The following is a 140,573-nucleotide window of genomic DNA, read 5'->3' on the forward strand; positions in this document are numbered from 1 at the left end:
AAGCGCGGGAATGGTGAGGGCGCTGAGGCGGCGCCTGGCGGGCTCTGGGCAGCTGGGGGATTGGTGTTGTGTTTGAGGCTCTCCTCGGTTAAATCCACCTCTCACAGACCGGCTCCACTTCATTAGCTCGGCTCCACTCACTCCCCATTTAGCAGGAACTTACACCGCCATGAGGAAACACTTGAATTCGATGTTAAACCCAACAAACACTGCACCCCAGCAGAGCCCTCCTGCTTGCCTCACAGCCCGAGTTTCCTACAGCGCTGGTAGCCAGTTTATCCCGAGGGAAAGCCCTCAGTCCTGAATTACACTCCTGTGTTCGTTAGCATAATGAAAATGCAGCATAACTAAGCCTGTGTTGCTCAAACACACTGGGATGTGCAATGGTGAATTCTAGCAAAATCTCCATATGAAGAGATCTTGATGGTCTCTGCCAATACAGAAGGAAAAATACTGCACAATAAAGTGATGGAAAAAGGAAGAAAAACAGAAATAGAAAGCAATCCTCAGCGTGTCCATGGATGGCTCATTTTCAGTATTATTTTTTTTAGGAAGGCCCACAAGAGCTTCCCTGATCCACGAGGGCTCCAGGCACAGGCCGCTGAGCTGCCCGCCCGCAGCGCTGCCCCCACGAAAACCTCCCCGGATTAAACTCTTATGTTAGGCACCTCCGAAGTGTCTAAAGTTAGGCTGGATGAATGTGAGCCAAGCTGTTGAACAGATGGAGTGAAATCCTCCTCTTGATAACAGGAACTTTATATCACCGCCACAGATAAGAAGGGCAGCTAAAAAAAGTCAGGGAGGTAGTTATATAAATTTCGAGACGACTTACCAGCAATGCTTAAAGGTAAAACTTTCTGATAGATCCTGAATACCCACTTCCAGCTGCGGACCCTGAGCTGCCAAGAAGTTCTGCAACACAAATGAGATTGTGACACTCGAGCTCCCACACTGAGACCATTGGAACTTAATGATACAGCACAAACACGCAAAGCATGTGGAAGTTGGAGCCTGGGGCACGGGAGATTAATCCCAGCATCAGCAGACTGGCACTGAGCTGGAGCTCAGTGCTCAAACCCAGCTGAGACACATGTGAGCAGAAAGGTGATTCACTGCCTCAACATAACCATCTCATTAATGCTCGAAATGCTACCAAACACACTCATTCCTTTTCTCTTACAGGGCAAAATACTTGTGCTTACAGCAGCTCTGACTCAATGTAGTTTTCTACCTTCCTTATACATAGTTTTGAACAGCTGCAAATTCAATTCCTCATCTTAATACTGACCTGCTTCCTTGTGTTTCACATGTAATTGTGCTTCAAAAGATGCACATCTCAGCACTGGATCCATTTTTCTTAATTGGCTGTGGGTATTTCAGATGGAGTTGGATGTGAAATACAGAGGTAATACTTATTTCCAAGCATCAAAAACTTTCACGTAGGCATCTAAAATAATCCATGACAGGAAACTGACTAAAAAGTGTTTCATATGAAATGCTGTGAATCAATTATGCATGTTCTGCATCCATACTAAAATGGGAGTATATGCTGCATGCAATTTGGAGGTAATGTTTACTTAGAGTGGAAGAAATCTGAACAATAAAGCAGCTTTTCCCTTCAAGTACCTCATTTTCGGAGGAAAGCACACTATTATGCTATTTCCCAGTCCCCTTGAGGAAGACAAGTGGATGAAGTGCTTTGGGCTTGGGTTGCTTCCTCTTCTCCCGTACTTACCTGTAAACTTTCTGTAAAAGTTGCAATTATCGAGAACCTGCAGAGCTGACCTTACCAAGGAATGCACCTCTGGGAAGACAAAGCAATGGAGACCCCAGACAACCACACAATGCCATTCCTTAAAGCAAAATATGGCTGGAAAAGTGACATCCCAGCAGCCTCCTAGAGCAGGGCTGCTTTCCACGTCACCTTTAGTCGTTTTGGTGACAAGAATCCATCTGTACTCCTGGTTACCTCTGCAGAACACAGGCTGGGGAGCTGAACTGCCCCATGACCCAATTAGTGCAGCCCTGAGCCTCCTCCCAGCCACAGCTACAAACCCTGCTGAAGATGACATGAACAACAACTGACCCCCCTGAATTCGTTATTGATGGTGATAAGCAGAGATAGCCTACATTTATTTTGCAGATTTAAGCAGAATTTGGAGGGCCATGGAAAAAAAACCCGTTCTAAATTGGATATGTTTGAGAAATACTGAGTCACAAGTTTCAAGCTGCACAAGGTCATTTTTGCAGTTTCTTTTTTCAAAGCAAACCCTAGGTTTTATTATATAAAACCAGTGTTGGCAGCACTCAGAACATGCAGTCTTTTTTAGCAAAGCCCTTTGCAGCATGACTACGGTTCCAGTCTTGGAGAAGCCTGCAGATGCTACTGCTTCTACTTTAAGAAGAGAATTAATTTTATATTGCAAAATATTTAATAATTTCCTGTCCAAATGAAATGAAACAACAAAATAGTTATACAATTTTACTAGTTTATATTTCAATTCATAAAGTATACACACTGCAACTATGCTACCACAATGTCCACGCATCTAATATTGATGGAGTTACAGTATTTTTTTTTGGTATTAAACAATAGAGATAATGTATGCAGTTAAGGAAAAAAGCTTGGACATAGCATGTTCTATCCCGTAGTTACAGAGTACATTAGCTAGCATTAGTACAGTAAACAAGAAAAAGGTAGAAATACAAAATAAACCAAATATCTTTATATACAAACCAGTGCCTCTTATTGTTACCAGCTTATACTCACACTGCACACAAAATTTATCCACTGATGCAATAGATACTTCAGCATAACACAAACCATTATAAATTAAAAAAATTACAAGGTGCAAAACTCCATTCTACAGCTTTCTGGTGAGAACTCAATACAATCCAAGGAATGAGAACTCCAAGCATGTTTAGCACCTATTAGTGCAACTGCATCGAGCGTGAAAAACAACCTACACCACCTCAGAATGCTACCAGGGAAGCGAGTTGGACAGCTAGAGATGCTCGCAGCTACACTCACGCTGTGATTTTTGCCTCATATATATCTCAGTTTATTGTTTCTTTGTCCCATTCATACCTATGTGCAAAACTAAAACCTGGAAGCTCTGTCAGAGCTCCGCAGAAGGCCTGCTACAGCCGGGTAAAAACAAACAAACAAAACCAAAACAGAAACCTGACAAAACCCAGACAGACTCCATTGAATGTCAGACCATCCACATAATTAGTACTCATCAGCAGTCCTGGTGCTGGGGATTTGAACACTGTTGATATGTGGATCCAACAATATGACACAAATGAAACGGAAATTTGCCCACAATTCCGACTATTCTTGTCTAGCACTTCGACAAGTCTCCCAGCCTCCAGTGGCGAATTTGTTTGGCAGCCCATGCCAAAAAAGCCCAGAATTGCATAGAATTGATTAGTAACAGAAAGAAATGCCAAACACAGAGAGATGGATGCTGCATCTACTAAAACAAAGTGGGGTTGCTCCACAGGAATGCTGAAATCATCCCCATTCCTAAAGCAGAACATGTCACCTCCTACTCTCCATTTCCTACCTCTGGGGACTGCTTTCTGGCACTGATGTAGTTCTTGATAAAGTTGTATTTTTTGTTGCATTTTTTTTCTTTTTCTTTTTTTTTTTTTTTTACTTTGTTAGTGACACTTTTCCTTTCAAATAAAATATTAAAAAAGGTTATAACTGTAAAAAAACCTATCATATGTAAACTTAACAATTAGGGTTTGGTAAGTTCTCGTACCTAGTCTGTGAAAAGCCTCCAGCCAGACGCAGAATGGAGTGTTTCTCTGAAGAGCTTCAATCTAGCTACATCACCTGTTAAATATCAGTAGTATGAACATCCCATGTCTAGCAATAAAACCTCTCTTGTGTTTCCATCCTCTTTATCACTGACCTATTGAAATCCTGACATGCTGTGTTTCTATTATATTTACATTCTGGTCCTCTCATGTCACAGAATTAAACATCTGGCCAAGGAAGGCAACAAAAGGTGTTGTGTTAAGAAGGTGTGTTTGACAGAACTGCTTTTCAACAAGTCTCTTTTCCTTGGACTCCAGTCACTGTTTTTATAGAGCTTATTGTTCTGTTGAACCATGTTTTCTTTGCAGCTTGTACTTCATTCAGGGCCAGACCCAAATGGTGCTCCAAATCCTGCAAACAGAAGAGTAATTTCATTAATTTGTTATATATTCACAGCACAAGGTTATAGCAGTCAAACCTAGAAGACTCTAGAACATCTACAAACTCTTGGCAACTTTAGAAGTTAAACAAGTCTTACATAAATTAATGGCAGCACAACAAGCTGACAAAGAGAAAAAAAAAGCTTTGAAAAGCAAAACAAGACTTGTGTCATTGCCCTTAGTGAAACATTCCGCTTTCTTCAGTACATCCAAACTCTTTAATTCTCTCCCAAATGACGAGGAGCTACTCCCACAGGAAGTGGACTTTCTACAAACGAATTTTTACCTTTCTGTGAACAAGCAGCACTGACGTATCAGTTTTAGCCTAAAACCACAATGTTGTCACGTTTTACAGAAATACCTCAAGTACCTGGAGTGCTTTGCAATCGTGTTTAAGAAACATGTCTAACATTTGTCAATGTTACTTCTTCATTTAACACTGATTGTGAGATAAAGACATGCATGATTCAGTACTCTGTCAGAGCTTGGGCTCCTTCCAAGCAGTTGCAGGAGATCAGGCAGCCAGCACTGCACTGCAGACAGGCAGATGTCTGAAAGCTGTAGCGGCTGCTAAATACAGTTCATGCAATTTCAATTATATCGTCTGCATACAGCAAGTTTCAGACGCAGTGTTTGGTTAAATAACCCATGCAGGAAATAGCAGGTTACAGTTTCAACCAACAGGAGCTGTTCCAATGCCTCTACAACTCACACACATTTTCTAGGAATGCAGACACACTGCACAGACTACAAAACAAACCTCCAGAGCATTACCTGTATTTTACATTCCGCCTCCACAAGCTGCAGCTTGGTCTGGGCCAGCTCAAGCTCCATTTCCCTCAGCTGGTTTTTCAGTGTTTCCTTCTCCTCATCTGTGTCCTCGTCTGAACCATCCTTGGCAGTGCTGGCAACCTTCACACGGCCTTCCTTATTGAAGAACTCCCGGCAGTGCTCGCAGTCATCCACCTTTTGCTAAAGTAAACACCTGGCTGTGAGCGAAGTGCTGGGGATATGATCAAAGCCTGCTCCTGCCTCTCCTCTGGAAGAGCAGCTCAACACCAGAGGAAGCACTACTGGGAACTTTTGGGGAGGCACAGCCAAGCAGGAGCTCCTGCCAGCCCCAGACTCACAGGCTTTGGAAACACTGCTGTGTTATTTTGCTACAATAATGGGCTCTGTCCCTCCCCCCTGTTACTTTAAGGTAAAAGACAGTTGGAGAAGCTTTTCCAGAAAAAAGAAGGATCCCTCAAAAAACCCCAGCATCAAAAACTCCCACTATAGCATGAGAGGGCCCACAGCTACTCACCTTTTCTCCCAGATCTCCCCCTTATAATCTTCTCTTTTTATCTACAGGGACTCTCAGCCACCATTTCAGTAATGAAATAATTTGTGTGTTTGTTGTTATGATTTTGCTAAGAGATTGAAACATTGTAGACTGTGGATCTATCTGGTCTCTTACCCGTATTTTCTCAATTTCAGCTTTATTTGCTGTTTGTTGCTTTTCCAGTCGCTCACTCAGCTGGGAACAAATCTGACAAGCAAAATTATGTTACCCGACCATTTATAAATGTAAATTCCCTCCCAAATGAATGCTAAAGCACAAATAAATGCTGCTGCAATATTAACATGGATAGTCTGAGGACTCTTTGAAAGCTAGGAAAATTGGGATGCTGCCTTAAGTTGTCTCATCATACATTTTCCCATTCTCTGCATATTCTTCTATCCCCACAGGAAAAGGTGCAGTTCTGACAGAAGTTATTAGCAGTTTGGCATTGCTAAAGGACCCAGAACAGGTTAGGAATAGCACGGCCCTTTTGTTGCCTTTGGGAGAAAAGAACAGGCAAGACAGAGTAGTGAAATAACCCTTATTCATTCCCTGAGAGCTGCTATGGGCCTGCTAAAGAGACACATGAATTTGCTCCCTTGGTACCTTCTGATCAGGAGCTTCAATGCCAAAGTAAAGCCTTGAAAGGAAAAAGGCATCTTATTTTTATTTCTCAGGTGCTGTTACCGTTTGATTGATAAAGGGAAGGTAGGAGAGAACCTTTTTTTGGCATGAGGTGAACCTTTGATATCCAAGAGCCCGTTTGAACAAGGTTTGGCTGTAAGTGAGGCTGTGGTGACTGCTGATCTACAAATACCCATATCAGGGTCAAACAGGACTGACCACTTCAGGATCTTGGCCAAAGAAAATGCAAAACCAACCACATGCTTCCCATTTAGAACAGCTAAACTGTCTCCTCAAATGCATGGTACAGAAGACATTGATTTCCAAAAATCTCCTAGAATACCTGATAAAGTCTTGCACTTTGATAGCAAACCACATCATCATGAAGTTGTACTTACCTGTTTGTAGTCACCAATAATAGAGCTGTTCTTTTTGATCTCTGACTCTGCCTTATCTAGTTCCCTACGACACATTTCCTTCAGCTGCAGGGAAAAATAAAAAAAGAAAAAAAGAAAGGGTTCATATAGTTGTAGTCTGAAACACCCAGGTGGTATTTCCTCCTTCTCCTTCAGCTCACTGCTCTGCTCTGCCCAGGGACCCAAAGTCCAGCTCAGCTCCATGCAGGCAGGGAAAAGCTGGGCTTTGGTGGCCATCACTGCCAGAACAGTGGGTTTGCCAAGGGAAGGAAGTATTCAAAAAGTGCTGACAGCTAACGTCCTGCACTGCCTCTCTGTGCAGCATCTCTGGCACAGGCTGTGACTCTGTGATTTAAAGTTAAAAATTCCCCACCCTATGAAGCACCTGGCAGGAAAGTGCCAAATTCTGCTTTGCTGACGTCCTTTACACCACAGAAGAGAGACAAACATGACTTAGAACATTAAGCCCTTCCCACACTTGTTACTTTTTATTTTTATCATTTCTGTACTGTACAGAACAGTGAGAATGACAGAAATGCCCCAACCTGAGCAGATTCTTCCTCCAGGCGCCTCTTTTCTTCTTCTGCATCAATCAGCTTCTGTTTGGTCATTAGCAGCTCCTTATTGAGGGCATCTGCCTTCTCCTCTGCCTGAAACACAGAGAGGAGGCTGAGCAGAGGCTTCCCTGCTGTGCCTCCACCAGGACAGAGCCAAGAGTGCAGCCATTCCAGTCTTATTAAGGTTTGGTTCATTGTTATTAAAAACAATAAAACTTTATACTGGAAATTATTTTTCTAAAACTTCCCATCTTCAATAGCAAAGCACCAACACATCAAAATTAATGACATGTACCACTATACTCCAGCTCTCCAAAATGCTTCCTTGAATTCAGTGATTAGTTTTAGCAAAACTGGAGTAGGGATTGCTCCAAAGAAATCCAATACCAGAAATAAGTTTCATTTTCTCATCCAGTCTGGAAGTTGACCAATACATTTTTGAAGACAAACAACTCACAATGTGCAAGATCAGTAAAAGACTAGAGCCAGATCAGACCTAAGTTTAATTTGCAAACATTCAGCCTTGGAATGGAAACAGAATTAATGAAAAATGCCTCTAGAATGTTTTAAAAAAACCCAGAACTCTATAACACTTCCCAATGGATGTGATACCATCCCAGAAAATACTGCATGAAAAATCTGAATGGCCAAAGCAAACATAAGAGTCAGGCCCCTCTCTCCTTCCTCCTTAAAGGAAAGAAATGTCCTGCCAGAAACCAACAATCCCTTTTACTGCAGTTTTTTAAGTATAAAAATATATTGTTGAGAAATTTCCAGCTCTTTATAAACCACTAAAAACTCTGCAAAGTTAACATATCTTTTCCTGTCTCATACACACAACACAGCACTTCCCAATAGGTGTATGGATTCTACATAAAAATAGATCAATAACTCAGCTGATATATAACATCTTCAGAAAGTAGCTGTACCAATTCCCTTCAAAGGAAGAAAATCAAAAAGTGAATTTTAGTCCCTTAAAGTCCTGCTGATCCTTTAAATCAGACAGCAAAGGCAGAGAGAACATCTTTTCATTATAGTTGGGATTTAAGCTGTATTAAAGTTAAAGAACACTGGGATGTAGGAGCCCAATAACAGTGGAAAAACGAAGCCTATTTTCTGGTCTAGTGAAAGGATATTAAGGAAATTCTTGTCTTTCCAAATGCTTTGTTTTGATCTTTTAGGTTGCAGATTTCAGTCGTGCCATGCAGGTGTTAGAAAAGGTGTGTTAAAGTGTCCTTTGGTACTTTCTTTTCAGGACCTCAGGCTGGCAGAATGAAACTTCTCATTTCAGGATCCAATTAGAAGAATTAATCATGTCCTGAAGCAGGATCAAACCTACCTATCTCCTCCCAGGGGATAACCCAAATGCTGCCAACATCATTTACCATCTTTGAAGACAAGAGTATTATATATCAAATGAAGCAAATCAATTTTGCTTAATTTTGTTCCTCTCCCAGCTCTCCATTTAAAAAACCAATGTAAAACTGTGCCTCATACAGGCTCAAGCAGCCACAAACAACAGTTAAAAACTGATAGAAAAAGCTTCTTCAGGACAATTTTTGCTGCAGTCCAACCCCTGAATGCCTGCTGGGCTATTACCAGTGTATAACCTTCTGGAAGCTTCACTAATGAAGGGAAAAGCCCAGGTAAGAGGACATGAACATACCAGTGTGCTGTGAAAACCTGCTTCTAGAACATACTTCTATGATTCACATTTTAACACCTAAGAGGAGGAGATGTAAGAAACCCAAAAGTCATAAACCAAACCTCATTATGAGCAACACTCACCCATTGGCATTAACATTTACTATGAATAGTTTTCCACCAGCAAGTTTCCAGGAGACCATGGGAAACCTTAAATTGTCTGAGGCAGATACAGTGAAACATTTTAAAGCCTGTCAGCTCCTGCACTGTAAAACTTTCAGAATCTTCCTTTGAGATTTCAGAAATGCACTTATCTTGGTACAGAACAAGAATGGCAAAACAGGAGCACTTGAACTCTTCCCCTCATCCCCCCAAGCAGACAGACTAAATGCTGTTCTATCCTTCCCTGTGCTAGAAATGCCAGTACCTTTTTGTCTCTGCACATCCTGGAAAAAAAAAGAAAAAGCATATCCTAATAAAATCTCCCCCACTTGAATATGTAAAGAAGGGAGTGGGACAGCAAGCTGAAAAAAAATTCCTGTAACACAAAGCAAATCTGAAGTTTCCTCCTGAGAGCTCTACTGATCTGGAAACAAACCAGGATAAGGAGTTCACATGGGCAAATTTCAACAAGCCAAATGGAAACCACAACAACATTTTCAGAGTTGCCCAAGGTACCTGAGAACCTGATCCACACAGAGCCAGACAGACTCACACTTTTAAGTTTATCAGACACTTTGCAAAACCTGTCTGCTACAAAATTGTATTCATAATAATCCCAGGAAAACACAAGGCAGCATCCATGTTATGATCTCTGTGATGGTTCAAAGACTTGACATAGCTCCTGCTAGACTTCTTTAGAGAAAAGAAAGCAATTATTCAAATACAGGCTCTCCTTTCCCTCCAGTTACTCTAAATGCTTTTCAGAGTAATGAATGTTTCAGTCACCAGTCCTGTTTCCCATGGAACTCTGTCACATGCCTGTATGTTGTCAGTGTGCAGTAAGGATGTGGAGGAAGCAATCCAGTCCCACGCAAAAAAAATTCTCCATGTATCTCCTCTCCAGTGAGAGGAGGAACAAGGAATTAGCCCTGGTCTGCCCTGGGCAGCAAGAGGACATGTCTTACATTGTCCAGGTCCTTCCTCAGTGCAATCTTGCTGGTGACCAGCTCGTGGGCGAGGTCGTCGTTCTCCTGCTCCAGCCTCATGTTGGCTTCCTGCAGCCGCCGGTTCTCCCTCTGCAGGGACACAACAGTGCCAGTCAGGCTCTGACACACAGCTACTGTGTAACTCACAAAAACTACCTTGCAGCTTGAGTGTGTAAAAACAGCTCTACCTGCAGGAAGCTCCCCGGGGACAAAACTAGCCAGCCGTAGTGTAAATGTAAAATAAATACAGGATTAGCCTTGAGAAGAAACCTGGTGTAGATAACTCTGCTCAGTCATTATTTGTTGAGCTACAAAATGTTCTTGAAGCCTGCAGTAGTAGGGGTATCATCTGCCATCAGTACCTCGCCAGGAGCTTCCTACAAGTATTGCTTTTCTTGGCTCAAAATAGAATTTGCATGCTGGAAACAGGTAAGAGAGGAGAATCTTGGGAAAAATACTCTATTTTCTCCCTCCTGTTACAACTCCCAGCACATAGACTGATGCTAAAGACAGTTTACATAAAACTTCTCTGATTAAAATACGTAAATTTATTATATATATGTCTGTGTGTGTGTTATTGTGATATGTGTGTGCACACATAACTTTACATGTGTAGTTTATTCCAGTATTACATTTATTTGATAAGTAAAATATTTATAAAATTATATACTTACTGCAATATACATCATTTGAAATTAGGAAGAGGAGTAAAGGCAGGATTATAATCATGGAAGGCAGTGTTAGAATCAGGCATTTCCTTTCTGTTCATGGTTTTTGGTGCAATCAGCATGGTAAACAGGCTCTACTGAAATAGTTCCGTAAGCCCCAATAAAAATTCATACTATTCCTTCCTTTTGCACAGCTGAGCTTACAAGAACCCTATCCCAATTAGTGTTGCCAATACAGCGACATTCCCTTCACGCTCATGGAGCTAATTCCCCTGCTGCATCCAAATTGGTCAGGAAACAAAACCAGCTCAAAAAAAAGAGTCAAAGTAGCAACTCACTGTAAAATCAGACTGGAGAAGATAAAGCATTACCTCAAATCTTTCTATAGGATCCTCCTGTTGAGCTTGCTGTTCTCTCATGGTATGATATTCCTTTTCATATTTCTTCAGCTTCTTCTGGCTAATCTAAATTAAAGCAGCCCATTAGTTCCTGCCCAGACCATCGATAAAAGAACCCAATACACACAGGATTATGGAACAAGCTAGGGGCAAGTCCTGCCTTCTACAAAGCACAGCTCATGGCTTCACCCAGTTCTGAGTGTCAAACCCTCAGGGGTGGTCAAAAACTTGGTTCCACTCAATATAATGACAGTGGCCTCTTCCTCTCATCCTTTTGTGGAACACAGGGAAGGTTTCAAAAGGCTCCCAGAGCATGTTGCCCCAGCTCCCCCTTGGTGCTGCAGCCCTGGTGCTCCACACACTGCAGAGCTTCAGCAGAGCAGATCCCCACGAGACGTGGTTCATTTTTAAACTGGCTGATGCTGAGCCTTCTTCAGCTGCTTTTTCAGCTGTAACATTTATCATCACTCAGAAGTACTTGGTTTACTTTACATGAGACTGTAAATGCTGAAAGGGCAAGTGCAGGCTCAGCTGACATTTCTGCCAGTGTCACTCAAGCTCAGCAGAAAACAGCCGAGGTGTCTGGGCAAGCACCAGCACCTCAGAGGCACAAGTGCTCTGTCCTTGGCTCTGACACACACACAGCCAGCAAAGCCACTCTCACAGGACCCAACATTCCCCTCCTGTGAGAAGGGACAGAAAGATGATGTTGAATTCAGTATTTTGTGCCCAGTGTTCAAGTCCTGCAGCATTTTTCCTGGGGTCACCTGTGCCATATATTACAATGGTTTAGCAACACAGACCATACAAAGATCACTGTGAGCATTTCACATGCAAGTCACTATGCATCAATATTAAATCTCTGGCATTAAAAATTGTAGCTAAACCTTTATTATCATCTCAGTAAACACAAAAAATTTAAAAGCTACAGCTATGACATCCTCTTTAAAAATCATTTTCTGAGAAACAGTTTGAATTTTACATGCATAAATGACAGAATGGAAAATGTGTTTGGTTTCCCTTCAGTCAGGTTTTATCACTAACAACCTTCCTTGGAAGGAGCTGCAGAAAGCTGGTGGCCAAGCTCCCTCTAGTGAGAGCTGACCAGAAACACCTCTCTGCTCTCGGGGGGACATTTCTTGGGAGGTGCCAACCCATTTACCTGGAGTCAGTCCAACCACACCACAACTGCAGGAGTTATTCTTGCACCCCAGACACCCACCCAGAGAATTAACCCTGCACTGACCATGGAGCCAGTAACTTGAGGAGGTTATTTCACTGCTCTGCCCCTGCTCAAACACTGCCCAAATTCTGGAGTTTTGCACCCCAAATCTCCTGCTATGTAAAGTTAGATCTCCACAAGTGAGACATCTACCATGTGAGAGGAAAGCAAGGCAGGCACACCACTGTGTTTTCATCTTCTACTGTTCAAGTGCATTAAGCCACTTTTGCCTTTTTTAGGCGAGCTTGAGCAGACTTGCCATTATCTCAGTTCTGGGCACTGGAGGCCTGGGGAAGTCAGCAGGGATTCTGGGTTTGCAGAAACGAACACTGATGTCCCACCACGGGAGGCAACAGCAGCTCTGCTAACATTTGCTGCCCAGAGAGGTTGTGAACATCCATCCCTGGAAGTGTCCAAGGACAGGTTGGATGAGGCTTGGAGCAGCCTGGGATAGTGGAAGGTGTCCCTGCCCATGGCAGGGGGTGGAACAAGAATGAGCTTTAAGGTCCTTTCCAAGCCAAACTGTTCTGTGATTCTATGACTTGAAGGCACCATTGAGGAGTGACTTTAAGAATCTGGTGTTCTCTCCAGATGATCACTTCCTGACCTCCTTTCCAGCAGAATGCTGTTCTAATCACAATGCCTTAGCCAGGCTACTTCTCCCTTCCTATAAATTATTTATTTTGACATCAGGCCCTTTTCTGCTCAAAGAAACACTTCCAAATACAGAGCTGGAGATTTCTACTGACAGCAAAGGACTTACATTTTAGGTCAAGGAAAGCAATTATGTGCAGCACTCCCATCAAGGATGTGATACAGAAGTGCTCTGTGCTGAGCCCAGCAGTGCTTCCTCCATAAGCTCCCCTTTAATCCCCCCAAACCACCCAGCACTCCAGGAAGCCATGGGGAGCCTTCCATGTCCATTTAGAGACTGCTTGTGCCACTCCACACAGCACTGGGAACACAGGGAATTTTGGCACAGTGGGAAGAGGAACAAGTTGTTATTTGGAAGCATAAAAGGCAAATACACTCAGTTAGGTTGATGTGAACCAGGTGCACGAGGGACATTTAATCTGTGCCTAATGCTAAATGATTAGAAAGATAAAATAGCTTTATTCTTGATTATTCCATCATTTCTACGCTGGTTTCACACAAGATATGCTTGAACTCTGTGTAGAATACTGGTATTGATACTGCTACTGCACCAGTTTCACAAAATGCCTGGAATGCTAACATGCCAGGGAAACTGTGTGCTTCCACACTGACACTGCAAAGAATTCCTCTAGGGAATTTAAGTAAAAAGGACACTTTGAACCATGTCAGTGTATTTGACTCCAAATTAATCTCCATGATCATAACCAATTAACCTGTGTTTGCCTTTGGACAAGGCACAGGAGCTGCTCCCAGGCTGAGGCTGCAGAGCCCTCCCAGCTCACCTTCATGTTGCAGGCCAGCTCCATCAGCTTCTTGGCGTTCTCCTCCGAGCGGTACCGCTTGGGCAGCTGCACTCGGAAGAACTTCAGAGCCCCTTCAAAGTCAGTCAGCAACAAATCATCCTTGGTAGTCTGGAGATGAGGAAAGAAACACCACAAAAAGCCAGTTTTGTACAGTTACTGAATTCCCAGAGACAATAAAGCAACAGCAGTTTTGGAAAGCTCCAGTAACATCACTGCTTCTCAACCTTCTGCAAAGAGTGTTTGTTTCTATTTCTGCAACCTTCTATTCCACCCCCCAAAAAAAGCACTGTGCTGCACAGGACATGCCAGATTACAGCACATGTACCACAGGGAGTTGTTAGCTTCTCAAAAAAACCATCATATTTTTGTAACAGGCATCTTAATTTTTACATGGTGCATGATGATGCATAAACCACAGTGTAACACTGTATACTCACTTTTAACAATCCCAGTGCAACGTTGAAGATAACACTTATTCCCTGGAAAGCAAAAATAATGACAAAATAAATTAATTTCTCAGTATTTACAAGCTTGGATATGAACTTATTTGGTGGGTTTTGTTGTTTGTCTGGCTTCTGTGAAAAGGAGAACCAGGAAACATGTGTAATCAGGTGCTATTTAAATCAAAGGCACAAAGAATGACTTTGCAAACAATTGGCAAAATCTCTTTTCTGGAGAGTCATTATAGAGAGCAAAACAATCAACACTGATTTTATTACCTCCTTGGCAGTCTGAAACTATGAAATTATGTTGTGCACTTAATTTTATTTCCTAATGAGTAGTTGGTCAGCTTATGAAAATCTAATTTTCATACAGCAACTTCTAAAAACACTGATTCCAACACAGCAATATGTACACCAATATATTAAATCCTGGTCTTCACAAACTGGGATAATTCATGTAATGAGAAAGAAAGTGACTCACTTAGGACAGAGGCCCACGGCACCTATTTTGCCCCTACTCCTTAGAAGTGTTCTATTTATATTATCCAATTAAATACAAACAGTTCTACAGTCAGAGTAGCTTACACCTTCTTCAGGGGTCCCACTCATGACAAATTGCTCATCTTATTTCAAGACCCTGCATTTCTTCTTCCCACCAACTTATTCTTTCACTATTACTTTGAAATTATGAAAAAACCCTGAAAACTTCCCTGTGAGCACATTTACTATTTACGAATGGAAAATGTGTTTCTAAACAAACAGAACTGATTTTCTCCATACCATCTGCTGCTTTCTATTCCACTGGCACATGGACAAAGCAAGCAGCAGACAGAGGGAAAGGGCAAAAACATTGACCAAGAGGTTTGTGAATGCTGAAACCCTTCAGCCAAGGAAAGGCAGGAAATCAGCCACTTCACAGGAACAAGTGCAGATCCAAGGAAGAATGGATGCATAAAGTTACCCAGCAAATAATTAAAGAACTCAAGGATGCTTAAGTACAAAACGGGATTTGTTCACTGATGGTAACAAGTGCTGACTCTAATTACACTGCTTACCCACATCCCATCACATACACTGCTCTAAACATGATTACAGACGTCTCAAGGTAAATAATTTTGCTCTCTAAATATATGCTGTGAGATATAGAGAGACTTCAAGTTTTCCAGGAGGAAGAACTTCAAGCTTGTTAGATTGCCAGCATGAGAGTTAGCTGGGCAATTTTATACACAATGGCATCCATGCAGTAATATTGCAGGAAAAATAAAAATTATCATTGTATATATAATATGACTTAAGAACAGAGAAACCCACATATTTGTAAATCAACTCTCATCCCACTTTAAAGTCTTCTCACATAGATTCAACAGTGCCACAGGAAATAGGAGATTATAATCTTTTATACAGCTATTGATTCCTAATTTGTTTATTTAAAATACTAAGAATCTTTTTCATTGCAGAAATGTAACACTTCTACATAAAAATATCACACGGCTTGCTGAGAGAACATAGTAACAAGGACATGAACCAAGATAGTGACAAACTGTCAAAAGCTGGGAGCTGTGCAAGTCTCCAATTATAACACATACCTCACATAGGAGTAAGTCAATAATATGGAAGACCATGTAGAGAGGGAATTTTGCAGTGAACAGGGTCAGGAACCACTGGGAAGCATACATGTGTGCTTCAAGGCTGATGTCCAGAAAGTGGTTATACAGATCTGGAATGTATTCCTACGAGTAAAACACACAGAAGCACTGAAAGTTAATTTAGGCTATTTTGGAACTGTAGCTGAACCCCCAAATTCCAAAAGGAAGTTGGGTAGAGTGATAGCCAGTGCAGGGTCCTGCACCCACCAGGCCTGACAGGACAAGGGCCTGGGGGCCTCAGGATGCCAAAGGCTTGTCCTGGGGTGGATGCCCAGCAGGACCCTGGAATTTGCCTCAGCAGGGCCAGCAGTGGCCACAGCAGAGCCACTCCAGCTGTCAGGCACATCTGCCTTCCCAGTCCCTGCCAGCAGCACCACCCTGCTCCCAAGTTCTCTGCTGAAACCCCTGGGATGATCCTCGCTCTCCACCCTTACTCACAGCTTACAAACACCTTTCACCCCATGAGGAACAGCCAGAGCTAAACTGCAGACTCAGTTCACTGTCCCCCAGAGTCCCACCTGCATGAGGCGCTCCAGCTGATAGAACTTGCAGTGCAAATCTTCAAAGTTCTGTTTGAAAAGTTCCCTGAGTCCATAATCAAACATGATTTTGACCAGAACACTGAAAGCTTGCTCCTCAGGCATCTGTGAGAGAGGAAAGTGGATTTAGCACCCAGCATTTAAACCTTTCTCATCAGCTCAATTTACCTCCCTTCTCCCTCTGACTGAAAGGCTGAATTGCCACAACTTTTTAATCCAGTTTAAATGTAAACAAGAGTACTAACACAAAAAATGAGGCTTAGTGTTGCAAACGGCATTTCAGTGGAATAAAACACCTCTCCATCACTCGACTAAAAATACCTCTGCCAGACATCAAGACCAAGGCTGTTTCCTGGTGTCTTTGTTCCAAATCTTGTCAGAATCTGAATTTTACAGATTTTTGACCAGTCTAACCCTTTGTCACCTACATAAATAAGGCAGAAGAAGTATTACTAGAGGATGTTAAACAGGATCTTTCCTTATTCTCAATGATAGATTTACCTTTTCCAAAGACATTATTACGTTTGATGTTTATTTATTAGATGACATGTTTATTTATTAGAAGACAGACCAGTAACTGCTAACAGAAGTTCCACATATCACAACTCACCAATGGTTTGGGAAGGTTCAGTGTGCCATTCCTGCCAAAAACTGAAGAAACACTTAAAGCTCATCAGTATTTTGACATTTTTCCCTGCCCTTAAAATTCAGTTTTTATATTTATGTAGAAAAGTCTGACTTCGGGTCAATTGCTGGTTCCTATAAAGGACAGAACATCCATCTCAAGTATTCTATTATTAATCTGCAGATGGAGTTTATTAAAACAGAAAAGTTCGCTGAAATATTCCAAACTGGTAGTGAAGGACTCACTGAAACTTAATTTCCTTTTCTGCAACGTTTGTTTTTATTATTTATTTTCCCTAGCAGCCACACTCCAAAGGCTGACTTCAAAGAGTATCAAATAAAAAGAAACTTATTTGAAATCTGGCTTTTTTTTTTTTTAATGCATATATTATTCCCAGAAGCCACAAGTATTGTTAAAGAGAGAACTCTAGAATAACACATGGTTCAGGCTTGAGAGTGAATCAAATGCAAGGGACACAGGACAATGAAAATCTAAAAGAAAGCACATCTGTTTCAGTAAAAGTGTTCAGTTCTTGTAGCAGGAAGTGTTGCCCTTCTCAGTCTGATTCAGTGAGGAAATAAAGAATTAATTGCTCATCTAGGAAATATTTCAGATTACAGTTACAAAGACCTAAAAGGTTGTTATCATTAATCACTTGGCTTTTGTTTCACAAGAATGGAGCTCACAATCTCTTCTGCATCCTCCCCTGACTTTACAACAGTATGGAAAATCCTCCCCTGAAGGCCAAACTTCCTCTTCCACCGAAAACTGCAGAGAACTCTTCATGCTCAGTCCTCTATGGCAGCAACAGCACTGAAAGCAGCTGGGGAAAAGAAATCTCAAAGCACTACTGGGCTTAGGAACTCTGCAGTTCCAGCTACCCTTGCAACAGAAACACTGACAAAAAGCAGATGTTACTTTGAAACAGAACAGTCTATAAATATATAAATACAGATTTCTGATGCTCTTGTATTTCTCAAGCGTGAGTGAATCTAAAACTTTTGCTCTGGACAACCATAAATCTCTCTAGCTTCTGAACACACCAGCAATTAAAGGATATTACACTGATGAGATCACTTCTATCAACAGCAATTAAGTTTAAAAAAGCATAATACAGTTTCTTTTAAAAATATGAAGGTATTATTATATCCTTCCCTAAGCTCTTGAACCAAGAAGCACAAAGACCTACAAGACAACAGCCACAGGCAGCACAGCCTGCACTGACACCTAATGAACTGACATACCTTCTATGTCCTAAATACCCTTCTGTGTACACAGGACATGGCAAACACCATCTGTATTTCTGACTGATTCCAATAGAAACATCTTATAAAAGTCTTAAATCTGACCGTGAAACTGTAATAAAAACATTTACAATGTTGGCTTATACACAAATACCATGCCTACTACTGCTCATGACTACAAGCCTGAATGGAAAGGTCCCAGAACAGGAACAGGAACACAGGGACATGAACACTGAGTCCTTACAAAGTAACTTACCACAGTAAGTCTTAAACAAGGTACTCTTCCCTGTCTAAAATCACTTTATAACCGACCAACATATGAGTGGATTTGTGCCCTGCAACCCTATTAGTTCAGAAGTATGTTCCAGACAAGTGGAGCAATATTTACTCTAAATCAAACAACTGAGGGTAAATGCACCACTTACATGTAATAGCAGCACAGCAGCAAGAAACGACTGGCCTTGGCAGTAGCCAATCTCTTCATCATACACCGAGTAGGCCTAAAAGAAGAATCAAGACTTTATTTGTATCTGTCTCAAGCTACAAACACAAATAAAACAGAACACTGCATTGAACACAGCTCCATACAATGCTCACTAATGGAGTGCAGCCACTGCCATTCTAACAAAGGGAAAACCTGTGTGAGAACCAAACTGGCATACATAGAGGCAGTGGCTGGTCACAGTGGTGCACCAAGGTTGCTGCAGCCTATTAAACCACTTATCTGAGTGTTTTTATTCCTAAACAGGTGCCACAGGGACATTAGGAAGAGGGAGAAATATTAGGAGTTCAAAAGAAAGTGCTGGAAACTTAAACCATTCCAGCTGAGACACCTGAATACAATGAGCTGTCCATTTTTGCCAATTTCTTCCTTTTAATAATCAGCTTCAGTGCATGCCTATGCCTTCATAACATTTATGGAGGTACATAGCCATCTCCAGTTACACAATTTGTCCAGCTTGATCCAGGCTGACAGGTTGGGAATGATGTGAAGTCTTTGCACCAAACACTTCAGTGCTGAGGAATCCAGAAGGGCTTTAGGTCTGCAGTGTGAATAACCATAACCATAATCAGCCCAACAGCTAGCATGGCCTGAGCCTCGTGCCAGAGGCTGTCTCCGTGACAAGAGAATGGCAACACATCCCCATTCTTCTCAGCCAACAGTCACATTGTTGATGATGTTGAATACAAACTACCAAAACCAGCCCAGAAGTATTTAAAGAATACCTTGCATATTTTGTACAGGGAGTCCTGGCCATCTCCCCCAGTATCTTTAAAATAATCATGAGCAGGGAACGTTCGATTGATGTCTCGGGTGATGGCACTGTCTTGTGGAGACTCCTATTAGAAAAAGAAAATAACATGCAAATTAAAACACATCAAAAGAATATAAATTACAATATGCTAGGACTGAGATTCGGGAGATTAGCATTGGGTTCTGTGCACTGTTCTAAATTTAACAAAACTCAGTGTACCCTAGCAGAGCAGGCTGGCAGCTCCAGACCACAGCTGGGATGGATTTGGGTACCTCAGCACATCCAGGGAGGTCAGAGAGTGGCAGAAGGAGCACATTCACTCTCACACTCACTCACACTTGTGTTCCAGGCCAGGGCAGTGCAGATGCAGCCATCCCTCAGAGGCTCCTGAATGCCAGCACTGCCCAAGCTCATTCCTGTTATCTCACAGCTGCAGCAGTCACAGTCCAAAGTAAGCAGCAGCTGTCCAAAATGCCATCGCTGCCGTTCAGCTGGAGGAACCACTCCTCATCCCCTCCTCAGAACTCAGCTAGAAAAAATAGATGAGTTTGAGCCCTACAGAGTGTCATACAGGAAAACATGAGGGAATGCAGGGACAGGTCTCATGTGAGCTGAGATTTCAGCATGAGGGAAATGGAACTTTGTTCTCTACATCACCCTGATGCCATCAGTTTCAGATGCCTTGGACATTTGGGAAGCTGAACAGTAATGAAAAGGAGTTTAATCTATCCAAATAACCCATGTTTCTGTTGGGCAAATGGAAAAAGGTTAGAAGTTAAAGATAAATTAAAAAGTACACAATGTAATCAGTGTAAAGAACATTCAATACAGCTTGTAGTTCTGTTTCTTCACAAAATTATTTTTCAAACAACAACAACAACAACAAAATTACCACAGTGTGCTTCATTTTCTCTTCTGATTTTAATCCAAGGTTAATGCTCCTCTCTGGGGCTTAACACAGACATTTCATTAGGAAAGCATTATGCTGCTATTAGAATCAAGACCAGATTGTTTTGGAAATTATATCAAAAGTACTGTTCAGCATTCCAATTTGATAATATTTAACATACAAGAGGTCTGTCTCATTATAAAGAAATCAGAAACAAACAAAATCTAATGCTCAATAAATTTCATATAAATACACACCTTTTAACCCAAAGACAATTATGCTAATGGCTGACTGTCAACTTTGGCTGGTTTTGCAAGCAGGGAAAGACTCAGAAAACAATTTGGAAGCCAAGCTCAGAAACAATACTGAAAACTTTAAACATGTTCATACAGACTGAGTGATAATTTTTAGTTTATTGCAAGTGTGCAAGACTGAATTGCAGTGAAGTTCTCCCAGGAGCACAGGTTCTGGTCACTGCCAGCAGTGGTACCACACAAGTGGGTTTGCTGAGAGTCACCTGTGTTCTGCTGCAATGGCAAAATAATCTCAAATCCACTTGCCTTTTAATCCACTTATTTAACAGCAGAGACCAAAGCATCTGGTTGGAAACTCTTAAGAGAGGATTCTCAAGCAAATCACTCATTATGGCTGAAGAGAACTAATTAGTGGGCTCTCTGGCTTTGCGTGACTTGGTCAGCACTTGACTCCTGTCTCTCAGTACAATTCCTCAAGCAGTCTAACATGAGTTCCTGCAGCTGAAACACAGCTTGGGGAGAGAAAAATCAACGGAAATGATAAGGTTTAAAAAATGTTTTTCAAACCATGGCTTTGAAATCTCCCCATTAGTACAAACTGCTGCAATCCAAGCATTGTGTAACCTTTTCTTTACTCCTATTTTTATACCTTGCTGTGAGAATTGGCTCAATGGGCAATTTCTCATGCTTTCAGGGGACTGGGAACTGAAGGAAACCCTTCTGAACCCACACCCTTCGCAAACTGGGACTGAAAAATAGAAAGCTAAGAATGACAGGAAGAAAAAGAAAGTAATAAAGAAAACAGAGTGGAAAGCAGCCATGAGAACTGAGGCAAGTGTAGTAAAGATTAAAATTCTCATAAACCGTTTGCTCCTCTGAAGGAAAGTAGGAAAATGTAGGTGCTCAGACTCAGAATATGCCCTTCCTCCCCCTGTCATGCACTTTAAAATATTAGGGGAGTTATATTGAAACCTTCCTCTCCAGTTGATTTAAACAGAAACTACATGAGTAATTATGGAAACCAGGATGCAGTCCAGCTGGGAAAAGCCCATTTATTCTGTCAGGCTGTATATAAGAGCATATTGGTTCCCACCTCCTAAACCTGACACATCTAAAAGACATTTTCCATGTATTTTCATGATCCTGAAGGGAACATCCCAGGATCTGCAAACCATGTCACGCAGTTACAGCCTTGATCAACATATTCAGACTGAGACTGTTACTTTAGAAGCTTTTTTCTGTAGCTTAAGGCACAATTAAAGACATGGAAGAGCTGCAGTTCTGTCTTCCTGGGGCTGATCTACTTGCAGTTTTCAGCAGCTCAGGTTTATTCCTCCTAATCCCCTACATAAACCCAAGAGGATGAAGAAGCAGCAGCAAAGAATTGCTAAAGGACAAGATTTGTGATGAAAAAAAGTTAAATAAGAAACCCCCAGAGAACAGAGGAAGCTGCCTGCTGGAAATGGCTCATCACCCAAAGATCAGCTCCTGTCCCACCAGGTTGCTGGAGAAAATCCCATGGGGGTATAAAACAAACCTCGACCTGGACACAGATTGGCTTCAGAACCACCACAAAAATAGAGAAATCGTGAGCAGACCAAACTTGAGTTTCCCCATGCCCCAACCCCCAGAATGATTCCAAATGTGGAATTTTGCTCACTGGGTGAGTTATCTGACACACCCACAACAGCCCCAAACTGCCTCTCACTCTTGCCACAATGGATCTATTTCCACATTCCAGTTATTCCTTAGGAAGGTCCCACTGGCTGCAAGAATTCTGTCACACGTTCAGAGATTACTGTGAGAAGGGTCTGGAGGCTCAGTCCACAGTGGAATTTTCCTTGCTTTGCCCAGGGTGGGATCAGCACATGGTGTGTTGCTGCAAGGCATGGACAAGCCACCCTGGAGTGCACCAAGCCAGGGACAGATTCCAGCACATCCAACAAGCAGAGAGAGCCAAAATTCTCTGCAGCTTTCATGGGCAGCAGCAAGGGTAATATTACATGATGGGGATAAGTTATTTTGAGCAGATCTGTACATTTGAAGTACATTCGAAAACATGAAATGGTTTTCCAACAGCTATTTTCAATGTTAGTAGGATCCTGTGCCACCAGGTCTATTCTGCAGGCTGATGGCATTCCCATAACTACTTTCATTAAGCAATATTTACATTCATTTTTACACAGAGAGCATTTCCTGCATTTGTCTTTGCCCAAACCACTGGAGAAGGTTTTGGTAAGAGGAATTACACCTGTTACCGAGACCTTAAGGAAGTGACACAAACCACACTTTCAGAGTAATGCACTTGTTAACTTCCCACAAGGAATGCTGCCACAGAATGTGTTACCTGGAGTCAGCACTTACCAAGAACACTCACAGATAAAGAATATTTGTGGAAAAAACCTGAATAATTCAGACAAATTTGGACTGGTTAGACACTGCAATTGGATACAATAGTGCATTGATACAGCATAGTTTCAGGCCAAATATGGCAATATAGTGCAATTCTAAAAATAAAAGTGAATCCCTTGTGATATCCAGCCCTTTCGCTCTGTTCGTTTCCTTTTAGGGCTCAAGTTTCCCACAGGAAAATTAAAGCGAGGAGTTTGCCTACAGTGCCCTGCAGCATGTATGGATAAACCATAAACACAAACCACCCTGCGAGGTTCTCCTGCTCCTGCACTTACTACAAGACTATTTAGAGCAACCAAGATAAAGGAAAAAGCCCCACCCAGTGCCAAGGAACACACCTTCAGCAGCACAGTTACATAAAAGTCATCCGAGACAAGCCGTGAAAACATGTGACGTATCATTTATTTCTTAAATGTATTTATGATCCATTCAGACCTTTCAAATAAAGTGTACAAGTGCATTTCAGAATAAAAAACTACACTCTTCACACAGCTCTGTAGAACACTACATTTCATCAAGAAACTTGAAGCAAAAACTTCCTATTAAACCACCCATGCATCCTTTGGCTACAATAATATCACTGATCAACAAGTACTGCTAGTCAATTCCGAGTTTCCCTTTAAAGAGAAGGAGCACCCTAAAATATGCCACCCCTTCCAGAGACCTCTCTTTAAAGAGAGAACATTAAATAAATTAGCTAGGCTTTTAGGCAAAACAGTAAGGCTACTTAGTACTGTTGATGCATGATCCATATATTTGGAGAACAGGCAATCCCAGGCTATGTGAAATGCGTCAACAGCCCTTGAAATTTTAGTAGTATCAAGATTACATCAATCCAGAACAAATGGCAGACAAAAATGTAACCAGTGGAACAATCACTGAAAAATGTGCAGTTTCTCGTAGGATGGGAAGTGCTGATAACAGATTCAGAAAAGTGTTTATAAAATCCGCTAAGAACCACACTGACATTCTTAAAATTACATATTGTACAAAGCCCTAAACTCTGTGACTGTACAACCACTGCCACGTCAAACTGCTTGTTTGGGGATACATACACACACATATGTAAAATACACAGATATACCTAGTTGAAAACAATCAATTTAACATGGCAGTGACTGTACAACTGCACAGCACACAAATATATATATATGTATGTACATCTAGAGCAAAAAGGAAACAAGCCAAGAGATGTATGACACAACTGGGGTACACGCCATCTCAAAGGGAATAATACATTTCTTTGAGTTTTAATAGCTCATAGCAAAATTACCTCTTGGAAATAATTATGCAAAGATTTAGAATCAGATATTTACATGCTTCTGATTTATCTAGTTCCATGTAATAATTAAAAATATGCAAGTATTATTTTAAATCAGTAACATTTGTCATTTTTGGCTCAACTGTAGTTTTTTTTATTATTAGTCTTAGTTGAAAAATCAGCTACAGAAATGTCTATTAAAACGACGGGGTGGAAGAACCCCTCTCCCCTCTATTTTATCAACAGTTCTGAGTTGGCACAAAACAGGTAATTCTGGAGCCCCAACATTAACTCTTCCTCAGCTGCCTTGTGCATGAAAACACCCTTCCCTTGTCTGAGCCAGAGCAGACCCAGCAGAGCTGAGGACCATCAAGGAGTGTCCCCTGACACCCTGACAGCCCCACTCTGTCAGAACTAAACCAGCATTAGAGAGTCTTGAGGGTCAGACTGGCTCTAATTCACCTGCTTGCTTTTCTAACCTGCTTTGGTGGAGGTTTCTCCCTAGTTCTTCCTAGCAGGGGTTTCACACACAGCTCTTTCTCATCTTCTAACACAAAACAATTTCCAGCATTAAAAGGTGCACAAAGCTCTTACAAACACACACATACACATTCTCACTTGTGATTTTATCTGTTCTTGGCCTTTTCACTAACATTAGGGAAGAAACTACCAGTTGGAACACTACTTGTGTAAGGAGCTGGATTGTCTCCCAAACAAAATTCCTCATGAAGACCTCTGACTGTGTCAGATCTCCACAGAACACACCAGAATAACCCCACTGGTGGCTTCTGCCGTACCAGGTACTGTGAAAGGTGCAAGGAGACAGGCAAGACACAAGGAAAAACGAGCATCACAGAGCCATGGAGTGGTTTGGCTTGGAATGGACATTAAAGCTCATCCAGTTCCACCCCTGCCATGGCAGGGACACCTCCCACTGCCCCAGGTTGCTCCAAGCCCTGTCCAGCCTGGCCTTGGACACTTCCAGGGATCCAGGGGCATCCACAACCTCTCTGGGCAACAGAGAGGTTTTAAAGTAAGATCACTCCACTGTATTTCGTTCAGCAAAGCAACCTAAAAGCACATGCACGCACAGCCTCCCATGCTCGTGGTTTAATTGTAAACAGCATGTGAAAAAAACAATTAAAAAAGGTACGAATACAATTTTGAAATCCCTGAAGAAAAGACATACCCACGAGTATTAAGAACAGTAAAAAAGCTCATCATTAGCAATTGCAAACGTGTTTCCATCCTGTTGCATTCATTAGAGGAATACAAAATTGAATCTAGTGTTTACATGCTAGAATTACAATAGAAACTAGATTTCAAAGGTTACATATGGAGAGAAATGTATCAGCATAGGAACTTGCAAAAGACTGTGCTGTACAGCATTTCTAAAGACATGAGTCTGTCAAGACAATACAACAATTGCAAATCCTTTCAGACAGTTCAAAAGCGTGGCTGGAGGTAATGCTGCTATCTGTTCTCTGAAAGGATTAACTGCACCAGTATTTTCAGTAGGTTTTAATGACAATTTAACCTCAAGAAATACCTAACCCCTCAAAAACTGAGGTGATCAGAAACATACAGGTACCTTACAGCCCTCAGGTTTTATTTCTTTGTACACTAAACATCAATTCATTCGACAGCATCTACAGAAAACGTTTTAAAAAATGTTTTATGAAATACTTTTAATACTCAGTAATGCTAATATTTAAAAATACTTCACAGTGTGGTACTAATGTAACTTCATAAAACGAGCAACTCGAGTTCGCTAAAGCTCAAAGCCTTACGTTATATTAAAATAGTCCAAAGATTCCACACACACACAGAATCACTAGCACTACAAATATACCTAAGCCACTTTAGTGCAAAGTCTGGTTTTGCTTCCCCTGACAAATCCCTCTATATTCCTGCCAGCATATTAAAATGTCATCCTTTACTAATCTAATTATTGATTTTCAAGGATTCATTTACAGCTGAAATCCCAGAAGAACTTTTTTCAATTTACCATAAAAGTAATGACTTGGTTTATTAAGCATTTGATTGCTTGATTCACGTGGTCTCTGTAACACTGAGAATGACTCACATATGCACAGCAAGACTTGAGTTCATCTTTATGAGGAGCCACTCCATTTCACCTTTTAATGAAAGGATCTCCAGTAATGACCATCAGAGAGAAGCCAAAGCTTTGAATTACAAAATTGCTATCCTCATCTTACAAATTCACAAACAGAAGTCAGAACAGAAAGTTTGGACTCCCTGCTCTGTTCCAGCCCCCCTATGCTGCAGCACCTCAGGCCTCACACACAGGCAGGTGGAGCATTCCCCAACAGTTTCCTTCCACACATGGGTGTCTATCTAAACCCCTACTCTAAACAATGTAATGCAATGTGCATCCACTCAGCATTTCTAAAAGCTTCTCAGCAAGTAAAGCTAGTGGTTATCAACCCACGAGCAGGACTGCCCCACAGGGCCCTGGTGCCTCCTGGTCTCTCCTGGAGCAGAGCCTGCACATCCTTTGATCAGCTCAGGGACTCTGACACTTCCCCAGAACAGCTTCAGGACAAAACAAAGGTGACTTTAACAACTTCTGTTTCTCTGCTGAAACAACCACAGAATCACCAATCAGAGAATCAGTTCTGACTGCACAGATTGCTGAAAGACATCTGAGGCTGTAAAGAAACAACCTGGACCAGAGCACAGAACATCACTTCTGTTAACATTTTCATTAATTGCTAAAGCTCAAGAGATGTAAAGAGGATATGGGTGAGACCCACAAACTCCTCCATTTGCAGCCACCACTGAATGCCTGCAGAGCAGAAACAGACTGATGTTTGTTTTCCACTCTGCAAGGGGAATAAGAACTGACAGATGACAGAACTCAGTACTGCATGGAGAACCATCAGCAAAGCTGCCTTCATAAGTAAACATTTCACCTGCCTAGAAAACAATGTCACAGGAAAAAAAACCTGAAAAGCTGACCAAACAAACGATATCCCACCAGAGGAATTCCCTGTGGCTGGAACACTTCAGACAGACAACCATGACACGGACTGACACTACCCAAACTCACATGAGGGGCTGATCATCACCCCAGGTCTGCAGGAAATCCCTTTGGGGCTGTGGCAGACCCCAGGCTCAGAGGAGCTGCCTCCAGGGAGCAGCAAAGCAAAAGCAAGGTTAAATTCCATATTTTAAAAAAGTGTGTATTGTAAAGAACACGACCCACATTAAATACTCCATTGTTTTGACCGACCTCCAGCAGGTTTCCTCTCTTTGTTTCCATCAGCCACAACTTTCAGTTTCTTTCTCCAAATACAACTGCACCTTGATCATCACAGCACTTGGGAACACCACCATAAATAGCAAAAGATCTGCATATTGAATTTGCACGCTGAATGTTTCCACCTCGTATCACATCCAGGCCTTGGAAGTGTCTTTTTTCAGAACAGACAAACTGAAATTTAGGATTCTCACACATAAAGCCTTTATATGAGCGGGACGGAAAAATGCCATTAGGAATTCTTTGTCTCTTGCATTTCTCTGTGCCTCGGTACTTTGTACCCCTTTCTTCCTGTCAAAGACATGTGACAAATATCCAAGACTGCCCCTTGGCATTCTGACACTGAATCATGTCAGAATTCCAAGTAGTAGAAACATATTTCTGAGCGATAAGAAGTTAAAAACAAGTACAAACTCCCCAACAACAAATAAAGACTGTAGAAACTGGTAATATTTACTTTAAAAAAATTAACAGCAGATAACAGCAAAACTTTTGTTTCACACAGAAGATTGCTGTTGAGTTTAAAAATACTGTCACTTGATTGAGATCATAAAAAAATATTTCACAGACATTTTCCCAGTCTATTTGGAAAATGACAACATAATCACAACTTAAATTTCCAGTAATCTTAAAAACAAAGATACTTCTACATGAAGCAAATTACCATCTTCTGAGAAATTGTGAGTTTAGAAATCCTTCCCATGGCACTAAAAAAAGCCACTGAACTGCATCCTGCAAATTGAATCTTCCAGCAGCTTAATTTTGAAGTGAGGCAGATAACTCTAATAAAAAATAAATTCATCATCTGAGATGGAACTTCAAAATTAGTTCATTTAATCATATCACAACCCTATTTTTATGAAGATGCAATTTGATTTCTGTCCTCTCCTCAGTGTGGCACTTAACTGTGCAATGCTCTCAACACTGATTTCCAAAGCACCCAGACACAAACACAGCCAGGAGAGGATTCGGTTCAGATGTGCAAGGATGAAAATGATCCAACTGCAAAATTTGCTGCCTGACCATTCCTAGCATGGATTGTGATGGGAAGGACTCCTGTGCTGTGTTGGTTGCATGACAAAAGGTGTTCAGTGCACTGCTGAGAAACAAAGTAATGTTTGCAAAATTATTTCTCCCATCCTTGCACAGTGAACAGAATTCACCACCTGCAAGTTCACTGAAGACAACAGACTTGAATGTTATAAATATTTAAAATATCTAAACACATACAAACCTACATCAACATTAAATTAACTTAAAGGGAAAAAAACGCAATTTAAATTTTTAAAATATCAATAAATTAACACAGACAAAAAGAGAAATATTTGACACTAAAACTAAGCTACTGAGGCAACACTAAAAGTGTCTGTACAGTGGATGAAACTTGAATGCATCAATTGGCTGCAACTCCTCTCCATCCTCATCTCTTGGAGACTTCCAGATTCTGATTTTCATCTCTTACAGAAAATGTCTGAGCTGAGGAAGACTTGGAGATGAGTAAGGCAACTGAAAACAGCCTGGCTGTCAGGAATGTTAGAACTGAACCTTCGCTGCAAAGCAGCAACAGCTGCAAGAATGCATCTGCATCTGGAACAGCCACCACGCTCCAAGTGCAATTCCAGGCTCAGGGCTGAAGTAGCAACTGCTTCAGCTCCAGTTAAATCTCTGTGCCATGATTTAGATCCCCTACCAGCTTCAAAACCCTTCCAAATTCTCAAAAACTAGCACACAATGCTCCTATTTAAATCCTCTATTTAGCCATTAAAAAAACTCAAAAGCAACAGCCTATGCTCACCAGCGTCCACTTAAACCTGAAACTGCCATTTCTAGGGTTTTAGGCCCCAGCAGATTCTTCTCTTCTATTAAGTTTAATCAAATGCTATTTCAATGATACACTGCATCACTTCAAAGACTTGGAAATGTTAGATAAGGTGAAGAGTCAGAGAAAAGCTACTGGGAGTTTACCTGAGAGGCTGTTCCAAAAATACCACATGCATACACTTTGATATTAGTGACTAAAGCCCTTAAATTGTTCCCCGAAGCCCACCTTTGCCATAATTCCCACAGACTGCCTGAGAACAATTAGCCATGATGTGCTGTGAGCTTATTATCCCACTTCTTTTACAACTGAGTCACTACACCCCTGTGCTCCCCCCACGACTGTCTGTGTCTAACCAAAATTCCGACTGCGAAGGCTCTGCAGAGCAAATCACCCCGGGCGTGTCTGGAGGATCCAGCACAACCCCCAGCTCCACACTCTGCTCTTTACTACAGAGAGAACAAGAAATGCTGGAGTGAAGGCAGCAGGGTTTAGACACCCTGCGTTCCTAAAATTTCCAATGAACTGAGGAGGACATTTATCTCGAGAGGTTTGGACTATGGATGAAACACGCTGGAAGCAGATCAAGATACCACTGAAATGCTTTGCCCCAGAGGCCTCCAACAGGAGCAGGAGTAGCAGGGGGTTCTGCCCCATCCTCCCCAGAACAGGTACACACATCCAGGAGAGGAACTCAAGTGTACCAGCACTGAGTGCTGACAAATACGTGCCATGCCAGGAATGCTCCGTTCTGCTGCTGTCTCTCTCCTTCCCTGTTTCCTCACTGGCAGCCCCATGAGACTGCACTGGAGCAAATGTGGATGGGCAGCAGGCTGGGCTGTAGCAATCGTGGCATGTGATGGGGCAGAGACACAAGCTGGTATCCTCCAGGGTGAGGCACAGAGAGGAGAGGCCAGGGCTCACAGCACAGCAGAGAGGAGGGGGGAGTTTGCAGGAGGGACAGGGCAGAGTATTAAAAATATGATCTTGATCTAGAACAACACAGACCTGAAACCACTGAACAAAAATACAGTCTTCCCTCTGGCCAAGAGAATTACCCCAATTCTAAAAATACCACATTATTTTTCCCTATCCTTTTTTCATTCCCACTGTGACTAAGAGCACACAGCAGCTGTACCAGAGGAGCTCAGGGAATTCCCCACTCAGCAGCCCAAGGCAGTGATGAGAAGCACAAGGAGAGACACCGAGGGTGGATGGCTGGGGGGCACAGGCTGCTCTCAGAGCAGGAGAGACAGAAGTGTCCCTGCACCAGGGACAGGGTGACAGACAGCAATCCACCACTACAGGAATACTTGGTTCACTTTCATTTCCAAAATGGCATCAGTAAAAAGACAAGAATATTCTTTAGGAAAAACTCAACAATTTGAGGGCCATTCTGCCTTCTTTGCAGCATGATAGTACTCAAAACATTTAATCCAGGCTAGCTGGAACAAGCTGTGGTCAATGAGATTTGGTTTCTCAGATATTGCCTTTGTCTGACCAGTTAGATACGCTTTTGCCAACAGGATTTAGCTCCTGCTATATTTGAACCATCTTTAATCCCATGAAGGCTAAAGAAAAATGTCTCTGATTTAGCTCTGTGCACTTATGAATAACTCAAATACTACAGTTAAATTTACAACATAGTTCCCTTAGCTGTTTAGAAGACAATTGTTTTCTTTCCTTTCCCCTTAAGTTCCAGTATGTAAAATATCAGAAGAATTTAGATTAAAAAAAAAAAGGGACATGTTATTTTTAAAGTTGTTCTTGAGAAAATTTCCACATACAAACCCGTGGCATTTCTCCACTGGTTTGAGAATCATTTTCACATGTTGGCATCATCCTTGAGTGGCTGCCACAACTCTGGTATCATAAAGCAACACGTATTTTCTCTCAGCTTATCAAAACACATTTTATTTAACTGCTAAATTTGGTCTGATCCAAGTTTTTCTTCTTACTTCACAACAAACAGGAAAACGCAGATGCCGCACTCTGATCCAAACATGCATCCTACCAGGGGAACAGGGCACGGAAACCAGATCAGCCCTAAGAGTATGACTGCCCAGATCACATCGCTGTACTCATGGCTCATTACCACTGAGTTCACACTGAAATGTTCACATTGTTCACTCCTGTTCTACAAGTCCTGTCTAGGTAGAACTGAAAAATAAATTGTTTGGCCCTTTCTGTTCTGACGCTGGAACGTTGTGTCAATATACTTTGGCATGTATTAAAAAATCCCTGTAATATACCATAGACTGTGACATTTCCACTTCAGATCTATCATTTACATGTGAAGCACGAATTTCCAAAGAACCCAGTAAAGCTGTAAGAAAGACTACATTTTGCCGAAGCTCTCAGACACCCACTCCATTCAGTCACACCAGCTGGAGAGGTAAGTGTCAAGATACAGCTTTATTCTTTAAAATGAATGTGGAGGTGAAACTCCACAGCCTCCTCCACAGCAATCATTTTTTAAAGTGAAACCACAACGATATGTGCTCCTGATTCTTCTACGTCAGCAGCATTTCTCAGAAACCTTTTTGCAAATCTGGACAGCTTAAAATCATATCTAAGTTATTTTGCAATCTACGCAATTGTCCCTGCACTCCCCAGTCCAGCTGACAGGCGTCCTAGACATGACATCCATTGGAAGATCTTTTGCTCCTAGAGGTAGAGGAGTCCTTAGCTACCCTCTGTCTAGCACACGAGGCACAGATGGCCCCCGAGAGACGCTTCAGCCCCTTCTGAAAGACACTGTTGGAGAGACTGTAAATGACACAGTTGCAGAAACTGTTGCTAATGGCAAGCCAAGTGGTCAAGAAGGACGCGACGCGGTTACTATAGACATTGGAGCTCTCCAGCAGAAAATAGATGATGTAGGGCAACCACAGAATGTAGAAGACACTGGTGATGCGGAAGAGAACCATGGCATAGCGCTTGTCCGGGCAGGGCTGGGCCTCCCCAGCCTCCCCATCCTGCGAGCTGAAGCGCACCCGCCGCTCATTGATCTCCTTGGTGTGCTGCTGGCAGATGCGGAAGATGTTGAAGTAAGTGAAGCAGACGATGAAAGCCGCCGGGGCGTAGAGCATCACCACAATGAAGAGGGTGAAATAGGGATCGGTGTCCCAGGAGTTGGCGCACCACTGGAACACATCCCCGTGGTATCCAGGCTTTCCCCAGTGAAAGGAGGGTAAGAAGACCAGGCAGGAGTAGAGCCAAATGGTCAATATGCAGATTCGCAGCCTCCACGGGGTAACCAGCGTGTTGTAGGTCAGTGGCTTTGTGATGGCAATGTATCTGTCAATGCTGATGCAGGCCAGGGAGGCCATGGAGACGCTCTTCAGCACTGATACCACATAACCAAAGATTTGGCAAACCAAGGACTCACTTAAAACAATAGGATAGTGCAGCAGAGACAAAGAAGGCACCAGACAGCTCACGCCCACCAGGAGGTCAGCATACGCCATAGTCTGGATGAAGTAGCTGGTGGTGTGGTGGTTCAGCAGAGGTGCACAGTGAAAGACAAATATCACAATAATGTTGCCCGAAATAATCAGCACCATGAGGAACACAATAATAACCACTTCCAGGAGGCAAAAATTGATGGTCTCCAAATAGCTAATGGCCAGGAGACAGAAGGGCCGACCACTCTGGTTGCCAACCAAAGAGGAGTTCATCTTGAGCACTGCAGTGATCTCTCTACTTCATGCTCCTGCCTGCTGCCTGCAGCCACTCCAGGCAGCTGCTGTCATTGCGGCTGGTGCTGTGTGTGCAGCAATGTCAAAACCGGAGCTCCAGTCCCCAGGGCTGCTCCAGATGCTGCTGCTGTGCATTGTCTGCAGCACAATTCCCCTTTAAATCCGGCTCCCCGCCGCTGCCCGTGCACCGGGACCCAGCGGCAGGCATGTCAGCAACTTCCCCGGCACACAGGAGAGGGCTGATACCGATGCCCTCCTGGGTGGGCTGCCGCGCCGAGGAGGGATGAGGGGCTGGGGGAGAGGGAGAGGAACCTTCACCGAGTCAGGACGAGAGTCCTCCCAAAGGCTGACAGAGAGAAGGGGAAAGTGTTTTACAGAACCGCCTCTCCCCCGCGCTGCCACCTCCGCCGCTCCCCTCCTTCCCCACGCCCTGCTCGGCGCTCCCCGCCGGCCCCGGCTCCAGCCCCGCTCCCTCCCCACGCCCGGCCGGCGGCAGCGGGAGACGATGCCGCCTCCCCGGAGCCCCGGCAGCCCGGCGGGGGGATGCGCGGCGGGGAGGGCGGGGGTCCAGCCCTTCTCCGCTGGCTCCATTTTGCACGGCGCTTTTGTTCGCCGCCTCTGCCGGCCCCGCCGCCGCCGCCCCGGCCCCGCCGCCGCCCCGCCGCCCCCCGCCCGGCCCGGGACCGGCCCGGCCCCGCCGCCCCGGCCCTACCTGCAGCGGGGAAACAAAAGCGCGGAGCATCCTCGGGCGGGCGGCGTGCGCTCCGGCCGCGGCGATGCGGAGCCGGGGGCGGGGAGGCGGGAGGAAGGGGAGGGAGGCGGCGGGAGCGCGGGGGAGGGCGCGGCGCGGCGGGGACCGGCGGGGAGCGGGGCCGCAGCCCCGGCCCCCATCCGCCCGCCCCGGCGCGGGGAGCCGGACACCGCCGGTGCAGCCTCCGCAAGGCGGGTTGACGCTCCCGGGCGCTCGGCGAGGTGGCGGTGGGAGGTGGCCCGCGGGCGGTGGGAGCCTCACCCGGCGCGACCCCGCCGCCCCCGGCAGCACACGCGGGTCTCGGCGCTGCCCGTCCCCCCGCAGCCGGTGCCGCAGGGACACACAGCCAGCGCGCACCCCGCTCCTCCTCCTGCACCCCTGCACGGCGAGCGCCAGCCGTCCATCACCGCCCCGAATTCACGCGGTGCGGCGTCACTTAAAGGCTTTTCCATCCCAGCCCTTTTGGGGAAATACCTATTCTGGAATAGCCGTGCCTTTCCTAGGTGTAGTGTGTGTTGCTTAGGAGATACCTGAAACCAAGGGCAAAGCTGAGAACGCTGTCCCACCATTAATCCAGATGCTGCTCCCGGTAGGCAGGCACCTCCCGCCATACATATCACATACACAGAACGCCAAGGCATCGCTGTCCCCGACAGTCCCTGGGATATCCGACACCAAAACAGAAAACCCAGCGACATTCCAGCCAGCAAACACGCGAGAGATTCACAGCACAACACGTAAACGTGTATTCACACCCTAAGCTAATACCATCTCACTATTTAACCAGAAAAACCTCTTTGAAGGCAGAGAGGCATAACAAGGTACAGATCTTGATTATTGTTTGTCAAGAGCTTCAACTGACAGGCTGGAAAACATGATCCCATGGTATGTGGGAGTTCATTCTCTGCCCCTGATACCAGATTGCTCCACTGCCACAGCCTAGGACAGGCCCTTACTACAGCAATTTATATTTCAATGGATCAAACCAGTAAGAGGCTGGAGTGAGGCTCTTCAGCAATCAAAATCATTTAGTCAGACATGAAAGTGTGCAGCTGGCATCCCTACAAGCCTGAGTCCACACACTAAATTCAACCAATACCAACAAACCCAAAGTTTTGGTTTTACCCGAACGTCAGTCATTCTGCGGAATACCTAATGGGAAATTAATTGTGGCCAAAGGATAGATCTCAAAGCAATCAAACTGCAACTCTCAGGTTTTCAGCTGACCAGTAAGTAGAAAAAACATTTCAAGATACACTTGTGTTGGCCAAAAAACTGTGCTGGACAACATGACTTGGCAGATTTTTAGTGAGACTCATACAAATGCCTGAAAACAAAAATTCGTGGGTTCTCGCCCTTTCTTAAATCCAAAAAATATCCCTTTGCCATTGTCCATAATTTTTTTTTTTTTTTACAATTTACGGTGTTTCTACTCATGGCAACTGAAGTACTAGAACTGTAGCTAGGAAACATAAACTTTGAATTAAATTTAGGCCAGGGTATTGTGGTTTTACAAAAAACAAGCAATGATTGAATTACTCCTGGAGAAATGATCTCCTGTCTTTCCAAAGCAGAAAATGATTTACATACCAATTGATTCAAATAGTATTTCTGGATCCTTGGGCATGAATAGACACACTATAAACATCCCCAAGAAAATAACATACATTGAACTTTCTCTCTCAAGATACATGAAATCAAGGTAGCAATGGAAATCCTGAGCCCAACCAAAACAACATCTGGCTGCTGACATTTAAACAGAAGATGCGCCATGAAATCAAGAACTCCCCAATGTTCAGGTTTTTATGAAAAGCTTAACGCCCATAGAGCCAAGGTATTTCTCTAGAAGAACCACGTCTGTTTTTGCCTTTAACTGACACATCCTATTGTTTCTCCGAAGCTGAGAGCAATGACTCCACTCAGTGCTCTTGCCAACTTACTCCTGCTTGTTTAAAACACCCAAACCAGCAGTATCTCTAGCTCCTCCTCCTGCCCCTGCACCAGCAGCCAGCCCAAAGTGGCCCAAGGATGTAAACTACAACTGGAAGGCAGCTGGGGTACAGTGCCTGCTCCCCCAGCTCTCTGGTCAGGTGCACCACCAGCCCACCATGAGAGCCACTCCAGAAGACACTAAAACAAGTGGTTGAGGCTGGCTGAGGTTCACAAGACTGAAAATACTGCTGTGGTACAGAAACTTCTCCCATTCTATGCCACGGTGCAGCACCACCTCATCTAAGGCAAAGAAAAGCACTCAAGAAATTATTCAAAGTTACAGTGATAACTCTTGGGAAAACTACTGCCTGTAAAAGATAATTAAACTTTTATCATCATGTGATCAAAACTAATCAAACAAGGGATCTCGAGGTTCAGGCACACTGACAAGGCTACGTAATCTTACACTGTGATGCACAGATGCATGGTAGGCTCCATTTCAGTTGATTGTACACAGTCATGGCCCTCTGTAGCCCTGAAAATTCAATGTATTCTTTTTAATTTAAATGAACATATGGAAATATGATTGTGATACAAGTGGAAAATAAGTGTTAACCACCCACAGCTAAGGTTCTGTCACATTTTATGCTACTGATGACAACACATTCAGTCAAATAACGGTAGTGACATTTTAATCTATTTCTTCATTAAAAACTAGCATCACTTACACCAAGACAGGCGAGTATATTTGGTAGAACGTCTGTGTTCTATAATTCTCATCTCATGGAGACAAAAAGGTGGGAAGATGAGAAAGTGGGTAGCAGAAGTCCTGCTATAAGAAAGACTGGAACAAATTAATATCTTACCACGTCTGGGATTTCTACCAGCAATGGTGACCCCAAGGTAACATTCCAGGATACTCCTCCTGACACTACACTATTATTTTTTATTTTATTTGTGCCACAAGATGTCCCTCTCACGTTGTAATTTTCTTAATATAGTGTATTTATCTGGTACAACAGTTCATGGTTTTTTCCTTTCAACATTATTTCCTCCCACACAGAGCTATATCCAAAAGCTTTTTATTTTCTCCTCAATATTGTAAATGTCAGGTTTTTAATGTTGGTGTTATGAAGAACTTCTCCACTGAGAGATTAAGTAGTTGTCTTAATCCTGTCTAAAATGTGGCTGTTGTCTCTTTTGCTTTGTATCATGATTATTTATCTTTTTTTAACCCGTCTGGCTCGCTTTACACATTTTCTACTCAACACCACTTTCCATCCACCTATGACTGTCAAGAACATGCACTATTTTTCCTGCAGGTGTCCCTTAACACCCGGAGTGAGTCCCCATGTGTCTTCTGCTGCCTTTCAGTGGCTGGAAGCCTGAAGATTAACAGCCCTAACTGTGATTGCCAAAGTGCTACCAGGACCAGATGCCTCTCCCAGGGATTGTCTAGATCGTTTTACCTAGAGCTTGCTTTCTGTCCCCAGTAGGGACATGACCTTAATTCACTGCACTGGCTTTCATCCACACTCCCCACCACGGGCATGGCAATCTGGAGTTGCTAAAAGCTTTATTATTGCACACAGATGGTGTGCAAATTCTCAAAAGTAATTCATGGAAGCACCACGATGGTGCAACTTCAACCTTACCGCAATAACAAAAGCGCAGAGAACAAAACCCCAGCCGGTGTGTGGCAAAGAAAAAGGGAGCAAATTATTAATAAATGCTGTCATGATGACTAGAACAAAATGAGCACACCTTGAAGAACAGTTTCAATGCCATTTTTAAGTCATACTCAGGACACAGCTCTCCTGTGTTGGTAGAGCACAACAGGAGACATTTCCTCTTCAATCCTTCAGTAGCCACAACTCAACAGTAAACAAAAAAACTTGCAGCAGTTAATTTGCAAAGGAAAGCAGAAACCAGACATTCCCTGAGCCTGCTCAGGAAAGAAGAAGAAATCCTGGGGTGTTGCATCCAACATTCTGTACACAAGGGAAAAAAATCTCTGAAACAGGCCAGAAGGTTTTGAAGCAGCTGTCAACACAGATCCTTATTAATTTGGGACTGTGCTGCCGTATGGGGTCATGGAAAGCCTGGCAGAAATCAAATGGAGCTACAGGAATAGAGGTCAACATCAAGAGAGAAGGGGCACTGCATTATGAGCACTCACACAGGTTTCCTACATCTCCTGCTCATATTCCAGGGTATAGGTTTTGCATGGACTCCTTGTGCTCCTGCACTACACCACAGCATTTTTTCTCCCATAAATGCCCTTCAAGGCATGGCAACGCAAATAGGCGCAGGCTTGCCAGGGAAGAATTGGCATTAATGACATGCAAAACATGGCAAAGCATTACAAAGATGGTAAAGCAATGTAATATAATGGACCCTTGCCTTCATATAATTTAATTTTTTTTACCCAGAAACATTTATTCCTATGCACTGCTGCATACTGACTGTAACTGAGCTGCTATTTTAAGAGCAGTAAGAATTAGTCACATTAGAACTCCAAAATTATCAAATTTCATGCCTAAGAGAGGCATGAAAACAAAAATTTAAGGCCAAAGTGCAGCCCAGCATTATTATACTCTTGTAATAGACTCTAAACAAAGGGTCTGCAAACATTATATTGCTGGGCCTTGAATTCATGTTCTTCTCAGCCTCCCTAACAATCCTCGCATTTTTTGCCTGTTCTCCTCTTTAGCACCTCCACACAGCCACTGAGAGATAACCCTATTTAAAATCTTACAATTCTTCCACTGCCTGCAGACTGAAGAAATCCCAATTCCCCTGTGAACCAAGCACTGTTCTGTTCCCAAACACTTCTCAAACACCAACCTCTGTCCCTTCTACAGAAACAGTCCCGGCCTGTTTCCATATTTAAGTCACAACAAAACAAACAGCCACAAGCACTGGGCTAATATGGCACTTCTAGACTAGGGAAGCTCCATTTTCAGTTGCTTGAGCTGGCTATGGCAGCATGCTGGTGATACACTACAGATCTCATACGACTACAGGAGGGCCTGAAAATGATCAGTCAGGACCCATTCTCTTTAATTTCTTAATTAGTTTCCATGCTGAATGACCATTGCAGGTATAGCCAGTGCTTCTGAGCAGAACACAGTGCTGGACCAGCCTACTCTCCTCTGGAGTATTTGGACTCCAGAGATGCCTCCAACACATTAGTTGCAGGTTACTTTCTTTGTCTCAGCCAAATGAAAATGAGTGGAAAGGTTTCACAGGTTTAAAAATGAAATGTTACACTATTCCCTCCTCGCTGACAAAGATAGTAGCAGAACGTGTCACCAACTGTGCCACAAAGACATCATCTTCTGCATTCTGATACCAAAACACTGAAACAGAGAAACAAGTGAGGCTGACAACTACTCACCAGGCAATTAAAATAACACAACAGGATAGCTGTGATCACTCCTTGCCAGAGCACTCAACCTCCACATTACTTATATGATTTATTCACCATAAAATCCAAGTTATAGCTCTACAATGCATAAACCAATATTAAGGAATTTGGATCAAGTTTTTTCTATATTCACCAAGTATATGGAAATACTTATGGCAGAACATTTTTAGCTAATCTAACATGATTCATTCCCATCACGTAGGATCCTTCCTGCATGATTCCAGCAGAAACTGAGTTTAATTTCAGAAGCCCTTCTGCCCTCAGAATATGGTCTTTAATTGCTCCTTGTGAATCTGTGCCATCAGAATATAGATATACAAAGGCTGATTCACTTGTTTTGCTTTTTAACTGGTGAATAATTAATTTCTGTTATATTTCTACTAAAGCTGCATCATTAATAATTTCTAATACAGTCCTTCTAGACTTCCATGTTTGATGAAAGCAATAAAATCCAATGTAGCTATACAGATAATGGTTAAATCCAAATTAACACATCAGTTTTCTGGGTAAGAAAGAAAGAGACATTTCATTTTGTGACCCATTTGTTACTTGAACTTTGAGAATCATGGAATGATGTCTGTACATACAATTCTTATACTCTTTTCCTACCTTACTGAGGTCAGCATTCAAGATGAGAAGTTACAAAACTGCTGTCTAGTGCAAAAACATCCACATTGTTCTGTTTCCTTGCTATCAAATAAAGCCGTGATTTCAACTAGCGTTGGATTTTTAGCGTAAACATTATGACAGTTCAACTAAATACAGCTTCCATTCAGAAAAGCCAAACGAGCAAAGAAAATTAATCTGTCAATTATGAGAGGAATTAATAGGATACTTATTTTTCACAAACTAACTCAGAACTCGTCTGAGTGGAACAGGACTGTAGAAGGAAAGCAGTGTGGTGCCACCAGCAGCTGTCTGTTAGGGGTTTTGTTGGAGGATTGAATCACAGTCACTCAAAAGTTGATATGTTCAGATACACTCATGGACCCTCAGGCAAGACAGCACCTTTCCATTCGTTAAGGTATGGGGGAAAAAGCTGAAAAAAGCCTGGGTACCTTTGTGATGAGGATCCTGTACTTCTCCACGAGGTGGTCGTTGTTGTGACACCCTGCCAGCAGCTGCCACACCTCGCCGCGCAGCGCCTCGGGGACACCACTGCGCACCAGCGCCGACAGCGTCTTGGGCCGAACGCTCAGGTTCAGGTGCCTGCAGCAGGGGAGAGCAGTCACTGCACCAAACAGGAGTAAACAACCACCCCAGCACGAAATATTCCTGTGCAGCATCAAACATGGCACACAGCAGAACTGCAAGGAGGTCCAGATGTCACCAGTGTAAGTGAATTTCAAGTTATAAAAAAAAAAATTGGAGAACTACTTCCCAAACTATTTTCTTAATCCCCATTAAATATAAATATATGTATATAAAACACTCAACAAACCAAAACACTCCTTCACATACTAGAGGACAGAGATCACAATGTGTAAATTCCAAGTTCAAACTATTCCAAAATGAGCAGAGTTTGCAGAATCCTACACTGCTCAGCTGCCCACAGCCCAGCAGGCAGGTGACCTTCTCAGGGAGGGAGGGACAGATGACAAACAGAGCTCTAAAAATCACCTCTCCTGATTATCTAACTACATCCCTGCATTAGAGCAACCTCCACTGCACCAGCCAGCCCCAGCTGAACAGCTTTTTCCAGCGAGACCACTGACAGCTCATAAATTACAGCACTGCAAGTTGTAAAAACTAAACCTACATATAATTTATGCAGTTACAGCAAGTTAAGCTGAACAGCTCATTTGTGGCTTAAATATAAAAATCCCCAAAAGACACAGACCTTAAATCATAGAAATTACCATTTTTCTGCAGTAACTAAAAAAACCCAAACTTCTGCATAAAACCATCACGAACTGACAGACAAAGCCAGGCAAAAAAAAATGAACTTGTGTCACATCAATCGCATTATGTTCTTAATAAACTGGCATTTATTAATGTTTGTAACAGTCTAACAGATATGTGGATGATAATTTTATGCAGACTGGGACTCCCTATTGCCTTTCTTCAGTCTACAGTGTTCTGACACAGAACAGTATCAGAGACTAACAATGCAGACATTTAAATCAGTATTTACTGCACAGAACCCAGGACCATCACGCCCTCCTTCACTGTACTTTCTCTAAAAGAAATCAACTAAAATTAAAATAATATTTATGTAGTAGCTACATTAATATAAATATATAGTCATACTTATAGACATGTATTTATAGAGCATTTATTATGCTTTTAAAATAGGTAAGTATATTTATATAAAACACTTCCTATATACAAAATACTCAATGTTTTTATAAAGGCCTATAAAACTGCTTTGGCTTAATCTCAGATCAGAGTAAGTACAACAGTAGTTGCAATGAATATAGTCATGAAGGCTGTAGACTAAAAGCTACACACTACTGGATTTTTCCAAACTGCTTTGGAATGAGAAAATTGTGTGACTCAGCAGTTATGAAACATCAGCCAAATATTCTTTGAAAATCACAAAATACCAAATATTTAATTACTATACAAATCTAATTACACAATTCTAAAAGACTAGCATGGAAACTACCTGAAGTCTGATTTTTATGAATTTCAATCCTCTTATGTTAAAAGCTGGGGGATCATTGCTTCCAAATACACGTTTTTAGTTAAGAAGGAAAGCCCTTTAACACATATTAAAGTTGTTGCCAGCATTAGCACAGAAGCATTTCATATCCTCTTAGAGCTGCCAAAACATTTCCAATGGGAGTCAGGTGGCTTAATTATCTCTGAGCCCTTGGAAGAATTACAAAAAAATTCAAGTTTCTTTCAACTTTCTCACAGCAGCAGATGCAGAGAGCTCATCTGGGAAAGCTGTTTATTCAAATCCAGGAGAGGGAAAAGGGATCATGTATCATTTTACCACAGCCTTTCCCTCTCTTACAAATATGTCCATTTAGTGCAAAACCAAACTGGAAGGAAAAGTATTTATTCAAATAAGCAATAACTGCAGAAAATACTAAATAGTTATATGCTTATTTTAAAGAGATTCCTGGCTATGTGGTCACATCAATTCTTTTTCTCATCTGAGCTACATGACTGACTCTAATCTCTGCTGTCCTGCTCCTCAGACCCATTCAGCCTTTGACTTGCTGCACAGCCCTTGCCCTGCTCCCACTGACTTTAGGAAGCAAAAGGCCATAACTAAATCCAGAGTCAAAATGAAGCCCATTTGAGCTCAATCTCATGTTGCCCATCATTCCACTTTATGGGGAAAAAACAAAACCTAACACAAAACCTGAATTTTGCAACAATCAGCATCAGTTTAGAATTGCTCTGGCTTCTTCAAGATGAATAAAAGATCCCTATGTCTCATCAAAGGGGGATGGTGTTGCATTAGCAATTGGACTGTCAAGAAACACTCTTCTTGTACACTGACATTTTCCAGGGAAAAAACAGCAGAGCTCATGTACTTCCTTCTTGGCAGGCTCTGGAGCCTTCCTTTAGATAAGGGAGGAAAAACATCTTCTCTATCCAAGTCCAAATCTCCCATATTCTCAAGCTACAGTCACTAAGATATGACAGCTGCAGGAAAAATTGGCTGTGAACCCCATCAGAATTACGAAGAGGAATGGAAGTGATCTGTGCAAAATAAAGACAAAGCAAGAGCTGCATTTTCTTTATACTACTTAGTTGAGGTTTTCCTTTAACAGAATCCCAAGGAACCTGAAGATAAGTAGAATACTCATTTTAAGACAGAACCAACTAAAGACACAGCATAAGCATATTTCTATACATTAGGCATGCGCTCAAAAATTAAAATACTTAAAACACTCTCTAATATACCAGAAAATATAAAGCCAGAGAATAAGGGATGTGGTGGGGGTGGATAGAGGACTAAATCCATACTAATCTTACCTCAAACAGCCTCTGGAAATAACAAAAGCTCCAAGCAGAAGGAGCAAATAGAATAGAATGAGAATATTCAAAATTGTAATTTTCAGAATGTGACTTTGCCACTTACCACTTGGACAGCAGCTCTCCCCACGTCTCAAGAATTTTTTCTGCACACTCTTTGGAAACATCGCCAGAACCACTTAAGAGTGGCTCATCATTGTCTGCCAAGAGAACAGAAGGGACACTTCAGCTAAGGCCACATGGAAGGCCAGCAGGAAAAGTGAAAAAGCAGAAACCCAGGTTCTCTCCATTTCAGCTCGGAGCTGTAAGGCCAGATGTTTCTGTACTCAGAAGTGGTCCATGGTTTGGTTTAAAAGAATTTTTTAAAAGCAGAAAGTAGTTCTTGAAAATGCATTAAGGTTCAAGCTGGGCAGGTCCTGGTACAGTTTCATCTCTCACAGATGTCTGACTCTCCACTAAAACACTGCCTGCTGGTACTGCCAAATAATACCAGCTTCTCCTTTCTGCTCTCAAATCTGTTCACTGCTCAGGGAGGAGCAGAAGCTACACGATAATCCCCAGTTTTTAGGAGCCTTTTGTCACATTGTCCCAAATTTACACCCCAGGAGGCCTGGGTTGAGAACAGCAAAGGACACTGAAGTGTCTATCAGATGAGGGAGAGGCTGACAGTAATGCCAGGACACCAGTTATTGAAACCTGCAGTATTCCAGCAAGAAAGAACCTGCAAGAAAGAACCCATCAGTCTGGCAGATTCTCACTGGAAAAGATCCTACATGTTTGATAACCACGTTATTTACCAACTGCCCTCTCTCAAAGTCCACAAAGCACAGGATCTGCTGCTTACCTTCCTCTTCATCATCCTCTGGAGGAGATGGGATCATGGAGCCCTGTGACCCTGACTGGGGCAGGCGGAGAGAGGGGCTGGCTGTGGTTTTCCTCCTCTCCCTCTCTGACTCACTTTCCAGGCACACAACCTCATACAAGGTGTCCGAGTTGTTCTTCCTGTCCTTTTGCTTTATCTGCAAAACAAGTTTCATTTTACTGAGGAAGCTACACAAACACCAGATCACTTCCTAAGGCTCTGCCTTCTCCTTCTGGAATAGGAGAGCTGAGCAACAACTGCCATACCATCCTACAGTGAGGAATGTTCCCACTTGGAGCACACTTAATGCAAGATGCAGGCTGTCAGTGCTTCTGATGGCCTGAAATATGCTGGGACTGTGCTGCACCCAAAGGCACAAAGTGTCTGTCACAGGCTGAAGTGTCACTTGGATCTGCAACCCACAGAGAGCTCACCTTTCCAACCATAAATGGACCAGACACAAATGCACAGATTTTTAAAGCTATAAATGCATCTGTGGTCTAAGAGATGAAGGTTTCTCAATATGAAGTAACTTTGCCTTTATTTAAATAGTAGTGGAAAATTAAAAGCAAAACCTTTAAAATTATGTCAAATTACTCTTTGAAGAGAATTTTAAAAGAGTTAAAAACCAGAAAAATTTCTGGGGATACTGATGGTGGCAAAAGTAGTCTTAAAGGATTGAGGACTTGGGATGTATTTTTTCCTAAATGAATAAAAATAGAGAGCAGAAAAGTGAAGAAAAGAGGGAAATAAGATTTATAATTATACTCTACACTAAGCTCCCAGTGCTCAATTTTATCCTTCGGAGCATTAAAAATTAAGATAAGTGCATCAAAACTAAAAATTACTAAATCACTAAATGTAATCGGAGCAAATGAAATCCCTTTGCTTTCACCATTTCCGAATAAAGAAACACTGCCAAAGTAAGATAAGCCAATTCTACACAGCTGTATTTTTAATAGGCTAATCATGACTTCACAGAAACAGGTTTCCCTTCCAGGCTTATCAGGCAGTACATTCTATATTTGTTGTTTCCACTACAAGTTTAGATAATCTTCCATTAGTAAACACTGAAAGTTGGATAACCTGACAGTGTCTGTGGAAAACGAAAATTGGCCAAGATAAGTCACAATGCCTATAATTTCCTAAGACAAAAGATACAAAATTAGCTCAGTAAGATAAGCTTCCTTTAAACTGCCGAATAGAAAAGGCTGTAGAGGTTAGGCTTTTGGAGGCTGTAGAGTATTTATAGGCCAACAGCCTCTACTGTTCAACATCTCCATGTTCCACCTCAAAAAAATTCTAAATAAAAAGGCTGAGCTCATCCATGAAGAATTTTGCCACCTTAAATTCTGAAGGAAAGTTGGTTTTTTTTTAACATAAAGAATCCTTGGCGGACTTCATCTTTGTTACTACCCAGATGCCATTCTCTGTTAGCACTTAAAGACAAGTGTAAAAAGAATGAAGAAAAGTCTCTTGCTTAACTCAAAACCTCTTTGAATAAGAACACTTATCAAGAAATCAGGACTCCAACATTGCTTTTTTTTTTGGAATGCATTCAGAATTACTAAGCTTTGAAAGAGCACGTACATCCACATTGTTATTTGCTTTTATATATTTCCCTTTCTTTAAACAGGACTTTAATTTCAGAAGAATAATTTCTAGAGCAGAAGAACACCAGCTACTTCAAGTACATGATCTCTTTAGTGACTTGGACCTTCAATTTACTAGCCTTATTTCAAGATTAACTTATTGCCTTGCACTGCTATTATGAACATCCTGGACAGAAATAATTCTTCCATTTTTAGTAGATGGGTAAAAAAGTAAGTTGGAAAAAACAGTAAAATGTTTTAACAAGTTCTAGGGATTTTTTGTGGCTGCTTGGATTATTTTCCCTGGGGCAAACTTGGGGTATGTGTGAAATCTCTGTTTCCAACCATGTAGAAGGGAAAAAAAGACTTTGACAAAAAATAATTTCCTTTGGAATTTCATATGGATGTTTGCTCATCTAAAAAATTTTAAAAGAAATGTTCAATTGGTATGATAAAATCAGTTCAGTAATATATCAGATACCATGTCACCAGGATTACAGTAAGGATTTTTTTTTCTCTTAACCCTTCATTTTACACAATTACCCCACTACACCCTCATGGCAGCAAGTCTCAGCATAGCCTCAGTTTGCAGATAAATCCTCTCTTCCTTTTCTTTCTGTGGTTTGGCTGGAAAATCCATAAGCCTCTCTGTAAATTCACAGACTCAAAGCTATCCAAAAAGCTATTTCAGGCGCTTTATGGGAACTGCAGATAGCCAGCAACAATCAGCATAATAAAGGGCAGCTTTTCTAAAATTGAAGTGCATTTATTTTACCTCTTTGATTCAGAAGGAAAACATTGCATTATCAACATTATATTAGTAAAGGTTTTAGCAATCATAGGGAGAAACAGCCTATTAATTGTCAATTTTATTCCTTTATTTTTTAAAGCATTACCTGTTTCAATTTTAAGAAAAAATTTTCAGTTGAGCTCCGTTTGCTGAAGGGCCAGAACAACCTTTCATTAGGTGAGCAAACTCTGACTTTAGTCTCCAGAATGAACCGAACAGGTTCCTGCACCTCAGTTATCACCAAATCCACAGCAGTGGTCATGAACAAGACTTTATCTAGAGAGAGAAAAGGATGCCATGGTATGAAAAGAAATAGTTCAAATAAAACCCTTTCCTAGTAACATGGAAGAACAAAGGAAACTTTCCTTTCCAGAATTCATTTTCCCCCTAATTTAACATCTCAAAACCCTAGTAAGTTTCAAAATAGGGAAATCAGATCACTATTCACTAGAGAGTAAGGAAACTGCAGCCTTCAAGCCAAGAAAAAGATCTTGTTAAAGAGAATAAAAATTCTGCTTTTTCAAATCCCACTGAAATGTATCCAAAACCTTCATTAAGTGTTAAAAAGGTTCTGTGCACTTAACTGCACAATGCAGATCTCTGCCATCCAGCCTAATTACACTTCAATTCTTTTTTGGTTTTAGAAGTTACTTAAGTGTTTAATACCATGATATTAAAGGCATTTAAAACCATCTCAGCCGTGACATTCCGAAAATTGACTACACAATCTGATGCTCCAAAAGAAGGCAACAGGGCTCAGTGACCTATGAGATCTCTCTGGCAGGGAATGATAAATTGTGTCCTTCAGGCAGGATGGCATTCACTCCAGCACCAGATTGTGCCCAGCAGCTGACTTTTACGACTTTGCCCAGTCAATTCCCATTAACTTCCCAACCTTTAGCACACAACTGTGACAAGAGATTGAAAAGATGATAATTCAGCTGACATCTTAAAAGAAATAATGACAGATCTCTTTCAGGACTCGAGGGAGCAATGCAACATCAGCTATTTTTGGATGACAGTTACGAGTGGTTTACTTTCATTTTCACAGGTATACGAATCCTTCTGTTTTAATTAAAAACTTGGGTTTAGAAAAATCTGAACTGACCACAAGACACTGAGCAAAGCAAATACCTGCAAAAGCAATTTTGTGCAATTCTCAGTGGGATTCTTAAGGAGCTCCAGTGGTGCACAGAGCACCTGCATCCTGTCCCACACCTGCACAGCCTCCTACTAGGACACAGTTCTTACAAGGCAATACTGAACACAGTTTGCTTTTAGTTGTCTTTTTTTTAATTATGTGGCATTTAGCACCCTATTTTCTGAGAACATATCCCATCCTGTGAAAGTCTTTTGTGGGATTCATCTGAAGGGAAAAGAGAATTGATCCTATGCCTACTATGAAAGTAACTTCCCTGCCCAGGGAAAAGACCTGGCAACATTCATACCTTTTGGTGTTTCTTCATTTACAAACTGGAAGTGTGGAGACTTTTGATTCCAGCTCCCAGTGATCACATATGATTTCCCATCAGAACTTTTACCCATGGACTCCTGAAAACAAGGTAAGTTTATGTATTTTTATTTCAATTAAAGGAATCTTTACATTATGTAGTGCCAGCTCAACAGAAGAGCTACTGCACTGGCAAGGGAAGGGCAAGCCCATGTGTCAGAGGCTGTAGCAGAGATCAGCTCTGAAGGCAATTGTTAACAGAGTTGCCCTGCAATCCTTGATCTCCATGCTGACAACACAGAAAGGCCAATTAATACTAATTACTCTACATGTACATGTCATGACCAGTAATTTTGGAGGTGGCCATTTGACAGCAACTTTCAGCTCACAGAGGTATAGGTGAGAACATAACATGTTATTCAGCCATTAAGAACTGAGTCAATATTTTATTTAATGTTCAGCTTGTCTATCTTCCCAACAACCTTATTTTCTGGGCAATCCAAAGCCTGGTAAAAAGCAAAATTATTCATGTAGTATTAAACCTTTTTGAGTACTCACTATGTACTGCATAAATACTAGCAAATTTGTTGTCATTTCACACTTGTGAAGTCGAAAGATCTCTATCATTATTTTATGGAGAGAAAAGTGAGTCATAAGAACAAAGCACTCACTAGTTCTCAGTGTTACATTTGAAGCCTCTCAGGCCTCAATTTTCACAGTGATAACTATGCTGTAAAACTTTCCATGTTCAAAGCACAGCACTTTAATATTCAGCATGTCTAAAAATAAGGTTCCATGTCCCTTATTTCAGGGCCCTGAATGAGAACAGTCATGACTGACTGTAAAACTGGGCAAGTCCCTTGACCAAGCCCCAGGTAACATTCTAACTGAGCAGCAGAGGCAGGGATTCAACTCAACTGCCCAGAGCGTCACCCTCAACAGTGGAACAGCATCAATTCCCATCAACAACTGTGGAAGTGCCCAAGTATTTTCTGTCCATCCTGAGATCATGCACAACCAAAATCAAAATTATGACTGAATTTTGTTAAGAAAGATCCTTACCAAATCCAAAAGATGCATATCACCACTCCGAACATCTTTCCCACGGCTAAGGAGAAGGCCAAAACATCTGCAAAGCCGAGCAAAAAAATTTAACTGCAAAAATTAGACATGCTCATAAACCATTAACATTTCTTATCTAAGTATTTGCTCTCATACATCACAAACAGCCCATGTATCTACTGACAAACATCAACAAATCTTGACATTTGAAAGCAGCATCAAGCATGTCCAGCAAAACAATGTCAAGCCAATATTAAAAATATGAGCAAGATTTCAGAAGCATATTTACAATATGGTTTTACCCTGCTTGGAAATTGTTTCACTACCTTTCTTTTAAAGAGCAGTGTAAAAAGGTCACTGCTAACAAGGATTCCTTATACCACTGCAACACTTGGCCTGCAATCCTCTGCCCTTCCTTTGGTAGTTTGTTTTCTTTTTTTTGAGACATATTTGCATAGAATTTGCTCTTCAGTAGAGACAAGGATCAGATGAAGAACAAAAATCTCTTACATGATTTCATTCTGGCCTTTTCACAAGGATTTTTTGGCCCACACAGGTATGTCCCACTTCATCCTCTGGTCTACCACTCAAACTCACACAAATGGAGCATCCACAGAACAATTATTAACCTGCTGCCTCAGAGGCAATATACAAACATTAAACACATAAAGCATCTTTTACAAATTGATGAAATTACCTTTCAATAGCAAGTTCTTTATTTGTTGTCTGTTGCACATAAATCACTATCTTCTTATCAATCCCTTGGCGGAGTTTGAAGCATTGCCTGTCCTTGTCTTTGGGAACTGCACTGTTATTCATCAGGAAAGGAAAAATAAAATCTCAGGGGATCATTAATCTGTATTCCTCACATATACCAAACCCAGTATCAGACACTGGTGCAGCTCCTTACACCAATGCACTCAAGACCTTTCCTCCTTGCATGCTGTGATCAGTAACATGAAAACCATATGCTGTATGAAAGAAGAATCTCTACCTGAAATAACCTTTCCCATCATCTTCTTTGATTTCCAGTGACACAGAGAAGGTGAAGATGTCACTGTCTGGAGTCTGGGGGGTGGCAGTGGCTGAGAGTGGGGTCTGTTTGGCAGAGCGCCGGAAGGCAGTGGCAAAGCTGTACAGGATTCGGCTCACCTGCAGCCAGAGTGCACAAACATCAGCGGAAACCTACCTGGATTTTCACTAACTCACAATGAAATGTACAAATGTAATTCAGTTCTAGCATCTAATTAACTGTTTTTCCATACTTCCTAGGATAAGCTGTTAACCATCCATTCTTATCCCATTACTAACGTTTGTATAATTATCTTAATTTGCAGAAGAAAAAAGCCAAAAGTGATGAATTACATTACTTCTGAAGTGTCTGAAATACTTCACTTTAATTTCAGTAATAACATTTACACATACATAATTATAATTTGACAAAAAACTTGCACTTACAGCCTCTTGGATTTCACATCGGAAGACATGAATCCTGAAGAGTTCTGCATTGTAGTGGCTTTCAGTGAAAGCAAAGCAATCACTTTCAGGGGTCCCATCGTGCCCTCGTACACAGAAAAGGATTTTATAGATTGGATAATTTGCTATTTCTGTGTTTGTCTGAGGATCTAAAAGTCTGTTAAAATAGAGAGAGGGAAAAAAAAAGCAAGCTTGCACCTTTAGAAGAATTATTTCAGCAAGACATTAACTTGCAAGCTTTAACAATTTCATACCTACTAGAGAAAGTACACCACAAAAACTAGCTCCTGACTTATTTACTGCAAAGCTTCACAATAATAGTGTTTAAATTGAACAGCACAAAGACTAGAATGGCACAGACATTTCCACCAATAATTTCCCCATGGTTTTCAGGGATTAGTCTTCAGAAAGTTACACTAATATTTGGCAGTGGACAGATTCATCCCTGTTAAACCTCATGAATCAGACGTTCTCCAGCTCTACAAACCACTTTCCAGGCTACTTCCAATGAGCCGATCAATAACCAATCCCACTATGGCTTTGGGAACAGCTTGGCTCATCACAATACTTCTTGGTAAAGTCTTCGGTCAACAAATTCAAAGCACCCCTTTTCACAGATGTCTATAAAACCCACTTTTCCCACTAGACAAAATCCAAGTTGCTCAAGTCTCCTGCCAGGTAAACCATCAGCTTTGTCTGCTTTGAAAAGGAGCTAAGATGAAATGCAGAGTCACAGAGTACCCGAGTGAGCTCCGTACCTCACAGTCCCTTCAGAGACATTAGGCACCGACAGGGTGACATCCAGGGAGATCTGGCACTGGCCACGGAGGATGGACATCATCCGCAGCGCCTCCACCTCGCTGCGCGGGGCGTTCACCGAGGCACAGCCCAGGTACGTCAGCTTGCTGAACACCACGCTGTCCTCATCTGTCACAGGGGTGAATGGGCTCAAATCCTCACAGTCTAGGGCGAGACACACAGGGGAGTGTGAGAAACAAGGCAAGTGAAGTGTCAGAGGCTGACTCACTGCCGACTAAAAGACAAAAGAGGCTAAGAAACAGAAAAGTCAGGTCAGACCAAAATACTCCAGGGAAGCCCTGTACTGATATTTCACACTGCCAGGCAAGTAAGCTCAGTATCTCTACATACATCTCAAGGCTGGCAAAGCAGTGTTTTCAGAAGAGAGGACAGTTCAGCAGATACTAACTCTTGTATCACATACATAACCTGGAAATGACTGCACTATGTGATTATAATGTGAGACATGGGAAAGCCTGGTGGCCACACTTGTACCTAAACTCTTCACTTTTGCCACAAAAACAAGCTCATAAGATACTACCAGGCATTCCCACCCTTTTTTTTCTAACCTCCTGGGGATGCTTTCACAGGCAAACTCATTTCTGGTTTCTGGAGTCCTGCCACCGACACTGGGTTAATGGTAGAGGATGCTGAGGCTTCAAGCACAACAGGTTCTTCCCCATCTTCATCAGCTCTAACAACTTCTCCATGGTCCCGGTCACTGGACTGATCTTCCATGGGTGGATCCATCAGCACGTCTTCAAGCTCCCGCTGCAGCTGCTGTTCGCTTCCATTCCCCACAATCTAAGAGCCACAGAGTTGGGACACACAAAAAAAAAAAAATATTGTTCAAACAACAAAAAACACCCCTCAGGCACAGGGTCATTCATATGGCTTTTTATTTACCAGCCAAAGCAGCAGTTAACAAATTTAACACAACCTCCAGTGTGCAAATGCACACCAGCATGGATTATACCCTCCCTGCTTTAAAAAAAATCAGCAAGCTCAAAGCAGGAATTTTCCAGCAGTGGAAAAAGCAAGGAGATTACTTTCAAACTAGTCTTTAATCACCTACTATCCTCAGAAAGAATTTTAGAAGGCACCATAACCACGCTTTAGGAACAGAAGAGCCCTGCTGTTCTCATAGCCCCAAAAATCAAGCGCAACAAACCAGCTGCCTGCAAACTGAGGCCTAAAACACAAACCAAGGCTAACTTCACGTCAACCAAAGTATCTCACACAACCATATGAATTCCCCACATCATGGGAACAGAGCACACGAAGGTGTACACATGCCTGAAACCTTGCTGCAGCCAAACCTGGCTGCGTGGAGCAGAACCAAGGGCAGAAGGGAATAATAAACAGGTGCACCTGATAAATGCTTGAGGCTGAGCAAAGAAACCATTGCCCTAATCATGGCTTTTTCCATTTCTCACAAAACTGAAAACAAATCTTACTTAACCTTTAACTAAGAGGTAGCAAACTTCCTTTACCACACCAGAGGATTTATCTGGACTGTGATTTATTCCCTTCTCCTGACGCATGTGCTGCCAGCCTCTGCTGGGAGGTCTCATTGTGCCAGGGAGTTCAAGTACTCCTGCTCTACAGCGTGCTCCAGAAGCAAAGCTTTCCTAAATCCAGTCCAGTCTCACTGCCAGTGGGCACAAGCAAGCACAGGAACAATACTGGAAAGCAGAGACAGCTGGCAAACTGTATTTCTGGAAAGCATTCACTGACAAACCCTTTTTAAACTGAACAAAGTATTTCAGCACTGACAAAAAGCATAAACACATCTGTGAATTATGACCAACTGAAGAAAAATACGGTTCCTGACTATATTCAAAAGAAATATTCCTCTGTCTGGACTTGAGGAAAAAAAGAAGTGCCAAACAAAAACTTACATTAATTCAGTCCACAGCATTATTACTTAGAAGTACAGCATTATCAGCAAATTTGAAACAAGAGCCTTAGGCCCGATGTACAAATTTCAGAGCCTGTAACATTCAGCAAATAAAAACCTGAATTTCCAGCATCATCCTCAGACTGTACTCATTAGCAAATGAAACATTTGCTCAAACTGCTTTTCTAAAGAAACAGAACTCCAAAAAGAGACACCTGCTCAAACAAAAACCTGAACTCATTTTTTTCTTTTCTTAGAGGGCACATCAAAGAAAATAGGTTTGACATGTACAAATTAACTTAGTTGTAAGTACCAAAGCAATTGCTTCTGCCTGAAAAAAAAAAAAACTCATTTGTTCCTATGAAATACATAACCTCAGTTCTCATGCTGTACTGTTAACATTAATTTTACATGCACTACTGAGACACTTTTAGATATCGCAGTAACAACACTTTTAACACACCTCTGACAACCTCCACTACTCCACTTGACTGGCAACTGAATAGCTATTTGCAAGCTGAGAAAAAAAAACAAAACAAAACCACAAAAAACCCCAAGAAAAAAGCCATAGCCTATAGCAGAATGTCTCTTTTCTTGTAGAACAATACCAAATTACCAAAATTCTTGTCCCTAACAGCTAATAAGTCCTCCCATTTCCTCTGCTGAAAGTTTTCTCCCTCTTAACCAGAAGCAAGGAGGTTAACAGGAAGGTCCCTCTAAGGGAGAATTTACACTGCACACTGAGTGCTTGTTTAAGGTATAAAATTCCCATTAATCACTCAAATGGCAGCCAATAACCAACAGCACATGCTCTCCGTGCTGGAATACTGAAAAGCTCAAGGTGAATCACTTTGTTCAAGGCTTGTGCTCAGTCCTGGCACCAAATTCATAAAGAAGCTTATCTTTAAGACCTGCAAAGCTCTGTGGCATTCAGTGCAAAATCAGGAACAGCATAACATTATTTCACAACTGATGATCAGGAGGCAGCAGAGCTCAGGCTCTTCCTTCCTCATCAAGAGAAACAGCACACCTGTAGCCAACATTTCATAAACCACTATGGAAGCAAACAATGACACACATAGCTCCCATGTGGAGCAAGAAGTGTTGCAGACTATGGCATTTCATGCTTCCAAATTTTTGTTGGGGATAACAGGATGTAATGGAGAATCTGGCTGACAGTGTCTGTCTCCAGGGGTCTCAAATGATGCTTCAGGAACCAATTACAGACACTGCCACAGAAGCATTCTCAAGGTAAGCAGCACTATGAGACTACTCTGAATTCCTAAGTGTTGATGCTGATATCTTGATGCTGCTGGTATTTGCAGCATCGAGAAAGACAAATGTGAGGCTACAGCCTTTCAGCAGGTTTCACAGATAACCAAGCTCAGTGCTTAAGAGATGGTCACATTTTTTAGACTATTCTATGATGTGAAGTGACATCTTCTGCAACAACCATAAAACATAAGTTAACTTTTTTGCCAGATTACCCAAAAGATCAGTCTTGAGAATCTTAACTAACAGAATTAACTTTAAGTCTCGTAGAAGAAAAGAGCCACTATAACAGCACATCTTGCCCAGGACTCAAAGGAATGCAAGAGAAACAAACCAAGCAGTTGGGAGGTAAAAGCAAGATGAGCAAAAGCATCAAGAAATGTTCAATAAAGTCTCTGTTACAACTATTGCAAAGGAAAAGAGGAGCACCCAGTCCAACAGGCAGAACATAGGATTTCTCATCATCTTTAAAGACATAGATGCACCTGAAGACAGACATCAGTCTCTTCCAATGGTGGAATATCTCTTTCCATCTCCCACAAAGACCACACTAAATTGACTCATCCTAGGGAAGATCCAGTTTTCAACACATTAAAAAGATGGAATTTGAAGTGATTACCTTAATTCTGCCACTTTTCTTTAAAACTGCTGGAATACAAATTGGGATGAAAGTTGCTTTAAGTAGCAAAAAAAAAGTAGAGGGTGACAAGGGTCTCTTTTCAGAGCGGCACTTTTACAAGTGAGAAGATGTCAGTGCCCTTCCAATTCTCACAAGCCTTTCACACAGAGCTTGTGTTCTCTGATTCATGCCAAGTTGTTAGTTATAACTACACTTCTACGTTTCTTAAAGAGATCATTTCACATTGGGGAAAACTTTAATGTATCTTGGAATGAAAAGATATGGTCAAATCCACGTATGCTGGTATTGCTTTCCACCTGAAAGCTGTGATAAAATCACAGCTCCAAGTTCTTGACAATCAGTCTGTTTCATCCTAAGCTTCAGGAAGGATTCTGTGAAGTGGGAGAAAACCCACAGCTAGTGATGGAGAGAACTCTTACTCAAAACCTAATTACCACCTCTGACATCAGCAGTGAAGAAATTACTGACAAAACTGGTTCTTGAATAAGTTCTCCCTTCTGTCAAGTTTTCCACAATAAAGAAGTCCCTCTTTAAGCTCTCTATGGTTAGTTTGATTTAGAAGAACAGGGAACAAACTCAGGTTATTGGTTCTTACCTTCAGTCCTGTTTTTTCATCATCACTACCATTATTTGTAGATGGTGTTTCATCCCCTTGCCTGGAAACCAAGACAAAATCTTCACTGTTAAGAGTGGATACCGAGTCTGAAGAGACACTGATTTTTCCAACAGAAGCCTTGTCATCCATGACTTAAAAAGGAAGTTCGATTCATGAATGAGATTAAATATGTTATAAACTCCTGAAAAACAAAAATCATAGAAATACTTATATAAAACTTCATGCTAAAATACTCAACGTTTCTTTTCAGAAACCTGCTGACTAATTATAAAAAGTAACTCATCTGACAGCACAACCAAGCTCCAGCTCCTCTCTCACTGCACACTCACAGCGCTGCCTTCATTTTGCAAAGCAGCACATGCTATCACAGCACTGGTTTCCACAGCTCACAAAAGGGAAGTTAATAAATCTCTTTGCAGTATTTCATTGTTATGCCAAACATCACTTTCTACACATCACACAAAACAAGGCCCTGGAACATATACTACACTTGCTGACAATTAAGGCCAGAACAATAATGTCCACTTACTTCCTTCAGCTAATACCTGCCTTCACCTATGTCCATGCAAAAATTACTCTTATCTATCAGAGCACGCTGTATGCTGCACACATATTCTTTTCCCCCAAACAAGAGTTTGACCTAACTCCTGATATTTTGTGATAAGGTTACTCTGAAACCTTGGGACATACAGCATTTTATGAATCTATGCTGAATCTTCTGTACTATAAGGAGCAATAAAAGCAAAGACTTCCAAGAAGCAGGAAGAACAGCGTAGGCTGGATCACTACTGAGAAGCAGAGCCAACAGAGGATTTTAAAAAGCTGGAACTGGCACTGAGAAGCATTTGAAGAAAGGAACAAAAGGTGAAGTTCAGCTGCACACCTTGAACTCTACAGCACAGATTCCCAGAATCTATGGCTCAAAACAGACTGCCGTGATAAAAATGGGTGATTAAATTTCCCAGAAACCTGAATATACCCTTATCACAATGGCTCAGGTCTTAACAACTCCCAAGCATGACCAAACTCAAGTGCTTTTTCAGCCTCAAGTTCTGCCTTCCAACCTGGAAGCACCGTCCCAGCCTGGCTTCCAACAGTGCAGCCAAACAATGGAGAGAGCCCTGGCACGGGCACAGCTCATCGCATTCCTGGCTGAACCAGGAACAGTGCACCAGAAACAGCAAAGCCTGCTCTTATTCCTATCAATGCCCTTCTCCCCACAGCCATCAACACAATATGAGGCCTGCCAGGAGGACAACTTTTAACCAATTACCAATTAAGTCACTTCATGGTAATGAAATGTGTTTCAGAGGACAACTGAAAAAGAATGTAAGAGGAAGAATGGATGTGGTTTGCTCATGAATGACAACACACCTGTGGTTATTTGGTTTCATTTTCAAAAGCAGGTATGGTATTCAGATATCCTTTTCAAAGACATTTTAAGATCCACTGACTTTCAGTGGGGATTACTGGTTGGGAAATTTAGGTATGTTGAAAAATTGTGTATGTCTATCTAGCATTATTCACATGTATCTTAAAGGTAGGGTAGGATTCTTATTTTGGAAGATGCTTTTGTTTAAAGCATTCATATTAAAACATTTTTGTACAAGTTCCCTATTGCACCACTTATATAATACACAGCTCTCTGAAAATACCTAAATCAAAGGTCTTGAAACACAGACTAAAAATAAGCTTCAAACACTAAATACCCCTTTGGCTTTACCGTTTTCATTCAAACAGAGCAAACTCATATTCCACACTGACAGCAGGAGTAGAGGGGCAGGCTTTGATCACAAGCAGCTGTAAAGATCATCCAGGCAAGGATCAATTTAACACTTTATTTGGGTATAGTGTGTCTGTCTTGAAGTGCTAATTTCACCTATTTCCCAAGTCTTTCAATCCAACACCTTTCCCCATCATTACCTTCAATTCAATAACAAGCATCCCGTGCTTTTCCACACTCCATGTTTGGTGTAGCGCGGTGTAAACAAACCCCACGCGGATCCTGGGGCACAGCTGGCCCAGCCTAACCCCACAGCAGTGTCACAATACAGAATTGCAACACCAGGACATCCCCATCAACCCAACTTTGCCAGTCTAACAGTGAGCAAAAGTCTCATGAAATTACACAAGATAGGAGAGCACAAGAAAGGGAAGAGCGGAGCAGGCGACTGTGGGAAGCTTTTGTCAATGTAGCAGCAAGCAAAGCTCAGGTTCCCAACAGTGCTGGAATCAGCCACAGAGGTTCATTGGCTTAATGCTCAAATACTCAAGGTGCAAAAGTAGTCTTCAAATATTAAAATATTGCCTGAAGTTAACCAAAATTTCTGTATCCTCACACTTTGCTTTGCATGAATTATTTTTCTCCATTCCTTGCTATCACTTTGTTTCATGTAGATTACCACATGGATCATTTTCATCATTTCATCATCAGTCAGAAAGCTCAGGGTGTCAGAATCACCACCAGAAAGCCTCCAAGCCCATTAAAATAAGGGCCAGCCTAGAAGGGCACACATCAAAGACCAGCAGAGCAATTACATGTGGCTTATGACTGCTCTGGAATCAAACCCCAAGAACTAACAGCAGCAGTGACAGTGCTCCTCAGTAATACCTGCAACTTATCTCAGACCCAAAGCATTCTGCTCTCACAGCTTAGGACAAAAGACCTCAGCCAAGCACAGAGCTCAAGTTTTGATTTTCCTCAGCAAGGCAGATTCTCATCCCTTACAGGGAAAGAGGCTTTGGTTTGCTTCTGCATAAATAAAATAGGAGCTTTTGAATTCAGCACAGTTTAGCTCCTGACACAAAACTACAACACAATAATGCAGTGTTTGCCTGAAGGAGTCTTTACACCTCCATGGGAGACTGAGTGTCTGGGTAAAATGCATACGAAGAGGCAAACTTCTACCAATCTCTTTCCTTGCTCATCTGTGTAATTAAATGGGTGTTCTGGCCTCTCATCACACAACAAACTATTAGAAAGATCTGCAAAATGAGAAAGTCAACATGGCTGGCTCTTGGGTCACTGCTTTCAATTATACTTAAAATTCTAATTCTCCTTGCAATTCCTCTTCACTGCTGTTACACCTTACTCTCTCTATTCAGGATAACGTGCAGAGGAACAGCAGACACTCCATTCACCATGCTAAAATCTTAAACAACTGGAAAGCAAACCTACCAAAGTTCAGATTAGTTACACAGACTTTATAAAATATTTATCTTTTACTTTCCCTCCCTTTCCCAAATATTTGGCACCTGACCTGCAACTTGTGATCAAAGTTTTCCTTCTAAGTTCTTCCAGAATGAATTTAAGAGAGCTTAAAGCAAACAGTATATAGAAAAAAGAAAACCATAAAACCTTCAATTAACATTACTGAAAGAGGCTGAGGCTTGAATGCCACCTTGAGACACGTGCAACAACTGAAGCAAGGCACTTGTAACTATGGCTGGTCTCACTCCATTTCCAAGGAATACCCATTTTCTGGTGTTCAGAACATCAATAACCACACAAAAAGGCAGAGGGTGAATGGAAAATTCAGTATTTCAGGCATGAACTTCATGGACCTGAGAGTCAACAGCAGGTGTAGCACCCTTATCATGGAATTTGCAGGGAAATATGACACAAAAACAAGTTCTGGGTTTCCAGGGCAGAAAAGAGAGTAAGCATGAGAACAGGTATGTAAACTAGAGAGGAAAAGAGACTTTTTTCCCCATTCATATCTTTCTCAGTTTTGTACTTCAGCTGCAGTTCCTAAAGTGATTCCATGAAGTTCCAATATATGTGATACAGAATGCACCAGATAAAGAACAATACAGCAATATTAACTAATTACTGAAGAACAGCATCATTCTTTTGCCTTGAAAAGCAAAGTCAGAAAGCTTGGCATGCAAAATAAACTTATATCCTCCAAAATACAAAACCACTAAATATAGTGCTTAAAAACACAGCAAACAAGAAAGTGACATGCAGAAAAGACACTGAGGTGGTTGAAATACCTAAATATAATGTATTTTTTGTTTCTATTCCTCTGGCTCTATGCACAGCTTAACAATAAATCCAGTATGGTTCAATTTAAGCATACAAAGTTCTGCTTTCCAAGTGATCATCATTAGCATCTTAGTGTGGGTGAACAGTGGAATTTGTGGCAGAGTTCAGAGGCTTCACAGAGCACTTTGCAGAGCTGGGTTATGACAAGGAACCCAGCATTCTTTAAGACTCTGAGCTCCTACAGCCTTGGACAGTTGTGGGGTTTTTTACCTGTGCAATTCACCTAGTGCACACTTGTTTTAAAATACATTGCAAGTCCCGAAAAAAGACTGGAAAATGCTCCAGGTCAATGCCCGTGTTTAATTACAGCTCTGGGAAAAGAACAAAACAGCATGCAAGAAATCACCAGCAACCTTTTTCTTCTCACATATCACATGATTAGTCTGCTCAATCATGTCTGATCTTTACCCACCTTCCCTGTGCACACATACTCTGAAATGCAACAAGAAGTCCTTGGCACTCAAAATGAAGCAGGAAAGCCAGAGGAATACTGCATGTGAAAATACAGTTTTAGGATGACTAAAGAGTAATTAATAAAAAATAACAACTACAAGTCTAACTTTTCTGTTCATTTTATAACACACTGACAGCCACAGATGTTCTAATTTCAAAAGCCAGAAAGAAAAAAGATATTCTTGTTTGGAGATAACGGTGTCTCCAATTCCACCCCTCTCCCCAAAGATCTCAGGAAGCTGAGCAAATCATGAGACACTGTATGCAAAACCAGGCATCAGACAGAACACAAGAGTTAAGCTAATGCAATCTTTGCTAACAATCCTTAACAGGTTGATATCTATTGTCAACATCATTTTGCTTTCAATCCTAATTTGAACTATCTGCTCAGAGGACAAAACTCTAATTTTAGGCTCTCGTAATCAGTAAATTCCCCATCCCAGAAACAAGCAGCCGGTCCTGGGAAACCACAGTTTATAAAAGAAATGCTGACACTGCCTTAGCCAGCCCAGCACAGGAATGTTGCTGGAATGAATTAACTATGAACAGTTGGTTCATCCACGCGCCACAGCTGACGCTCCCCCAGCATCAGCCCCATCTCCACGCCGTGCAGCCACCACGGGCAGGACACAGCACGGGCCGGAGGCTGGGAGAAAGGCAGTGGCACCCAGAGGCTAAACAAACCCTGGGGATGATGTTCTGTGCGCTGCTGGAGTGCTCTCTCATTAGGATTCAAACACAAACAGGGAGTTACGCTCACCAGACAACCACAGCGCTTTAAAAATACACTGTGAAAGAACTGAGAAAAAAGGAGTTACATTCGGTGTGTGCTACTAAACAGTGCCTGCACTTGGGGCTGGAAATTGGAAGGAAATCCTTATGCCAAGCTCCATTTGTTAATTTGTTTACTGTGTACACAAAAGTAAGTTTGCACAGGTCCTTGACATTTTAAGTAAAGGCCTTTAAAAAGAATACAGTATTTCTACAAGTCAATCAGCAATGGGCAGTTCCTGTAATTACACGTTTTCTAAGTAGCCAAAAGTCTCAGAAATCGTATCAACTTGGGCTTTAGCAAAACCTGTAAGTAAAACAAAACCTGGAATACAGACCAAGCCATACCTGTATGTTCTAGTTCTTCTCCAGCCTGTATTCGAGAAATAAACACAATCTTTTCCCTCTGCAACCCTCTCACATGATCTTTTCCCTCTATCCAAACCTCTCCTGAATACTTTTCTACTTCTCCTCCTCTCCCCTAAAACGCCTTGATCAGGCAAATCTACACAGACATAAACCAAGTTTACTTCCAGCAGTTCGATTTCCACTTAATTTTTGCTGGTAAGTGTTTTTTTAAACCAACTTAGCACAATCTGTTTATACTGAATTTTCACCCTTAACTGACACAATCGGTCCTTAAAAATTACCTCCTAGGGACGTTTTAACCGAAACAAACACTTGCTTGACAACAAGAAGGACAAAAACCCCAAGAAACACCGAGGTTACGGTACATAAACCAAATAAAGATGCTGGCACGCAAAGAAATGCCATATTTTAGGATGCACCTGGAAGCGACACGCAACAGCCGACACCCCGCGACACGGAGAGGGAAAGCGGGTGCCCGGCCGGTCCCTCCGCGTCAGCCCCGCTCCGCTCCGGCTGGGGACGCGGGGGAAGCCCGGCGGCTCCGGGACGCGCTCGGCGGGGTCGCGGGGACACCGACGGGCTTCGGAGCGGGTCCCCCGCCGTCCCCTGCACCCGCAGCTGCGGAGCCGGAGAGGACGGGCCCGGCCCGGCACCCCTCGCCTGCCCCAGGAGTCGGCCCGGCCCCGCGGGACCCGGGGCTGTCTCACGGCCCCGCAACCGCCGAGGCCGCGGCCCTGCCGGGCAGAGCGGGCGGGGAGGCACCGCGCTGGGTGGGAGACACGGCCCCGGGGGGAGGGAGGGACCCGGCGGCAGCGGAGCGCAGGACGGCCCCCAGCTCCCGCACAGCGGGAGGGAGCGGCGGCGGGGCAGCGCCGCGGGAGCGGAGCGGGGACGGGCGGACGCGCCCCCGCAGCAGCGCGAGCCGCACCTACCCCGGCCGCCGCCGCCGCTCCCGGTGCCGGGCCTGGGCCGCCGCCGCCCCACGTGACCGGCGGAGGGGCGGCCCCGCCGGTCCTTCCGGGCGCGGCTCTTCCGGCGGGCGGACAATGCGGTTCCGAGTCGCGGTGCTGGGCTGCGGTGGCGCCTGTAGGTCCCGGCGGGCCGGCGGGGCGCGGGCGGCGGCCCCGGAGCGCGGCGCGGAGCGGCCCTCGGCTCCCGCTGCCCCCGCGGGCCGCGCTCGGAGGGCGGCCCGGCCCGGCCGGGGGCGCGGCGGGGCGCGGGGCCGCCCGGGGGGCGCGGCGGGCGGCCGGGCCCGGCCCGGCGCCGGGGCGGCGGCTCACGGCGGGTCTCCTCCCCTCTCTAGGTCCGTAGCCGGAGGCAGGAGCGGCCGCGGGTGCCAGCGCGGGGACGCGGCCCGACGCTACAGGTACCTGCTCCTTCCCTCCCTTCCCGCGGGCCGGGCCTGGCGCGGACAGCGGCTTCCCCGCTCCCGCAAAGGGCGTCGCGTTTACATTGTTACGGGAAGCTGCGTAGGCTGCCGGCCGAGCCGGGCTGCAACATCCTTTTCCCGGGCCCCGCGAGGTAGATGTGCGGAGCTGGTGCGATCCGCGGTCGGTAAAGGCCGAGGAAGCACGTGCTTCCAGCGGGGAGCCCTGCACGCCCGACCGGGGGCTTGCCTTGCTCTGCCACCCTCCCGAGATACAGGGGTTGGGCTTCGTTTGTTGCTCTGTTCTCTTGGAGATCAGTAGTAGTGGAAACTGAACGTGTGCCAAGGCAAGTCGCAACTTTGCGATCCACAGTTTCTCACGATGTAGCTCTTGTAATTTACCGGAGACGAGCTGAATGGCTGGAATAGCTGTGGTTAACAGCACAATATAAGCTTAGTGTGGGTGCTTTAACTGCATTCATATTGTGTGAATTTCCAAGGTGAAAAAAAAACAGACTCACAACTGGACTTCCCTCATCACTTTCTAGAGAAAATACAAAAAGAAACACTTTGATAATGCCTAAAATTATTGAAGATATTTCAGGATGACCTTTTGGTGTCGTTTATATTTGCGAAAGGCTGTTGCCTCTTGAACTGAAATTTTCAGTCCTAGAAACGGGGGTGAGTAAGGCAGCACTGAAGGTGACTGACAGACTGGCAGCTCTGCTTTTTGCAGATTCAGCAGAACTGGTTGTACTGCAGAATGATGCTCCCCCTGCTTCTTAACTTTCTGCAGTCCCTGGATTTTTAAGGCTTCTGAAATCCTTCCCTAATTTTTGCATGCCATACAATTGGAACATACACTTGATAAGTATGATCAAGGAGGAGGTCATGTCTCCAAATGCTGTCTGAGCTCCAAACAGAAAAACCCTGATTATTGACAGATGCTTCCAAAAATGGTCTTTGAATGCTTGTCTTATGTATTCATTCATTTCACTGGGCACAATGCCATTCCTGTGTGTACACCCAGCTGACACTTCATGCCCCAAGAGAGCAGTATCTGCTTTTATCTATTGACTTCAAAGCTTCCTTTCGAGCTTTATGTGGTGTTTGTAATAGTTGGGAGGTGTAAGTTTTGCTTTGTTTTGTAATTTTATCTAACCAAATCTTGCATCATTTAATCTCCTGTTATTTCTTCACTTCCTGCAATCCGAGTGCTCTGGCAGGATTGTGTGAACAGTGTTTCATCCAGAATCAGTGTAGCCTTATAAATTGCTAAAGCAACTGTTCAAAGACAAAAGAATGGTACTTGGTTTATGGCAGATCCACTGTTCTTCATTCCAAGCACTATCAAAACAAGAACAAACTTCCTAGAGAAGTGGTCTTCCAAAGAAGACAAGAAACCAGGCTTCCTCTATTCCCCAGGTATTCAAAACAGGGAGCCTAGTGGAGGCCATTCTGAAGATTTTTTTCTGTAATCTTAGGAGAAGGCAAAACAACACTCAGCAAACCAGCTCCTGCAGAAAAACTTGAAGGACAGTCTAAGGCATAAAACCCAGTGCTGCAAAACCCAAAGCTTGCTAAAAATACAGTTTCCTGTTACATCCTAACTCTTGAAGATACTGCTTCAGGAGAATTTCTGTCATAGCACCTTTACTTTATATACAGGCTTCATTAAATTAAAAAACATAGAAGTTATTGTAAGGTCAGATGTAAATTTGGGGTTTTTTTTACTTGTAATGGACTCCCATGTGTATCTAGGATAAAACATAACAGCTGATAAACACCCACTTTATATTATTTCTTTAAACCTTTCTAACCTGCCTTTTAGAAAACAAAAGGTTCTCATTGTTTGTTTGTTTTCTGCTGCTTTTCCTTAGGTGTGCCAAAATGTCAGAAAGATCAGATATTCTTCATTTCAAGTTTGACAACTATGGAGATTCAATGTTACAGAAAATGAACAAACTGAGGGAAGAGAACAAATTTTGTGATGTCGTGGTCCATATAGATGATGTTGAAGTTCACGGGCATAAAATTGTCTTTGCTGCTGGCTCTCCCTTTTTAAGAGATCAGTTCCTGCTGAATGACTCCAGAGATGTAAAAATCTCTATCCTGCAGAGTTCGGAAGTGGGAAGGCAGCTGCTTCTCTCCTGCTACAGTGGCACTCTGGAGTTCCCTGAAATGGAGCTGGTGAACTACCTGACTGCTGCGAGCTTTCTGCAGATGAGCCACATTGTGGAACGATGCACTCAGGCCCTGTGGAAGTTCATCAAACCCAAGCAGCCGCTGGAGAGCAAAGAGTGCGAACAGCAAAGCGACTCTTCTGAGCTGAAGGAACACCAGGGAGACGATGACTCCCTGCAGCAAGACTCGCCTTGTATTCAGCCTTCAGAAGACAGCATGGACATGGAGGATAGTGATATTCAGATCATCAAAGTGGAGTCCATCGGGGAGGTAACAGAAGTTAGGAATAAGAAGGATCAGAACCAGTTTATTTCTTCTGAACAAACTGCCCTGCATTCCTCAGAGCCTCAACACTTTCTTATCAACTCCACTGTTGAGAACAGAGCGAGTGAAATAGAGCAAAACCACCTCCACAACTATGCCCTTTCGTATGCTGGCAGTGACAACATCATTCTGGCCTCTAAAGATATGTTTGGGTCTAACAACCGAGGGATAGACAAAGGCCTCCAGTGGCACCATCAGTGTCCAAAGTGCACGAGAGTATTTCGGCATCTGGAAAACTATGCTAATCACTTAAAGATGCATAAACTATTTATGTGTCTGCTCTGTGGCAAGACATTCACTCAGAAGGGCAATCTCCACCGGCACATGCGAGTGCACGCAGGCATCAAACCATTCCAATGTAAGATCTGTGGGAAAACGTTCTCTCAAAAATGTTCCTTACAGGACCACCTCAACCTGCACAGTGGGGACAAACCCCATAAGTGTAACTACTGTGACATGGTCTTTGCGCATAAGCCCGTTCTGAGGAAACACCTGAAACAGCTGCACGGTAAAAATAGCTTTGACAATGCCAATGAAAGAAACGTGCAAGACATAACAGTGGACTTTGATTCATTCACGTGTAGCGCTGCTACAGACAGTAAGGTCTGTCAGCAGGCTGATGCCAGCCAGGTACTGGATGCAGGGAAGCTGCCTCAGGCTGTGCTCAGTTTAAGAAATGATAGTACCTGCGTCAATTAAGCAATTAAAATCCACCCTGTGTAGGGATCGTGACTGAGAGGAGCAAACCGTTGGTTTGGCTTCTTCCCTAAACTAATGGTGTGGCCCAAAAGGCTACAGATGGTTGGATTGCAAAACCTGGCAGTCTTCAGCCGTCGCTCTTAGTCTTACTTGATATTTTCTGTGAATAGCAATCCTCCTTCAGGTTTCTGTCTGTGTCTCTACTGTGGATTAAGGGGTTAATTTTTCATTTCTCTCTGATTAGGAGACTCAAGACTAACACCTTTTGAAAGACTGTTGCTGTGGGCTGCAAGTAAACCATCTGCTGTACAGTTAGAGGCCTCTCTGTGTCTGGGCAGATGGAGGAAAGCAAAGAGGACAAATGTGTGAGATAACCCAATATTTTTTTTAAAAAAGCACTGGATAACTGAAAACACTCCATAAACTTTAAATTCAAACTTACCTCTTAAATTACCTTTCTCTGATCTTACCCCTAGACTCCTGCAGTTGAAATGAAGTATTTTTGTGTCACTTTTTTGCCCTTTCTAAACTTACTTCAAGAAACTTCTGCTGCCAATCAATGCTCTCTTAAAAACTCTCAGGGTTTTTAACCTCAACATGCATTATGAAAAGATGAAACCCTAAGTGATTTGGCAGGGCGAGCTGATCATTGCATAGAGCTGTTCAAACTGACAATAAATTGCAGCTCTGGAATGTGAGAGGCTTGTGCCTGGAGTGCAAATATGACCTGTTTCTTACGCTGGCATACCTGGGATTTTTAAAGGGCACTTACCAGTGCATGTACTGAGACAAGCTAAACACTTCAAAGCTAAAAATTACCCTCCGTTTTCCTTAAGTTTTGCATCACAAACCACAACAGCTGTTGGGTTTAGAGCAAAGCTGGAGTGGAGAAATACTGCTTTTTGACACTGTGAAAAGAATATTTTTAAAGCTGCAATGTATAACAACTCCGTGATTTTTTTTTTCTTTTATCCCCCTTAGTTCTTGTATGTCTCTCCTTGAAGTCTAATAAGGGCCACATGTCACTTAATTTTAAACAAAAATACCTGCTATAAGAACTTAACATAAAGTTTTTTGATTTCTTGAACTTTTTTGAAGTGACCGTTAGTGTTTTACAGATCCTAGGATGAGGTATAGGTAGCACAATTTCTATAGGTTAGTATATCAGCTATTGACTGTACTCAGCAATACCTCTTGTATACCGCCTTAAACATCAAATGTAGCGGGAATGGCACGTTAATTGGGATTCTGGGATTATACCATATTGCTTCTCAAAAGTGCCGTGGAATTATCCGCATCCCAGTCAGGCTGAAAGAAGCTTAATTTATCTGAGGCACACCATTCCCAGTAGAACAGCACTCTTAGTACTGAAGTGTAGCATAGACTAATAATCCAGTGGCTGATCCTCGGCAGAGAACTGCTGTTTGTGTTTGGAATAAGTATTTTTCTTCCAATGCAGCTCTTTTCCACAAGGTTTGCCGTGAGGCTGAGATTATGCTTCCTACCTAAACGTAGTACTGTTGGGTGTGTTTGAGTGAGGGGTGGGAGTGAAAGGCTGCTATTGTATGGTTAAATATGTTAAACAGGTATGACCAAAGGTGTGTTAGAGCAAAAGTGTTATGTATGTCATTATCAAAAGTTGGTCTTACTCTTCAGTTGTGTGTGTGTAGAAGTCAGGATTTCCTTACGCAGACATTACACTGATGGACGTTAAAACACGATAATGTTACAGAATGTTTTCAGAAATCCACATACTTTGAAGTAGAAAAGGAAGGTGATTCTGTGAATCAGTTTTTGCAATTGAGTTCTTGAACTACTGTACTTGACTGTTACATGAACTCTTACATGGACAGCTATGAAGTAAGCAATGGAAATTACATCAGGGCATTCATCTTTCAAGTTGTAGCAAATATATTTAGGCCTAAAGTCGAACTATTTGAAACTTTTTAAAATTATTGTTCAGGTTCCTGGGGTAGAAGATAGGTTTGTGTGGGAAGAACTGTTTTTTCTCTTGAAGCCACCCGCTTTCAGAGTTGTTTTGAATTAATTTGACGTGATGCAGTGACAGTTGCATCTGACACTTGCATTCTGTCTTCAGGCAGAATCTTCTGTATTGTTCAAACATTTTGATAATATATTATTCACTAAATGGAGATAAGTTATGGTGCTCTGTCAAAATGAAGATAGACATGGAGAACAAGAGCTTGCAGAGCCAGGTCAACATGCTGTGAGGTACTAGTGAACAATTCAAGGCAATATGAATATGGACATGAAAAAGAAAATGGTCTTCTGCCACAGGAAGGAATAACACTGCGCAAATGCTAGAAAATGTGGCAGCAAAATGGACAGTATTGAAAGTTTTGTCTGTCTGGAAAGTTTTGGGTTTTTGTGGAATCATGAAGCTGTAATGTTACTGTAAGGAGAATACAGCTTGTTGAAGTAGCTGTGGGTGACTTGAAGCTGATACGAAGAGACAAGGGGTGTCCTAAGAAACAAAAAAAATTATTTGGTCAAGATACATAGGTGTTCAGTCTACCCTGTGCTGTGGTGATTTGGACACCTGAAAAGGCCAAGACTGCTGGGCTGTTCAGTTAAAGGCTGCTGTGGTCGTTTGGTGAGAGCATGGCACAAATATATAGGAAAAAGCAGAAATGCAGAAGACTTTCTTCACCGAGAATGGACACATCTGTTGGACGAAAAGTGACTTTTACTAATGTCTGTGCTTTTGGCCTGGCAAAAGGGTGCAGACCAAAAGATTGATGCAGGAGATGGCTGCGTGACTCCAGAAACACTGGAGCTCTAAGGGCAATACGCCAATGCAGAGTGCACTGGTGATAGAGTTCATCTAAGATTTGCCCCTATATGAAAAGACACGTGAAGAGTATAGAAGAGGTATTAGAAAAGCAAAATCTGGCTAATGCTGCTTCTCTGAATTACAGATTAAAATGGAGTGAGAATTATGATAAATGGAATATGCAGAGGCAGCTCGATTATAGAATAAGATGAACTTAATTGTCCATGTATGTAAAATGTTGTCTTCATTGCAATGTCCTGAGTAGTGAAAGATTAGATCCATTGGTTGTTGCTACTGATGCTGCATATTCAGATGAGGACTATGGCAGTTATCATAATCTGTGTGTTACTGTGTAGAATACCATTTGCTGGTAAGTGGATAGTCTCACAACTTAATGTGCTGTACAACTTCCTGCATATCCTAAAAATAACTGAAGTCTATTACAAAAGTATTTTAATAACTCCTCAATATATTAGGATTTTTTTAATGTTGGCATTTTATTTATTTATATTATATAGAAGAAGGAATTCTTAGAACTTAGGTTTGCCAGAGGTTTGGGCTCACAACTTGTGTGAGTGATGGTAGCTTGTGTAGCACGTGTACCTGCAGCACATGCTGTGGGTGCACAGCCTCCTGCATAGATCAGGGATGAGTCTTAATTTATTTTTCTTTTAGAAGACATGTTTTGCAAGTTAGTAACTGATCAATTTGAAGTGTCAGTCTTTTTCTCCCCTAGGTTTTTGGCAAAATGTAGCTGCCGCTGAACTTTTGTTGAAATAACGTAGAAATTAATTGTGTGGGACTGATTTTGGTTTTGGAGTCACTGGGAGGAATAACAGTGAGGAGGGAGTATCAAAATGTGATACAAACTGAAACTGTAGAGAGAATTCTGAAGTCACGTTAAATGTTAATTTTTAAAAACGAATAGGGGGACATGGTGGTGCCTCCCGACTTGGTAAGGGGTGAGAAGGCAGGACGGACGCTTTTCCTTTGAGATTGTATAATCGATGGACTGAGCATTAGCTACCTCTTCACTGACTGGGCAAAAGTCTTACACTACGTGTGATAACCAAAGCAGGCGGGTCGGCGGCTGCCGGGCGATGTCTCGTGGACGTGAAGAAGCCAGCAGCTCGTCCCGGCGGCGTTCGGGGCGGCGATTCGCCCATTCCCCCGGCGCGTCCCGGCTGATGGCGAGGAGGAGCCCCGGTAGCCGCTCCCCGGGATGCCTTACGGGGGCGGACACGTCGCTACCTCTACCGAACGATGGGCGAGGCGCGCCCCGGTGCCGGTGCGGTTTCCCCCAGCGGCAGCCGCTGTAGCAGTGCCAAGTCTTCTAATAAACGTGCTGCTAACTCTGTCTGCCGCCGCCTCTCATTTCCACCGCGGTCACGGCGCGCCGGGGGCGGGCGGGCGAGCGGGCGGAAGGGGCGGGCGGGGAAGCGGTTCCGGGGCGCTGCGGCACCGGCTGCGGGGAGCGGCCGGTGAGCGGGGCGGAGCGGGAGCGCGGAGGGCGGCGGGCGGCCCGTGAAGCCCGGGACAGCGGGTCCTGCCGGCGGTGGGGGTGAGCTGCGCCCGGCGAGACGCTCCGGCCGTGCCCGCGGGTTCCGCCATGGCGGCGGACTCGGAGGTGCTGCACTTCCAGTTCGAGCAGCAGGGCGATGCCGTGCTGCAAAAGATGAACCTCCTGCGGCAGCAGAACCTCTTCTGCGACGTGTCCATCTACATCAACGACACGGAGTTCCAGGGGCACAAGGTGATCTTCGCCGCCTGCTCCACCTTCATGCGGGATCAGTTCCTGCTCAACCAGTCCAGGCAGGTGCGGATCACCATCCTGCAGAGCGCCGAGGTGGGCAGGAAGCTGCTGCTGTCCTGCTACACGGGCGCGCTGGAAGTCAAGAAGAAGGAGCTGCTGAAGTACCTGACGGCCGCGAGTTACCTGCAAATGGTTCACATTGTGGAGAAGTGCACGGAGGCTTTGTCCAAGTACTTGGAGATCGATGCTTCCATGGAGAGCGGTACCCAGGCTGCTGAGGGGTGTCACTCCTCGGATGCTGAACTGAGGAGTGGGGATGAGGTTTTAGATAAAGATTGTGAAATAATTGAGATCTCTGAAGACAGCCCAGAGAATGAAGAATACCCCGTGAAACAAGAGGATGGGGATGGCCCACACCCTGCAGCACAGAGCTTGGTGTCGGAAAGGAAGGACACAAGATCCCCAGAAATATCAACAGTAGAAATCGGCTATAAAGATGATGAAATCTGTATCTTCAGAATGGATTCCATGAATGTGGCAAATGCAGAAAATGATCATTTTCCTCAGCCTTGCACTTCCTCTAAAACAAGTTTATATTTCCCAGAAACCCAGCACTCCTTGATAAACTCTACAGTTGAAAGCAGAAATACAGAAACATCAGGAAATCACTTTCAGCCTTTTGTCGGTGACAATCCAGAAGGAACTTCTAGTGGGGTGAATGGTTTCCAGAGCCTGGAGGACTCTGGCAGCTCATGGCGGCACCAGTGTCCAAAGTGTCCGAGGGGCTTTCTGCACCTCGAGAACTATCTCAGACATCTGAAAATGCACAAACTCTTCCTGTGTTTACAATGTGGCAAAACCTTTACGCAAAAAAAGAATCTCAACAGGCACATCCGGGGGCACATGGGGATCCGGCCCTTCCAGTGCATGGTGTGCCTGAAGACCTTCACTGCCAAGAGCACGCTGCAGGATCACCTCAACATCCACAGTGGGGACAGGCCCTACAAGTGCCACTGCTGCGACATGGACTTTAAGCACAAGTCTGCTCTTAAAAAGCATTTGACTTCTGTTCATGGGAGGAGCAGCAGTGAAAAACCAAACCTGAACAGTATTACAAAAGTTAAAATAGACTATGATTGATAGCTGGGCAATTGTGGAGTCAGACTCCACAAAAAGCTCCTGGCTAGTGAAATTCTAGATGCAATTCTAGTTCCAGATCCCCATGTAATGGAGAGAAGCACAAACAGGTGGCTGGTGATCCAGGACTGGCCTTGGAGCAGGAAACCTGCCTGCTCTGTTAAGGTTGCTATTGCTGTCAGCGGGAAAAGGTGTTTGCTAGTTGAAAGCAAACTGCAAAATACAGGAAATTATTTCATGCTTCTCTTCTGTTATTGTGAGCATATCCTGGTCCCCCAATGATGTTTTATATTTCTTGTTTCAAGAGCAGGCACTGCTGACTTTCAGACTATTACTGATACTGCAATAAGCTGAAGCCTGAGCCATGGTGTTTGCAACAACAGCTGAGGGAAGGGGGTGTTTGTATTTATTCAGTGAGTCAGTTATTCCCATCCAGTTCATGGGTCATTCATGGTTAAATCATCTCCTTTCTTACCCAAACTTTGCTAGATCTTCCAACAGAATGAAGGTGTATTTTCATACTCAAGTCAGTGATGTTTAAGGACACACAACAAACAAAAACTAATCAAAGAAGCTTTCAAATTGCCTCTTGCAAATAGAGAAATGGAAAAAGACAAAGAAACAAATAGTATTGCCTTGCAGTTCATTTGTAACTGGATAGTCAGTCCCATGAAAAGGACTTGCTTTTAGTTTTATTAAGTTCTGAATTTTTATAAACTTCTTTCTTTTAATAGTGGGGGTTTTTTCTGTCATACCAATGTTTTGCACCTGCATTTGATAAGTTTAGTCTTGTTTGTTGCATCATAACATTTGCCTTCATTTTTTTACAGATTTTAGCTATATGCACTCATGAAATTGAGCTGTGTGCTGTTGGATAATCACAGTTTCAATGCTAATTTTGAAAAACAATAATTTCTGTCTGACTAGCAATGGCTTAGGCATAGAGGTCTCATACTCTGATTCTGTGACACAGTAACACAGTAATGATGTGTGTTTGCAGAAGTGTGTTTGTGCTTTGTCAAAGTTCATTTTAGTTTCATCGCGACCATCGAGTGCCCTGTGATGCAGAGTTCGTGTCTTTGGCTGGTACATGTTTCTCCCACTTAATGTGATATGAATAAAGAGTAATTTCAGTTGTTAATATGAGATAACGATACTTACAGTTAGCAAAAAGCAGTAGTTCTTACTCCTATCTGTATCACACTTTCTTTCAAGATTCAGAAGTGCTGTTACAAGTTCATGCTCTGAGTCCAGAAGTCTGGTCCAAATGCTTCAGAATCTGGCTGTCTCTAAAATACAAGACAATAGTTTTTAATGTTAGTTCACTTTCCTTCCCTGTGTCTTTGAGTGCACCAGCCCATTTGGGGTTCTACTGATCAGCTACATGATGGGTTGGGTGTGTACAATGTCTACTGTGCACTTTCCTGTTACTACTTGCTACAGGCATGGTCAGGTGTACTTGTGGGTATTTCCCTCATGAGCACTTCCCTGTGTGCCAAAGGGGAAACAGGCTGATCTTTTGAAGTGCGTCTTTTGTGGGAGCAGATTCCGAGTTATTTTGGTCGTGCATGTAAACACGAGAGGGAGTTGTGTTGTGTGACAGGCCACCAGCATGTTCTGTTCAGTGGCTGCAGTGTCTCGGTAAGCTTTGTGAACAAACCCTGGTCTTGTGCACATCTTCACGTTAGAGGTGTTTCCTCTCCCCTGTCCCTACATGTAACCATGTCCCGTCATAACACAATAAACGAAATGCAAACAAGGCGTTGTGCCAGAAACACATCAACATTTTTTCTGACCGCAGTTAATAATTCTGTGCGTACCTTAACAGTTAGTATTTTGGCTTGCTGTGTTGAGTAAACAAGATGTTGTAAACCAAACACGGTGTTCCAGTGGCGCTCATTTAGTAACGCGTTTTTCGGTCCTTCAGAGGGGTCTGTCCGACCCACTCGGGCCATGAATCCTTCCCGCTCGGGAGTCACAGCTCTGCACCGCCGTGACCTGGGCTAAGGCTGGGTTATCTCGGTGACCGGAGGAGCGGGTGCAGCTGCCGGGTGTTGCTCGGGGGATGCCGTGCTGGGCCAGCAGCTCCTCACAGCTCGCCGGGCCTGAGGCGGCGCCGGACAGCCGACAGAGCCGGACCGCGCTTCGAACCCCCTCCTCCTGCTCTGAGCCAGCAGTAATAGTGTCATCGACTACAATTTAGAGCGACAATAAATAATCGGCGCTAGCGGCGAAAGTTATCCATTAAAATTCAAAAGGACAGTAAACAGTTGGCGCTGAGGCGAACGCTGCGCACCGAGGAACGGCTGAGGCGGCACTGAGGGAGGAGCGCCACAAGAGGGCGCGGGCGGCGGCGGGCGCCGCTCTGTCACGCCGTCTCTATGACCCCCGCTTCCCCCTGGCGGCGGCGGGCGCATCTGTACCGCCGTCTCTATGGTAACTCCCTCCCTCCCTCCCTGCGCGCGGTCACGTGCGGCGGGCGGCGCGCGGGTCTCGCGAGAGCGGCGCGCGGGGCGTGGCGGCGGTGCCGCTGTCAGCGCGATGAGGCGGCGCCGCCGGGGCTCCCGCCGCTGCCTCCGCCGGGCCGCGCGCCCGCCCCATGGCGCCTGAGGCCGGCACCGCCCGACCGCGCTCCGGCCGCCGCCCCCGCCCCGCAGGTACGGACCGCACCGCACCGCACCGCACCGCACCGCGCCGCGCCGCTCGGACCCGGCTGGGCGGAGGCGGCCGCCGCGGGGGACGCGCTGACCCGCCGGGGCCCCGCCCGCCCCCCCCCCATCACCCACCCCGGTCCTTCCTCCGCCTCCCCGCGCTGCGGGAGCCGGACGGGAGCGGCGTCGGGCTGAGCCCGTCCGGTGCGGCCCGTCGGGGACCGCGGGGGTGTCGGCGCCCGGCGGGCCCCGCCAGGCCGCGAGGCCGGCCCGGGGACCCGGGCAGCCATTTGGTGGCGGCTCCGAAATGACGGCGGGAGCAGGGCCGGGCAGCGGGTGCGAGAGCGGGAAGCCAGGGCCGGGCCCGGGAGCGGGAGCCGGGCCCAGGAACGGGAGCTGGGCCCTGGAGCGGCAGCCGGGCCTGGTGCGGGAGCGGGGCCGGGCTCGGGTGCGGCTGACAGCGGCCTGCGGACGGGCGAAGCCGCAGAGGGACCCGCGGGGCCGCCCCGCGTTCCCGGCACCGGCGAACGGAGGCAGGAGCTCCCGGTCGTCTCCCCGGCAGCCCCCGGGGAGCCGCAGCAGCGGGCAGTCCGTGCTGAGGTGTCCCCTGGCACGGGGAGAATCGCACCGGAGCCATGAGTGTTCCCACTCTGGAACACTCACGGAACTGTGCGTTGGGATAATAGTGGAGGAGAGTCGTGGTGGGAGACAGGCCCTGGGGCTGCACCCACTGTCTCACGTTTTTAAGTGTCTTAAACAAAAAAAAAACCCAAAACAAGTGAGCAGGAAAAGCGTGTCCCGGTTCTGCTGATGCTCGAGGTGCACGGAGGGTTTCCAGTTAAGTGTAGGACTCAGCACAAAGCATAGGAAGGGCAGCAGAGTGGTGGGAGAGTGATGAGTTTTCAGTTCATCCAGGGTTCAGATGGGAATGGTATGGGTCTGTAATGAGAGAAAATAATTACAAAGTTTAGACAGGCAACGAGGAGAATTTTTGATTTAGGGCTGTTTCACTTCCATGCAAACTTAGAATTTTGTTTGGGGGTAATTGTAGTTCCTGTAGCTTCTCTTGTGGTTGTTCTCTCACGGCCATTATAGCTACATCATAATAATGAAGCTAAAATTAAAAACAGCCCTTTGGATTACAAGGGTGTAAATTCGCAATTGTGGCAGAAGAAATCTAATTTCAAGTGAGAACCAACTAGTACAGCTGTAAATCTTCTGAATCAAAATACTATTTTTTGACCTTTTTTCTGTCCTGAACATATGTGGAAATACTAGAAATTGAAACTTCAGTTGCTGGTATAAGTATTATTCTATGAAACACCGAATTCCTAACTTTTGTCGTGAATCATTTTCCCAAGACCTTCATGCCATTTTAGTGAACTTTTTCTTGTTTCTGCATTGGAAGCAAAACTTTCCCCCAGAAATGGTGTTTTTATTAATTTGTGTTTCTGTCTTGTTTGAGGTTGTGGCCTTTTATCTCAAAAATACTAAATTCCAACACATTTTAGCGTCAGTGCTTTAGGTATCCTAAAGTGAACTAGTCTTGAGTGTCTATCTCATTTACTTAAGGCTTTGTTGCTTTACAAGAGATAAAATATTTACAATATCCAGAGGGTGATAGCTAGTAGCATTTGTTAGGAGTATGTTACATTTCATTTGGTGATACTTTCCCATCTCTCCATGGGATGAATGCGCAGGGTCTCTCCTTACAGACTGGACAACCTAAGGAAAGGAAAAAAAATATATATCCATGGGCATCTCAAGTCATACTGTACAGCCTTTAAAAAGGCTTTCCAGCTCCTGTAGAGCTGTCTGTTTTCTTGCCAACATCTCAGAACAGAATTAGTATTTCATTAAACTGTTTTAAAAATATTAGAATACAGAATTTCTCATCTAGAAATGTATGGTTTACACATGGAGGTCATGTTAAAAAAAAAAAAAAAAAAAAAGCTTGGAGAAGTGAACCATACATGGGAGTACTTATTCCCTGAAAATATTTCCGAAGGGTAAGGAGTTCTACACTGTATCTCTCTTTGAAGTAACTGTATCAAAGTAGATCTGCTTAGAAATAGATTGCCTTTCTCTGCGGAGAGAGTTCAACTGATTTGGGTGGCAAGGAAAATTTTTCATTTATTTGCCCTTCAGTTAGTCCCGAAAAGTCAATACTGTTACAGAAGCTGAGTTGGTATCAGGCTGGTGGCAAGGACAGGCTCTCCTTTCAGGGACACCTATGAAACGCAAGGAAAAACACCCAGTGGCATTACATAAGTATTTAGGAAACTTTTAAAATCTACTAACATGATTTGTGGGAGCAAGGCTTGAATAGGGAGGAGCAGGTGTGAACTGCTGAGGATACACCGACTGTGGTGTTGGTCTGGGGGGAGATAACCCTGAATTGAGTGAACTTTGGCAGTCACTGAGCAGCCACAACCATAAATTTGTCTTGTACCCCTGTTGATAGGAATTACTCTCCAGTCGCATGTTTTAAGGCGACAGAGGCAATTTAAGCGTTGATTTTTTGATGAGATAACAAGTGAATCCCGTAGGCATTTTGGCAAAACGTAGTCTGGGTACATGTAAATGTTCAGATCTATATTTAGGACACAAGGAAATGGAATGAAGCTATCAGGGAAGTTCAGGCTGGACATTGGTCAAAGGCTCTTCCTCAGAGGGTGGCCAGGCACTGGAACAGGCTCCACTGATTTTAGTATGTCCCCAGGGTTTCTGTTGGTGACTTTTCTGGAACTTGAATTGGGCTGCAGGTAGTCACAAGAGCATTGATGTTCACTGAAAGAATTGTGTTGAAATACTATATTTAATGGTCATTGAAGACTTTACATATAGAATTTTCACGTGATGTAAAGAGGTTTGCACGTGACAGATATTATGGAGTGTAGAAATAAGCAAGTCTGCTCTGTTAAGAGGATTTATTTTAATTTCAAGCCATCGTAGTTGAATGATGCAAAGCTGTTATGGGGATGGCCCTTCCCTAAGCCTTTAACAAAGCCAGTTTTTTAGATCTGTAGATCATGGCTGTTGAAGAGGAATGAATAAAAGATTCTAGCCCTTCCAGAGAATATGTTAATACTGATAATTTGATTGTGTGGATATGTAAGTTTTTGACCCAGCCAGGATACTTTCAGAACTACATAACTTAGGAAGGAAAGCTTGAAAAAGCTGCCTCCTTGTAGTGCAAACCAGCCATTAATCTGCATAAATGAAAAATTTTAATGGAGATCACTTTAAAAAAGAAAAGGAAATACCATGATCTCTGCAGTCAGCATTAAGAACAAATCAATATCAAGGACTCTTTAATTTAGTGATTAAAAATCAATTGAATTATAAAATTTAGGCTTAAATCCACAATAAAATTGAAATTGAACCTCAGTTGTGAAAATGCCATGTAATTTCACAAGTTTCCCAAGTGTTTTTCCTCATCTGTAGAGAAGACTTCCCTTTGTTCAGCACTGACAGAATTATTCCATGTCTCATTCTCACCCAAGCTCTGCTTATTTGTCTTTGCCTGTGGCCCACAAGGGACCTGATGGAGTCAGCTGAGAAGAGCAGAGCTGATGCTGTGGGGAAACTGAGTTAAGCCTTCAGGCCTTTCTTTGATAAGGGGTGAAACTTGCCTATCCCGCATTTTGGCAAATGCCCTGACTGGGCAGTGTGGGAGAGGAACAAACTAACAGAACAGTATGATCACCCAAGCTTGGTTTCTTTGGGAAACCAGAATTAAATTATATTTGTCATGTTGAGAGGTTTTTGAGATTATTTGTAGAGAATGTCTTGGGATTAGGTAGCTAAAAGTTAATATAAAATTAGAACACCTAAATCTTACAACTTCCATCATTTGTCGGTGGTACAGCTGTTTGAGGAAGGTTTTGAGGTTCTGTATGTCTCCACTTCCACCCCACCTTTCGATTTCGTCAGATGTTCTGGTCTAAAATGAGAAAATCTGTTGATTATCATTGTTACTCTGATCCATTGCAGCCATTACTGCAACAGGAAAATACTACTGTAACTTGTATGTTTGGCCAGTTTCTGTATCAGCCATTTCTTTGGGATTTTTTTTGCAGGGTGCCAGGGAAAAGGAGTCATGTGTGTGTGTAAAGATAGGTAACATGTCTGCCAGAATGAACAGACAGACTAAGGATAATTGTTCTAATGGAGTGTACTGCCTGTTAAAATCTAAAGGATTTCTAGTTTACCTTCTTTTTTTTGCTTTCCCCCTTGTGTTTGCTCAGTTTAGAGTGCTGGAGCAATTTGTTCTTCAAGAGGACATCCCTGAAATACATTGTTTCTGACAAGGAGCAAGAATCTATTAAACATTTGGTTTTTGCTTTTTGTAGAAGTTGACATGGTAATTAGGAGATATGAGATTGTTTTCCTACGCACTGGGTTGCAAGAGTGGCAGGAGAGCTGGCAGGCTCAATAAAGTATGGAAATTCCTCCCTGTATGGCTGCTTGAAGTTTTGGGAGTCGAGAGCTTTTCCCAGCTGTTTGCTGACTTAATTAGATTTTTTTTTTTCCTGTCAAGAAATCTGAAGGTCAACACATGCTTAGTAGAATCTGTCATTTGGGATGATTAAACACCCAGGGATAGGTCTTTAAAAACTGGTGGTGTACACTTGAAGAATCTGTTGTGTTCATTTCAGTGCTGGTCGGGAAAACAGCTGTATTTTAAAAGCTCGTGAACAGAGAGGTGATTTCTTGCAAGTCTCTGAAGCACCTGAGGAAACCAAACATGGATATTGTCTCAGAGCAGAGATCCCTGCGTTGGAGATAATTAATGAGCAGCTCCAGTGGACATGGAGATGTTTATTAGGAGCTCATTAGTGCCATACCAGCAGTTGAGCTCTGTGTACCACTGTCTTCTTAAACTTCCCTGTGTGAGTCATGACAGCCACACACGTCCCAGAATGGTCTAGTTTGCGCTGTTACCTGTGTCTTGCAGTCAGACAGCTGAAAAAGCACCACTATCAAGCCCTAGGTCAGCAGTAATGTTGGTGTTGGTATCTTCATGTTTCTGGTAATGCTGCAAAAAGCTTTAAGGAAAGTGCTTACTGCCAGGTTTTGCAGTTCTGTGCATCTCTTGTCCTGCCGTTTTGGAAGGGAAGCAGGTGTGCTAAAGGAAATGGTGGGATTCTTTATGGAGGAATCAAGAATCTTTCTAGGCATGTTGGCTCACTGTTTGGTTTTGCTCTTATTTGTTTTGCTTTTAAATTTCCTTGGTTAAAAGATACATGTAGCAATAACATGTTAAAGATGACTGGGTTTGTTCATCCCTACTAGAATTTTGATTGTGCCTTCACAGAAGCTGGATGAAAATCTTATTTGCCCAATACATGGGAATTGTCTGGCTTATGTTGACAGTGTAACCTCATCAGTTTGGTTTTGAGAGGTTCAACTTTCAGTTTGGTGTGTTTTACTATGGGAATTCATTTGGGGCAAAAATTACTGCACAATATTGAAAACCTCGCTGAGATAAGGACATCTTGTACAAGTATCCTGTTACTTAAAGGGCACTGAATGTTCATAGTACTAAATAGAATTTCTAAACAGATGGTCATAATTAACATAAAATGCATCCACAGATAAGAGTCTATTTGGTGTTCATTGAAAGTAATTCTTCCAATGGTCTGATACTTTAGCATTAATTAAACCATAGCACAGCCAGCATTGGAATTGCAGTAAGGAGTTCCTGAATCCAAACACAGAGGGGAGATCTCAGCTTCCTCACAACAATTACCTTTTTTCTGTCATCACAGTAAAAAAAAATAGAATGCCAAACATGTAATTGAAACATTTGTGTGTTTGCATTTGTAACAAGCTTGTTCATAGCCTTGAAGTGACCTAACTGGTCTGTGGGTTGCCTAGAGAGCCAACACGGTGGCACATCACAGCCCAGGGTGGGGCTGTTCCCTCCGGGGTGGAGCTCTGAATGTCAATCGTGATGACAGAAGCTTGAATGAGAACTGTTTCGATGAACTTCTTAGGCCTGGTACCTTTCTCAGGAATGTGACACATGATATATAAAACAACAATCTCCACAAAGCCGTAGTTTCTTTTAAATACACTTACGTAAACAATTTGTTTGGAACTGCTGCACAGAGTGAGATGTTTCAAGAGACAAGGAAGCCAACTGAAGTAATTGCTTGCCTTGTCATGAGTTTTGTCCTAAATACCTGGATTTTACATATATCAAAGATTTTCTTGCTCTGAGTTCATGGAAATAGCTGTGTGTAAGGTGGAGACATGAAAAGCAAAATTGAACCCAGCAATCTTTGCCCTTGAGTGCTCCACTTCTTGAAAGAAAAGGTGGAAGTAACATGAGAATTGTAAAATGAAAAACTAGTCTCTCAATCTTTTATTGTTTTCTAACGATTCTTGATTTTTGTTAGTTAATTTGTATTTTACAGAAAGAGAAAATGTGTTTTAAAATGAGCAAAGCTGCCTTTAGATAGGTGTCTGAGTAAATCTGAAGATGTGCAGAAGGAAGGCATGATTCTACTTCACTTCAAATGAAAATAACATTTTAACACCCCACCTCCCCCCCAAAAAAAGGACTTTAATGCCATTTATTGTGAATAAGTTAAATTTATGGTAGTCTGGTTAATTTGGTCTGTGAGCCTTTTTTGGTACAATTGTTTAACTCAGAGCTGGGGTTTTCGAGCACTTCAGCATAAGGATTTAGTTTTATTCTGTGTCATATTGAAATTGTGGTCTGTTTTTTTAATTAAAAATCATTCTAAATTGCCAGAAAGCATGTTTTAAATACTCTGTTATTCACTTACAGCTGCCAAAACATAGTACAGTGAAATAATGGTCTGCTAGCCTGCTAAACAAGTGTCCAGCTTCCACAATGCCTGTGCAGGCAGCTCAGTGGACAGAATTTCTGTCCTGCCCAATCTGCTACAACGAGTTTGATGAGAATGTGCACAAACCCATCAGCTTAGGTTGCTCTCACACCGTGTGCAAGACCTGCCTGAACAAGCTCCATCGCAAGGCATGTCCTTTTGACCAGACTGCCATCAACACGGACATCGATGTGCTTCCCGTCAACTTTGCACTCCTCCAGCTGGTTGGAGCCCAGGTATGGTTGAAGCAGCTCTTTGTTTTGCCCCTTGGTGTTGTTACCATTTCCGTGCCAGTTGCAGTACATGTGCTGCTCTTTCTTCCTCATTTTAGCCCAAATATATGGTCAGGCTTAACTTCGGACTATCTGGGAGTCCATACATGCTGTAAAAGCAACTGCACCATTTCAGGACTCATAAAATGAAAACATGTTCTAATTGTAACCTGAATTCTGATTTTAAAAGGCTCTTGAACTGTGACTGGAGGAAAATCCCCATTGGGAAACAGGCAATTATCTGTCCCAGTTGTCAGTAGAATGAGTGAACCTGCAGATTGCACTTGTTCATCGTAGCCTTGTGAGAAATCTCCTTTCTAAATGTCACGTGTTTGGAAGTGGCTGTTTAACCAAGTTCCAGAAGTGTGTGTGTGTGTGTATAATTTTTTTTAAAATATGCCTGATGATGGCTTTTCAGTTGCGTTTGCAGACACTGGCTAATCAGGCCAGGAATGTTCCCTGCGCTGTCTCGTAGCAGTGGCAAAACAGTGATTATATAATCAGCACTGCGCTTTATGGAGACTAAATAAGTCTGTTCCCCTTATGCTGATTCATGTGCTTTTTCATGGTATTCTCTCTCTAACACCTTGGTGATGCAGTAAGATTTTTTTTCCTTTGTTTTTTAATGTCCTGTCACATGCCTTGACACAGCTATTGGTAATAACACTACGTCAGAGTGGTTTTGTTTCTCAAGTTCACGTGTTCCTTTCATTTTTTTAATGTGTCAGATCACTGCCTTGATCTTACAACATTTATGTTCATGGTCTCCTAACTTCTTGCGATGTATTTCAAACAATTAATTTATTATGACTAACACTCCCTCCGTTTTCCTTATCTGACCTTGTTACTCGGAGTTTTTTTCCACCAAGTTAAGTTTCCTACTTCTTCTCTTGGAAGATTTCATCATGCCCAAATGATGCTTAAATTATTTTTTAACTTTGTTTTACTATATTCTTGCCAGTCAGTTTTGTCCTGTAACTTCCTTTGTGTGTCTGTAATAAATCATGGTGATCTGGTATACTGATCAACCTTTCAGATCTTGTGTTCTTCATCTTTCAGACCTTGGTTGTTGTTTTCTACCCTACTTCTGTTTTTCAAGTGTTGAGTAATAACAAAACCCCATCTTTCATCACTCTATTCCTTATCTTGGACCCTTCTTGTTGTTCCTTGTGCTATGTACATGCCCTGGGTGGGTGCTGTGTTTCTGTGCTCTCAGAGCAGTGCACATCTGCAGTGTTATGTAATTAATGGTGATGTGGGTACCATCAGAGAGGTCAGCCAGGTGTATGTAATTCTTCTCCCCTTTCCTCCCCCTTGCATTTTTTTTAGGTACCTGATCATCAGACAGTAAAGTTGAGTAATGTAGGAGAGAACAAACATTATGAAGTAGCAAAGAAATGTGTTGAGGATTTGGCACTCTACTTAAAGCCATTAAGTGGAGGGAAAGGTGAGTCTCTACTAACAGTGGAATTTTGATATAGCTTGCTTTTAACAGCGTTGTGTTTTCTGCACTGACTGTAAATGTCAGTGAGATAATACTCTCATTTTTCTAATAAAATTGCCCTTGTGTCTTTAAAAGCTTATTCACACTTGTGACAGTTGTTTGTGGTTTTTTTATTTTAAGTTTACAAAATACTCTATTTAATAATACTGCCTTGGGGCTAACTTTGTACTGAAGCTGAACCTTCCCCAAAGGATGGCTTTGATGTCAGTTTAAGATTTTAATTAAAGTTCTTTTTGATAAAGAATTACACAGAGTTGCCTAATAGAAGGGAATGTACCTGTGACTGATATCCAAGTCCTAGAGAAAGACATACACTGTTAGACTTTTTTTTTTTTGTCTCACTTTGATGAATTTGATCAGAAACACTGCTTTGCCTTTTCTCCCTTTCTCTGAAGGTGTTGCAAGCTTGAATCAGAGTGCACTGAGCCGTCCAATGCAGAGGAAGCTTGTGACACTGGTGAATTGTCAGCTGGTGGAGGAGGAGGGTCGGGTCAGAGCCATGAGGGCAGCTCGGTCACTGGGAGAGAGAACTGTCACAGAACTCATCCTGCAGCACCAAAATCCTCAGCAGCTTTCTGCCAATCTTTGGGCTGCTGTCAGGGCACGAGGGTGCCAGTTTCTAGGACCAGGTAAGGGACATGTAAGATATACAGGTTTTAATATGTAGAATATGTTTAGCTGTACCTTTTCTTAAAAAAAAAAAAATTAATTTCTTCTGTTCAGTCAAAGATGTTCTGCCAGGAAGAAAGGAGAAGTGGGGGAAAAACCCCCAAATAACAGTAAAATCTGCTGGCTTAAAATTTTTGGTTGTTTCCCCTGCCTCTCCATTAAATGTTCTTTGAAATTGGAAGGAAGTAGTTCAAAACCAGAAGAGTCAATAAGCACACGCTGTGCACAGTTGTAGCAGGCTGGTTGTACTGCTGCCTGTAATTGGAATTGAATATCTGTCAATACAATCAACCTAGCTTCAGCTGCAGCATACTTTTGAAATTTATAATAATCACATTTACATCTCTGATAGAAAACAGCAAATTTGTAGTTAAGAATGCTGCTGAAGCAAGCACAGAAACTAGAAGGAAATTCTCTCTTAAAAATGCAAATTGTCCTCTCTTGATTCTGATAGCATTTCAGTCCTGTTCCCATATTTATTTTATACAGTTTCATGGTGTAGCATTGATGAGCTGTCCAAAAGGACAATGGCTACAAGACTGTACAGTGAAGAAAAGTATAAAAGCTGTACTACTGATGTGTTTATCACTGAAAGTTAGTCTCAGCTCTAAGTTTGCAATGCTTAGAGTGATTCTAAATACTTCTAAACTAGCAACTTTCGTTAAAAGTTGCAAAGCTTTTTTTAGTAAAATAAAAAGTAATAAGGAACTAGATGCAAGAGATTCAGATGCTCCTGCTTATCTGTTCAAATTCAATAGTCTTGCTGTTTTCTGGAATATATTTAACTTTCATCTTTGTGTGTTTAAGCTATGCAAGAGGAAGCACTGAAACTTGTATTACTGGCTCTGGAAGATGGCTCTGCACTCTCAAGAAAAGTTCTGGTACTTTTTGTTGTGCAAAGGCTGGAACCAAGATTTCCTCAGGCCTCTAAAACAAGCATTGGTCATGTTGTGCAGCTACTGTATAGAGCATCATGCTTTAAGGTAAAACACCAGTATTTGAGGTTTGTTACTGTGAGCTAGTGCAGCTGCAGAGAACCCAATGTAGGACTGATATCTGTCACCTGTACATGTTAGTATCTTTAACTTTTTTTCTCCTTTTTATTATTTAAGTCATATCTAGAGACTTTCCTGTTTCCTTAAATTAACCTCTCATATTGCTTAGCAAAAACTACTAGTAGAACTAATAATTACTTAACTGTATCTCCTATGACTTAAGCAAATCTGATGGTTTTCCTAGTTGGAAATAGTGAGTTGGTACAGTTCTGCACCTGTGATCCTACAAAAACTTGAAGAGCTGGAATTTCTGCCTATGCACTGCTAGCTGAGTGGGTGAATACATGGAAGAAAACAAAGTATATGCTAAATACACAAAACCAATACATTGGTGGTTTATGCTGTGTAACTGACTTTTTATGATAGACTTGAAGATTTTTTTTGTTAAAGAAGGAATGTTTAACCATTACCATTTATTAGGTCACTAAAAGGGATGAAGATTCTTCTCTGATGCAACTTAAGGAAGAGTTCCGGAGTTACGAGGCTTTGCGGAGAGAACACGATGCCCAAATTGTTCACATTGCCATGGAAGCAGGACTTCGAATATCACCAGAGCAGTGGTCTTCCCTTCTTTATGGAGACTTGGCACATAAATCACACATGCAGTCCATTATTGACAAGGTTTGTCAAAGGGATGGTTTTGGTATCGTTGTCAATTAGTTTTGACTATTAAATGTTACAATAAAAATCAAAGAACTCTATGAATTAACTTTTTGTTCCTAGTCGTATGAAATATTAATTCAAACTAGATTGAAGTTTTTTTCCCTGATGTAGCATATTCATAATATGAAGTACTTTAACTTTCTGGTGTCTTATGATGAAGCTTCATAGGGCAGATTCTGAGTTGAGAAGTAAAATTTCTCTCCACTGATTCTCTTTATATGCCATCTGAAGACACCATATATTGCATTTAGGAACCAATGTCATTAATATCATTTTAAGATTAGTAATTCACAGTTGTAAGATGCAGCACACTAATGCTCCCTTTATTTTCAGCTCCAATCTCCGGAGTCTTTTGCTAAGAGTGTACAAGAGTTGACAATTGTCTTGCAGCGCACAGGGGATCCTGCAAACTTAAACAGGCTGAGGCCTCATTTAGAGCTCCTGGCAAACATAGATCCAAATCCAGGTATGCAAATCAAGCTTTTTAAACTTGTCTTTATATTCTTCATATCTAGCAAAATAAATTACTATGATGATAACCTCCATTCCTGGTTTCAAAATTCCCATTAATTAACATAATAAGCTCTTCTTCAGGGCTCTCCGAGTTCTGTCCTAGTATTTGGTGTTGTAAAGTAATACAGGATTTGCCTCTTATTTATGATACTACTGGAATTACTGACAGAGTGATAATCCTACTTTTCACAATTTTAGATGCAGCATCTCCAACATGGGAGCAGCTGGAAAATGCAATGGTCGCTGTAAAAACTGTGGTCCATGGGCTGGTGGATTTCATCCAGAATTACAGTAGAAAAGGCCATGAAACTCCACAGGTAACCAGATCTGATCATTGCATTATGTCTTAATGTACATTTACTGGGAGATGCAACTTCAAAAATTACTGTTGATTTGAAGTATTTATGGCCTTTCCTGTGGGATAATTGATGACATTGTTATTTACTGCATTCAGATTTTGAGAACCTAACATTTGTGAATATAGAATGCAGCAGAGCTGGCTGTAATGAAATCCATACAAGGGCAACTTAGCCCCTCAACAAGGAATGTCTTTGTTTTTCTGATTAAAAATGCAAAATGTAAAAACCATGGACGTATTTTCTGTGTTTTAAGCCTGTTTTTATGTGAATGTCTGATAGATTGTAAGAGGAATGTCTTGTGGTTTTTGTTTGTTGTTATTTTTCAGCCACAACCAAATAGCAAATACAAAACAAGTATGTGCCGAGACCTTCGACAGCAAGGGGGATGTCCAAGAGGAACAAACTGTACATTTGCTCATTCTCAGGAAGAGCTTGAAAAGTGAGTGTGGGAGACTTTTTGCTTTTTCTTTTTTTCCCCCTCTTTTTAATTTAAATCCAAGTGATCTGCAGAGATTTTTGAAAACATTCTCTTCCATACATTCATTCATTTGGAAGGATTTGTGACTCTCTTGAAGTGGCAATTCTTTATATGAAATTAAACGTACAGCAAGGCAATGTCTACAGACTAATTCCAGTCTTATTTTTTATTTTACCCCATATGAGGTAAAATTTCCTTTCCTGAAACTGAGTCCAAGCTCAGTGTCTCGCAGGGATTAGTTGTATCACCTGCAAGAGAGAATGTCAATTACATTTTAATTCATTAAGGAGTGAACTGAGTTATTGAACAGCATGCAGCTCTGCATTCTTGAAGCTGTTTTCCCCCAAATGCATTTTTGAAGAACTGCAGAATGGATCTTCTAAGAGGAGAAATGATTTTGTGTTCCAATTGTTGAAAATAAGTTTGTAATTTTTTGGTGTCGTGTTCCTCTCAATCCCTTATTTTTGCTAGTTTTGCAAATCTGTTAATCTTCATAATCACTTTTTATATCATCTTGTCTTTTGTGTGTTTGTACATGTGTGTTTGTAGATATCGCTTGAGGAACAAAAAAATCAGTGCAACAGTGAGAACATTCCCCCTGCTAAACAAAGTTGGCGTCAACAGCACCGTCTCAACCACCACAGGAAACGTGATCTCTGTCATAGGAAGCCCTGAGGCAACGGGCAAGATGGTGCCAAGCACTAATGGAATAGCTAACCTGGAAACTGGGGTTCCCCAGCTGATCCCTCGCTGTGCAGACACCTCCCTGAGAGCTCTGGAGAACACCAAGAAGGGAGGAAAGACTGGAGCCAATGGCCAGAATGCTTCTGGGTCCCCCACAGAATCACTTCCTGAGAAGTAGGTGACTTTTGTTTTACACCAAGACAATTAAACAGAACATTTTGCTTTTAGATTGTCATGGAGTTTGTTCTCGGCTTGGTATCTTAGTTAGTGTTGGGTTATTACATAAAAGTAAAATGTTGTGGCGTACATAAATGACATACATATACAACAGTATACATATTGCATACTGTTGGGTTATTACATAGAAATATGTTTTTGCACACAATAAATTGAACTCAAAATTTGACATTTCCTAAAACCAAGAAGGATGCACATAGCGTGTACTTCCTAGAAACCTTCTAGTTTTGGGATTTTCACTTAAAACTTCTCAGATAATTCTGCAGGAAGCACTGAGTCTCTAAACAGCTTTTCAAAGCCTTTGTCTTTACCAGAATACACTTAGGGTATCAAAACATTTATGTCCTGTGTTGAGTTCTCCCAGAAGAAAGTCTAAGATGTAGCATCAGTTTGGGGTATAAAAAACAAAATTCCAGGGGAAATGACAAAGCCTGAATTTCCATGTTAGGTAGGAGTGTACATGAAGAGTTGACTAACTGAAATAAGTGAAGATCTGCTTAATGATTTCTTGGTAATCCTTTTCAGTAAAATTGGTTCTCCACCGAAGACTCCTGTAAGCCAGGCAGCAGCTACCTCAGCTGGTCCTCCTAATATTGGAACAGAAGTTAATTCTGTGCCTCCAAAATCCAGCCCGTTTGTTCCCAGAGTCCCTGTCTACCCTCCACATTCTGATAATGTTCAATATTTCCAAGATCCCAGGACTCAGCTGTCATATGAAGTTCCACAGTACCCACAGACAGGTGAGTGAACACTGAGTCAAAAATAGCTCTGAACTTTTCTCTGGAAAAGCCCAAATGCTGAGAAATAACTTTCATCTCTGTTTTGTCAATGTCTATTTTATTTTTATTAAATATCAGCTGTATCTTCACTTAATGAAATACTAATTTTGTTCATTGCTGGGTATGTGAGTGACTTGCAGTTTGCTCCCAGTGTTGGTGGTTCTTGTCTTTGTGTGCTGTATGTTATGCAGCTTATACCTCAGCCTCAAGAAGAACTTGAACTCAAGGTCTTTCATCTACTTTTTCCTTTGTTAGCATTTAATTGCTTTTGTTTAGGCTTGCTCTTGCTGTGGCCCATCTGTGAGGGTATCCATGAGCAGGATTCAGAGGCATAGCATGCTTCTGCTGGGAGGCTTACACATCTTTGTGCTTTCTCAGAAGTTTTCAAAAGGTTCCAGTTATCTTTTGAGGCTGCACTGTGTGTGTTTATAGTCAAGTGAGCAGCTATGGTTTACAGTACTGAGTCATTCACAAGCTCTCAAAAGGTAGAGCTGTTCAGGCAATACTCTCAAAAGAAAGAATAAGTCAAGTGTGAAATGTTATTTATACACTTCTTATATTTTAGCCATATAGCTTTTTATTTCAGAGAGAACTATTTTAACTTCCTATATAAAGAATTACTTAAGATCCTGTCTTTTCAGTTATATAGTTGCACCATAGTACATAGGAGCAATATTTTCCAAATTGGGTCCAGATGGTGAAGGGCCAGCACTGCATCTGCAAATGCGGTTGTCATACATGAAGTTATATTTAACAGAAACACAGTAGGCTCAGTAAGAGGTTTGTAAAGTGTAACTCCTCATTCTCTAAAGGTACTTATCAATGCTATTTACAGTTTTAGAAGGTGTAAAATTTTGGGTCATTTCTGGTTGCATTAAATATATCTTTTTCCACTTTTTAAGGGTATTATCCACCACCTCCAACAGTACCAGCTGGTGTGGCTCCCTGTGTTCCTCGCTTTGTGAGGTCCAATAACGTTCCAGAATCCTCCCTCCCACCTGCTTCCGTGCCATATGCCGATCATTACAGTACATTTCCCCCTCGAGATCGACTGAATTCTCCTTACCAGCCTCCTCCTCCGCAGCCGTATGGACCAGTTCCCCCTGTCCCCTCTGGAATGTATGCTCCAGTTTATGACAGCAGGCGCATCTGGCGCCCACAGATGTACCCACGAGATGATATTATTAGGAGCAATTCTTTACCTCCCATGGATGTGATGCACTCATCTGTCTATCAGACATCATTACGGGAGAGGTACAACTCTCTGGATGGGTATTACTCTGTGGCTTGTCAACCTCCAAACGAGCAGAGGACTGTGCCTTTACCAAGGGTAAGTGAGAATCAGGAAGGGAAGGCTCTATGCAGAGTTGGTTCTGAAGGTCATTGCTGGAAAGTTGGTAAATAATTAGCGTAGACATGTTTATTACAGTGATCAAGACATGTGACTTGGACGAAGTTCTTGTTTTGTTTTTAACTTTAAAATGGGCTTGTAAAACAGACCACTCTAATCTGCATTAGGACCAGAGCCCCTCTGCCTCTTTAATGCCCAGGCATGTTGCTTGAATTAATTGCATTTTTAAGATTTGAGTTACAATACATGGGCCTACAAATTCTTGTGAAATTCTTCAAGAGATACCAGTGGAGGGTTACAGACCCAAGGAAATTTGGGGGTCCAGGAGTATCCCATGCAAGTATTTTCCTTCTGGTTAGAGTGTGATGGGATATCCAGTCACGTATTTATTCTTTCCAGGAGCCTTGTGGTCATTTGAAGACTGGTTATGATGAGCAGCTGCGGCGGAAGCCAGAGCAATGGGCACAGTACCACACACAGAAAACTCCTCTGGTATCGTCAACCCTTCCTATGGCAACACCATCTCCAACACCACCTTCTCCTCTCTTCAGTGTAGATTTCAGCACAGAGGTGCGAAGCCTAAGAACTTCTTTATTTTCCCTTCCTGTTTCTGTAAGATGCCATTTAATATTTCTAGTAAAGATTTTCTACCTGCCATTTATTGTTCATAAAATTAAATTAATCTACTAGCAAAAGGAAAGTAATATCTAATAATGATGCATTTAATTTGGTATTAAGGTGATGTTAAATATGACTGCAGGAAAAAGGTCAAGATGTGGAGTGATTCAATTCAGCCTCTCTAAAGGAAATTTAATTTCATTGAACTCACTTGGTGACCCTCCAGGTTTTTGTGTAGGGAACAACAGTTGTGTTTTCCATTAAAAAGGACATTCCCTTTGATACTCCAAATGGCTTTGACTTGATGAGTAGCCTGAATTGAGCTACTAGTGCTCATCAAGTCCCAGGAATGCATATCTCTTAAAAGTAGCAAAAGGCATTGGTAGGACATTGTGTACTTCTGTGAAAAGTCCTGTAAAGGAGAATGGGAACTCAAGAAATAGCAATAATGTGCTTTTGAAGAAAAAAAACTTGCAATATTTTTCTCTCTCTCTCTAAATTAGATGCATCCAAGAAACTAGTTTGAAAACCACTGTGCCATGCACTCTTAGCTGTGGTTTGACAGTTTTGTTGGTGATATTTGAGGTGTTAAGAATGATTATTCAGAAAAGATCTTTTAGGTGTACCTGAAGTGCCTTATGGATGCATTCAAGGTGGATCAGGATTTAGTCATTTTCACCCAGTTTGGAGGGTTGTAAGTCGTACTTCTATTTACCACTGGCTAATACATTAAAGGAAAATGCATGGCTTCCTCTCAGTTAAATTACTGTAGGTTTTTGCCTAAAGAAACCTGACACTAACACAGATTCCAATCTCTCATCTTGGCAGGCCAGGCAGTTACTTGTATGGCAAAGTTTGCCCTCTGACAGCTGCCAGAGGCACTGGTTTAAAATTTGACAAAACAGTTTCTGTTGTCTCCAAGTCAAGTCTTGAATATGGCTGGAACTCCTTGATTGACTTTTGAGATAATTTATTTAAATAGCAGTAAATGTTTCTTCTCATTTTTAAACTGAATTCCCTGTTTTTATTATTCATTGCTTATTTATTCCCTTTTCTGTAGTTCTCAGAGAGTGTCAGTGATTTGAGTGGAACTAAATTTGAGGAAGACCATCTCTCTCACTATTCACCGTGGTCTTGTGGCACTATTGGCTCTTGTATAAATGCTATCGACTCAGAGCCCAAGGATGTGATTGCCAATTCCAATGCCGTGTTAATGGTAGGGGTTTTCTGCATGTTCTCTCATTAGTGTGATCATCCTTACATGCTGGAGTGTCTTCTGTTTGGTTAAACCAGCCTTTTTAAAAAAAAAAAAAAAAGTTGATAGCTTCCATTATTAGTATTTTAAAGTAGTTCTGCTCATTTGAAGTTGTTTGAAATATCCTTTCCCAGTTTTGTAAATAGGCAACAATAATGAGAACGTTACTGCGCAGCTGAAGAATGTGCACAACCTCAAATGAGTGCATATATCTCCTGTCTCCTGACCATGCAGGATTTGGACAGCGGGGATGTTAAAAGGAGAGTGCATTTATTTGAAACACAGAGGAGGGCAAAGGAGGAAGATCCTATAATCCCATTCAGTGATGGACCCATCATCTCCAAGTGGGGTGCAATCTCCAGATCATCCCGCACAGGTTATCACACGACAGATCCAATCCAGGCCACTGCTTCCCAAGGAAGTGCTACTAAGCCCATCAGTGTATCAGGTACAAGTACAGGCTCTGTGTGACAATAATTGATCATTCATACTCATTGTGAGCATTTCATCCTCTTCGTGCTTACTGCAGCTGTGAAATGCTAAAGAACATGTATATCCCAGTGAAGAACAGAGAAGATAGTGAATGATATCTTAATTCTTTTACAGATTATGTCCCTTATGTCAATGCTGTTGACTCAAGATGGAGTGCCTATGGCTCAGATTCTGCTTCGTCAGCACGTTATGCAGAACGGTACGGACTCCTTCCCTCTGTTCACAGCCTTTTCTGTAGCTAGGCAGTTCTTCAAAGTCTCAATGTGTGTGTGGGGAATCTGGAATGTCTATTAATAGACATTCTTAATTTTAAAGTAAAAGACTTTTTACCTATCCAGCATAAAGCCTTGGAAAAAACTAGGTTAAACCTGGTGTAGTCTTTAATACTTAATGCAGTTAATAGTGCACAATTACTAGCAGTGTATCCCTTGAGAGACCTATCAAAGAATTGGAGTCAGGTACTGTCAAGTTGTCATGTCAAACTCTTGAGTAGTTTCAGATTTTCTTGCCACATCTTACCCATGTGTAAAATAAGGATATTTGCCTCATGCAATGCCTTGAAGTATTGTGAGCCACAGTGAAGATGAAGAACACATTGTCTTAATCACATCCAGTTTCTGTCCAAAAATCTAACATTGATGGACTAATGAAGTTATAGGGCCTTTGATTTATAGAACTTGTTTTTAATTCCTAGTTTTGCCTTCTTTCATTTAAAGGGACAGGTTCATAGTTACTGATTTGTCTGGTCACAGAAAGCATTCCAGCACTGGAGATCTACTGAGTATTGAATTACAGCAGGTAAGACCAGGTGTTATACTAGAAGGGTTTTTTAGTTTAAAAGAAATTGTTTAGTAATGTGCTTTTAAATAAATTTTCTTGGTGTAGCCTATGGAAAATAGTACAAATGGCAAAATGATTAATAAGGGTTAAAGTAGACACCAGTCCTGCAGCACTTGGTATGCTGCAGTAAGACTGCTAATAGGAACTATTCCACTGGCATCAGGAAGGCCATTTTGGGGAGAAAGTGCTCTATCTGATGTCAGAAGTACAGAAAAAAAAAAAATGCAGTGCATTAAGAGAACACATGGTTCTCCATCTAGCAAGGGAGCTGCGAGTGCTTTTGTGAATGGTTATTTTGCCCTCTGACCACACATGGTTTAGGTGCAGTGGTTGGTAACTGATCTGTTTCTTTCCATAGGCCAAAAGCAACTCCTTACTCCTTCAGAGAGAGGCAAATGCACTTGCCATGCAGCAGAAGTGGAATTCTCTAGATGAAGGCAGTCGTCTTACGTTAAATCTTTTAAGCAAGGAAATTGATTTGAGGAATGGTGAGGTAAAGAAAGGGGTAATTGGGATGAAACAAATCTTTGAGGGTTTCTATATGTATACAGAAGTGCATGAATTTTAGCTAAGAGTTGAAACTTAGTTTTGACACTCCCAAAAAGTACATTCTGTGCAAGTTAAGTCACTGTTGTTGCACTCTTATTTCCCTGAGGCTAGGCAGGTGCACCTGCTATGCTGCTGCTCCAAACATGCATTTGTAAAGTGGGAAGAATGTGACAATCATTTTCATGCAGTCATTAGTTTTTGTCTATTTGTGCATGTTATAAATCTAAGCATTTTGCCAGTGGACTCTGTTCAAATTTCTGCCTCAGTATTCATTTTATCTCTGTTTCAGTACTTTACTGTGATTAGATTTAGCCTTGTATCCTGTGTTGTCTATGCCTGAAGTTCAGTTTGTGTCTAACTAGCTCTTTTGTATTGTAGAAATACTGTGTCCTAGAAATGCATCTTCTGTTTTCCCTTTATCACTCCAGTGTTGTGTGAAGCAGGGGAAAAGCCAACTTGATGTTTAGAGAATGTATTAATTCTTTTTCAGACTGATTATCCTGAAGATTGTGCAGATACGAAGCCAGACCGTGACATTGAATTGGAGCTGTCAGCCCTTGATACAGACGAACCTGATGGGCAAGGTGAACAGATAGAAGTGAGTACAAAAATCTGTGTGTCCAAAGAGGTCACGGGGTTCTTTCATTAGTCTTTATAGATTATGTTGATAGCAAAGCCTTTTAGATTTAGTCATAGTAATGACATCCAGCATTTACCTTATTTACCACTTGGAATCTTGTACTTCTCACTCAGATACCTGGCAGTTAATACCAGTGAAGTTAAAAACAGCTCACAGTTTATACTGCTCTTGTCGTTCACAGCCATTGAATAATTGGCTTTTCCTGTAGTAAAATGTTGTAGATGTTCAAATTATATGACATAAAAATCAGGAGTTTTATGACCATAGTCCCATTTTCATTAGCTTAATATAGTGGAACTTAATAGGAAAATGTAAAGCCAGTAGGGACAGAGTTGATGGGAATTTCTCCTTTTCTCTTGTAGGAGATTCTGGACATACAGCTAGGGATTAGCTCCCAAGAGGATCAGCTGCTCAATGGAACAACTGTAGAGAATGGGCATCTGCTAAAGCAGCACCAGAAAGAATCTATGGAACAGAAGAGACAAAGTTTAGGTGAAGACCTTGTGATTCTGTGAGTGTTAGACAAAACAGCAGTGTCTGCCAGTGTTAGACAAACAGCAGCATCAGAATAGTGGAAGCATGATTGTGTAAGGATGAACTATGTACCTGCTCAGACTTGGATTAGACATCTGCATTGTTGATACATGGTGGAGTGAGAAGAACCTGTTAAGAAATAGAATTAGGTCACAAAGCTGAAAGTCCCAGGCTGGTACCATTGTTCGTATGCATCGTTGTAATTGTACACACTGAAACGTGTCACAGCTGTTCAAAATACCTTTCACAGTCAGTAAGCAAAAAATGCAGAATATTTTTGTAGTTAACAGAAATGAAGAAAAATTTCAAAAGGTTAAATGGCGGACTGTTTGCACAAATCTCCGTGGAGAGGTAGATTTTAAAATACACTATCTTAGGTTTATATGTTCTGTAGTCTTTAATGAGTAAAGCAGCCTTTGAAAATGAGGCAGACTACATTAACATCTCGAGCATACCATTCCAGAGGAAGGTGTTTAGCCTGTTGCTGAAAATGAGTTTATGTCAGTATTTATTTAATGCACACAATTCAGTTCCGGATACTTGTGCATGTCCTTGTTTAATATTTGTGTAACTTATTTTTCTCCTCAGGGAGGAGCAGAAAACAATCCTGCCCGTAACTTCTTGCTTCAGTCAGCCGATCACAACATCTGTTAGCAATGCAAGCTGCCTGCCCATCAGCACATCAGTCAGTGTTGGCAGCCTCATTTTGAAAACTGCTCACATTATGTCTGAGGATAAAAATGACTTTTTAAAGCCTGTTGCAAATGGCAGGATGGTTAACAGCTGAAAGGCATTCATCTTTCCAGCTTGTGACCACACCATGGAAGCATTTACACTAGCTTTTTATATATATAATATATATTATATAATGTATATTTTTTTTAAAAAAAATAATATTGGGGTCATGCATTTCCTGTGGACTCTTTGATACTTCAAGCCCCTCTCGCATTAGCATTCTGAAGAAAAAAAAACTTACTTTAGTAGGGTAAGGCGTTCACTTTCCACAAATGAATGGAATTTGGACATTGTTTTACTTAAGCTTAAAGCAGCTTTTTATGAGTTTGTAGCAATCCGGTGCGGTATCTGAGCCATTCTTGTTGAAAATGGCTTCTCTAGAAAACTAACAACTCAGTTATTTAAACTAGCAGGATCCTACGATGATACATCTAGTGAAAGGAAGACTAACTTATTTGTCTCTATTTTGTTTCACGAGAGAAGAACTTGTGTCTTGTTGCAGCTGCTTTTTCTTTAGTTGTGGAACTTTGCATGGAGTGTTGTTTCCTGTTGGAAGACTGAGAAGTGGAGATTTGGACTTGAGGCTTTTACAGGGTTAACACACCATTAGCTTTGCACTGCTGTGTTACTTGCAGGTCTGTGGGGCAGTGCTTTGCTGCAGCTTTTGGTTTCCATTCTCCCCAGTTTCTGCTTTAGTACTGTAGATACACATTCACAGGCGACTTGTCCAACTAAAGTTATCAGAAGTAAATCAAGTGCCTAAGTCCTCCAGCTAATGTACTAGGTGTTGATTTCCCCAAGCTATACGTGAAACAATTTTCAACGATTTTGAGAGGTTATGCACTAACGTAACAGCAATTTTGGGGTTTTTCTTCTTTTTTTTCTTTTTTCCTTTAATAGTTCTCAACTTGGAGATTATAGGGTCCAGATGACTTGGCAAAAAGTATCAGGTGCTCTTGGCTTTCCTTTGAAAACCCTGTATCTAGTGTTTGCACTGACTAACAAGATGGTATTGCTGTTTTTTGTACTGTTTTGTTTTTAATTTAAACTAAGTATTGGGAATTTAAGGTGGTTGTAATTACCTTTGTTAAATGTTGTTAATCATAATTTTGTATTCAGGTTTAATTTTTGCTTATTCAGTGGCAACTTATTTTCAAAGACCTTGAAAATACAATGAGCTAGCATTATCTGACCTTCAGAGTACTGAAAACTGAATGAATTTATGCCCTGTTAAGAGGTGACTGAGAATCATGTTAGACATGTCAACTGAAATTTGGTTTTCATAAATACACATGAACTATAGAGCCCTGGGCATATTTTTTTTTGAGAAGCTTAAAAATCCACACTTTTTTTTTTTTTTAAGAAAGCAGGACTCTCCCTCCTGATGATTACTATCTTCTTGTTTGTCCTCTTACTTTTCTTTGTGACAAGTTTTACATTTTTTTATGTTTTTATTAACTTCTGTGAAGTTGTTTACTCTGAAAATTGTACTGGAATATTTTAAGCCAAGCTGATCTTTCACCAGGTGTACTGCATGTAAGGGCTTTTCCTGCTAGCAAAATGCTTAAAGAGGATCATGTTACTGGTCGTCTGAGTTGTTATTTTACAAAATCACAGCTATGTGGTCGGGTAAGATTTTGATAACTGTTTTGTGCACGCTTCTGGGGGGTGGGGGTTGGCATTTCCCTGAGGGTTACTGATTAGACTAAGTAAATATTGGTGTTTGATATCTCTCCTAATGAACCTGTCCATGAAATAATTATGTTGTAAATATACCTGCAAATCCAAGGGTTAGTTTTGATATTCTGGTGTCAGTATGGAAGATCTTACACATCTATTTAATACTCCAATGTCAAGGAATGTATGTAGAAAAACAGTCAAGTAGTCTTTTCTTAGTTTCCTTTGGCTGTTGCTGTACCTTCTCCAGCCAGTGCCACCTCACTCTAGGGTTAGACTGACGCTTTGTTTCACTCGCTACATGAAGTGAATGGATACAAGAACCAGACCACCTTTGTCACCTTAACTTATTTCCTATTGATGTTAACTTTAACTTAGAATGTTAGACATAAATATGATTGTTGTATATTTTATACCAAGACCATTCTGTAAATATGAATTTATATTACTTTTGAAATGCTTCTGAGATACTATTATTTGCTGTACAATGTAATTCCAAAACAGATATGCAAACAAGTATGTCTCTTTCATGGATATTTAAACAGTGAGATCTTCCATGTTGAAGGTGATGTAATTTTTTTAAAAGATTTTTAAATTTTAAATTGCTATTTTGTTACAAAAATAGAGAAAATATAAAGGTTTGAGAAGTCCTTATTTGCCCTCAGGGAAAGAGCCCTCTGTGCACCAGAACTCCACAGAACATCTTCAGCATGATCTGAGGGTGAATATATACTACATAAATTGATTGTGTATTTACCTTAACTTTTTAATTTTAAAATGGCAATTTTAAAAACTTGGTTGTGCTCTGCTGGAGGGGGTTGGGATAAGCTGCTTACACACATTTGCCTGTTTGTCCAGTGAAATGACATAAGCCTGACATTATTCCTGCCAAGGTCTTGGCATATTTAAGAACAAATGTATCTCTAGACTCTTGACTGCAGCAGGAGGTCCCACGATAGAGCAGTTCTCTAGGATGACCATACACTTCATATGGAAAGTTGGTTCTCAACTGAGGCTAGAGTTTTCTAGTTGAATTTTTAACCTATAGTGACAGGCAAAAGAATTATTTGAGGGTTTAACAGCATGCCAGCTTTGTCTTACGGTTTTAACACTGACTGTGTGGTTTTTGCCATGAAACTAATGCCCTCCAGTGCCCTGACAGGGAGAAGAAGCTGCAGGTGGGAACACCTGACTCTGGCTTCCTTCTTTGTTTGAAGTTTCAGCCCTTGACCCTTTACAAACAAGTATGTATTCATTTGTTAGTTGTAAATCAGGTGCCTTTGGGCTATGGAAGGGCTTATTTTCTGACACTGAGAGTGAGTGACTTACCTTTGTGTGTCAATAGCAGTGATGCCCATTTAGGTTTTGGCCTAACTTACTGTGCTGTCAGAAAAGAAGGCCCAGAGCAGATTGAGGAAAGAGATTGGCTCTTTTGCTTTGCTTGGACAAGCATTTTGGGTTGTTTTGGTTTGGTTAATTTTTTTTTTCCCCATTAGGGGTACAGCAGGGATTTCACATGCAAGAGAGACAGGAATTATTAGTATCTAAGTTAATTGTGTTGCCTCACTACCTGGATTCATTCCTTGGTTTGCCTCATTTCCCACATAGGTCTTAATAGAGACTAATGCTTGTGCTGGGAGAATGCTTGTGTGAGAAAGTAACTATCTGTACATTCTTAACATATACTTAGAGCAGAGTGATTGCCCTGCTACTGATATTTTGTTCCTGTAAACAGGTGACAAGAAATGAATCTTAGTGTTTATGCAGATATTGCATTGTAGAATGTATACTAGACCCTTCAAAGGCAAGGTTAGACTCTTTGCAAAGCAAACTGGCGTTGGTTCTTGGTAGTCTAGTACAGGGACACTGAAGTTTGGCATTTGATTTAGGAAAAAGAAAACAGTTGTACACAGCTGATTATGTTAAATAAGCTCTTAATTAAGCTCTTTGTAGAAGTCTAATTTGGAAGGTTTTAGTGCTTTGGTAACTCAATTGAAATTTTAATTTCTCCTGTACTCAAGAGCTGAATGCTGTTCTTGTATAATAGTGTACTAGGCTGGATGAGGTACAAAATAATGCACAGTGGTCAGAAACAGCTGAGGAAAGAACGCTTAAAATAACTCAATCTAAACTCAGAATAGTTCCAAACATTGGTTTTGTTTGCTTTTTTAAAGCACAAGTTGTCAAGTTGTACCTGTTGCTGTACATAAACACTGTATGCCAGCAGCTCCTTGATCATATTTGTGAACAGACTTCATTAATTATTAGACTGGTATTAAAGGAAGGTGATGAATTTGAGAGTGTAACAAAATGAGAAATGATCAGATGATCTATAGGATGTAAAAGTCCATTTTTATGTTGTAGTTTAATCCCTTTGTTAGGAAGTTCCCTCTCACTGAGGGACCTCTTCTGCAAGCAGAACACAATAAATGTGCTTTTTTAAATGACCCAATTTCCCAGTATAAATGAACAGCTGACTTTGGCAGTAGTCATCCCCCTGCATCTCTTTGCTGGCAAGGGAACGGGACAAGGGGAAAGAAAACCCCAAAACTGTCAGTGATGAGATGAAACAAATCTGAATAATCAAAGTGCCCAATGCCCATACAGAATTCTACACCCCGTTATTTAAGGATGCTTGTGGAAGCTTTTAATCACTCAAGATTTTGCTGTAAAAGCTGAAATAAAGCAGAGCCTGGCTGCGTTTCTTACTGCCAAAAGCCAAGGTCATTTGCACATAGCCCATGGATTTCTCCAGAGTAGATCTCCGTTACCCAAGGCATGGGAATGCATGCGTTTTCTTAGCTGGGCAAACAAGTACATTATACAGTAGTTGTGATACAACACACGTGGCTTTGATTTGTACTGCACATACCCACTGTACAGCCACTCCGAAGTATTGTGGTTAGCTTGCAGCATCTGCTGTCGCATTGATACTGTTTACTGCGTATTCTTTTCCCTGGAAGTTTTAAAGAAAATTTTTTTTTCTTGTTGCATTGATTACATTTTATAAATTTGCTTAGCTGGAAAGTTTGGGAAAAGAGGCCTGTTTGTCAATTGTACAACCGATTGTGAAGCTCTAGTGTGAATATTTTTACGTCTGTATTAGACATTTTCTTTGCAAATCTATTGTTCGATTGAAATGTAAATGAAATAAAAGATGGTGTACACCCATCATGTATAAAGCAGGCACCATCGCTACGATGGATTTAATGCTCATTTTTATGGCGCATTCTCAGCTTCTATTTAAAACTATAATTTAAAGAAAAAAAAAATCTGTAAAATGAAATGGGGATATATGGGGGAGTAAATTCTATTCCGTTTATTTCGGTTTTGATTCCCAATGGTAATGTTTCCCTTCGTGTTAGAGTAGGGGGGTCCGGCAGGACCTGCGTGTCGCTGTAGCACTGACGTGCAGAGGTTGTAGCTTTGGCTGGGCACGGATAGAGCATCCCGGTTCGGTGTTTGAGAGACTCGATGGAAGAAGTTTGCAGTATTGACATGTATTTGCATGCACGAATAAAAATTATTTGTCCACCTTAACGGGCTGTTTGTCGTCAGCGGGGCTGGGGGCGGTGCGGGGGAGCGGAGCGTTCCGGGCGGGGGCGGCGGGGGGAGCGGGGCCAGGGGCTGCGGTCGGTACCGGTGCGGGGGGTGCGGGCCGTGCCGGTGCTGTTCCCGGTGCCATTCCCGTTCCCGGTGCCATTCCCGTTCCCGTTGCCGTTGCCGGTCAGCGCGGCCAGCCCTGTCTCCTCCCCCGGCTCCTCCTTCCCGCCGTGCCCCGCGCGCGGCCCCGGAAGGCGGCGGGAGCGGTGAGGCGCCGGGCCGGGGCTGGGCTGGGCCGGGCCGGTTCGCTCCGCTCGGGAAGCGCCGCTCGGCAGAATCCCGGCTCGGAGCGCGGCTCCCCGGGCGGGCGAGGGGTGGCGGGGCAGGAGCGGGGCCGGGCGGAGGAGCTGAGCCGCTTCGCTTCGCTCGGGGCCCGCGGCTCTACCCGCCCCGGGCCCGTCCGGCAATCCCGGGCCCATCCGGTAATCCCGGCCATCTGGCGCTGTAAACGGCTGAATCTCGGGTTAGCTCCGGCGGAGCCTGCAGCGTTGGGCAGGAAAGCGGGAGGCTGCCGGAGGGTCTGTGTCACACTCACGGCCCGGCAGATCCTGCAGTCAGGTGTGAATGCAGAACAACAGATGTGATTAACGTTTCTTCTTCCAGGTCTTGATAGAAGCTTGTCTCTGAAAGACTGGAAAGCAATACAGGTCAGAACACTTTAATTTGTTTAACTGCGGTGATAGTTTTCCACCTCAAATAAATTATTGTTAAATAATGCAATAATACTCAGTAGCTGTGAATCAGCCTGATGGAGCTGTCCAGTGAGACTAACGCTTTAAATGTAGTGAATTTGAAATTGTGGCTTAACAATTAACCCAGGTGACTGACTGCACCGGGGCTGTTTGAGAGTGGGCTGTGTTCTCCTGGGGGTGAAAAACTGCCCTGAGGAAGTAAACAACCATCATGATGCATGTTTGATCAGAGATTCATCCTCTGCTTTGTTAATTTATTTTTAGAGCATAATGACTACTATGGATGATAAACTGCTTGGTGAGAAGCTGCAGTATTATTACAGCAGCAGTGAGGGTGAGGATGAAGACAGTGAGAAGGAGGATAAAGAAGGGGAGAGCAGCATTCCTGAAAGTGTGGGCGAGGTGGAGCTCAGTAGCGATGGCAGCGCTGTCAACACAGGTATCAATGTACTTCTTTGTGTACTGGAAATTTTGTATGTTCCTCTAAAATGAATTTTTTGAAATGAAAGTCCTGGTTTTATGCATATTTGAGTCAGAGAGTAATTATTTCTTGGCTGTTGTCTAACCTTATTTTTAATAGCTGTTCTTTATTTTAATGTTTGACTTCTCTGAGAGGATTCAGAATTATATCTGAAGCAGTCAGGCTTTGGATAGAAAGCGACAAAGCTGAATTGTACAATTTGGTTGATAATACGTATTATTTTTGTTCTGGTGAAAGCCATGCTAACAATAGGGGAACTCTCGTGGGCTGGTGGTTCTGTTTCAAGAGCACAGATATTAATCTTTGGGACAATTATAAGAGTAGCCTAATTAAATAAACTGTAGTCTTCTTATTAAAAAGAAATAGATACAAACTCAAGGACATGCAAATGGCAGATGACTTCTTCCATTTCAGTGTTCTGCATTTGTTATGGCAGGGTCACTGGTTTACCTCTGATTTATAAATTATTTCTTGATTGTAAATTATAGGTAAAATTGTATTAGCTTTTTTCTACAGCATACCTACCCACTTAATTCCAGGTCCCAAGGGAGTCATTAATGACTGGAGAAGGTTTAAGCAGCTGGAAACAGAGCAGCGGCAGGAGCAGCGCAGGGAGATGGAGAGGCTCATTAAGAAGTTGTCCATGACGTGCAGATCTCACCTGGATGACGAAGCTGATAAGCAGAAGCAAAAGGAGCTTCAGGAAAAACTCAATGGAAAGGTAGGATGGCACAAAGGGATTAAAATGCCTCTTAAATACTTAGCAGTTTTGTTTGCCTGTGATAACAAATAAGTGACTTAGCTGCAATACCAAAGAAGTCCAAAACCTTTTCCCAAATTTCTCTTGGATGTTGATCAAAAAATTCAGCTTCAGGGAATTGATATGAAGAGTTGTACAGCAAACCTATGAATGCTGCCTCCCCTGCCTGAAAGAAGCTTAGGAGCCCTTATTGATTTAGTATTTAGTAAGTGGGTGTTGAGAATTTAACTTTGAGCTCCAAAAGTTGAAAGCATTGGAGGTAGTGAATGTTTTTAATCAGCTGGGCTGTAAACTAGCCCTGAGTTCTACTCAGAGAAGTTGCTAATTTGCAGACATGTTTGTGCCTTCAGATGATGAAAGTTGGCTGTGCTCTCCTGTATCTCGAGTGATGCAGATAATTTTAATGAAGCAAGTGAAAAGATACAAAATACATAAAACCCTGTTAATTTCGGTTCTACAGCCTTGATGGTGCCACGAAATGTTAACTGAAAAGCTGATGAGAAAGAAGCTCATCTTAGGTCAGGCACAGTTTCCAAATCATCTCTCCCAGCTCGGTGAAAGCACATGGCCACCATTAACCTGGATTAAAGTGGGAGCATGGAGCAGCCACTTGTGTTGTTAGTGCAGCAGCTTGTGGAAACTGGAATACCCAGGGCTGAAATCACTGTTCCCACTGGACATGGTTTCTAATTAGATCAGAACAGAGTGTAATACAGAAGGTGCTTGAGCCTTCACAGGTTGCACTTAGCTGTTATTAAAGATGAGTAACCCACATTAATCCTCTTGATTTACATTCTCGTTAAGTAAGTGACCCATGTAGAGGTGGAGATCTTTCTCAGGAATCTCTGTGTGTGTTTTTTAGATGACTTTACAAGAATATAACATGATCCACAATGACGAGGATGATGAGGAATTCTTGCAGCGCTACAGGAAGCAGCGGATGGAGGAGATGAGGCAGCAGTTGTACAGTGGGCAGCAATTCAAACAGGTGTTTGAGATCACCAGTGGAGAAGCATTTCTGGACACCGTGGACAAAGAGCATAAGAGCACACTGATCATGATCCATATTTATGAAGATGATATCCCTGGCACCGAGTCCCTGAATGGCTGCATGATCTGCCTGGCTGCTGAGTACCCAACAGTGAAGTTTTGCAGAGTGAAGAGTTCACTCATTGGTGCCAGCAGTCGCTTCACTAACAATGCTCTGCCAGCTCTGCTGGTCTACAAGGCAGGGGAGCTCATTGGCAATTTCGTGCGCATCACTGACCAGCTTGGAGAAGATTTTTTTGCTGTAGACCTGGAGGCTTTTCTGCAGGAATGTGGTTTGCTGCCAGAAAAAGACCTTCTGCTCCTGACTTCTATACATAATCCATCTGCATCTTACAGTGAAGACAGTGATCTGGAAATAGACTGAATTTATGCCAAGGGCCTGTAGGTGTAGTTGTGCTGTGGGATGTTCTTGTGGTAGGGATTGTTCTCTCTCCTCCCTCGTGTGGGTGTGTATTCCTCCCTTCACACACTTTGACTTTGGCTCATTAGAAATAACAAGGAATTCCTAACATTTTCCTTAATTAATTCCATATGTACAACAAAAACAGTCTCATTTCTATGCAATTTAAATGCATTTTACTTCCCACAAAGTTCTAACACAAGTCAGTAAGTTTAGGAAATTGTCTGTTGTCATGTCTCAGTGTCCTTGCACATTTCAATTGAGATGTGGCCACCAACTCCTTAAGACAAGAACTGTGACTGCAAATAAAAGTCTTTAAAATTCAAGACTTATTAACCTGATGCTGAACTGCTCCAGTTAAAAGTGTGAGGTCCCATGTTCCATTCCACAATTTGCAGTCTCCTTCTTGGGAGTATCTTGTTCTAACACTTGGCCTTAAATTTTTGTTCCTTTCTCACTTACAAATAACGACAACCCCTGGCTTCATCCTGAAAATTGCTTTTCAGCTGGAGAGAGTTCTTCCCTTAACCTTCCCTGAGACATAAATGCAATTACAGCTCTTAATACATTCTTGTGTTCTAAAATACCCATCCTTGGAGTTCATGGTAGTCACTTCAGCAGAAAATGAGCTCTGCCTCTTCAGAGAGACTGTCTGCTACAAAGAGCTCCAACGTGTGTGCTGAACAGCAGCAAGAATTCTGTTGGCAAAATGCAGAATTAGGACTTGAATAACCTCAGAATTTCATCTCTCGCTGAAATTACTAAATCAGTGCAAAAGTTCTTTTCTGTCTGCCTTCAGTAGTAGTAAGTAGACTGTCATTACCTAAATACATGACCCAATGTAATGCCATGTTTAATGATTATATTTAATTGCAATTTTTATGTAAAGCACTTTGGAACACCAGGAAGAAATGCAAATGTGTGTGTATATCTTAATAAGATCTTAGTAAGAATGGATCTTGGGCTAGAAAAAAAAAGACTTTATAACTGTATCTATTTGAACTGTGTTTTAAAAAGTAATATGAGCAGAAAAATAAATAATCTCTAATTTAAAATGACTGAGTTGGCACAAATTGTAGCTGTTTTAAAGAAACTGGCAGAAATCCAGGTTTTCAAATGTGGTGAGAGATTATTTCTTTTCATCTCAGAACTGCAGAAAAAATACCCATGTAAGTTATATGAAATTAAATCACTGAGTGTGGATATCAGCACATTTAAGGAAAATATCAAAGTAAATATAACTTACATCCAGGATGAGATTCAGTGAGGTCTGTTGTGCAGACAGGGTGCATTTTAGCATCATCATAAAACCTGTCTTGGAGAAGGGATCAAGGGAGGGCTGTCTGCTTGAGTTGCTTTGAAGTTTTATTTTTATCAAATGCTTTTATTTTTGCCCCCTATGGCAGCAAAACTGTAGCAACATCAAACCCTCTCCTGCTGCTCTGTGTCCAATGGCCTGGAGCAAGGTGACTCCTGGGGAGGAACCTCCTGTGCTCAGGTATGGGAGAGGTGGTTTGCAGTGCCAGTGGCAAAAAAGAGAAGAAACAAGGTCTGAATCAAATTAATCATTGATGTGGAAGAATATAACAAGCACGGGGGAGTGAGGGGAGAGAAGCTGTGCCCTAACCCTGCTGCTCCTTCATGCACAGGCTGTGAGGGGGGAGAGGAGGCTGAGCTGGGAAAAAATGCTGCTGCTGCTTTGCCCTTTCTTGAAGCTGAATCTTCAAGGAGTTCTATAAATAGAAGTTGAAAAAGCACTTGTCAGGTAGGTGTGTTGCCTCTGGGGAATGTTTTGTTTTGGAAGGAGCAGCGCAGTGCAGGGAGGCAGCAGGGAATGATGGGTGTTACAGGCTGGGAGAGAGGAGTGTGGGATCACCTGGGTTTGCTCACACTTACTGATGTTCCGATACAAACAGCAGGATTTGGGCACGGAATGTGAGTGCACAGGGAAGCATGGAGTGCTGCTTGGCGAGGGCAGGAATGAAATCCCAGGATGAGCTCAGTGTGGACATTTAATCATGGTGCCAGCAGGGGTGCCAGGCAGTACAGGACAAGATTCAGCGGAGAAAACATTATACTGAGTTTTTTCGGCCTCCCATCTGCCTCTTCATTGTAAAATGTTCAAAACATGCCTTTGCTGAAAATCCAAACAAGGTTTCCTGTGCAGTCACTGGCCTGACTCCCACAGCAGAGCCTGCTGGGACAGGCTGGGAGAGTCTGGAGACTCCCTCCAAGGGGGGATTGCTTTTCAATCCAGGGCCCTTCACCTCCTGCCCAGTGAATCATTGCTTCCCAGGCCACACAGCCCCAGATGGATATTTTCATGGTTGCTGCACGAACCCAGGCAGCCCCGTCCTTCCATCCCTGTCCATCCCCACACAGGCAAGCCACAGCTGGGCTCCTCAGAGGCCTGTTTAAAAATTCAGAGGATGTCCTACGAGCTGTGTTTACTAAGAGCTCAAACAGAGGGCACTTCTGGTAGAGCTCAGCTCTGCACTGGCCCCAGAGCACAGCAGGGAGCCCTTGCTGTGGTTGGGTGATGCTGGTGGACACACCAAACACCATGTGTGGATGCAAACACTGCCTTGGATGTGGCTGCACCTTGTGATGGACAAACTGGTGAGGGTGTGAGTGTTTTCTGCAAACTGCCATGGCTGGAAAACCAGAAAAGAAAGCAGAAGAGCTCAGCAGTGCTGGGCTGGGGCTGGGCTCCTGGGGGAGATTTCAATAGTGTATTGGAAGCTCTGCCTGGGGTTGGTATATGTTGGTCCTTCAAAGAAACAGTTTCAAAGCTTTTCCCGCTAGCAGGAGGGAGATGCTTTGCTATCCTGGGCTGGTTGGAAGAAGTGTCAGGTTTGCCAGTGCTGGCTCAGCAGAGCTAATTCCCAGTGAAACACTCCTCCTAGGTGGCAGAGAGCATCCACACTGCTCTCTGTGTGCCTGAGGGACTCTCGTGCAGTTATCAGCTGGTCCCAAAGCAGCGCTGGCAGCTGGTGATAGCCATGAGCAAAGGCAGGATGTTTGTGGTTTAACTGAAACAAGCCGAGCTTGTGCCTCTTGCCAGATGGATGGGAAGGATGCTGGGGCTGGAGCAGCTCTGTGCTGGGAAGGACAGTCACACACACAGCTGGAAGTGTGCTCAGCTGGCTGGAGGCACAGGGGGCGTGGATCTGTGTGGGTGGGAAAGGACTGTGTCCTCCCCTTGGATTGCTGCTCAGCACATCTGCACGACAGTGGGACTGGGAGCACTGGGGTCTCTGTGTGCCAGGACTGGTCAGGGCAGCCCAGGCGAGCCCACAGCAGGTGAACCTGCCCAATGTGCCTTTGTGGGTCGTGTCAGCCTCTCTGCCTCCCCACATCCCATAGGAAACAAAAATCCAGATGATATCCTGGTAATGCCTCTCATTTCTGAAGGGTTAAAGGGAGAGCATGAACAGATTTGTGCCTTGGGAGTCTCTGCTTGGAGATGTTCCCTTGCTATGACTTTCTCCTAACACATCCCTGGCAAGGCACCAGCCCTTTAAACCTCCTTAGTTCAAAATTCCTGTAAAACCTCTCTAGGAATCCTTCTGGGATGGAGCAGAGGCTCAGGAGTGGTCCCCTCCTCCAGGTCAGCACAGGCAGAAGCTGCAGCTGCGTGCTCTCTTACAGACTGTGGCTATTTCACATCTACTAAACACCCAGGCAGTCGGATTTATGTGTGGATAGATTTTATTTCTTCAGAAATTTTAAAAATCATTTATTATTTTAAATGTCCATTTTCCTGGAGCTTAACCAGGATCTGATGGGCATCAAGGCCAGTGACAGTGGCTGCCAGCTACCATGAGGCTGGGCTGGGCAAGGGCTGAGGTCTGAGTGCATTTCAGGAGGAGGACAGAAGCAGGCCCTGTGTGCTGTGAGGGTGTGTTTGCTGAGCTGTTAGTGCAGGGAAGGGTGCTGATGGTGGGATGGAGAAGACTCCATCCCTGTGTGTGCACAGAGGTAGCATCTTGCTCTGAGCAGTCCCAGGTTGGCAGCCAGTGGCACATGCCAGGGTCCAAGCCAGCATGTAGGAGACACAGGAGGTCTGGAGATCTGTCCTTATGCTTCTCCCTGGTCTCCTTCAGGAGGGACACTGCTTTGGTTCCTTCTCCCAGCTGTGCACGTGTGCTGGGCAGGCTGTTGTAGGAGAATTGGATTGGAGCAGGTTCCTCCTGTAAGCTCAGCCACTGCTGGGGCAGCACAAACACTGTGTCCTCCCCATCGCTCTGCATCCCCTGCATCCCTCGGGCAGCTCATTGCTTAACCAGGTGCAGCAGGGGAGGAGGGAGTGCTCCCTGGGCTCTGGGCTCTTCTGAGCAGGAAAGAGGATCTCGTTGCTGGAAATAGATGTTGCGTGAAGAAAAGTTGGATTCCTGGTGAGTAAGAATTAAGTCAGTTAACTAAAATGAAATTTTTCCAGTCTGATACTTTTCACTAATTCAGAAAATGGTTTTCAGGCATAAGCTGGATATGACTCCTCTGGAGGAGAGGCTGCTGGTGGCCTGGTGCTGGGAGGCAGTGGGGATGGAAGGTGATAAAGCACTGGGGAGTCCAGAGTGTCCACGGGGGAACCCCAGAGCTGCTTTGTGCAAGGTGTTCACTAGCAAGAGAACAGAGTCTGCTGAGGACAGCGGGGGCAGCCACACTCCTGAGGCACTCAAGTTTTCAGAGAGCAGGGAGCAGCCTCTCCTCAAGGGCTGGCATGGAGGACACCCAGGATGGGACCATCTCCTGTCCTGTTTCTGTTGGGCACAGGGGTGGCAGATTGCTCTGTCCCTGCCGTTCCCTGCAGGAAGGAACAGGAGGATGCTCAGCACCAGGCTGGGAACTCAGCTCAGCTCAGCCTGCACCTGGGCGAGGACAGTCCCTACCTGGGCAGGTCATCCTGGTGCTAGAGCTCTGTAGATGATCCACCAGTCCGAGGGCTGCCTTGTTCCACAGCCTCTGGCACATGGAATGCCACGTATGGACACTTCTTCACATTGAGGCACACGAGCTTCTCAAGCGATGCTGTCTTAACGATCTCAAAGCCAGTTGCTCCACCAAATGTACTGGGTTTCCAGTACTCTGGGGAGCAGATGGGATTTCCAAAAAGCCCCTTCAGGGAAAATGGAGCTCCAATCTCCACCATGCTTTCCCCAAAAATGCCATTAGGCTGGGGTTTCTCCAGCAGCAAGCCTGGGTAAAACTCCAGAGCATCAATGTCTCCATATAGCTCTTCCAGCTCTGCTGCCTTCTCTTCCTCTCCTGCACCAAGCAAACATGAGAGTGCTTTAGGAAGAGAATCACACCTGGCAAGGACTGGCCTTGCAATGGGTAGTGGGAGGGTGGCTCTCTCACAGGCAGTGGCAAGCTTGACTTACAGGCCAGGAACTGTCCCCTGTACCAGTCCTCCAGCCCACAGGAGCAAGGACCCCTGAGCCCCTGCCTCAGCCCAGTCTGCCCCTCTGTGAGGGCTTGGATGGGCAGGAGCTGCTGCTCTGCTGGGCAAGTCCAGGGGCAGCTTGTGTCCTTGTACCACCCATGGGCACAGAGCATCTGCCCTGCCCCAGCAAAGCCCCAGCAGCAGCACTGCAGCCCTACCTGTCAGCTCCTGGAAGGACTTGTAGGGCTTCATGCCAAACCTCTTCCGATACTCATTGAAGGGCTGCAGCCTCAGCTGCCGGGATTCCTGGATGACCCCAACGGCCACGTGCAGGACATGGGCATTGATGGTTTGTCCCCCACCAATCTGGAGGGGAGAACACAAGGAGGAGCACATGTAAGGCATGAGGCAGCACCAGCATCAGCTCCAGAGGAGCCACTACACTGAAGCAGCCATGTCCTGGGCTCGTGCTGTGGACACCAGCATGTCATTGCAGCAGCAAGAAGAGGGGGAACCAGTGGGCAGTGCAAGAAACAACTGTAGAGCAGCTTGGTTAGGTCAGGCCTGTTCCCAGGGCAGGGCAGGGAATGGTGCAGGAGAAGTCCTGGCTGGACAGTGACCTGGGAGGAGGAGAGAGGTTATGAGCTCACAGGGAGAACCCAAAGCCCAAAGCACCTCAGGCTCAGCCTCAGCTGGGCTGCTCTGCACAAGCAAAGAGGGTCAGAAATGGAGCTGCAATTGCTTGGAAGGAAACATCCATGCGATGGCAGCAAAGAACAGTGCCAGGCGCTGCTCCAGGTCCTGCTGCTGCGCAGCAGGGCTGGGGAGATCCCAGCTTCCACAGGCTCCTGGCATCTCCGGGATGTTTACTGCAGAGCACCAAGAGCGAGCAACTGGGGCTGCCAGGGCCAGACTTAACAGGGCGCTTGTGGGGAGGACTCCTGATGTGCCATCAGGTGCTGCCCTGGGCAGAGACTCGGTGTGCCATGTGCCCCACTGCATTCAGGGTCCCTCCTGGGGTGCCACAGCCCGGCACTGGCAGGGAGGCCAGAGCAGGACCTTACCCTTCCTGCTATCTGCTTGGAAAAGGACTCCACCAGTGCCTCCACACCGTAGTCCATGAGCATGGAGGTGTTGTAGAGGAACTGCTTGTAGCTGTACTCTTGGCCCTGGATGATGAAGGAGTCAGGCATCAGCCCATGCCAGTGGTAGAGCTGGTTGAACTCCACGGCGATGCGGTTTCGGTACTGGAACTGTGACCCAAACAGCAGCTCGGGGTCGAACTTGAGGCTCAGGTAGTACCCACTGAGGTGCTGGACGTAGTCTTCAACAACAATCTTAATGGTCTCCCCTGGGCAGGAGAAAAGAAGCAGCTGGCAGCAGCAGGAGCCATCAGCTCTGCACCCCAAGGTGTTACCCACATCTACAGCAGCTTATCCCAGCATCTATCCACCTCCTCCCGACTGTGGGCTTGTTGAATTGCTTGGGAATTTTCAGTGAACTCGTTTTTCAACAGCAAATGTCAGTCTGCCAAAACCAAAGGGTTGCTATTGGAGCTGATTTGGATGTATTTCTTAGAGATACTGTGGTGACATGGCTTTTCTCTGGATTTTGATCAGAAATCACTTGTCCTGAGATTATAGCAAATTCATAATGGACATTAATAAGAAATTATTCAAAATTATGACAACATTTTTCAAAACTAGTATTTTTGATGGACCAAAGGCAATTTTATGCTGTATGGACCAAAACCCAACAATCCCCAGAAGGATGGGGACACCCAGGGAAGTGCTGGTTCCTACCGATGAGGATGAGCCGCGCCGTCTGGAAGAGCTGCTCGTCGCTCCAGGTGGGATGCTCCTGCTTGAGCAGGTCACAGACTCTGTTGTGCTCACGCAGCCACAGCGTGGCATACATGCAGAGCCCCGGCAGCAGCCCAAACACCTCCTGCCCCACGGCCAGCTGCTGCTCCTTGGGCACACCTGATGGGTACACCATGTGAACCGGAGCGTCAGTGACCACGGGAGGGTACATCTCTCCATCTACCACCTGGGGACACAAGAACAAGGTGGCAGAAAGGGCAGAGGGGATGCAAACAGCCCGGTAAAAGCCTGCCCAGCCAGGAGCTGCCTCCCTAAGGGCACCACATCTGCTCTCCTGCAAGAGGTGAGTGGAATGGAAACACCTCCCTCATACAGCCCCAAATGCCTGCTGCTATCAGAGCAGCTTGTCTCCCAGCCAGCAAGGCAAACCTTGTCTCCCAACCAGCACCCACACAGGGCGTCAGGCCTGGGGTCTCCCAGGAGCTGCCAGAGGAACGTGGGCTTCAAAGAGCCCTGGCTCACAGGGCTGTTTCATTGCCCTGGGTGGTACCTGGAATTTCAGCTTCCCATCTCTGAAGAGGCGGAGCTGGTGCTGCCGCTGCAGGGTGTCACCGTACAAGTGTCCCAGATCCACCTGTGGAGAGAGCAGAGCATCAAGGCTGCTCTGAGAGGCACACAGCCCCTGGTCACCCTGGTCACCCCCTTGCTCCCTCTGCCCCCTGCCCTCACCCCGTGCCCCAGCGCCTTGGTGAAGCCACGTCCCATCTTCCCGGACGTCTTGAAGAACTGGTGGGTGAAATGCTGGGCGAAGAAGGCAAACATCATGTTGGTGCCTCGGGGATCAGCTTCAAACTTCTGCCGCAGCAGGAACCTCTCTGCCAGGAGCTGGGGGTCAGGGAGCTGCAGCTTTCCTGCGAAGGATGGAGGTTGAGGGCAGTGCTGACCCAGCTGGGTACTGGTGCTGTCTGCAGGGCTGCTGCTGGTGTCTGCTGCAGCATCAGGCACAGACTCCTCTGCACAGACACCTTAGAGCACTCTCCCACAGGCCATGACATGCTCCAGCAGCTCAGCCTGAGCTGTCCCAGCAGCATTTCGGATGCCATCGAGCTCCTCCTGCTGTGGAGCCAGCCTGGGCAGGACAGTGGTAGCACGTGGCACTGCCAGTGGTGTCCATGGCAATGAAAGCTTGGCCATGGCTGGGTGGGAAACACTCAGGGTGCAGGCCCTCTGGGCCAGCCACATACCTTTGGTCCCCATGGGCGTGGGGCAGTCGTCTGGCACGGGTGGGAGGACACGGGTGTAATAGCTGACGTTGGCATAGGCCTCCCAGCTGATGTAGCCATAGTCAGAGTTGAAAGTGGGGGGGCTGGGGATGAGATTGGCACGAACTGGAAGGAGAGAGGGGGATCAGTATTGTGGGGCTTGGGACAGCATGCTGCAGGCTCTACCTGTGGTCCTTGCCCCTCTGCTCTGTGCTGCCAAACACCCTCCCCTGACAGCCCAAAAATCAGAAAGGTACCAGCAGTGGAGGCATGTGGGTGTCCTGGGTTCTGCTCCAAGCCTTTTAAAGGCTGGAGTTCCCTGCAGAAAAGGAAGGCTTGTGCTAATGTGCTAAGTGAATTCTTGGATGATGAATGAGATGACAAACCCATAGAAATGGTGAAGCCAACAGCCAGAGCCTTGTGAGCATGTCACTACAGCTCCAAGAGCTGGAACCTAAATATTTATGCAAAGTGATGAATATGGGGACATGAGTAACAAGGGCCATATTTCCACAGGCAGCTTTCTGTGCAGCTGTGAAAGAGCTCTTTGGCCCAGGAGCACAGCATGCCAAGAGCTGCTCACGTTTTCCAGCCAGCTCTCAGCCTGGCACAGTGCTGGGGACCCCTTATAGCCCACTGCAACCTGGCTGGGCAGCCCTCCGGGCACAGTGACAGCGTGACAGGGTGATGGAGGGGCAGGGTGACAACCTCCTGGGTCTCCTGGTGAGGTGACTTAAGCCCCATGACCACAGGAGCTGTTCAGCATTGCTGCAGCCCTGCTACCCCCACTCACACATCTGCTCGTGCCAGGGAGCCCTCGAGTCCTCCTGAACCCCAAAACCCTCTCCAACCCCTCACCTGTCAGCACGAGCCTCATGAGCGTGTCCCTGATGAAGGTGCTGTTGATAATGTCCCAAAACCACTTGAAGTGGGTCAGGATGAAGTGGTAGAAGGCAGGACTGGGCTTCAGCAGGTTGTGGAGATGTGTCCAGAACTCAGCTGGGGGAGACAGCAGGCAAGTCACTCTCCCCACTGAGGACCAAGCCCACCCACCCCTGCTGTCAGTGAGTGCAGTGGGCACAGAGCTGCCCTGGCACCCACGGGTGACAAATCCCGGCAAGAGGGACTCACGGGAGGTGCAGTTGACCCCGTAGTATCCTGTCCGTGTGCAGTCACACTCGTATCCTCTCAGGCCGACCCTCACACACACCCCTTGGTTCTGGCAGGGGAAATAGCAACAGGGATTCACTGCAGGGGGAGAGAGAGAGGGAGACATCACCATCCAGCCACCCACCTCACTGCATCTGGTGGCTCCCTGCTGCCCAGGGGGGACACTGCCTCGGACACAGCCCAGCCGGCTCCAGCTTAGGGCACGAGGTGCTTTGATGCAGCCACTTCCACGAGCCCAAACCCCAGGAAGTTCGGTGTCAGCAGTGTGCTGCAGGAGCGAGCACTGCCCTGTTGTGGTGATCTCCCACACGCCCGGGGCTGTAGCTCCGTGCCTGGGGGGCTGCTGTGCCCCTGGAGCCCAGCACGGGATCAAGCCGTGCAAACAGCGTCCGTGTTGATAACAACAGCCATTGTCAGGGCAGTTTGCTTTGGCAGCCTCCTCGCCCGCCGCCCCGAGCGGATGGAAAGGGCTCGCTGGGCTCGCTCCTGGCTCCCGCCGGGCCCCTTCCTCCACCACCTTCGTGCCCAGCCTGCAGGGATGAGATAAGGGTCCCTTCCCGCCGGTCCCAGGGCGGCAGGATCCCGTGGGACAGGGAGACCCCCTGGCACAGAGCAGCTCCCACGCTGGGGCAGCACCACCCATGCCAGGCTCCTCTGCTCTGCCCTGCAGCAGGAGGATCCTTGTAACTCCACCATCCGCAGCCCCTCCAAGGGCAGCAAAACTCGGCAGAAAGAGAAACACAGTCCAGGGTGGACAGAGACTCCTCTGCTTTCCATCAGCCCAGGGAATGCTCTGGGAATTGGGATGTCCTCTGCCACAGCTGCCTCCTGAAACCTCACCAGTGGTTTCCTCAACCTCGCCGAACCAGAACTGTCCCCACAGACCTGGGACAGCCCCGGCCAGGGTGCCCAGTGCCTAGCTGATGGAGGAAGGTCTCCCCAGCCCATCAGCTGCTCCATGTGGTTCGTGAGCTCACCAGATCCCTGCCAGACCTACTTCAGGTTCTTCTGGAATTTGGGAACAGGTTCCAGCGCTGGGGTGGAGGGATGGGCATGCAGAACAGAAACCACATTTTTTCCATAGGAAATTGCAGCTAAAAATTAACATCTTTGAAAAATAAAGCTAATTTTGTGAAGTTGCTCAGTCTCCCAGCAGCCACACTCGGGGCAGGGCAGAGAGCCTGGGGCTCAGCCGGCAGCTCTGCCGGGCGGTGCTCAGCCCTGCGGCCCCAAATCCCTCACGGCACAGGGCCTGACTTGCAAAGACAAGTTCAGCTCCCAGCATTTCCATCAGGCTCCCTTTCATCTCGGATCTTTTCATGTCTCCAGACGGGAGGCAGCAGGCGGAATCTTATTTATCTCAGACAAATTAAGGTCAGACCACCCGTTCAGATTCTTGCGAGATGGGAATTTTTGGAAAGGGGGAGGTGTAGCAGCGCATCTGGAGCATCCTCTGGGCTGTTCCCACGCCTTTAGATCCACACTCGGCTCTGCTGCAGACCCTGCAAAAGCCCCAAAGAGCAGCCCCGTGCCGTGCCCGGGGCAGCCCAGGGGATGCAGGGCTTTTGTGGCGCCGCAGCCCCAGGGCTGGCAGGATGCTCCGTGCCCCAGGCTCCGGCACAGCAGATCGTGTCCTGCCCCGTTTCTCCAGCTGATACGGGAGTCAGGAGAAGTTCACCCTGCCGGGGCCCTGCCGGTGCGGGGCTCGATGGCACGTGGAGCCGAGCGCTCCTCCGAGGCGGGTTTGGCAGCGCGCCGGGCCCGGCCGGGCCGCCTCCTCCCACGGTTCACCGCAGTGTCAGTGCCGCGGGGTCCCGGAGGTGGGGTGGGAGCAGCATGTTCCAGCCAAAGGGGTGGGAAGGGGATGGAGCGTGTCCTGGCCCGCGACAGCAACCCGCTCACATCCTCACGGAGCCTCCCTCTGCTGCAGCTCCGTGCCTCTCCCCACCCCGGCCAGGAATCCTGCGCTGGCCTTGCCAGGACGGCTGCAGGTATGGGGAGAGCCGCTGCCAGTCTCCGTGACGGCAGGGCTGCTGCACACGCTCCAACAGCGCTGAAAAATGCCAGATTTCGGGGACAACATCCGTTCTGCAAACCGCAGCCAAAGCAACCTGGGGTGAATCACGGCCGGGATGGAGCTGGGCTCGCTCAATGGGACACGGGGCCGCAGGCTTTAAAGACGATGAAATGCTTACGCACTTGTTTTTCTGATCCTGGAAGGTTTTCTCGGGCCCACGAACTGCTCACAGCACACACACCACAGCCAGATTGTCATCTGCAACCACTTCTGGCAGCACCACGAGCGGGAGCAGCGTGCCAGGGCCACAGCTGTGCTCCACGTGGGCTCCGTGATCCTCCCCTGCACCTGAGCCAGGCTGCCTGCCGGGGGTGTGCTGCAGGGGTGACACAGCCCCAGGGCTCTCGTGTGGCACCTGGCTCCACTCTGCAGCCTGGGCTGATTCTCAGTGAGCCTCACTGAGGAGGGGATGTGCTGGGAGGAGGCGCAGACCAGGGGATGTGTAAGCACATGTGAATGCAAAGTAGCTCTGCCCTGCCTTCACACAGCAGGGCCTGTCCCCAGCCTGCCCCGTGGCTGGGGCTCGGGCACAGGGTGATGTTGAGGTGCTGCCACTGCTCCTGTCTGGCAGCATGAGTTGTGCAATGGCTGCTGCGAGGTCGGTCAGGTTTACTTTGCAAAAACACTTGTACAAAACTGCACCCCTGAAGGCAAGTTAGCAGCCAAGGGCAATATCTGCAGGGAAAACTGAGAAACACCATGGGACCAGCCTGGCTCTGCTCACAGCCAGAGGAAAAGTCTACAGAGAACAAACGCTGTGGCTCAGAGCCAAGGGGCAGCCACTGAGTCAAGTGGAGAGCTCTGAGCAGCAAACATCGAGAGAGCAGGAGATCCCAGCCTCAGCCCAACATCCTGTTATTTGGTCTTCGAGAGCAGATCCGAGGACTAGATTAGAGCTGTGGTCCTCCTGGTGCAATGCTGGGGAGGAGCAGAGCCACTCTGCTGACAGCACCTCGGGGCACAGCACAATTCCCCTAATTTCTCAATCAGATACCTCCCTCTCTAATTAGGGCTTGGAAAAGAGCCGTCCTTTCATGTATATCATGTATCCCAGGTATTTCTTTTCCCCCGCACGGTGAAATTCGCTTTGATCGTGGTGTGCAGCAGTCAGCTCCAGGGCTGAACCATTCCAGCCTTGCATCTGTCCCAGCTGCCTCAGGCATGTGTGTCCCCAGCATGTCCCCAGGCCCTGTCCTGTACTCAGCATGACACACAGATGCTGGTCCCAGCTGTCCTCAATGCACAGAGGAGCTCCTCAGGAAGATAAGAGACATGCAAAGAGATGGCCAAGCCAGAGAAGGACCTGCTCAGAGGCTGTTCCTTGCCTGTCCCCACCACCTGTGGTCCAGCCCAGCCGGTGACAGCAAGGCCCATTCCCAGGGTCCCTCCTGTCAGCAGATGTGGCTGATGTGCCCCACAGTGCCTGCCAACTCCCCAGCCACACTGGGGTCACCCAGTACTGGGGTCACCCAGCCTCACAGTTCCTGGTGGCTGGACCTACCAGTTCCCCTGCAATGGGCTGTCTGCTCCACTCCCCATGCTCAGCCTGCACACATTTTGGGGACTCTCGGGTGTGGCACAGCAGAAGGCGGAGCTGGGCAGGCTGCTGGAGATGGGGTCATCATTGGCACCGTTTGAATGCAGGCGGCCAGAGCCACTCAAGAGACGCAGCCCATGTGCCTGAGAATGTTACTTTGGAGAGGAACTGTAAAATCTGATAAGGGCCCCAAGTTCCATGGTGTTTTTCTTCAGGGAGGAAGGTAATTTCACAGAAGAGGGACTGGAATCAATGCCCCGGGTAAGGACCTGGACGAATCTGCCCTGTAGGGGCTGGAGATGGAGTTGATGGGATTCGAGAATGGGTTTGATTTCACCACATGCTCCCTGGCTGCCTGCCGTGACCAACATTATTCCTCGACATCTCCGGGTGTGCTGGGGTTGGGCAGCACGTGGTGAGCTCCTGCAGCACATGGGCATGGGAACGAAAGATGGCTCAGGGCGCCGGAGCCACCCGCGCTGCTCGCAGCCCTCCATCCTCACTCCCAACTACAGCGTCACCGGGCCTGTGGTTGGGGACAGCGGGAAGGGCCCTGGCTGCCCGCACGCATGGATATTGTCCCCCGTTCTTCCGAGAAGCCCCGTCCCGGCTGGGAGGCTGCCGGGAGCAGCCGGGCACTGCCGCTCAGCCCGCTGGTGGGGCAGCCCCGGGGTGGCCGCGGGCTTGGCGGGGCTCCAGCCCTGTCGTGCGCCCCCGACCGCCTCGGGCCAGCGATGTCCCCGCCGGGCCCTGCGTGTGGCCCCTGCGCTGCCGCAGCGGGAGGCGGAGGGGAAGTTTGTTCCACCCGGGCGCTTTTGCTCGCAGCCAGGCGTGACGGGCCAAAAGCTGCTGCTCCGGGCGCTGCGGGCACCCTGACCCAGCCGGTGGTCGTGAGGCTCCCGCCAGCAGCCCCTGCCCACCCTGCCTGCCCTCCTGCCCCCGGCGGGCGCTGACCAGCCGGGGGTGACGAGTGCGATCCCGGCGGAGCTCGGCTCCGTCCCGCAGCGCCCGCCCCGCGCCCCCCTCTCCGGACCAGGCTCCCTCGCAGCCCCTGGTGCCGAGCGCCCCCGGCGCGGGATGTCGCCGCTCCAGCGGCACCGACTCGCCCGCCTCTCCCTCCCTCCCGGTGCGCTCCCGCCCCGCGTACCGGAGCCGGTGCCGGCGGCGCTCCCGGCGGCGCAGAACAGCACGGCGTGAGCGAGCAGCAGGCGCAGCCCCGCGGCCGGCGGGGCCCGGGCCCGGCACCCACCGCCCATGGCGAGAGGCAGCTCCGCCGCGTCCCGCCGTCGCACCCGGCGCGGCCCCGCCGCCCCCGCCCCCGCCGCGCTCCTCCCGCCCCCGACGGGACGGGACGGGGCCGCCTCCGACAGCCCAGCCCGCCGGGGCTGCCCCGGCTGAGCCTCCCTCCCCTGCTCCCCGTGGCCACCTTTGCATCCCCACACGTGCCCCGATTCTCGTGTCCCCCGGGGACTCCAAGTTCCCCCGTTTCCCTCCGAGTTCTCGCCTACCTGAGCATCTCCATACCCAGTTTCTGGTCCCCACATCCCGCTGCATCCCCACGCCCATGCCCTTGCTCTCACGTTCCCCTGCATTCCAATTCCACACCCTGATCCCAGGTCCCCCAGCACTCCATGCCCACCCCCTGACCCCCTGGGCTTGGCTCAACTCCTCCGACTAGCCTCTACAAGAGGCTGCCCTGGCATTGCTGCCCGGTTGTGCCAGGAGCCGGGCTGCCCACAGCCGCCAGTGGCCAGAAAAGCCGAGTTTATCGGTGGAACCATCGCTGGGTGTTTCCTGCCGGATGCTTTGTTCCCGGCGCTAACCTCTGGCAGCAGGGACAGGATCCAGCCAGCCCATCCCGGGCAGGCACCAGCCACCCCACAGGGATCCTGTGGGGCTGGGAGAGGCTCTGCATGGCTCTGGGCTGGGTGAGAGCATGGTGGGCTGCAGACCTTGCTGGGGTGTCCCCAAACTGGTGGAAACCAGAGCTCAGAGCCTGTGGTTGCTGATGCCCTTCTGTGCTGTGCTACGGAAGTGGTGGAGACCCCAGCACAGGCCTGGCTGTGTGTGAGGATTATCTCGGGTTTTGCTGAGCTGCAGGAAACCCTGTCAGGCTGGGGGTGTGCAGTTCCTGCATGGATCCTGCTTGATTCCTCTGCAGCATTTCAGCAGCAGGGAGGGAGTGTCCTCACAGGGCAAGTGGCCTTCTCAGGTGTCCAAAAACTAACAATAGCCTCAGAGCCAGCTTCAGCAGGCGAATGCACCAGCCCTGACATAAACATGAGCTCAGCGGGCTCTCGATGCGCTCACTCAGGGTGGGGACACTGTCTCTGCCTCCCACTGACGAGCTCGCACAGGGAACACAGGACAGGTTTTGCTGTTTGTGTGCAGTTGGTGCAGTCAGTGTGTGTCGGGCCACGGCTGCTCCTGCCCCCTGCCAGCCTCCCCATGGTGTCACAGCCCCAAGGAAGGCCGTGGTTCACCCTGTGGGTGTGTGTATTTCCCCTCCATTCCCATTGCAGCACCAGCCGCAGCTCTGGCCTGTCTCCCTCCCGTCCTGCACCCGATGCTTGACACTCTTGACCGCAGCACGTGTGACCTGGCAGAGCCTGACCCTCCTCACCCTGCAGGGCAGCCCAGCAGCCCTTGGGGATGTCCCGCTCCAGCGGCGCTGCCGTTCTCACTGCCCCCTCCTTTCCCTCTCATCAGGTTTTAATAACCACTCTCTTGCACAATACGGGAAACGGTTGCAACAGCCCGGGGCCGGCTGTCTCGCCAGGGCCGCCAAGGGGCTGCCATGGAGGGGCTGTCCCGGCGCTGCTGGGCGAGGGAGGGGCTGCTGCTGCCAGCTGCAGGGTGTCCTGCAGACCCCCATCACTCCTGGTGTCTCTCGAGTACCCAGACCCGTCCCTCCAGCGCTCAGAGCTGCACTGGGTTGCTCAGCTCTAAACCAGCAGCTACCGAACTCCCCGATGCCAGTCCGGCTGTCAACAGACCTCCCGCGACTCTGTCTGAGCTGCAGCCCACGATGTCTGACCTCAAGTGCCAGGATGGCTGCCAGCGCTGGGTGCCCAGATGAGCTCCTGTCCCTGGGCGTTGTGACACTGTGCTCTCACAGCCTGGGCGCAACGCCAGGGCCACCGGGGGCACGGAGCGACATCTGGGGGTTTGCCTGAGCCACCGGTGAGAGGTCACCGCCCCGGCGACCTGTCCTGCCGTGGCCGCACGTGTGTGTCCCGGCAGGGGCTGCGGAGCCCCGGTGCTGCCGGCGCGTTCCCCGTAGGGAGGCAGCAGAACACCGCCGATGGCAGCGCGGCGGCGGCGGCGGGAGGCGCTGGGAGGCGCTGGAAGGGGTAGGAGGCACGAAGCACCGCTGGTCCTGAGCTGCTCTGCCTCGGGCAGCCCTGCATCTCCCCTCCGGTCCCCTGAGACCCTCATTCCCAGCTTTAGGGGTGATGCTGTCCCCGGAATCCCAAACGTAACTGGAACAGGACAGCCTGTGACGGGTCAGCGCCCAAAATCCTTCTCCCCATCTTCCCAAGGATGCTGGAGCTATGGGGACACCCGTGCCACGGGGACACCTGGTCCTGTGGCCCCATGAGACAGGGGACAAAGTGGCAGCTCAGGGAGATCACTCGCTCTGAGTCTCACGCAGGGAGGCAGCAGTGGGACAGCCAGGCAGGGACACCCCACAACTCCCCAGTGCAGTGCTCCGGGGGTGGCCGTGCCTGTCAGGAGTGTGTCCCTCTGATCCCAGGGGATCTGCATGGCCGTGGAGCATCCCCGGGCTGACCCATCCTTCTCCATCCCTGAGCAGCTTCTCAGAGGGGGAACATTGACCATGGGCTGCAGGGGACAGCCAGAGAACACGAAAGCTGAATCCCACATTTTTCTGCTGTAAGGTTGAGAAGTGACTGGTGACAAGCCTCCGTGGGGAAGGTCCGCGGAGACAAGGGCACAGAAACAAGGGCACAGCCGATGCTGGTGGCTGGAAACACCACATGGGCATCGCTCAGGGCTGGTCCCCCCTGGCTGGGCTCCGGGGGGCTGTGGGGGCACGGAGCCAAGCGGGGCAGCAGTGGGGCAGCCCGGGGGGCAAAACCCCGGGCAAGGCTGGCGGCCCCTTCCCCAGCTCCGCCGGGCACGGCAGTGGAGGACCCAGCATTTCCTCCGGCATGGGGAGCTGACAGACGGTTTGGGGGGCTACAAATCAGAATTGAAAAGCCGGGGCTGGACAGGCTGTCTGGGAACTCGTAACCTGAGCCCCAGGAAAGGAGGACTCAGGAAAGCGCTTTCAGCAATCATATTCATCATCTTCAGCTCAGGCTCATTAGGCTCGGGGAGCCCAGCCCCGCCACCGCCAACGCCTCCCGCACGCAGATAGAGCCGCCGGCTCAGACAAATAAATGCTTCCAGCTTCCCGGTGGATGCGGCAGGTCAGGGAGCATCTGATGCCAATTACCCGCGGTGTAGAGTTCCCCGGGCAGCCCCGCGCAGCGCTGCGGCTCCTGCGCCCGACCCTCCTGCCCGGCTCTGCCCTGCGCTCGGCCACCTACACGTCCCCTCCTGTTCGGGGTGGCCCCATGGATCACCCTCTGCTCCCAGGGCCAGAAGCCATGGGGGCAACCAAGGGGAGAGTTTTAGTCTCCTGTTACAGGGGGAAGAGCAGCCCTGTGCCCCTGCACTTCGGGCTCCTCCATCCCGGGATCAGGGACCGGCACTGGAACTGATCACCCGAGCACTTCAGGGGATGGTTGGCAGCCACCTCACCGTGTGGCTGTCCCCACCGGCGCTGGGCACCAGCGTGTTCCTCCCAGGTTGTCCCCACACACGTGCTCACAACAGGGACCTCATCCCTGCTCCCTGGCACGGGGCAGAGGTTGGAGAGACACCCCAGGCTGTACAGCAGGTTTGGAGCCATCCTGGCCGAGGCCCCGGGCCCTGGGCAGCCCTTCAGCAAGCAGTGGGAAGCTTGTTGGAGCTGTGCATCGCCGTGTGACTGCCCGAGGGTGTCCTGCACCCTGCTGTACTGCCCTGTGTGGGCCCTGCCATGTCCCTGGGGCAGCTCATCCCCAGCTCAGGCCCTGAGCAAAGGGCAGCCGTGGGAGCCTCAATTGGATTCAGGTCCAAAATCACAACAGAACGTGGAAACCCACGGACAGGGCTGGGAAGGGTCCAGGTATCCATCCTGAGGGGGGATGGCATCCAGCACAGCCACGCAGCCTCGCCAAGAGCGGCGGTGAAATGGGCACAGGCAGCTCTGCTCAGCCTGCAGCTCTTGGGGACAGCTGCACATTGCCACTTCTGCAGGCTCAGGCTGGCCTGGATGTCCTTAATTGCCCAAAGGTCGATGTCCCCGAGCCCGGGGCCACGTGTCGGAGGGACCCCGGGCAGGAACCTGACACGGACGCGAGTCATTCGGGATCAACGCTGGGGGTCAGGAAATTACAACGGACACGAACCTAAATACGCTGCACGTCCCCCCAGGTAATCAGGGGCCGGGCCCGATTCCAGCTGACAGCTTAAATGCCTTAATTCCTCAGCCGCTGTGGTTTGAGGGGGTCCCGTGTGCCGTGGGCTTCTCCCAAATGGTCTCTGAGCTGGAGATTTGTCTGTAATTGGAGGCGTGTTGCATTCCCCTGAAAGTAGCCAGGTCCCGCTGGAGGGGGGCTGCGGGAAGGCAGCAATTTCCCTTATGGAATTATTTACCTGATTAGGGAGTTTATTTTATCAAAATTGCTTCAGAATGGGGCTGCTCAGTGTGTCCAGCACAGGGAGCTCCCCGGTGGGGCTGGCGGCCTGGAGACAGGTAATTTGTGTGGTTAATGGGACTAATCCACCAGGCAATTACACCAATAGATTTCACGGCTGCAAAGTGCTCTGTTCCCATTAATTAAAAATCTGTTAAGAAGATTAGCACGTAAAGGTATCAAAAGAAACCCACGAGTTTCTTTCCCCACTGGCCCCCAAAGGCGAGTGTGGGAGTGCTGGATTGCCCACATTAGCACAAAAATTATTCTTTTAAAGGTAAGGGCTTCCCATCCAAAGTCACCGCTGACAGTTTACCCCAACTTCCCTACCAAGAGGTCCTTTATCTTTAATTACAGTTTTTTAGAATTAGCACTGATTGTTCATGTGGAGTGTTAGCTTAAATATATTTGGAATGTGTGGTTCCCCTGTGTGTGGTGGCACAGGGTGAGGAGGGGAAAGGGGTCTGAGGTATCCAAACTCAGCATTCTGTTGAGATGGTCCCACCAGGGCAGGAATGGGGATGGCAGTACCACCACTGGTGCCACCCCTGGTGGGGTCTCGGCCACCAAACCCGGCTCTGCAGCAGGCACTGGGCTGTATGGGCACCTCCCTGGGGCACAAGACTCCACCAGTGGCTTCTCTGTGGCAGGAGACTTGTGCCACCACCACCTACACCCCACGGCCACCTCACTCCCATCCCCACACCACCACTGCCGGCCAGCCTGGCTCTGCTCAGCCCTTGCTTGGCCACCGGTGCAGCTCCTGGTCTTTGTCCACAGCCAGGCAGGAGCAAAACAAAAGCAAATTGCCCGGCAGCTGAAGGTGCCATTTTTACGGCTGGGCTGAACGAGGAAGTATTTTTTGATCTCTTAAAAATCCTGAATATTATCTGACAGTTTATCTTGTTTCTCGCATCCGTGTCTTTGCAGCAACGCCAGCTCATTTACATGTGTATTGCGCCTGCCTCCACGGGTGCTGAGGTCAATTGAAACTCAAGAAAAGAGGAGAAATTTATGCAAAACTGTTGATTGCATTTGTATGTAATGAAATCATCCAATATTCATCTGACTATAGACTCTAATCTGAAAGGAGAAGTGAAGGACATAAGAGTCACTGGAAAGCAATAATGAGCTTCTGTAGTGATTAAAAAAGCACTTGAGCTTTCTGAAAATCCAGCCAGAAATCGTGTCTAATCAACACGGAATATAGGAGGCAGAGATTACATTGATACATTTTGCAAAGCTCACTGTTGAAAATGTATGCGCGCTGTAAACTCTGACATGCCATCCAGGGTCTGTTGGATACAAATCCGGGCGGCACAATCAGCGCCCGGCTCGTCCCTGGCACAAAGCAATCTTGGTGTCTCTGCTCGATGACTCACAAGGAGCGCAATCACATCTATTTTGAAGAGCAATGTTGTTTTTTAACTATGTCGAGAGCTTCCAGCTTCCTCGGAGTTTTTGCTTCCCTTTGCCTCTGCTGTGCGTGTCCCTGCGGCCACAGGGCTCAGTCCAGGAGCTGGTGGAGCCTGGCGTCTGCCCTGCTCCTTGTCCAGCTGCTTGGAGCAGATGGGAGCATCCTGGTGGAGCTGAGTGTGGCTGTGGGGCAGCCTGGGAAGGGTGCAGGTCTCTCCTCAGCAGGGATGTGCACAGGGGGTCACATTCCTCACGTTGGAGTGTGACCCCTCAGAGACACTCACCCCTCCTGGCCACAGCAGCGCCTGCCAGGTGGGAACCTGCTGGTGCCCCAGGTTGATAGGTGCTGTTGGGAGAGAGGTCCCTGTGAGGAGAGCAGGGTGTGGGCAGCCCAGGGCACAGAACAGGGTCCAGCCATGGCCCTCCCTCACCCCCTGCCCTGCACCACCCACAGCATTTGGCCAAGGTCAAACCTCGGTGGCTGCTGTGGCATCACTGCCACCAACCCACATTCAAGCAGCCCAGCTGCTTTCTGGCCCAAGTCCCTTCCCCTCCTGGGTTATTTGGCACAGCTGGAGCTCCTCTGCCATCAGCCAACAACATCAGCTGCAGCTTCTTATCAGCTCTGGGTGCAATCCAGGCTGGAACCAAGTGAGAGGTTCCTGCTGGTGCCAGCGGAGGAGTGTTTGGAGCAGGCAGACCTTGTGCAGGTGATTTATGCCGCAGAGGGAAAGTGGGACCTCTCCAGGGCTGCCCTGTGAGCCAGCCAGGGGTGAGTGCCCATCCTCCCTTCTCCTGGGTGGTGCTGCTGTGGTTCTGTGTGACTGGAAGGTGTTGCTTTTTTTCTGCTTGTCCATTGGTGCAAAGTCCCACAGGGAGCAGGACGGACTGGGGGGCTAAGCTCCCCAGATTCACATGCTGTCTGCCCTGCTTTGGTGGTACCAGGGCTGAGAGCAGTGTTTGTGGGTGCTGTGGCTGCTCCTGGCTGATGCAGGGCATGGGGATGAGAGGGGCATGCAGGTAAACGGGCTCCCCAGCCCAGCACCAGGGTAGTTTTACCACAGGTTTTATTCATTGTGAGATGCAGAGGTGAATATTTGGGAAACTCCTCTGTGCAATGACTCCCTGCAGCTCCACTGCCTGCCTCCACTAGCCCACTGCTACCACCCCAAGGGCCTGGAGAATGGGAAGAGGCTGGAGAAGCCTCCAGGAGCAGCAGCTCCACCTGCCCTGGCTTTGTGGAGCTCCCAGCCCAGGAGCTGCTTGCTGCTCCCCAGCAGATATCAGGGAAACCCTTCCAGTCCAGGGTGCTGTGGGGATGCTGAGGCTGCAACAATGGCAAAAAAAAGCCCAGTTGATAAATGTCAAAAGAAATCCAGTAATCGGCTGAAAGCAATTTCCCGAGCTGTGGAACCGCCCTGGGCTCGCCATCTTCCTTTATTCATTTATCATGGTAAGGGCTTTGGCCAAAGTACACAAAGCAGAGAAATTGTTGACATGTGGGGCCCTAGCAGAGCAAATCCTTCATCCTCCTCCCCCTCCCTGCGGCACACAAACTAACTTTTGGGGAGTTGTTTATTTAAGGAGTGCAGAGCACTCGGTGCTCTTTGAACCCAAATGCCTTGGGAGCAGGGCTGGGGGGCTGCCACCACCTTCCTGCTGCTGCCACCACCTTCCTGCTGCTGCCACCACCTTCCTGCTCCTGCCACCGCCGAGGCTGTTTGCTGCCCTCGGGAAGTACCTGCTCACAGGGAGGGGCTGAGCTGTGTGATGTGCTCAGGACCTGCTCTGCTTGTGCCTCCTCCAACCCCTAAACTGTGGTGCCAGTGACTCACACATGCATTTTGTAAATGCTTGGGGAGGCAGATGCTGCTTTTGGGAAGTTCCTGAACTGGCTTTAGCCCTTCTCAGGCCTGGCTAAAGCAGCCATGCTGACAGCACTGGTTTTGGTTCTCCCCACAGAGCTTTGGGAAGCACAGAGCTCCTGTCCCCTGCCCTCCCTTGCTGAGCTCCCTCACCCCTTCCCACACTGCTGCCAGCCATGCCATGGGGCAAATGCTTCCTGTTCCCTACATGAGCCCAAGGGAACACACCAACCAGGACCTGGCTGTTGCAAGGCTGCTCCTCCACACCTCATTCTGACTTTATTTCAAGCAAAAATAAATGCAGAGGCTTGCAGCAGGACAGGCAGGCTCCTCTCATGCACGGTCCTGGCTCCAGGTGGCTGATGGTGTGGAACAGAAATATGGCACGATGTGAGCAGGGCAGTCCTTCCTCTGTGCCTCAGCCTCCATGGGAGCTCCTCCAGCAGTTCCCAGCTCTCCTTCTTGGTATTTGTCATCTCAGTTCATCCAATTCTGCTCCCACCTGGATGAAGGACAGCAAGGAGAGCTCCCCTCTCCCTCCAGCACACCCTAAGGTAGGCAATGGGAGCAGCCAAGGCACAGAGCTGCTCAGGCTGCCCTGCCCACCCCTGAGGCTCTGGGCAGGAGGGGGTGCTGGGGCATGTGGCAGTCCATTCCTGCTCGAGGGGGAGTGTGTCCACTGGGATGGACACATTTATCCAAGCAGCTCCTTGGTCTTTGCTGCCAGCAGCTTGTCCATCTCCGTGGCAGCCTCATCTGCCATTTGCTGGATCTGTGGCAAGACAGTACAAATCAGAGTCCTGCGTGAGGTGATGCCACGGTTTAAAGGGGAAGGAGTGACTGAATCACCCTCTGGAACAAAGCTTGAAGTCCCAATAAAACCCCAATAGTGCCTGAGCAATGACTGGCTCTTCCTGGGGTTGCCAGCAGCCCTCAGGGAATCTTGGACTGTGAGAGCAGGGACTGGCCAAAGGCTCTGAAAAGAGATGCTCACACAAACTCCTGGCTCAGCTTCACAAGTGGCTTGGTCAGGTTTAACAGAGAGACTCATAGGCAGAGACCTGCTGGCACCAGGGAAGAGAGGCTCCTCCAGCACTGTTGGAAGTCACAGGTAATATCCTGTGCACATGCCAAGGAATTCACACATCATGTAACAATCTGATTATTTCTTGTAAAAAAGAAAATGGTGATTGTTCAAGCCCTGCCCAGGGATCAGCTCTCTTGGTAACAACACACAGATATGGCAAGTGTGCAGAAGGGATGAAAATGTGCAGGCAGGTGAAGACTGGAGCACACCACATGTTATGTGCTAGTTTCATAGGATTAAGATGTGATTGTTCCCAAGGTCTGACAGTGACCTTTGCTCATGATGAAAAATTTGGGTACAAGAAAAAAATTCCACTGGAGATGTTACCTCTACCAATGCAGAAGACCATCTGTCTGCTCTGGGAGAGCTGCTTCCCGACAGGATTTGGTTACAATGGCATGGCCATTTTTCCTGCTTGCACAAACGCTCTGTGTATCAATGTTTATTTTTGTGAGCACACAGAGAACTGTCCCGGAGCATTTGCAATGTATCTAACTTTAGCTGTTAATAAACAAACAGCTAAGAAGTAATGGCCTGCCTTCAGAGGCATCAATTCAGCAGAACACTTAGGCTTGTGCCTGAGTTTATGCCCAAGTAATTGACTTTAGTGACATCTGCTCTTAGGGAATTAGACATGTGCTTGAGTATTTTCCTGAACTGGAGCCAAAAACTCTGAACAGAGATAATCTTGCAAGCCTTTTCATTAATAACAACTGGAGCAATCCTCATTAATACCAGTTTGCAGTGGCCAGGCACTGGTGAGTGGTGGTACAGCTGTGGATGTGGATTGCTTTGCTCCCTAAATTCTGCTGGTTTGTGCAACCATCCCTCGTAGTACAAAACCTTTTGGGGATTTTTTTTCCCTGTCAGCTTACAATGGTTCATATCATAAACCTCACTTTGAGATTAAAGCCTGAAATGTCACAAAGAGAAAGCAAATACAACAGTCGTTGCCAACTGCAAAAGTTCAGCCCAGGCCTGCCCATTCCCCCCCTGGGTTCTCAGTGCTGGGTATTTGTCAGCAAGGCCTGGGACAAACCACTGAGCTGTGAGGCACCATCATAATGCAGAAGGAAGGAAGAATTACCTGCTTTTCTAGCAGCCAGATGGTATCTTCTGACACTTTGCTCTTGAACTTCTTAACCTGGGTGATACTTTTGCTTCGTACCTTCCTCAGGGCCTCTTTGGACTTGTTGGTGGACTGCTTGGCCAGCTTGGCCAGGCTCTCCCTGTGCTCTCTCGTGACCCTAGGAGAGAGAAGAGAGGAAAAACACCAAAAGGAAAAGCATTGTCATGTGTAGCAGAGCCAGACTGATTTTCTGTGAAAAAAGGATTTTTTTTCTTTTCTGGGTAAATGAGTGATCCTCTCCAACTGGTGCTGTCCTGCCCAGGGACACACAAAAGCTGCTGGTTTTAGGTGGAGCTTGCTTTGTGTGAAGACCCTGTGTCCCAGGGCAGAGGGGCTGAACAGCTCAGGGCATGTTTTTATTCTGCTTTGGTCCATCTGAGAAAATCTGCCACCTCTGCACAGCATCCCAGGAAAGCACGTTTTGAGCCTAAAATGGAAAATTTCCAGCCCAGCCCTAAGTGGGGATCTTGGACTGAATCTTACTTGCTTTATAGTTGTTGCTGCAGTGCCTGAAAGTCATCTTGAAATGTTCAGACTTTCCTTACTTCCTGCTGCCAAAGCATGTGTGGGAAAGAAGAAAAATCCAGCTCCAGACTTGAAAGATGGAACTGAAAAGTGTCATCCTAAAAAGCACAATCCTGCAAAGCTGGGAGGAAATGTCTGCTCCTGAAACTCGGATTTGTCTCCCTGCAACCCAAGAGCTTCAATAGCTTGAATTATGTACCTGGAAGCTACAGAGCTTATCTTTCACTCAATCTTATTGCAGCTCACCGTGACCAGGACTTCCCACCAAGATGATGTGAACACCTGGTTTGACAAGAGGATGCTGCTGGACATGGTAAGCCACAGGTAGATCAGCCCAGGAGAACTTCAGCTGCTCCTTCCCCGTGGTGTGGGGCCAGTAACTGCTGTGGTGCCACAAGAAAATGTTCAACTTTCAATCTCAAAATGGCCATCAAAAAGCCTCAGGAACGGCTGATGTGCTCCCTCAGCTCAGGTCACACTCCAGCACCTACAGCTCACCACTGTCAACTGCTAGTGCTTAACAATATTTTAATTATTTTCACAGCTCTTGGAGTTTCCAGAATGCCTGGAGAGGGAAAAGCCCCAGTGCACTCCCTGAAACTCGCTATCAGGAGAATGCGTGGGGGTGATACTGCAAAATAAACATTTCACAGGAGTATTTAGAAATTGGCTGCAGCAGCCTGGGTCACAAAAGCCGAGGGGCCAGGACTCTGCAGAGAGCTCAGAAAATGTGGGGTGAGAGTCCCTGGGCTCTGCCCCACAGTGGGTGTGGGTTACAAGGGGCTCTGGGGGCATCCTGCATCCCCACACTGACACCTCTGGGGTTTCTCACGTCCAACTTCCCCAGCCAGAGATCCGCAGCACATCTGGAACCCCCAACACCAGCTCACAGGTCTGTGTGAGGTCACACTCGCAGGCAGCTTTTTGGGGGGGGGGGGAGTCAATCCTGGCTGCTCAGCCTGGAGGAGGGAGCTGGGAATCTCTCCCATCTCCTGCTGGTGGGAGGGAGCAGCTCGGCAGTGGGGCTGCTCAGCTCTGGGAGCCTCAGCTCGGCGTTTCGAGCTGTGCTGAGCTGTGCCGAGGGTATCGCTTGCCTGCCCGGGGCTGCCGAGCCTTGAAGGAAATGTTTTTGTTTATGCAGCACTGCCAGATTTCCTCTGCTTCTTGGCACTGGGTCACAGCTTTCATGCCTCCTTGTCTGTCTTTATTAACACCAATTTCTTTTTATCACCGCGCAGTGCCGGGGAGTTTCTCAGCGGGTTTTATGTTCCAGCCAGACTGTGTGTAAATTCTCAGCAATGCTACCAATAATGCCAGAAACGGACACTTTTCCAAGCAGATGCTGTTTCTGGTTAAGGAATCCATCAACACGAGCCAGGCCCAAGGTTTCTAAGGACAGTTGTTTTAATCCTGACCCCAGATCTGGGACTTCTAAGCTGTTCTTAGGTATGTTTTCTTTTCTGTCTAGTAACCATTGTCCCTACCCCTTCTTAAAGCCAAAACAAAGTGTGAAGTGAACTTGGGGAAGGGCATCAGATGGGGAATGAGGACAAGGTCCCACCCAGCTGCCCTGCCCTGCAGCCCATGGAGCAGCAGGGTCAATCCCTGCCACTCCCCAGGGACACTCTTGTGCTGCCCAGACCAGGGCAAAGCCTGGTGAGTGACATGCCAGGGGGGTCACTGCACACATCATCCCATGAGTAACATATTTGTTTTTCTGCCTCCCCCAGCTGCAGGGCTTTAAGCACAGCAGCCCTTGCTGTCCCACCCCTGCATGTGGCAGAGCAGACCCTCAGAGAGGATGGCTCAGCTTGGCTCAGCACAAGACATTTCTCTGGGTAAGAGCGATTTCTGTACCTCCAACACTAGGAATTTCTTGTGAAGGAGAGGGATCAGTTAAAGGAAAGCAGGATAAACTAAACACTCTGCATTCATAATTGCAGATAAACACAGGGTGCAACATTTATTGCTCAATAACACACGTGAGAGGCTCCTGATGCTGAGCAGGCACAGCTCAGAATAGCTCTGGGGTGTTTTCAAGAGAAATTTTTTGGTCCTTTCTTCCCAAAGTAGGTATCTTTGCATATTTCTTAAAGGGCAAAGGGAAAAAAAAAAAAGCTCACAATGAGTCATTAAACTTTCAAATGAGTCATCTGGCTTTCAGTAAAGCATGTGTAAAAATATTACTGATTTACAAACAATATCCAGTGTAACACAATGGGTCCAAAAAAGATGAATCTAAAAATGAGGCAATACCATAAAAGACACAAGGTCAGGTCAAATTCGGCCAAGAGATCAACCAATACAAACGTTCCCATGGCTGGTTTTCTTTTTTTCTTTTTGAATTTTTATTTTTAAACCCTCAGAGGCTACTTTTTATACAAATAAATATTGCCTATGCAGTGCTAGCCACACAAACAGGAGAATGCCCTGGGGGGTAGAGGGATCCTGGCAGGCAGCAGAAGTAAACACCAACGACATGAGTGTATTTTTTCTGTTAAAACTGCATTGCAAAAACTAAACTGATAGAATAAATACTGAAAATCAAACTCCATTTTTAAATGCTCTGCTGAAACACTCTGGAGCACAGCTGGACCTGCACAAGGCAAAATACGACACATGTGTGTCCAGCTGACAGGTCAGAGTAAAAATTGGTTTTAATAACAGGTAAGGACAATTTGGATTTGGTTTTACTTTTGCTGTGCCTCCCTTCATGAAAGAATCAAAGCCAGCAGAACCAATATTACTATAGTCTCTTCATTTCTGGTTTGTTGCTTGTTTTGCATACCTGATGTAATTTTGCAATTTCACTGCATCTGTCTGTCATACATTCTTTCATGAACTGCTGGAAATAATGTAAAACTTAACAAATTTTAAAAAGTAAATGAGAGATATAAAATTAAAGAGAGGCCTCTAGCAAAATTCCATTATTTCTGCCCTGCCTTTTTCATTAGGGGGTTCTAAAAAGCTGCAACTGTCTGTTTGTCTTTTTGATAAGTGACTGAAACTTCCACAGCCCCAGACATGTAGCTAGAGGGCAAAAGGGACTGGAGGTGCCAGTGAGGGCAGACACACACAGCACAGATCCCAAGCCAAAATCCTTAACTCAGGACTTCCCAGGCAGCCAGGAAGGGAGCAGGAGCTGTGACCCTGACACAGGAGAGGAACACAGGAGCACACGAGGCAGAGCTTCCCTGGGAAGAGAAGACTTGTTTTCGCTCTGCAGCACCACAGAAGATAGTGACAGACCATACACATTTGTTTAAAAACACAGTATTTTGTTAAAGCTTGGGATTTGCAGTTTTGGAGTTTCCTCCCCTGCAATTCGTATTCAAGGATGACCCAAGTGCCCATTAACAATCAAACCACTGTGCAGCAACCCGGGAGCCTCAGCAATTACGAAGATAATGGTGCCCTCCTCCTCCTCTGCCTCCTCTCCTGAGGAATGGGGGAAGGGCAGGGAGCACAGGCAAAGAAAATCAGCAAATAGAATGAAAATGTCATTCCCTCTCACCGACAGCAACGGAAAGCTGCAATTAGACTTCTCTGATCAGAATGCTGGGTAAAATTCCATAGAATTTTTAAAGATCTACAGCACAAGAAATACCTGGTTCGTCTTTACCAAGAAGCCACCTGCTTGTGCAAGGCAGTGCATGTGTAAGGGGTTTGTGCACAGCCTGTGTGGGAGCTGTTTGTCTTTACCACGGTGTGAAACCATGCCCAGCCACACCTGCCCAGGGTATTTAGATGCTCCCCAAGCACCCACAGAGCTCATGAACTGTCCTTGTGCCACCCAACCCTGGTGCTGCTGTGACAGGATCTGTGTGTCAGTGGGAGCTGAGAGCTGCTGAGAGCTCTCTAATTTCATCTGAAGGGACCCCCATTCTCAGGCAGAGCCAGCATCACTTCTCCTGATCCAAACTGAGGCATGTCCAAGGGCTGGGAGATACCTGTGATGGGTGAGGGAAGTGATGCTCAGCCCTTGCCCAGGGGCAACCTGCTTTTCCAGCCCTATACCAAATCTTGCACACAGCCATCTGTTACACACTGTGTATCACACAAAAGAGAGAGCAGAATTTTCAGTCAAAGCTATACATTTCCTGTCTCTCGCTTTCACCAATTCCTTTTAGTGCTCTCCCCAGCAAGGTACTACTCTCCCTTAATACCACTGCCTCACTACTGCAGCTCTGTGCTGGTGTAATTCCAGGAATTTAGAGCAGGGCAGCAAAGAATCAGCCCCTGAATTAAAGCAATGAAGTTTCAAAAGCCTTTGGCTCTCTCTTCCAGAGTGCTGCAGCCAGCTAGGACCAAGCTTCCTCTGCAGGAGGAAGATGAAAAATAAGACCAATCATCAGATGCCAAGATATGGTGACTTAGGGCTCAGACACTTGGAAGAGGTTTCACAAGATGCTTTTAAGGGCTCAGATTTTTTCCTGAACCTGAACTACAGCTCTTTGGAAAGCAGCTGCATGGGAATATACAGCAATCATGCATGTTTATCCTCTGAAGGGCACTGACTGCAATGTTCTGTGTTATCCTGCATGATGATGAGCTCAGGCATCAACACTCACTTGGGAATTGGCACCCGAATCACCGTGCCGTCCACCTCGGGGTTCAGGTTCATGCCACTCTCCCTTATAGCCTTTGCAGCTGCAGCTGTGCTCTGTAAAACAGATCAAAAGGTAAAGGGAATTAGGAAATAATCATTCCCATATGCCAGAACTCTGTCAATAGTTGGCAATCCATCTCCGTGGAACATGGAAACATTTACTTCTGTTACCAGTAAGATCAGGAAGTTACATTGGTGCAGAGAGCTTTGATCAAACCGAATGGGAAACTACGGCCGCTGGTATTGGGGTAGGGGGGCATGGAGGGGGGAGAGGGGAAGGGAAGCAACAACAAAAGAAAACTGTTTTGCTTCTTTGAAACTATTTGAATGGTTTGAGGCAACGCAGAGTGAAACCGCAATAAATTCCCAAGGCAGAGCCTGACTGTGGCAAAGGAGATGAAAGATTCTGAGCATTTAAAAATTCCAGTTGAATGTTTTCCCCTAGAAATCACCCAGTGCCAATTTTGAAATGTTAACGAACTTAACCACTTCAGCACTACAACCTGACCACAGGACAGCAGGGCAGTAGCAGATGGCTGAGAACCAGTGCCTGTGCCCAGCTCTGTTTATTTTACAGCTTACTACTGAGGATTAACTTCTCAAAACTCCCCTGCTGCTGGCTGACTCTCTGCTCTGCTTAAAAGGTGGGGTGGCAGATTTGCCTGGTGACTGCAAGGTGATTAAAAGGCTTCACCTCCATGACAGGGTGCACCTCTACAGAGTGCCAGGCTTTGGGGTTAAAGCAGAGTTTGGCCAGGAGCTGCCAGGGCTCTGCCAGGTCACCTCATTCTTGACTGACAAGCTGCAGGAATCTGTTTTCCTGTGGCACTCACGTTTCCTACCAGGCACGCTGCTATTTCTGATACTCTTTGCCATCATTAACTTTAGCTCCAGGCTGCTGCAGTATTTATGTAGCTCAGACTGTATTTATAAAGCTCAGCTTTTGCAAACTGAGGCACAAACTAAAGCTCTGCAGATTTCTTCAGGTCCCTGATGTGTGACATCACTGAATTAAATGAATGCTCTGTTGGTGTTCTGTAGGAGACAACTGCTGTCCCTTGAAACTACAAGGGCAGGGAAAAGGCAACTGAAGTGATCTCAGCACGTTAGGAATGTAAATGTGTTATTCCATGGACAGTGCTTGTTCTGCAGGAAAGAACTGCTCAGTAAAACCTGTGTTGTTTAACATAGATATTGGAGGAGACAGAAGAAGAGGAAAATAATGAAAGAAGGGAAAATATTGCAATATTGCTCCCATCCCCTTGCAGCCCGTGAAAAAAATAACTGTATTTAAAAATACAATGTTGTTTGGTTTTACAACCCTTGGGCAAACAGACTTTGGCCCTGCAAGTCCTTTTCTATGATTATTTTATTTCTCAGACTCCTCAATGTCACGAAGTACTGACTATATGCTGTAAATAATGACATCAAGTGATGGCATCTGTAATAGTTTTAGTTCAATCTATCACCAAACAGGTATGGTATAAAGCAACTGTATTTAGAGAAATGGTTCAAGTGACAAGAGTTAGTAAGCACAGAACAATGTGCAAGGTCCTTTGCCTTAGAAAGCAAACGTAGGCAATGCTATCTAGAGGGTATTTAATTTCTCACATGCCCATTTCTCAGCCTGAGCTGCAGCTTGGACATGGGACAAGCCATGGAGGGACTTCCCTGGCCCTCTCAGCGCCAACACTCCGTGGGACCTCGGCACAGTTGCTGATGAGGAGCCTCCACTCCTCAGAGCCTTCACACACACGGGATACACTTCAAGAAACACTTAGGCATCAAGTGCCTTACACTGACCTCCTCTGAGACTTTGCTGACTTAATTAATTGGGGAAAGCCTTTGCAAAATAAATAGAGATAAGCCTTGGCAAAGCTCCAGCCCTGGACGGGATGAATCGTTAACCTTGCGCTCGCTCCTGCTCCCCAGCTCTGTCAGTGGGACCTGCTGCAGGGCACCACAGGGGCCTGACCCCAAGCTGGGATTTGGATTTGCTACCTTGTTTAGCAGCAGCTCAAAGGCTCCTGCAGAAAATTAAAAGAACTTGTCTCTCACAGAAGAGAAATCAAAGGCCCTAATTCAGGTTCTGACCTAGAGGTGCTGCCAAGGGAGGAGCTGGCCAACCTCAGCAGTGCCTGAGTTGAGTTCTGTGACAGCACTTAGCACAGGCCAGCTCAGTCCCACCAGGGAAGCTCTTCAGAAGCTCACATGCTCCATCAGCAGCTTCTCCCACGAACTCTTAGGGGAATCACCAGCCCTGGTGGTACATAAGAGGTGTTTGATGAAGTCCCCAGCACAAATTCCAACTACACATCTGGTTCTGTGCACAGCCACGTCTTAACAAGGAACTGAAATAAGTACAATGGGGCTGATACAGCATTACAGCCATGTGAGCAGTTCAGGTGAGTGTGTATGTGCTCAGGACTCCTGGGTGCAATAAATGCATGGGAAACGGGGAGGGCTGGAAGGGCACAGTGAATCCAGGCATCTGGTCCATGATACTTCGTGCTGTTTTGCAGATCCAGCTGAGGAGAAAGTGTCCCCAAAGCAAACCCCTGAAACTGTGGCACCCCTTGGACACGACCCTGAGAGTAACCACAGCATGTAACTCTGCTGTGACCCTGTGCTGCTGCAGGTGAGCTGCTCTGGGAGCCACGTGGGGCTGGGGAGTTGCTGTCAGCAGTAAATGCCCCTTCTGCTCTGTGTCAGCACAAAGTGACACAGCCCAGCCCCAGTTTGCAGCCCTGCCACGTTTGACTGATTTTGTCTAAACGTTCCTTTGCTCAGCATCAACCTGTTTGCTCCCGTGGCAATCACCTCCCCCTGCAGTGCCCTCAGCCATGTGTCCTTACCTCTGGAAAATTGGTCATGTTCACTATCATGAGCTGCGGTGACTTCTGGGAGATCTGCCCCAGCTGGTTCAGCGGAAACTTCCCATCTTTTGTCACCACAGTGATGTGGTCCAGGGCCCCTCAAAAGAACCAAACACAGGCAGCTTCAGTATGATGCACCAGCGTGCAGCCATGCTGAAGAGAAACATGTCCACATTGTCCCACTTCCCTTCTGCCATGCAAAATACCGAGGTTACAAAGGAAAAAATGGTGTTTATTCAGATTTCAGGTGCTGTTTGTATTCAGGCATCCCCTGTGTATTCACAAGTTAAATATTTCAAAGCTACTCTAAAGCACAAAAACACGAAAACAAAACTCTTGTTTGTTTTTGCAGCTAGAATAGGAAAACTAAGCAGGATTGTTGAGAATTAAAGGGAAATGGTTATTTTTTTAATTCTTAGAGCTTAAAGAAAATCAAAATGTTGCTATAAAAATCAAGACAAATATTGTCTTTAACTTAGCAGTGCTCTCTTAAACTCCTCTTTTTTTTTCCAGGCCCCCAGAGGGGTGTTGCACACTGCCTAATTTAAAGTATTCAGTTTCTCCCTAAGCTACTCTTAATCTGCTCTCTCCTTTCTGCTGCAAAATGTTAACAGGCCAAAAGGCACATGGGACAGGAGGTACTTTATCAGTGCAATTTGAAAAAATACCTATGGTTAAAATAAATAGTCAAGAGCCTGAGCTATGCTTTCCAGCTCCATTAAAGACAGAAGTGCCCCTGCCAGAGCTAGGGTGGTGAATGATTCAAATTCGGTCATTGTTTAATGTTAAATTTTATCCCTGAAACTCGATACACTTACAAATGCATATGTTCAGAGTGTTATAGTAACTGTGGCTTAGTCAAACATAGGCACACTTCTTCCTAAGACACAAAATCCAGTAAGAGAACAAGGCTTGTACAGGTCACTACCCACAAAGATGCACAGCAGAAAGAGGTTTGTGTATGCCAGACACCAGCCCAATGGCAATTTCCAAAAGGCTAATTTAATGGCAATTGGATTTTTCCTGCCCTACTGCACCATTAGCTGACAACCTGCTTCTCCATCACATCTGCAAACAGTTCAGTTAGACACTTTTGACATTTCCCACTTACAAAAGCTATTTCCAGGAAGCTATTAACAAAAATGGATGCTTCCTGGTCAAGCTCAGGGTGAGGAAAGCCTCTAGCTGGGGATGTCAGGGTTGTAGGTATCGGATGCCCAGTGCATAACTCCAGGAAAAGAAAATCAATTTTGAAAAAATCTCAGTTGTCCCTTACTAGGATCTGTATCCTTATTTACAGGCTACAGAGCATCATATAAGGAAGTTACCAACCTGGTGAGGTTCTAACACTGAGATTTCTGCTGAAATCTTCTTTCAGAGCTTCTATGACTGCCTGCATGTCTTCACTGGTTTCCTCCAAATTGATAATATCCTCAACTAGGGCAGCACTGATATTCACTTTGGCTTGACTCTGCCCTTTACCTTTAGCTGCAGATTACACAAAAAAAAAAAAAATTCTATTTCTGACAAGTTAGAATGTAGAAAGAAGTCCTTATCAGATTAAGAATCGAGTCTAAAATACAGTATAGTAAATCCAAAGTATACCTGTATTTTTTAATGAGCAAAGAGCACTTGAGCATGTCAGACAAAATAACAAATATATATATAAATATATAAAAAATACATAAATATGGAGAGAGAGAAAAACCATGAAAAAAGCTGTTGTTTTTACCTTTCTTGGTAGCTAACTGTCTGCTCAGCAGCATGTGCTGCACACACTGCCTGCAGCCCTCCAGGAGCAGGGCTGGGCAGCCTCTGGGAGCCTGGGGCAGCCCCCTGCTCATGGCAAGTGAGGAACGGTGCAGCAGGGATGGGAGAGGACGGAGGCATCTCAGCGCCAGAGCCATGGCTCACAGCTCCTCTCTGACCCACCTGGAAAGAGAAAGGCAGCCTTGGTGTGCTAAAAACAAACAGATTCGGGTCTTGGTGGTGGCTGTGGGAGCAAGGTGACAGCTCAGTGATGGGGGCAGCAGCTCAGGGGGTCTGCAGTGACCAACGGGCAAATGCAGTGAGAAGGGCAGGTGGCTGCCAGCCTGTGCCCACGGCAGCAGCACGGCCTTTGCACATCTGTCCAGATGAGCCTCTGACACAAACCCCACGGCTGCTGAGCAGGAACGGCTCACCACAGCACCGAGCGTTCGCACACCAGCTGGGCTGAACCTTTAATTTCTGTCTCACGAGGTGTGACACCTGGATCACTCTGACCCCAGCACGCACAGGGTTTATTCCAGCGGGGCTCCGGGGCGGTTTGGCAGCTGCGGCAACACAGACGGGGCCGGGCAGCGGGGGCAGCGGCAGCTCTCCCAGCCCCGGGGGCACCGACCCTCTGGCCCTGCTCCCCGGTCCCAGTACCGGTACAATTCCCGATCCCGATCCCGATCCCGATCCCTCAGCCCGCACAGGTGCGCACAAGCCCCGCCCCTAGCCCCGCCCCCAGGACAACCCCGCCCCTCACACAGCCCCGCCCCGCCTGGCCCCGCCCCCGCCCCTCCCGCTCCTCAGCGCGCCCCGGGCCTGGCCCGCTCGCCCTGGTGCCTCGTGAAGAGCCGGGCCGGGGAGCGGGGATCGGGGCGCGGCGGTCGGGAATCGGGGCAGGGATCGGGCCCGGGGGCGGCGGAGGGGAGGGGAGGGGAAGGAAGGAAGGCGGGGGAGGGCGGGCGGCGCCACCGCCTCGCTCACCGTCGCACAGCGCTGCGCGTCCCAGACAGCGTCATCGGAGCGGGCCGCGGGGTGACGTCAGAGAGCGGCGCCAGGGCGGGGCGAGGCCTGCGGGTCGGAGCGGCGGCGGGGCTGTGAGGGGCCCGGGCAGCCCCGGGAGCACCGGGAGCACCGGGAGCACCGGGAGCACCGGGAGCACCGGGAGCACCGCCACCTGCGCCGCCATGGAGCCGGGCCGCCAGGCGCTGCCGCTGGAGAACGCCTCCATCCTCTCCGAGGGCGCGCTGCAGGACGGGCACCGCCTCTGGATCGGCAACCTCGACCCCAAGATCACCGAGTGAGTGATCCGCGCCCCGCGGGACCCCCGGGCGCCGCCCCGGACCGAGCAGTGTCCCCGCAGCAGCGCCCAACCCTCCGGGCGGTGCCACATCGCCGCTCCCCGGCCCTGCAGCCCCCAGGCCCAGCGTTAGCCCGAGCGCTGCCCGATCCCCGGTGCCAGCAGCTCCCCGGGATGGCGGGATATCCCCGTGCCCGGCAGGCAGCACGGGCTGGGGTGGCACTGCCAGCTCCCGCCTCTGCCCCGCAGTGAGGGGTGACAGTCACCCACTCGAGGCGATATGCACCTCTGAGCGTGGGTGTGGCTGTATTTGGGGTGTGTCTGTATTTGGGGTGTGTCTGTATGGGGTGTGTCTGTATTTGGGGTGTGTCCGTATGGGGTGTGTCTGTATTTGGGGTGTGTCTGTATTTGGGGTGTCCCCACGGACCGAGGGGCTCCGAGGCAAACAGCACCCCCTGAAGCATCTCTTCAGGCTGGGAGCCCAGGGGCTGCAAACATCCTTGTTCTCTAAAGTAGGGAAATGTAGAATATCAGGTTGGAGACTTTCAAGGTGACAGTGGTCCAAAAAATGGTAAAACAAGGCGCAGCCCTGGAGACTGTAACCCAGAGTGGTTGAGGTTTGTGGGGAAGTGAGGGTGGGCAGGGGAGATCTGACAGCCAGGGATGTGTGTCAAACAAGAGCCTTGTTTTGGTATTTTGCTGGGTGTGAGTTAAGCAGAGGGTGACTGGATGGTGAGGAGGTGGGGAGTGGTGGGACTGGCTGCTGTGGTGGGTGAGTGCATGAATCAAACACGTGTGTGAGCATTTTGTGTTTTCTCCAGGCTACAGATAATTATCTCCTGAGCAAGCATAACATTTGAACAGCTAAATTGTCCAGGGAATATGATGTGCTGTCCAATATTTGGGTAGTGTGCTGGGAAATCACTAGGTTGTATAAAAAAGAAAGCAAAGCCAAACAATCTGGGCTTTACACACTCATAACAAACAAGCATTTTTGATTAACTATTGTGTATATCTGTCGTGGAATACTTTTTCTTCCTGGTTCTTTTTGTGTGTGCAGGTGCTGGGGTTTTATCCTAAGTGTGGTTCATCTGAGCAGAGCAGCTCCCTAATAGCCTCTAAATGGAATCATTAATGCATTGTGATTTCAGCCATTCA

At 45.5% G+C, this 140,573-nt stretch overlaps 8 protein-coding genes and 1 non-coding gene across 20 annotated transcripts in view; 5 read left to right on the forward strand and 4 right to left on the reverse strand.

The window, feature by feature from the left end:
• Positions 1-2,472: 2,472 nt before the first annotated feature.
• On the reverse strand, positions 2,473-73,770 carry RABGAP1 (RAB GTPase activating protein 1). Of its 4 annotated transcripts, XM_085076718.1 has the most exons (27): positions 73,265-73,770; positions 72,606-72,733; positions 55,526-55,727; positions 51,688-51,922; positions 51,079-51,283; positions 50,303-50,477; positions 49,839-49,996; positions 49,542-49,652; positions 48,845-48,911; positions 47,781-47,883; positions 46,439-46,608; positions 43,933-44,107; positions 43,195-43,288; positions 40,211-40,361; positions 19,392-19,505; positions 18,590-18,664; positions 16,275-16,400; positions 15,697-15,840; positions 14,105-14,146; positions 13,647-13,775; positions 10,962-11,054; positions 9,902-10,012; positions 7,119-7,223; positions 6,556-6,639; positions 5,669-5,740; positions 4,984-5,181; positions 2,473-4,180 (listed from the first exon to the last, which is right to left on the reverse strand). In XM_085076718.1, exons 3-27 carry the CDS (start codon positions 55,673-55,675, stop codon positions 4,058-4,060), a joined length of 3,210 nt encoding a protein of 1,069 aa, XP_084932844.1. In that variant the 5' UTR covers positions 55,676-55,727; positions 72,606-72,733; positions 73,265-73,770; the 3' UTR covers positions 2,473-4,057. The 4 variants fall into 4 exon arrangements, with proteins under 4 accessions (XP_084932844.1, XP_084932847.1, XP_084932843.1 ...); XM_085076721.1 differs by lacking the exon at positions 73,265-73,770 and having other exon boundaries at positions 72,606-72,747; XM_085076717.1 differs by lacking the exons at positions 72,606-72,733; positions 73,265-73,770 and adding an exon at positions 62,120-62,262.
• On the reverse strand, positions 23,356-33,850 carry GPR21 (G protein-coupled receptor 21). The gene is made up of 2 exons (XM_085076730.1): positions 33,752-33,850; positions 23,356-33,385 (listed from the first exon to the last, which is right to left on the reverse strand). The coding sequence occupies exon 2, from the start codon at positions 33,016-33,018 to the stop codon at positions 31,972-31,974; it is 1,047 nt and encodes a 348-aa protein (XP_084932856.1). The 5' UTR covers positions 33,019-33,385; positions 33,752-33,850; the 3' UTR covers positions 23,356-31,971.
• Positions 62,178-69,913, forward strand: ZBTB26 (zinc finger and BTB domain containing 26). 2 transcript variants are annotated; one of them, XM_085076727.1, is made up of 3 exons: positions 62,178-62,273; positions 62,491-62,553; positions 64,434-69,913. In XM_085076727.1, exon 3 carries the CDS (start codon positions 64,444-64,446, stop codon positions 65,758-65,760), a length of 1,317 nt encoding a protein of 438 aa, XP_084932853.1. In that variant the 5' UTR covers positions 62,178-62,273; positions 62,491-62,553; positions 64,434-64,443; the 3' UTR covers positions 65,761-69,913. The 2 variants fall into 2 exon arrangements, with proteins under 2 accessions (XP_084932853.1, XP_084932852.1); XM_085076726.1 differs by having other exon boundaries at positions 62,219-62,553.
• ZBTB6 (zinc finger and BTB domain containing 6) lies at positions 70,010-73,321 on the forward strand. The gene has a single exon (XM_085076728.1). It carries the CDS (start codon positions 70,164-70,166, stop codon positions 71,445-71,447), a length of 1,284 nt encoding a protein of 427 aa, XP_084932854.1. The 5' UTR covers positions 70,010-70,163; the 3' UTR covers positions 71,448-73,321.
• A 186-nt stretch (positions 73,771-73,956) lies between the features above and the next one.
• RC3H2 (ring finger and CCCH-type domains 2) lies at positions 73,957-104,903 on the forward strand. Of its 5 annotated transcripts, XM_085076735.1 has the most exons (24): positions 73,959-74,101; positions 80,898-81,194; positions 82,560-82,677; positions 83,130-83,363; positions 84,211-84,386; positions 84,879-85,079; positions 85,455-85,587; positions 85,833-85,951; positions 86,320-86,432; positions 87,021-87,329; positions 87,918-88,132; positions 89,074-89,501; positions 89,922-90,092; positions 91,201-91,356; positions 91,630-91,843; positions 92,002-92,086; positions 92,604-92,685; positions 93,086-93,220; positions 93,767-93,874; positions 94,279-94,408; positions 101,069-101,112; positions 101,422-101,596; positions 102,178-102,359; positions 103,261-104,903. In XM_085076735.1, exons 2-24 carry the CDS (start codon positions 80,964-80,966, stop codon positions 103,810-103,812), a joined length of 4,311 nt encoding a protein of 1,436 aa, XP_084932861.1. In that variant the 5' UTR covers positions 73,959-74,101; positions 80,898-80,963; the 3' UTR covers positions 103,813-104,903. The 5 variants fall into 5 exon arrangements, with proteins under 5 accessions (XP_084932857.1, XP_084932861.1, XP_084932858.1 ...); XM_085076731.1 differs by lacking the exons at positions 101,069-101,112; positions 101,422-101,596; positions 102,178-102,359; positions 103,261-104,903 and adding an exon at positions 95,039-100,402 and having other exon boundaries at positions 73,957-74,101; positions 94,279-94,427; XM_085076732.1 differs by lacking the exons at positions 73,959-74,101; positions 101,069-101,112; positions 101,422-101,596; positions 102,178-102,359; positions 103,261-104,903 and adding exons at positions 74,281-74,431; positions 95,039-100,402 and having other exon boundaries at positions 94,279-94,427.
• LOC146429774 (small nucleolar RNA SNORD90) lies at positions 85,251-85,366 on the forward strand. Its single transcript, XR_014855513.1, has one exon. It is a non-coding gene; the product is annotated as a small nucleolar RNA SNORD90 (small nucleolar RNA).
• A 2,638-nt stretch (positions 104,904-107,541) lies between the features above and the next one.
• Positions 107,542-118,404, reverse strand: PTGS1 (prostaglandin-endoperoxide synthase 1). Its single transcript, XM_085076736.1, has 11 exons — positions 118,251-118,404; positions 113,451-113,567; positions 113,178-113,318; positions 112,302-112,445; positions 111,787-111,968; positions 111,608-111,691; positions 111,037-111,283; positions 110,299-110,585; positions 109,453-109,600; positions 108,741-109,116; positions 107,542-108,655 (listed from the first exon to the last, which is right to left on the reverse strand). The coding sequence occupies exons 1-10, from the start codon at positions 118,357-118,359 to the stop codon at positions 108,761-108,763; spliced, it is 1,815 nt and encodes a 604-aa protein (XP_084932862.1). The 5' UTR covers positions 118,360-118,404; the 3' UTR covers positions 107,542-108,655; positions 108,741-108,760.
• A 7,973-nt stretch (positions 118,405-126,377) lies between these two features.
• Positions 126,378-139,174, reverse strand: MRRF (mitochondrial ribosome recycling factor). 4 transcript variants are annotated; one of them, XM_085076738.1, is made up of 7 exons: positions 139,100-139,174; positions 138,093-138,292; positions 137,693-137,848; positions 136,340-136,458; positions 133,447-133,538; positions 128,309-128,468; positions 126,378-126,906 (listed from the first exon to the last, which is right to left on the reverse strand). In XM_085076738.1, the coding sequence occupies exons 2-7, from the start codon at positions 138,265-138,267 to the stop codon at positions 126,829-126,831; spliced, it is 780 nt and encodes a 259-aa protein (XP_084932864.1). In that variant the 5' UTR covers positions 138,268-138,292; positions 139,100-139,174; the 3' UTR covers positions 126,378-126,828. The 4 variants fall into 4 exon arrangements, with proteins under 4 accessions (XP_084932864.1, XP_084932865.1, XP_084932863.1 ...); XM_085076739.1 differs by lacking the exon at positions 139,100-139,174 and adding an exon at positions 138,552-138,803; XM_085076737.1 differs by lacking the exon at positions 139,100-139,174 and adding an exon at positions 138,544-138,803.
• A 102-nt stretch (positions 139,175-139,276) lies between these two features.
• RBM18 (RNA binding motif protein 18) overlaps positions 139,277-140,573 on the forward strand; it is a 10,207-nt gene continuing 8,910 nt past the window's right edge. Inside the window, exon 1 of the mRNA XM_085076742.1 lies at positions 139,277-139,415. Within this exon, the coding sequence (XP_084932868.1) occupies positions 139,303-139,415 (113 nt within the window). The 5' untranslated portion in view covers positions 139,277-139,302. The remainder of the gene's footprint in view (positions 139,416-140,573) is intronic.

This window comes from Lichenostomus cassidix, chromosome 17 (genome assembly GCF_008360975.1).
Source record: "Lichenostomus cassidix isolate B80296 chromosome 17, HeHo_3.0, whole genome shotgun sequence".
NCBI lineage: Eukaryota > Metazoa > Chordata > Aves > Passeriformes > Meliphagidae > Lichenostomus > Lichenostomus cassidix.

Coding starts and splice junctions, on each gene's coding strand:
- PTGS1 (XM_085076736.1), bottom strand. CDS start 118,359: ATGGGCGGTGGGTGCCGGGCCCGGGCCCCGCCGGCCGCGGGGCTGCGC. Junction 111,969..112,301: donor CACGCCCATGGGGACCAAAG/GTATGTGGCTGG, acceptor CATCCTTCGCAG/GAAAGCTGCAGCTCCCTGAC. Junction 109,117..109,452: donor GTCCTTCCAGGAGCTGACAG/GTAGGGCTGCAG, acceptor TGCTTGGTGCAG/GAGAGGAAGAGAAGGCAGCA.
- RC3H2 (XM_085076735.1), top strand. CDS start 80,964: ATGCCTGTGCAGGCAGCTCAGTGGACAGAATTTCTGTCCTGCCCAATC. Junction 86,433..87,020: donor TCTCAGGAAGAGCTTGAAAA/GTGAGTGTGGGA, acceptor GTGTGTTTGTAG/ATATCGCTTGAGGAACAAAA. Junction 90,093..91,200: donor GTGTAGATTTCAGCACAGAG/GTGCGAAGCCTA, acceptor CCTTTTCTGTAG/TTCTCAGAGAGTGTCAGTGA.
- ZBTB6 (XM_085076728.1), top strand. CDS start 70,164: ATGGCGGCGGACTCGGAGGTGCTGCACTTCCAGTTCGAGCAGCAGGGC.
- ZBTB26 (XM_085076726.1), top strand. CDS start 62,234: ATGCGGTTCCGAGTCGCGGTGCTGGGCTGCGGTGGCGCCTGTAGGTCC. Junction 62,554..64,433: donor GACGCGGCCCGACGCTACAG/GTACCTGCTCCT, acceptor GCTTTTCCTTAG/GTGTGCCAAAATGTCAGAAA.
- RABGAP1 (XM_085076718.1), bottom strand. CDS start 55,675: ATGGATGACAAGGCTTCTGTTGGAAAAATCAGTGTCTCTTCAGACTCG. Junction 48,912..49,541: donor AAAGAACTTGCTATTGAAAG/GTAATTTCATCA, acceptor TCGGCTTTGCAG/ATGTTTTGGCCTTCTCCTTA. Junction 15,841..16,274: donor AGCTGGAGCGCCTCATGCAG/GTGGGACTCTGG, acceptor TTTTACTCGTAG/GAATACATTCCAGATCTGTA.
- MRRF (XM_085076738.1), bottom strand. CDS start 138,267: ATGGCTCTGGCGCTGAGATGCCTCCGTCCTCTCCCATCCCTGCTGCAC. Junction 137,849..138,092: donor ACAGTTAGCTACCAAGAAAG/GTAAAAACAACA, acceptor TGTAATCTGCAG/CTAAAGGTAAAGGGCAGAGT. Junction 136,459..137,692: donor CAGTGTTAGAACCTCACCAG/GTTGGTAACTTC, acceptor GGTTCTTTTGAG/GGGCCCTGGACCACATCACT.
- GPR21 (XM_085076730.1), bottom strand. CDS start 33,018: ATGAACTCCTCTTTGGTTGGCAACCAGAGTGGTCGGCCCTTCTGTCTC.